Raw genomic sequence first — 144,179 nt, forward strand, 5'->3', positions numbered from 1 at the left:
CACTACAATGTGTCTTGCCTGCAACACTTTTGTCCTTTAATAGTGTATTTTATTATTAAGCACCGAAAACACTGCATAAAAATGATGTGAAAAGAAGACAATAATTCACAAACATTCTAGTAATATTAACAGCATTACATATGTTTGGTTGAATTGGTTGTGAAAATAAAAAAAGAGAGGTAGAAAAGCAAACAACTACTTGAAAGAAAAGACATACATGCAAATGCAACTTAAAAATACTTTAACTCATGTAAACCTATTTTAGAATTGTTTTAAGCTGCTAGAAGAATTTATATAATCATGAGTGATGCCGTGCGTATCGTATCTGTAGCTGGATGCTTACAATAAGAAAAGCCCTGGGGGTAAATGTATTAAGTAGCGGATTCTACAAGTCGTCGATATTCGGCAACTTTGCAGAGGAAATTCAAAATGGCAATCGCTTTCAAGACATGTGTTGCCTTGAGAGCGATTGCCGTTTTAAAGTCGCCAAATATCGGCGACTTGCAGAATCCGCTACTTAATATATTTACCACCTGGTTCCTTCAGTTTCCAGTGGCTTTGTTTCCAATTTAATAACAATAATGCAGAAGCACTGGCTTAATAATGTGTGATAATAACAATCTAAAACTGCACAGCTACTGAGATGTTACATTTCAGGGATATCATCCTATATTACAAACCTGAGGGAAACATTCATTAGATAATCATCAAATTACATTTATAACCAATCTCTTATCAAATTCATGTAATAAAACACCTCTCATAGAGGAACAGGAACCCAAAGGAACAAAACAGATTCTATTCATATCAAAGTGCAGCAAGAATATATCTCCACTGCCCAAAATATCTGCCTATATATGTATATACAGTTTTGCACTTTCCCCTTGTTTCAAGAAAATGGGGTTGGTAGTCTTGAAATTTAATAATTAAAAAACACTGTGCATATTCAGTTTTTCTCCAAACTATTTGGCATACAGAGTTTTTTCATCTTATCACATTCATGGTTTTCCCTATGTAGTTCTGGTGGCAATAAAGCAGTGACAACTACATTTATATATTTCCTATGCATATATAGGAACAACAAGAGCCTAGGTGCTCCATCCTTTGTATATGTGTTAGATCCAGGTGCAGGCTGGGCTGGGGGCAGGGGGGCATCTGCCCCTCGGACCGGTCCCATAGTGGGCTACCTTGGGCTGGATAACTGGGCCACCTGCATTTTTTTTCCTTTAAAATGTTCCTAATAGGCTGCTGAGCCTGCGCTCCCCTGGGGTAATCACTCTTTTCTTGCGGTCCCTTTAATTAACCATACCTTTCAGAGGTGGCTTTACCATATTTTGGGTAATTTTGGGTAATATTTATTCACTTGGAGGACTCCATTAATCTTAAATCCTCCAAGCCAAGTAATATTGTCCAAAAGATAGTAAGAAAATAACAAAAGATGCAATGCCTTTTACAGCTACCAGGATGTAAAGCCATTACATTCAAACTGTACTATAAGAAGGTGGCTTCACATACACCATACGTGTGGCTTCCCTATATCTATACTATGCATGTATCAGAAATGTGATGTAGGATTTGATGTCCATGAACATCATTTTTTGAACATTTTAGAATATCCATTCTACTTATACCATATATTTTACGTTTGGAATCTCTCTGTCCGAATTCCTGTGTTTGCCACAGTTAGCAGTTATATAGATCCTATACTCTCTGTGTATAATCTGCATTCAATGGAGTTTACATTTATGCATTTCCTGTCTCTTTATATTATCCTTTATAATTTGCTGAACCCCATCAGCCAGTTCTGTCAACTCTTTAATTTGGAAGTTGGAACCTCCAATCCCCTTTCTATCCAATGACATCCTGCAGTAGCTCAATGTACAAACCTTATATTCATTTTTAACCTGGCATCATATCCATCTACTTCTTTGTGCTTCTGCTGTGTATATATTGTATAGGTTATCTTCTCTAGTGACTCTATCTGTAGTTCTGTCTATGCTGCCCTTTGTTTTTCACTTATTGTTCCAAAGGTGATGGTGAACGTGTTAATTTATTAAATATATAAATACTTATATAAACCTTAAACTTTCAATGCAATATTGCCATCAAAACTTTTTCATTATTTATCTAAATCCTAAACGCAATCCATAGAGAATACATGAGAACAAAAATATAACATTTTAATCTGTATTGTTTTGGATTAAGTTCTTTATAATGACTTAAAAATATATAGTAAGATAATTTAAGCCAAACGTATGAAAATGAAAATCAGCAAAACGTTAAACACTTGTTTACAACTTAGTAAGCAGCACACGGTGTGAGACAGAAGGAAGTCCCTACACAGGGCCATTGAAGCTCTTGTGTTAACTTCTAGGCCACAGCTGAGGTGGATTGTAATCACAATGCATTACTTTCATTCTGGGTAGTCTAACTCCTCATTGGCAATCAGTGCATCAAAGTCCTGCTTATGCTTCCCTTTAGTTTTGGATCTGATGTTTGTTCGGTTGGTGTCCGGTGCCGCTGATGTCTGTTGATAGTAGTAACCTTTTGTTTCTGCACCTCCCCAGTCCTGGGATTTTTCTTCTTCTGGAGCGTAGGAGAAGCCATCATCTACTGAAAGTGTGTCATCAACATCATATCGCTGGTACGTGCTCTGGTGGAGAACCTCTTCTCTTGCACTGATTTCCAAGGTGCTGTTCCACATACCGTAGCCGAAATATATCAGCAAACCTAAATAACCACAGAAAGAGGAGCTTAGAATTGTAATAAAAGCTAATGATGGTATGGAAGCTAGAGAAAATCATACGTTATGAAAACTTACTTTTCCTTCCCCCCTTTCTCACATAAACAGTTTTTGTTGGCCATGTCTAGGAAAACTACTTCTAAGTTTTGCAAAATACACTGATATTTAATTTGAAAAGCTGTGTCAATGCCCATTAATTGCATTGCACTCAAATTTAAAATCTCTATAATGTCAAGATTGATGAAATATGAATTTAAGGGAAAAAATGAACTATTGGTTCTTCTCAACGGTTGCCTCCACTCTACACTATCTTTAGTAGTAGCAGTTGATGTCATAAAGCTACAAATCAATTTAAATCCATCTCTCTATCCATGCATGGAAATCTATACCTAACTAACTTTAAAACCAAATTGAAATCTTCTCTTCAATTGATCGTAGGTTGCGATCTCATCCTTAGAGCTCCTCCAACTGTAACTATGGTGTTTGTTTATCAAAGGGAGAAAAGCTTCTTCATGCAAATGGAACACTATTTAACAAGGACAGTGTCATTACTAGTACCGTTATATCGCTATAGCCGGGATCAGCCCAGGAAAAATGCTTTATTAATAAAGTAAATAACTTTTTCCTTTTTTAATTAAATAAATGTAACAATTTTTTTCTCTTTCTCACTATTATATTGATTAATTGTATTGTTCTTTTTTGTAAAGAATCTTGAATTGGAAGCCCAAGGCAGAGACTGGTCTTACCGCTGCAAGCCAGTATCGCCAGGGAGCTGAGCATTGCTTAGCTGCCACAGCGAGTATTTGTGGTAAATTGTGCGAAAGAAGATTTTCTAGCGCTGCAATAGACAGCACTAGAAAAATCTTCAATATTGTCTTTTAATGGTAAATTGACTCCTATGACTATTAGTACTAGTGATCTTGTTTCTGAACTGCTGCACTTGTTGGCTTGTCTTTTGTACTGTTATATCTCTCATCATCTATTTAGGTTGCTCTATAGGGAAGTAACCACATTCCTAATGATTTCCTTACTCCATTTTCTGCTTCCACTATACATATTTTTCTAATGTTGTAAAGTGCATTGTATAGCATGCGGCAATCTTATACATATATACAGACATTTACTCATGTGTCACATAAGTGAGAGGTCCCTACATTGTACAGTCACCTTGCATGTAATGATAGTGCTGAACATATTTATTGCCTTAAAACAACTAGAATGTGCATATCTCCCACCATGACCCATTTCACGTTTCAGACGTGGGGGAGGCAGGGTGTGTGCCTAACAATGGAGAATATCTATGAAAGCTGGTGCACAGGTCACTGGGCAGAAAAGTGCTGTAACCTATGACAACCAATGAGGGTGTAATTGCTGTTTTTCTAGTTTTCCAGTTTAGATGCCCAGCTATGGGTTACAGCCTGGCACAGTTACTCGTTCACCAGTTTCAGAAAGGTCCTGACTGAAACAGGTCAACAAAAATGTTAAATTGAAACAATCAAGAAAAAGAAAGAACAAAGTAAACACCACAACTCATAGTTAATTGATCAATCTCCTCATCTAAATAACTGAATCACATGTAGCATAGAAATGTCATTTATATTGTTCTCCCCATGCTTATGTGGGTTCTATCTATGTGCTTGTGTGCAACTGGTAGCAAAATAAAATTGTAAACTCCACTGGGGCAGGGACCAGTCTGAATGAATACATTCTCTGCACTGTGTAATAAGTCAGTGCTATATAAATAAAGGGCAATCATTGTCTCAAAACCTAAACGGGTCAGAAAAGTTGACCCAGTAAAAGCACCTTCATTGTGAGCACCCAGCCCCACTGCCTGTTGTTAGACATTGTCACTTGAAAGTAAATTCATTTGGTGTCTGGTTACTGCACACATGGTAAATGAATGAGCCTTTGGAAGATATCCAGACTCTGTGCAAGTACAAGAGCAGATTAACCTGAAGAACCCTTCTGTGTCTCATCTCCCTTCCCGTCTCTTATTTCATTCTACAAAAGTATAGTTTGTTTTAGAAGCACATATGTCTGCCTGTTGATGATAAACAGCCATCATAATATTTGGCCACATCAGGGGGATTATATGTTATAAAGCTAAATTATTGTATCACTGACAGCTTCACAAATTAATTATGCATGAAAAATACTAGAATAATCTCTTGATGTATAGAGAAGCCTGGGGTCTAACAGTGCCAGATGGTATAGTAAGATCTGTTCATAGAAATTTAATGACGTTCTATGTCGTCCAAGTCATAGTGAGCTCTGAATTGCATCAGCCCAATTAAAACTGCAACTATCTGCTATAATGGTCCCTGTTTTATTACTCCTTTTAACTAAATGATCTGACGAGAATATTAGTCATTAAAAAAAAAATAATGTATTCATTGCCTTGTTTACGCGCATTGCTCTTTTATGTAACATTATATATGCAAAATTCATTAGTCACAGCTGCAAGTCAAAGTCTTAAGGGGATGAAATGCTTGCAGAAGGGAACTGCATATTTAATTGCCATGTATACCTGTGAACCTGAACTGAACACACTGGAGGAGATGTAAAAGAAACATCTGTGCCCTTAACAAAGTGGCCTGTGCTCCATGGGGTACAAGGAACAGCCAAATATCAAACCCTTCAGTCTGATTTATTCTTGATTTGCATGAATTCATAATGCTACTGCCTGGTAAGAAAGTACACTGGCAATGATATATATATATATATATATATATATATATATATATATATATATATATATATATATATTAAGGAAAGGCGAAAAATTTGAATTTTTTCTCGTGGACAAAACCATGTTACAATGCAAGGAGTGCAGATTAGTTTATTATTTTGCACATATTAGAAATACTGGCTGTTTTTTCATGTAGCACACGCATACTTGGTAGCTTTATTTGTACACTGACATTTAAAGTTGATGTAGGACATGCCCTACCCCATCTATAAATCTATCATCACATTTTAAATTTGCCTCGCCCTCCAATGCAATATGGTTTTGCCAAGGTGCAAAGTTACTCCTTTTTTTTTTGTCTCACTTTCCTTAATGAATCAGGCCCATAATGTTTAAGGAATTATATGTAATTTAATGTAATTACGACTGATGTTTTGCAGACACAGATACACCTGCCAGGAGGCTTATATCTTTTGCGGGTGCTGGAGAACCCGTTCAGCCAGATGCAATGATGATGCAGCATGCAGATGCAGCACTAACTGAATGATTGCAGATTGACCTCTCCAGCTGATTGTAATTCCTTACTGTGGCTGTTATATTATATAAAGTGGTGGCCATCTATTCACATTACTTAATTGATATTTCCATTTGGACTATGGCCGGAATTTTTTTTTTTAAACAGGAACATATTTGTATTTAATTTAAATTAATTTATTTAATTTGTATTTCTACTTAATTATATATTACACATACTTGCCTACTTTTCTTTTTTTAACTCTGGGAGATCCCAGAAGGGGGTGTGGCTGGAGGGCAGAAGGGGGCAGGTCACACACAATGGCGTCACTTTGGCCCCGTCCCTGCAACAAAATGCCGAAATTTCCGTTAAGGCTCACATCCTGCCTACTAGGAAGTAGGCAGGATGCCGATTAATTGCCTGGAGTCTGGGAAACCTACCAGGAATTCGAGAGTCTCCAGGACATTCCGGGAGAGTTAGCAAGTATGATGTTACATGGTAAATGCAACATTCACATTTATTAATAACACTATCTAGACACTATTCTCTCTGAAGGCTATGACACTTCATCACAGTATTATAGCTATAGGGTAATGTGACTTGTGCATTTACTACTAACACTGTCAAGCCGCATATCAGGGGCGCACGGAGGATTTTTCAGGGGGGGTTTCCTCCACCCCCGAAAAAAAAACAACCCTAGAGAGCGCATGCGTGGCAGCTCTGTTTCGGCTGCACTGTACTATACAGCAGCCGCGGGGCTGTCAAAGATGGTCCGCTTCTTAGACAGCGCCGCGGCTGCTGTATAGTACAGTGCCGATATGTAGGGCACTTTTTTAGCGGAAGGGGGGGGGGTTCTGGAGACCCAAAAACCCCCCTGCGTGCGCCACTGCATATCTACACTTTATGCAACACTTGCTCCTAACATAAACCTGGCACATACGCTGGTATTGTAGAGCCAGATGCATCGTGAGATAAATAAATACACTTTTACATGTGTGGGTCTTTTCCTGCTAATGATTGAGGCACAAATGTGTCCAACTCTATAGTAGAAAGGTATAAAAAGATGGGTAGTGTTCCCTGGACTTTACAAGAAAAGCTGGTGCTATACTATAGACACAGAGTAGATTCAGGAACAACGGCTTCAACATGCACTTCCTGGGACTTCACTAAGGGGAAGTAACAGTCAGTGAAAATGTAACAGGTAACCAGGAATGCTGCCTTAAATACTCACTGTAATAACATTATATGATAGGCAGACCAACTATACAGTTTGCCCTGTCCTTGGTATGTATCATTTGTAATCAGTGCTGACAGTGTGGTCCTCAAAGTAATGTATTGACTAGAGATGGTCACTGACCCCCGTGTTTTGGTTTTGTATTCGGTTTTGGATCTGGATTACCTTCGTGTTTTGGTTTTGGTTTTGGTTTTGCAAAACCGCCCTTGCGTGTTTTGGTTTTGGTTTTAGTTTTGTTTGGTTTTGTTTTGCTATTTTTGAAAAAAATACAATTTTTTGGGTCTAAAATAACCTAATTTAGTGCTCCACCAGTTTCTTAGATAAGTGAGGCAATTCTAAAGCTAATAAATTATGAAAAAACAGTTGAATCCCTGGTAAGCCATCCTTAATGCGAACACTTGTCTGCAAATTATACAGTCAAACCTGGTTGTCTACCTCCTCCATCTTTGATGATTGGCAATGTAGCCATCGTCTTTGGGTGTATATTAGACCCTACACTTGTAGTTGAATATTAAAAAAGCAGCCTGCACAGACTGTGGAGCTAGAAAGTAGAATTAAATGGACCACAGTACTTTGGTGGCTATCTAAGCCCCCCCGCCCTCCACTTGTAGTTGAATATAAAAAAAGCAGCCTGCACAGACTGTGGAGCTAGAAAGTAGAATTAAATGGACCACGGTACTTTGGTGGCTATCTAAGCCCCTCCGCCCTCCACTTGTAGTTGAATATAAAAAAAGCAGCCTGCATAGATTGTAGAACTAGAAATTCGAATATACAAAGAAATGGACAAAGGCAGTTTGGTATCTGTCTGCATCAGATCCCCTCTCCACTAGGAATAAAATAGAAAACTATTCAGCCGTTGTATAATCTAGAATATAAATAGAAATTGAGAAAGGCAATTTGGTATCTGCATCATAATCATCATCATCCTCATTAGCGCCCTCGTCACCTCCATAAATCTCCCCCTCATCCTCTTCTATTTCCAAAGTGGCATCCTCAATTTGTGTATCAGCGGCTACACTCGGGCTGTTCAGGTACACATCAGCAGAACTGCTGAAAGGGCCCTTCTTTATGGGTACACTAACAGAATGCTCACAATTAGACATACCACTGTTGGATGGACTCTCAACAGGGATCGGTGTCATTTCTGATTCAGAGCAAACATTATTCTCCAATGCCTTACTGTTATCTTGCAGCTCGGCTTTGACGCGTAACAGTAGTTGTGCACCACTTGTAGGGTCGGTAGCATTTTTGGATCTGCCACTTATAGCCAAAGGTGAAGGCCTCATTCTCTCTTTGCCACTGCATGTGTAGAATGGCATGTTGGCAATTTTATTTTTATCGCCACTTAACTTTTGCTCAGTAACACTTTTTTTTCGCTTCAACACAGTAATTTTTTTTTGGGTTTTTGTTTTTTGCACTGATTTGGAAACACTCTGTTGTTTGACATCGCCTTGGCCAGATGACGTACTGGGAACACTAACATCAGGACTGGTGGCAGAACCTGGTTGCTCATTCTGATCATTTGTGGACTGCTTTGAATCCATTCTGAGCGCAAAGCACTTGTAGTGGTAAAAATTATTTGGTAAGATGCTGCTGACAGATATGACTTTTGACAGACAGAAATATTTATGCACAATTATGGGGGACACCCCAAAAGCACCGAGGAGTGCTAAAAATTAGTTGGTAGATACTGCTGACAGATATGACTTTTGACAGCCAGAAATATTTATGCAAAATTATGGGGGACACCCCAAAAGCACCGAGGAGTGCTAAAAATTATTTGGTAGATACTGCTGACAGATATGACTTTTGACAGCCAGAAATATTTATGCACAATTATGGGGGACACCCCAAAAGCACAGAGGAGTGCTAAAAATTATTTGGTAGATACTGCTGACAGATATGACTTTTGACAGCCAGAAATATTTATGCAAAATTATGGGGGACACCCCAAAAGCACCGAGGAGTGCTAAAAATTATTTGGTAGATACTGCTGACAGATATGACTTTTGACAGCCAGAAATATTTATGCACAATTATGGGGGACACCCCAAAAGCACAGAGGAGTGCTAAAAATTATTTGGTAGATACTGCTGACAGATATGACTTTTGACAGCCAGAAATATTTATGCACAATTATGGGGGACACCCCAAAAGCACTGGGGAGTGCTAAAAATTAGTTGGTAGATACTGCTGACAGATATGACTTTTGACAGCCAGAAATATTTATGCACAATTATGGGGGACACCCCAAAAGCACTGGGGAGTGCTAAAAATTAGTTGGTAGATACTGCTGACAGATATGACTTTTGACAGCCAGAAATATTTATGCACAATTATGGGGGACACCCCAAAAGCACTGGGGAGTGCCAAATATTAACAAAAAATAATAAACCTCTATCCTCCTCTCTTCTCTAGCGATTTTTGTTAGAGCAATTGCAAGAAGAATATTGGATTCTCTGTCCCTGCTCTAATCAGCCTGTGACTACACCCTGCTCTCTCCCTCTGTCAAATGACGATGGATTGCTGTGGAGGCGTGTATTTATAATGTTGAAGTATCGCGAGAACCGAGCCCCGAGATCCGACGACGTCACAATGACGTTCGGCCTCGATTTGGATTCGGAACGGGCGGGAGAGTACCGAGCTGCTCAGCTCGGTACTCGGATACCCAAAGTTCGGGTGGGTTCGGTTCTCGGGGAACCGGACCCGCCCATCTCTAGTATTGACCATTAATTTGAAGATGGTCCACACTGTGATGTTAGTACAATCATAATTACTTTAACACATGTCTAGGGTGTTTCACTAAGTTTTTAAAGCCAACAGTGGTATATTGTACTATGCTGGGTTCACTGAGGGGTAAATGCAGTGTGGACAGTGCTCAAATTAATGGTCAATAAATCACATAGAGGACCACTCTGTCAGTGCTGGATTCTTGGCTCTTCCCCTTCCTCCTTTCATCTATGTCAGTGATAATGGGCCTAATTTGCATCCCTTGCATTGCAACATGGTTTTGACCAGAAAACCTAAGTAAGAAAACTTATTCAATTTCTTGCCTAAGTTCCTTAATGAATCAGGCCCAGTATCTGTAAGATGTGGACTTGTAGCAAACGGATTGAACACCACAAACACAGAGAGATCAGCATCCTAAAATTGTACAACCTGCCATATATGTGCAATATAACACTCTTTTATTCATATAGTATTTGTATTTTGTGTGCAGAAGTGTGTGTATAATGCAAGCAAATTAGAGAAAAGGTATATGTTTTATGTGCACATATTTTATTTGTATATTGAATTATGACATTTGTATAGTATGTGCTGACGTTTCTTACATTGTGTATCTTATTAAGAATCCACCCCAAATTAATATCATAATTTAGTTCTACTGCCTGCAGTTATATTATCCAACTAATAAGAGAGAACCCTATCACCATAACGTATTTACTCAGTGACTCTACTCTAGTAATGCAGATCAGCGGCAGCGGGTTGTCTCTCTCTCCTTACATTAGCAGCACTGCTGTCTCTTCCACCATGAGGTATACAGTGGGCTTTCTTTCCTCCCTCATTCTGACTGGATGTGCTTTCAGCTACTGTGTATATATCAGGTCGCAGTGTGAAGGAGGGAGGGCAGAAGAGATCCCATGTTGAGCTGTATAACTCACGCTGCTTGAGGAGATACAATTGGATGCTTGGAGCATTTTACAAGAGAAAGAAATGGATGTGAGTCTATTGAAAATAAATAAGCTGTAGTGTAGATACAGAACTGAAGGAGATAAGCAAGTCATAAAAAACCAAAACGAAAAAAAATGTTACTAAAATGTATATAACACACATATAATACATTGTTTTCCTGTAGTTCTTCTTTATAGACTACTAACCATAAACAAGATTTATATTTATTTAAATCAATCACACCTATTGGTATGTCACAATAAAAGACTGTTGGAAATATATATTTTTAAAGTCCTAGATCATTTCTGTTTCACACTTGAGACTATTATTATACTGAGGCAGGTTCATATTAGATTCCTGCAGCATTGTGGTCCTGCACCCTGCAACCTCCATCTGGTTTCCAAACTAGGGGCCTGATTCATTAAGGATCTTAACTTGAGAAAGTTCTTATTTCAGTCTCCTGGGCAAAACCATGTTACAATGCACGGGGTGCAAATTAGTATTCTGTTTTGCACATAAGTTAAATACTGACTGTTTTTTCATGTAGCACATAAATATCAACTTTAAATGTCAGTGTACAAATAAGCTATCAAGTATTTGTGTGCTACATGAAAAAACAGTCAGTATTTAACTTATGTGCAAAACAGAATACTAATTTGCACCCCTTGCATTGTACCATGGTTTTGTCCAGGAGACTGAAATAAGAAGTTTCTCAAGTTAAGATCCTCAATGAATCAGGCCCTAGAAGTTTAGACTTTTCACACTAGCATTTGTGGGAGCACTGACCTAACGGAGTGAGGATTAGTATGGCTTTGCAGAGAGGCCATGCAAAGGGAACTGAACAGAAGCAGTGGTGCATGATTTGCATATGGATTGGAAGGGTCTACTATGGATATGTCAATAATAGGAAATTATGCAATACAGAACAGTGCTGGAAAAGGGTTGCCACATTGTATAAAATTGAAAGCACTCAAAAAACTTACCTACAAAACACCAGACAGCAAACCGAATCCACGTAATAGATGACAGCTTCAGCATAAGGTAAATGTTGACCAACATGGCAAATGCAGGAACAAACGGGACACATGGTGCCATGTAAGGTAATTTTTTGGGGTTCTCTGGTTGCTGGAGGATAACAAATACCAATGCAATGATCAGAAGAACCATTAAAACAACTAACAGGACAGCCCACCACACATGATCATACACGTAATCTGCACCAAATATAATAAAAGAGCAGAAGATGAATATCAAGACGAAAAGGAGCATGACACAGATGGTCACCGTACGACCAGTGGCCAGAGTCGGACGATCCATTTTTCCAGGCAAGCCAAGGCGTATTCTCATTGTATAATATCGTGGACCTATAAACTTCTTCAGCTTGATAAGATATATGTTTTCAGACCCATCCGCCTCTATACCTGATGTCATGTCGACAGTTCCATAGTTTGGATGGTTTATGTTATAGTTGGACTTGTCAGATTTACCAATCAGCATTTCATTGTCTCCAAGTGACGGCAAATTCTTTGCTCCACATGTGTTTGTAGCAGGACCAGTGAACTCCTCTCCATCACTCATAGGAGAGCAGGCTTCCTTCTCACAATCAGCAATGATTCCTTCTTTCTTCTTAGTATGCTCTTCAGAAAGAAACTTAACAAAGCCATCAATGTCGCTTTCAGGCTGGTAACGTAATAATAACACGCACACAGACACAAGAGTGTACGCTAAAAGAGTTCCGATAGACATCATTTCTATTAGATCCCGAAGACTGACCAGCAAAGAGAGCAGGGCTGCAAGGAATCCAGAGACAATACAAGCCACCACTGGAGTCTCTGTATAGGAACTGACATGGGACAAGAACCTACAAATAACAAAGAAAAAATTTAGGATACATGTTGGGTTAGATACGTTGTAAGTAGACAGATTTTGGTCTGTGTAATTGCAATAAATTCTACTAACCTGAATAGCAACCCATCACCAGCCATTGCATAAATGACTCTGGGCATAGGAAACAAAGACCCAAACAGGCTGACAGTGAGCCCAGCTACAGATCCAATGGCCACAATGAATTTAGCAGCGTAAAATCCATGAGCTACAAACATCTCCATCAGTGGTGATTCTGTATCAATCATACTGTATGGAACCATTAATGTTAATATAACACTTACCTAAAAAGATAAACAACATTGTGATTAGGACAAACAAAGAAATCACAGTGCTCAGTTACACACACAGCAAAACACTAATACACATGTAATATATAGGGTGTATGAAACCGGTCTACATAAGACCTGAAAGAGAACAGTTTGGAAGAAACAAAGAGGCAGTTGGACTTAGTTCCACATTACACTTGGAAAATATGATTTCCTTCATTGATGGCGATCCTGTAACATATACATTGCTTTATATTTCAGAGGGATAACAATGGTAGTGGAAGAAGCCGCACTTCCTACTGGATGTAAGTGCGCCCTAGAACCTATTGTACCATAGTCTAATATGCTTTATATTTCTGTTTTCATTTTTAGACATGTGTTTATATAATCAGAATTGCAATACAGATCTGCTGTGCTCTCGGCAATATATTACATTGTATTCAGGGAACAGCTTTGTGTTGTATCCCAGGCAGCAAAAATAATACAACAACTCTGACTACCTGATAAAATAACCTATAGCTGAAAGAAAATAAGGTATGGGATCTATTATCTGGAAACCTATTATTCAGGTAGTTATAAAAATAATAATGAAAAAGGTAAACGACCGCTGTGGTTCTGTAATAATATCTTACACATAGACATTACATCCTCCTGCAGTCATTGTGTGGAGCACTCCTAAACAATTTAATGAAGAATGGAATATCACAAGGACTGTGTTGAAAGACAAGGGTCCTTTTAAAATAGAATGTCACTTAGTGTATTTTAGGTATGCTGTTCTGAATGACAAAATAAAAATCTGCTAATCTTAAAAACCCTAATCTCTTAGTAGTAGATGCCATGCTTGCACTTAATGAAAGTGACTTGAGATATATATATATATATATATATATATATATATATATATATATATATATATATATATATATATATATTTATTTCTAAGTTGTAGCTGTGTTGATCCAGAGGTTTGTGGTGTGGTATCACTAAACTACTTGCTTTCACAGGTGGCTAAGCATCTTCTAGTAACAGCCTAAAAAGACCAAGGGCTAGATTTACTAAAATGCGGGTCTGAATAAGTGGAGATGTTGCCTATAGCAACCAATCAGATTCTAGTTATCATGTATTTAGTACATTCTACAAAATGACAGCTAGAATTTGATTGGTTGCTATAGACAAAATCTCCACTTTTTCAAACCCGCACTTTAGTAAATATACCCCCAAGTCTATATGATCATTATTATTTCTCTCTTGCACAGGAGTTTAAAATCATTTTCTTTGCTAGAAAGGAATCCTGTGTTGTGATAGGTTAGCATTAACAATGAAATAAATTGTGATTAAGTGGCTCCTACATGTGTTCCCCCTCTCAGCACAAATGGAATAGATGATTAGTATTAGACTATAGTTTGACCGTTTTCTTTACTGTTAAACAGATGTAGACATTTTTTATACCATAAGCATAGCCGAATAGTTTGCAGAAAACCTTGTATGTTTTACTGGAATGTAGATGTTTTAGGTAATCTTGCACATTTAAATTCATTGAAGAAAGAAACACTGTTTATAGATAAATGGCTCTAAGCTGTGGTAAGTGGTCTCCTGCCTACTAGATTTCCAGGTGACTTTTGCAATATATCACGGCAATACATCATGGCTATTTCCATGGACCTGTTCCATGTTACCTGTGGACTAGTATTCATATATGAAATTTATTTAAATATATATAAATATATTTAAATGAGATAAAGGGGTTGACGGGATGTATTTAGGGTGATGTTCACTGCCTTGTAGAAGTGGCACTGCCTTATTCTTCCTGCAAAAGGACTTGATCTTTCTACTACCTCCAAGGTTATGGGCACTGCGTATAATCAGTTTAATAGGAAGCAGCTTACAGCTTCCATTTGCACTTCTACCGAATAGCACATTTTAAGTGCGCTTCAGCCAATGTTATACAAAGCTTCAAAACACAAAAGTAACACATGTAGTACCATACTGATGACACCTTGCTCTTATAGTTAATGTAAGGAATAAATGAAGCAAAGCTAAAATGTAATTTAAAAAAATAGCCTGAACATTTAAAATGAATGAAGGGGATGGTCCTAAAATGCAAGTCCTCAGAGCTAGGTACAGACTGATTTTCTGGGGGCAGTCCGCAGAACTGTAAGTGGGCGTGCACCTGGACTAGACAGCTAAGCACATTTGCACAAATACGGAGCGGTACAGGCCTGCATCTTATGAGGTTGTTAAATTACTCTTTTCCACAAGACATTAAAGCCATATACTCTGCTTTATAGGAGCTACAAGGATATGTTTGTATGGTACAGATTAATAAGGCTACTGTGTAATACTTACAGATACATACGCTGTGAGACAAGTAATCAGTGAAGCAGTGATGGCATATGGAATAGAAGTATTTGGACTCTTTGCTTCCTCTCCGGTGGTGGCTATGATATCAAAGCCAATGAAGGCGTAGAAACATGTGGCTGCCCCTTTCAGCACCTGCAAGACATGAAGTAGCTTTGTAAATATATTGTAAACATTTCATATTTATTATTTATCTAGACTGTAAAGAATAATTTTTTCTTAATATCTACCAAATACATCCAGGGGTCTTCATCTGTCATAGATTAACATGATCCTTGCTTTGCAAAACAAAAAACCCAAATAGATTTATAATAGGACCAGTGCAGCTGAGAGCTCACTTTGCGCCACAGGAGCTCCTTAGAGTTACTTTAGCATTGTGCAACAAGGTGTTTTGTTTTGTCAAGAAAGGATTGTTTGGATCTATTACAGATGAAGACCCCTGGATGTAGGTGAGCAATACATAGGGTGAATAAGGTATTTTTTGGTGTGATTTTATTTCAATTAAAAGTGTTTTAACTCATTTATATATGTTTTATTTACATTTTTAGTTGGTGCACTACAGGTCCCGGCAGGCCCTGGGTGCCAGGGCATGCTGGCACTTGTGGTTCCCCAAGTGACAGCATGCCCTGTCAGCCATGGTTATCCAATTGGGCAGGGACTGATGTGAGTGAGTTCTCTGTACAGCGCTGTGGAATTAGTGGCGCTATATAAATAAATGGTGATGATGATGTTAGTGCTTCTATAACTAAAAGAGCCAGCATGCCCAGACATTTAACGGCAGCCTCGGGCAAGCCAGGACCTGTAGTGCACCAGGGACAAAATGCTTTTCTACTATTAAATCTTTTTTATTATGCCACACCCACCGCCCATGGGTGTGGTAAGAGCACTAGTACTTTCAGCATTATGGCAGGATTACCGCATGCTGCGGGTTCCTCTGCTATAGTGCCACATTTTTTTTTTAATTTACTTTATTGCCGGGCCAGCGGTGATGGCGGTATTGCCGGTTTAAATCTAACTCTTTATGTTGGCACTGTAACTGTCAACTTTACAACCTGTTGACATTCACAATGTCAACATTCGGAGCGAATTGCAACACTGTCTGAAGTACAGCATCGTCAGTGTCATCTTTCATACTTGGCGCTGTTTACATCACTTGCAGCAAATTGCTACAGTGCACAACCCATACCTCTTCTCTGGTAGCCCCTCCATCAAACATGCCGTGGCATGACCACCATCCCCCTGCACTACAACTACAGAGTACATCAGGTGAGTGGGGATGGGGGGAGGATTTAGATCAGCAACAGGTGAGGGAGGATTCGGATCAGCAACAGGTTTGTTTATGAGGGATTCGTAATAAGGGTACATTACTATGATGGTTTTTTTTATGAGTCTGAGGAATGTAATGATGGGGTTAATGATATGAATAATGTGGTGGCTACATAATAATGGGAAGGTGGAAGTTAATGATAATAAAGGAGTTCATGATTATAATGGGATTAATGATGTTGAATGGGGTTGTTTTCATGACACTAAAGGAGTTAATAATTTTGAGGAGCAGTTAATTAATGATGCGGTATGATATTGTGTGGTGGTCACAAAAATGCCTTTTGAATTACATGGTGGGCACTACAATGCTCTCTGTATTGTATGGACGGTCAATAGTTTGCTCTCTGTAGTGTATGACATCACTAGTTTGCTCTCTGTAGTGTATGACATCACTAGTTTGCTCTCTGTATTGTATGGCATCACTAGTTTGCACTTTTTATTGTATGGCATCACTAGTTCGTTCTCTGTATTGTATTGCTTCACTAGTTTGCTCTCTGTAATAAATGGCGGTCACTAGTTTGCTCTCTGTATTGTATGGCATTACTAGTTTGCTCTCTGTATTGTATGGCATCACTAGTTTGCTCTCTGTAATGTATGGCGGTCACTAGTTTGCTCTCTGTATTGTATGGCATCACTAGTTTGCTCTCTGTCTTGTATGGCATCACTAGTATGTTCTCTGCATTGTTTGTCGGTAATTAGCTTGCTCTCTGTATTGTATATCAGTCAGTAGGATGCTCTCTGCATTGAATGGTGGTCACTTGGAAGCTCTCTTGTATATTGGTCCCTAGAATGCTCCTTGTATTGTGTAACAGTTATTAGGATGCTCTATGTATTGTTTGGTGTTTATAAGGATGCTCTCTGTATTGTATATCAGTTACTAGGATGCTGTATGTATTGTATGGCAGTCACTAGGATGCAGATTGTATTGCATGGCAAGCACAGGATACTCTCTGTATTGTATATCTATCGCTAATATTGGCCAAATTATCATGCAAAGTAGTATGCTTTGTCTTTTAATACATTTCGCATGGAATTATTTTATTTATGTGGTTTTTTTGTATCAGTGAAAGCCAGCCCTGCCCCCAAGAAGAGGTACAGAGGGCATTGGGAGTGTGAAACCTTTTCTTGGTGGTAAGGACACCCTAAAGTTTTGTGTATAGGTAGGCAGAGGCAAAGTGATTTTATTTTTTACTGATAGGGATACTTTAGAACCGGTGGGATATTGACATTGGAAGATACTCCAGATACCACAGTTAGAATGATCTATCTTACAATGAATGGGCTTCATGCAACAGCAACACATTCCCAGACTCAACTACTGTTACATTAATGATAAACCTGGGAACTACCTGATGCTGAATTAAGCCGCATCAATCAGATAACCAATGATACCCACCGGTGTGCTGACTCGGCCTACTTATGTTTGCTCCACCTACCAGTTCAATGTTGTGCCTATCTGTGTGTTAAGTGCACGTACTATTGCATGTTGCATTAGCCTCACCTACAACTGATATGACTAGGTATAATGGTGAGCTAACCCCACCTTCTTTTGTGTTGTTCCTTCCTAAAGTTGTTTTGATCCCGTCTATGCCAGATTTTTATCCAGGACCACTTTAAGTTCCCAATCTGACCTGCCCGTATTCATCAACAGACGTATCCTCAGATCCGCTCCTTGTTGATATAGACGTGCATATGTCTGATATATGTGCATTTGATTAATCAAGCCCGTTGAGCTTTTAGTTATCTGGGACATCCATCCATCCATTAGGACAAAGCAAGGAGACAGCAGGATATATTAGAAATGAGAAAAGGGGAAAGGATGGGGAAGGAGCTGAGAATTCTAGTTTCACCAGTGTAATGGTGGTACCAAATACCAAACGAGTTGTACAGCAAGAAGAACAGAGGAAGCTGCATTGTGGGTAGAGGGAGATAATGGATGAGGAGCTAGAGGACAAAATGGAGATGGAGAGATTGGATAGGTAGGAAGTGAGCAAGAAAAGACCAGTGGAATGGGCAGAGGAGAGGGTATGTAACATTATTTTTTCTTTTATTAACAAAATAGAGCCTGTGATTTGTTTTTGTGTATCTCTTTATGAACAGATACTCAGTTTGTGCTGTTTTTCACATTATTTACTTTTCTTTTATTGCCATGTTTTTCCCAAAATTAGTCCAGTTGACAATGTTCTGAAAACTCAGCTCTTTGGTATACTTTGTAATGTTTTTTGTATCAGCAATATATGACTGTAATTGATTAAAGTTTGGCTGTAGTAGACAGTAGTGTTATCAATAGGGAAATTGAGATAGCCCAAGGTGCGGGAGGGAAGATTAGTGGAAAAGAAATGAGAGAGCTTGGCAGCTTGGATGTGAGACAAACTGAGTAGACTTTAAACAGGGGTGAATCTAGATTTTTTTTTAGGGGGGGGGGAGGGCGATTCGGTCCCCTTTTTCTCTTCTACCAGTAATAGGCTGCCCATGTGCAGGTCCGTATCACACTGCCCAGTTGCTCTAGCTATGTTTAAATTAGAGTAGCCGGGCAGGTCACTGCCTTTCAGCTGTCACGGATCTGTACATAGTGTGTGGCTGCAGGCAGCACGCCCCTGCTGTGGGGGGGGGGGGGGGGGGGGATGTGATTGCCCCAATCGCCCACCCGGGTCTGTCACTTACCTGGAAAGCGGAGAGAGAGAGAGCTCAGGGGAATGGCCTGGAAAGTGCAACAGGTGACTAGTATACCTGAGCTGCCTCCTTTTGTGCTTCTGGGTCTTTGAGTCTAGAGGTGTCAGGGGTAAGGAGCGAGGTTTCAGTGATGGCAAGGAGGTTAAAGGAGTTAGAGATAATGAGATTGTGAATGACGGCTGGATTGTTGCAGACAGAGTTGCCATTCCAGAAAGTGCAAAAGAAAGGGAGAGAGGGAAATAGGAAGATGTGGATACGGCTTGTAAGATTATAGGTATGTTTAAGGGGTGGGAGATTTGGGGAGGCCCAGATTTGGGTCAGGTGAATAACTAAGGTATTAGAGACTAAAACAGCAATCCTGTGCAACACAAAAGTGACACACAATAATGACAGCCTCAAAGTCCCTTACTTACTCTCATGAGTTATTTAAGACATTAATGGAAATCTAAAGAGCAGTATTTTAGGAGAAAAAATCAAAAGTTTAAATTAATGAAGGGGATGATCTTAAAGTGAGCAGGAGCTAGGGGAGGTACAGTGAAAACATGATGTAAACAGTGGTTGAAGTGAAAATTGATCAATGGCGGTATGGAAGGTGTTATGGGACTGTGAGTGAATGGAATTTGATATTTTGACAATCAATGCAGTAAGAGAAATGGCAGTATAGCAAACCCCACCATATACCAGCCCACTTCTACCAATGGGTGTAAACATATAATAAATGAGACAAGAATAAATAGGTGAACAGTAAAGCATAGAGGTAAAGCAGAGTGTGGAGGAATAAGAAATTAAATGTGGGTGGGGGGTTACTTACTGCTTGTATAGGTCAGTGTGTAAGGTAGGTGCAGAGAGCAGAACAGTTCATGTGTTCAGGAAAAGTGGAAAGGTATAAAATATTCATATATAACAATATAATATACATATGTATATTTTCTAATATGAGTCGGTATGATAGTGAAAACCACAATAAGAGTGTAATCTATTATGGTCCAGGTCTGTATTGTATACTATATGGAGAGCTATCAGATATTTACTTTCTTCTGTTTAGTGCAAGTCTATAAATATTATATCTGCTAAGGGTTTACAGTGCTTGATGCTGACCACATGCAACTGATCCTGTCATTTGGGCCAAGCCCATGTGGATGGCAAAACTGGACAGATCTACCGGTTCTGTGCTCAGGCATAACCACATAGATGACCACATAGATAGCCACGTAGATAACCACGTAGATAACCACATAGATAACCACGTAGATAACCACGTAGATGACCACATAACCACATAGGTGACCACATAGATAACCACATAGAGGACCACGTAGATAGCCACATAGATAATCACATAGATAACCACGTAGATAACCACATAGATAACCATGTAGATAACCACGTAGATAACCACATAGATAACCACATAGATAACCACATAGATAACCACATAGATAACCACATAAATGACCACATAGATGACCACACAGGTAGATAGTAGTCAGATGCTGGTCAGAATTATGGGCATGCCTCATAATGATTCCACTAAAACAATATTACATTGTTTCTAGATCACCCTTTTAATATAATATATTCTCTCTTTAGAAGAAGCATAAACAAGGTAACGACCAAAATATCTGGAACCACCTACCCCTGACCATCCATAGGGTAGAAAATTCCCGTCTGACCAGTTATTCCCACTGACGAAGAAAAACCCGGCAATCATTATAAAGACCCACACTGCCAAGTTAATTACATTCAGCACATTATTAAATCCAACTGAATTCTTCACTCCCAGGGCCACAATTATTGTTACAATGACTGCGATGACCAGAGCAAGAAGGTCTGGATAGGATTCTTCTCCTTTGCCTGAAAAAAATTATAACAGCAGATTAAATATCACATAGGGAATATAAAGTCTGTACACTTTTATCATGTATGAAAATCCAAGATGTAAGGAACATAAACCTGTGAACGCTGTGTGCTCATTTCATATAATAGTGAATGATGTTATCCAGCAGAGAGCTTCTGGTTATGAGTCACAAGAGTGAGTAATACAATTTGGTGACTCTACAGCCCATGTATCCTCCTCTGTACTGAGATGTGCACATTTATAAACACAGACTAATATCAGATGAGAAACGTCTGCCCTTTTGTCAGCTTCTAGTATATGTTTTTATTACATGTCCTCTACCACATGACAGGTGACACTGGTTACATGATGAGAGGAAGGTTCAGAACAGCTGTGAAAGTTACAATAACAGGCGCTCAATGGTAGGGCAAATTTAAGGCATTTTTATTGAATCATTACTTATTTTAGAAACAATATGGGGCACATTTCTGAAAACTGGTTCACTGCAAAACAATGCTGTAGCCCATTACAACTAATCAATTTGCTTTCATCCCCCATTAAAAATATTCAAAATATTGGGCAGCACGATGGCTTAGTGGTTAGCAATTCCCAACCATGGCCTTATCTGTGTGGAGTTTGTATGTACTCTCCGTGTTTGCGTGGGTTTCCTCCCAGTGCTCCGGTTCCCTCCCACACTCCAAAAATATACTAATAGGTTAATTGGCTGCTATTAAATTCCCCTTAGTCTCTCTCTGTCTGTGTGTGTGTGTATGTTAGAGAATTTAGACTGTAAACTCCAATGGGGCAGGGACTGATGTGAATGAGTTCTCTGTGCAGTGCTGTGGAATTATTGGCGCTATATAAATAGCTGCTGATGATAATCTACATCAGTTGCATTTGCTTGAACACTTCCTTATTGCACCTTGTCAACATTTGCACACCTTTTGCCTCCCCTGATCCACTTGTAAACATGTGGCACTAGAAGTACCAGCTTACACATGGGTGAAAGTGCATGCTGGCACTTGTACATGTTTATATTGCACATGTGTGCAATATAAATGATTATTTCCTCCATTAGCAATCAAATATTCTTGCCCCTTAATGTAATTATAAATGCATATTGCCACCATCATATAATAATATAATAATATTGGCCCCTTACTGTAATGAAAAATAAGATTTATAAGTTTATTATATATTAATTCAACAATTAATGATTGCACTCATACTGCATAAGTCAAGGGTGCAGGTCTTATGCTGGATGGCACAATAGCTCAATCAGCATGGTTGAGCTATCTAGCCAATCAGAAGCAGGTAAAAAAAAAACCTGTCTTTATTTCTGGCAGTTTTTTTGGCATTTTTGACAGTTTTGTATTCGCCACACGTCACTGACCGTTTAACATCCCAGCCTCAAACTGCCCTATAGTAAATGCAATGGTTTGGGGCACTAAATATGATATGTAGATATTTAAAACTGCAGACAAACACAATTTTTAGTAAATCTACACCCTAGAGTCCCTGTTAAATTGCTGTCTAATACAATATTTAATTTTACCTTGCAATATGGCAGCCACCAAGGATAACAAATACTTGTTTATTTTAACAAATATTTACAGAAAGATAAAGTGAAAAAGAGAACATCTGACCTGCAGAACACAACCTTTGTTTATAAGAATCTAGGTATTTACTGTTAATTGTAATCAAGTTTCTTGATCAGATACAAATGCATTTGAAGATAAGTAATTACCCAATCCATTTAAAGTCCCCACGCTCTGAATCATCCAGTGGCTGATGGTGTGATTGGCAAGAGAATCGAACATACTACTGAGGGCGCTCGCTCCAGCTGCTGTACCAATAAGATACTCTAGGATTAAATTCCAGCCAATGAAGAATGCCACAAATTCACCAACAGTGACATAACTGTACGTGTAAGCAGAACCTGTGGTTTTAGGGACTCGCACTCCAAATTCAGCGTAGCACACACCTGTGTGAGAAATATAGAGAATTATAGAAAAAAACCACAATCTTAAAATATGATGAGTAGAATGTTTACATTTACACAAAATGTTATTAAAGAGACTCACTAAATGTAAAAGTTTTTAGATTAAAAAGAAACAATATTTGTAATCATATATGTTATTTTTATTGCTTAGTGATACATTATTGAAAGATTATGAACAAAACATTTTATTTGATAGGGTGTTGTACCTTCTTATAGTCTGCAGGTGTCACTGTCACTAATGTCATTTATGCATAGCTGGCAACCATTACCGAAAGGGTAACTCAAGCATTACCAAGTATAATAAGGAAATGGGACATGAACAAACAATAACTACAGAAAAACTGTATTTGGAGAGTGCCGTTATATTTCATTTTACATGATACAATAAAATTATATTTTAAATATGGATGATATTTAAATCATTGTGCGTGTGAAGACCCCATTGCTGATGGGGGTGAGAAAACCGCAGTCTCTATTAATCTTAATTTTGTACCAGTTACGTCCTGAAAGCAAGAACTGAGCTGATGCAGGCTAACAGGCAAAAACTATATTGTGGGCAATTAGGGTTTATTGTGTTACAGAAATGAATGCAAACCACAAAGCCTCCGTATGGAGTCACCCGTCTTCATTTTCTAATTTGGGTCTTGGCAGCAGAGCCCAGAATGAAATTAATCTGTGCGCAGAAGAAGAGTGAACTTGGCATATAATAAATGCTGTTGCTGTAAGTTTGTGCAAAGCATATGCAATGCTTTAATTCTCCTTGTAACCAGCCGAGGGTCATTCAGTGATTGCAATCATCTAGATGAACAGCCCCATCTCCAAAATGTTGTAACAGTTTGACTCACCGAAGCTAAATTACAACTGAAAGCTTAAATATATGATACCTAAAACAAGGCAGTAACTGGTTAATAATCATGAGGAAATTCCTCTCATGATTATACTTAATAGTATAATAGGGATTTATGACAATTCTACTTAACAGAAATGTTCTCATTAGCAGTAATTTAGCTGTGTTTGTAAATCTACAGATTGAGCTGGTTTATATGCGTCCTAATCATTGTTGAATTATGCTTTATGTCATCTTCTGTTTTGTCTGTACAGTATCAATGTGGACAATTATGATGTACAAGTTAACCCGTGCATGATACTCATGCATTCTAGTCAAATCAAGCTACTTAAGGTGTTAAAAAGGTTCTTGTCATGCATTTGGGCCTAGCCCAGGCCTCCTCAGGGGAAAAGCGTTACTTCCCGACACAAGCGCCCTTTTTTAACGTGGTTTTGTCCACATGTCACCACCTCATCCTTTTTCTCCATTACCTCATCCTTCATCTTCATCGCCACATCCTTCATCAAGCTACTTAAGGTGTTAAAAACTCCCCACTGTCACCCCCGGCAACCACCAACCACTCCCAACTGTCACTTCTCCTTCAAGAAATATATAGATCAGTGTATAACTCTGCCCAGCAGGTGGCGCTGCAGCTTGATTTTTTTTTTCACACACACGCCACTAGGCATTTATATAGTAGATAGTGAACGCTAATTGCAAAAAACATTAGGTGCAGAAACCTGTATCAATCATTCCAGTTCTGTATTTTTATTTGTAGGTAATCAAATATCTATTTAGTTGCTATGGTAACAGCACTTTTTACACAGTTACCTGTGTACAATTTACACCAATATTCATAGCTGTCACCGCCAGTATTTTGTAACCCTTGGTAAAATTGATTCTTGTATATATCCTAACCGTTAAAAGTGGAGTTAAACATAACAGCGTATTGATACTGAATTTAATTGCTATCACTGAAACAAGAGTACTTCTTCATCTTATTTTTCTAGATGAGATATAGGCAAACCATGGCTCTTCAGCTGTTATGAACTGCAAGTCACAGCATGCCCTGTCGGAGCCACAGGTTGCACAAGTCTGGTCTAGATCATTCAGATCTTAATATAATTAGTCTCACTCCCAGTGAGGTCAATACGGGCAGTAATGTCTTCTTCTGTAGTCATTAAATCTGTTGTTGCCAGACACAAATTGTGATTTTTCCACATTTGTATTGTGCATGAGGTTGCCTAGAAACAGATCCGAGGACACAAGTTGAATATGATCACAAGTGTCTTGGTGTTTAGCTTCCTACGCCATTCCTGGCTTTATCAATGCAGTGTGTTCTGGGAGGCACAGTTTCCATAGATCCTTAAGGTTTCATTGGAAGAATTCAGTTGGGTTTGAATTGCAAGTAAAACATTTTCACGTTCTTAAACAATATAGGTTAAAATACAACTAAATGCTTATTGGTTGATGTGCAGAATAAATAATTGAGATACCCTGGAGTGTATCTGCAGAACTGTACCCCTTATTGACATAGCTTATTTTTATAGGTGCTCTAAGTGTTCATGGGTCACTAGCCTTAGGGGTAGTCCTGTGTGACATCAATCTCTAAATTACTTTTCACTGTGGCTCTGGTAAAAAAAAAAAGTAGAGTGGAATTAAGCAATAGCTCCTCCCTCCATTACATACAGATGAAGTCACATCCCACATCTATAGGACAATAAGGATCATTTAGTAACTGCAATGTATAGAGATGCCCAGTGGTGCAAATATTTCACATGACCAGCTGCCGAGGTGCAGTCCCAAATGGGAATGCACACGGCAGTCTTAGTAAAAATGTCACTTGAATATCTTGCCTACAATCACTTCTGGACTACCGCCTTAATGAAAACATTTCTATTTTATTCCTAATATACTGCCTGCTTAGAGTGTCATTCTGGTTTTACGTAAACCATAAGTGCAGACGGGCACTGGTCTTTATTTCAAGTGTCCATGGCTGGTAGATATTGTTGGACCCAGAGTTGATGCCCCTTATTAATAGATATGACCAACTGCTCCCAGCAAAACTTGTATTTCTCTATGTTGGTGGCAGAGTGGCATTAACAACACTGAATACCATGGTGATTTTCACGCAACACCATGAGACAACGTTCCAATGGATAAAGAAAAATGTTTAATCCCTTATAAAATTATACAAACGTTTCACTAATATTTAAAATAGTTTAAAAAAAAAGTATATTTATTTCTACCAAAAGAGACGTATGAAAAAATAGGCAAAAAAAAATTGTGCATTTGATAACTAATACTATTTATAACATATTACTATTAACTTTAAGGCTTCCTCCTGGTGGAAAAATAAACACGTAGTAAAGTATTTTTTAGCATATTTTTCCAACCATAACATGTACTTAAAATTTGGTCTTGGAAAAGTGAGTGCACGCTAAGGTCCAACTGCTTAAGCCGCTTCTCGTAGTTAGCAGCCCTCTCACTACACTCCACCTCGGTTCCTTAACCTTCCGACAAAGAGGAGCAAAATCCTGGAGGTGGAAGGAATGTAACTGTGGAAGAACTGACACTGAGATACTATGTAGAGCTGCTTTAACAGTCTATTTTCTAGCAGGCCCATCTGCTTGTTTAACACGGTTAAGTGACATCACTCCTCTACATTTCTCAAGCATCCAGTCTCAGCGCCAGAAGTAACAACCTGAAGCAGGTTGAATAGTTATTATGAAGATATACTTCAGGTTGTAACATCATTCTGTTACTGCGACTTGGTGATCTGGATGAGTGATGTCACTTGCACATATCTCCTAAGTGCTTAAACATGGCAGCAGTATAGTTACAAGCAGAGCTATACAGTTACTATAGCAATGCTGGTATTGTGACGAAGGCACTATCACGTACAGGAGAGAGATGCTGACGTATCAAGGCCAAGATGATGCAGAGATAGAGAGAGGCACAAACAAAGGGCTGACACACACAGACAAATACAAAAGAGACACCTATAGTGAGAGAGGGAGAGAGGAGGATCGGCAGGGACAGAGTCAGAAGAGAGATAATATCACTGTAACTTATTTTTACTTTGTTGCAACTATTTTGCTGTACTATGCAACATGCACTCCTTAGTCCTTCAGAGAAACTGAAAAGTTTAATTGTCCTTTTTACTACAAGGCAGTAGATAAATGAATAACAATATTTGCATCTTATCTTATCATCAATGGGGGAATATTACTGAAAATAAATGAGTGGACATCGGTAAGTGTTTAATCAGAAATACATGTTCTGCAATGATTACAATAAGTAACATTACTAAAGCTGAGAAACTGAAAAATAAAAAATAATGACCTAAGGAGCAACGATCTATAGATACAAATATGGATGTGATATGTTCCAACATTAAAGGAGAATGAAGCATAATACAATAATTATTTTAATATTTTAATCAAAATTGAGTGTAAATAAAATGAGTAATTATAAGTAAGTATACATGTGTAACTTTAGAGTCACAGGTGTACTGAGATTTCCAAATGTGCTTTAGTTATGGATGAGAAACTGTCCAGAACAGCATCAGTAACACCTACAATAATAATCATCTCACAGATAGTGTACAACATACTCCCTATGACTGTAATGGTTTGCTTAGTAACCCCCTTTTGTATGTAAGTCATTATTATTTATTATTGTCATTGATTTATAAAACACCTTGGTGTTCTGCAGTGCTGGGTAGCGGGGAAACAGAGCATACATAAAACAGGGATCTGCAAGGTACATAAAATAAATGCAGATGTGAAAACAATAGGTAGGGAGGGTGGGACAAGGTACCGCTGACATAAGAGGAGCAAGTGTTGCTTAGAGTGGAGATTGGGACAGTGATAGTGATGGTTTACCAGTGTGTATTTCAAAGGTGAGTAGTCACATGGGAAAAGTGTAGGTGGGAGAGAGAGATAGTTATCAGAGAGGACGCAAGACATGGGGCAGATCTAAGAGGGTGTAAAGGAGAGTATTTTGAGAAGAGGTTTAAGATATATAAATGAGTGATGTTGTTGAGGGCTTTGTAGTTGTCAGTAAGTAATTTAAATTGTATTCTTGGTGATATGAGGAGCCACTGTAGGGATTTGACAAGTGGTGAAGAGGATATTGAGCGGTGAGAGAGAAAGACCAGTCTTCCAGCTGCATTTAGGGCAGCACAGTGGCCTAGTGGTTAGCACGTCTGCCTCACAGCACTGGGGTCATGAGTTCGATTCCCGACCATGGCCTTATCTGTGTGGAGTTTGTATGTTCTCCCTGTGTTTGCGTGGGTTTCCTCCGGGTGCTCCGGTTTCCTCCCACACTCCAAAAACATACTAGTAGGGTAATTGGCTGCAATCAAAAAAATTGACCCTAGTCTCTCCCTCTCTGTCTGTCTGTCTCTGTGTGTGAGTGTGTGTCTATAGTAGGGAATTTAGACTGTAAGCTCCAATGGGGCAGGGACTGATGTGAATGAGTTCTCTGTACAGCGCTGCGGAATTAGTGGCGCTATATAAATAAATGATGATGATGATGATGATGATGATTTAGGACAGTTTGAATTGGGGACAAATGGGTTAATACTTTGTAGCTGGAGACAACAGGGCTATGACACAGAGTGAATGTAAGGAATAAAGCCGAGGGCAGAGTCAAGGGTGACACCCAGGTGGCAGACTCGGGAAAGTTGTTGACGGTGTTAAAGATTTGAGGGCAGGTGGTGACTCTGGAAAGAGGGAAGATTGTAAGCCATGTTTTGTACATGTGGACCATTGGTACATCCATGTGGTATTATCACAGAGACAGTTGGCCACACAAGATGGCAAAGAAGGAGGAGAGGTAGATTTGGGTGCTGTCAGTGTAGAGGCACTACTGGAGGTCAAATGAGTTCATTATTTTACCAAGAGAAGAGGGCTACAGTGACAAAAGCAGAGGGCTAAGAACAGAGCCCAACAGGTAGTGGGAGAGGAGAGATATATGTGCCCAAGAAAGAGAAGAAAGTATTCCCTGAAATGTTTACAGTTATTTCAAGTACACCCTAACATGTATGTATTTTTACCATGCTATTTTTTTATGCATTTAAATATGTTTACAATATTTATTTTAATTTGTTTTCAATATGCTTTGATATGTTTTATTTTCTATTAATACATTAAGCTGTGTGTATACCCCTTCTGTATGTTCAGGATCACCCTGGTGTACACCTACTATAGGCTGAGATACTCTGAACTAGATGGACTGTTTCTGTTTGTACATATTTATCATTACGTTATGAGTAAGGGTGATATCATCAAACATTTGTTGACACCACAGCAAAATATTCTATTGTAAAATGTACTATTCTTCCCCATATACCGGCGCATTTAGAGTTGGACGCATGTCTGATTTTTTTGCGTAAGATACGCATTTCCATACAGCGGATGTGCATGTGTATTCATTCATCCGTATGTACACTTTTGTGTACCGTTGACTTGCATCCCCTTATGCCTCTAGAAGCAAAATGAGAGACGGAAGTGGCTGGCAAGTGTACAGTAAGGGTGTGCAGATATCCTGTTCAGGAGGATTATCATTTGCAGGTGCTGGAAGGAAGGTACAAGAACAACGATATGCTTCTCATTGGCTGATTGCTTATTCACCCGTCCAGCTAATAATACTTAATTCAATAGCACTGTGGCTATATTATATGAAGTCATAGCCATCTATTTGCATTACATATTTGTCATTTCCATTTGGTTTACTGCAGAAAAGAAGATTGCCATTGGATTTTTAAAGAGGACAACAGAAGGTTATGTTTAATTTAACTTAATTTAATTTAATTTGATTTAATCTGCATCTAATAACAAGTTATAAGACACTATTCTCTTGTGTATATGACACTTCATTATATTATGTTGTGTCCAAACAGGGTAATACGACATTAGCATCTACTACTACTAACACTATCACGCCACATCTCTGCGCTATTTTTCCGCTGTCATAGACACTTTAAAAAAAAATAAGAATACTCAATATTTTTCATTACAATTGTTATAACTAATAATTATAATAATAATTATAGTAATTATTATTATTGTTTAATCACATTATGACGTCCATGTTTTGCAAACAAAAATGTTATATGCCTTTGACATAAATACCATCGTCTATAAAATCACCCTGTGTTAGAATGCCTAAAAGCCTAAAACAGTTATTGTGTCCTATTCCCCCTAAGCCTTTGGCTCGGACCTCTATTATCTAAAGTCTGGGAAAATAAGTGCTCCAAGCTAAACATATCATATAGCAGCTCAACATGACTCACCTGATAATATAGATGCCACGGCTGCAATTATAAAGGACACGATGACTCCAGGTCCAGCCATTTCCTTAGCAACAAGTCCAGAGACAACATACATTCCAGTTCCAACACAGCTACCAACACCTAGTGATACAAGGTCCACTGTAGTCAGGACCCGGGCCAGTTTGGTTCCATGAGCGGAGGTTCCTGCGGTTCCTTCCAGCATGGACTCCACAGGCTTGGTGCGTAAAACCCTGGCATTGATTGCATGCCATGTGGCTCCCCATGGAATCCGTCTTGGGTCCAGATACGAAAGGAAACCATTCATGATTTAAGGTATTTTTAACAAGAAGTGAGAAGAATGTTTGAGCACAAGTTTCCGCGCACTCTTCCAACATTCAGTTTTGTGAAATCTTAGTTCTGTTACACGTGCTTCGAATCAAGGCGGTAACTCATGATATTACATATGTTCTTCAGTGATCTGGATATTAAACTCCTGTAAGACAATACATATTGTAGTATGATTAGATCAGATGCGGTAATTGTGTCTTCTGTCAGACAAGGCAAAACAATCTAAACAAGAATTATGTCATCATGGTTTAACATTAGTGAAAAGGCAGCAAAGAAAACATTATATTTTATTCTACATGTATGATTCAGCGTTTGTGGATCAGCAGAAGTTTTAACCAACAGATGGAAGGAGTTGGTTGGAGAGATAACATACCTTGTAAAGTACACCAATGTGCCTAGTTTTGTAGAGCAGTGTAAAAGCGCAATTTCAAATTCTAAGCAAGTATACTGGGATGCAATAAATGGGGTTGGTTTTTAGGGGCCTTCCTTGCCATGCAGAGGGGTGAACTGTCATTTATTACTCTGCAAAATGGCTGGCTTTTTGAACCGCTTCAAAGCTGGTGGTGATCAGGTCTCATCCTATACTTTTATAGGGAACGCGTTTCACAGATTCCAGTTGCAGTTTGGCAGAAAAGCGCATTTATTGACACACTTTACCACTGTTAAACAAAGCTTCAAACACAAAACGTTAAACTTGTAATAAAGGTATTCCCAATATACCCTCACTCTCCTAGATTTATCCCATAAAACCTAGCTAAACTGAGCAGTATTAGGAGAAAATATTGTTAATGAAAGGGGTTGTACCAGAATACTTTATAGCGTTAGACAAAAAACCCTCAACTACCAGGAGAATATACTGGACATACTGGACATAACTGTAGTATTAGAGGTGCAGTTACAAATAAATGGCTTTGGAAATGTGCCATAGAGACAGGCAATAATAATTTACATAATACATGATATTGAATAACTTTTTTCTAGCAACAAGTACTATCAGATGTTTAAGATATATCTAAATAAATGCACATGAAATAATAGGGGAGGAAAAATGTGATATCTCACCAGCATAAAAGAACAAGAATTAAAATTCCCTTTTAAACAATGCATCCATGTGTGCCCATTACCAGCTCTTGGAATAAAAATGAACTTGTCAGTGAAACAACTCTAGTATGGAGAAGTATGAGGCAGGAACTGTTAGGAGAGTGGTCTAATGTTCAGCTCTACCAGTAAAGTTATATTCCCTCTGCTGTTTATATAAAATAATCTATTTTTTGGAACTGCTGTGGACTCTGGAACTGCTGTGGACTCTGGGATGTTAAAGGCGACTTCCGGCATCTCCTAGGTGGATATCCCTAGAAGGTAAGGAATGCTTGTACATTGAGGGATATATATGTTTTTCAATTATTTCTATATTATTACTTCACACGCAGTTACCTTTTTACTTTACTGATAGAATTGGACTGATGAAGTACCAAGCCTAAGTACCTGATCATACTGTGCAAAATATGGGCATCTTAGATCCTTATAGAGAAAGTGGCATGTGCAACTAGCAGATTGTTAGGCTTGTGCTACATTTAGATTACCTTAAACCCCTTACACCATAGGTTGGAATCCGGAGGACTTTGCTTTATTTGGCTAGGCCCCAGAGGGGTTTTTGGTCAGGGCTAATTTAGGAAGCTGGATTCAATATGAAGCCAAAAAGTTGTGCCTGGAGAAGCATATGAGTCGGCTATTTGAGAAAAATTTGAAGCCAGGTAGTATAATATAATATTGGGGAGACCCTTACCACCATTTGAAATAGGCTTCTTCAATATGTTAGCTGAGAGTCTCAGGGGCCTGTTGTTCCAGAAAAAGCAAGTAAAAGATTTCTGGACATTTTGTAATAGGGAGAGTGGGACTGCCACCGGGAGAGTCTGACAGCCATTTAGAGGGGAACTTCATTTTAATCGCTATGTTCCTGTCCAGCAAGGAGATTATAAGACGGCTCCAAATAGTTACGTCAGCTTGTATCTTGGAGAAGAGTTAGGGAAGTTATTTCGGAAAAGTAAATCATAGTACGGTGTGAGAACAACCCCAAAGTATTTTATCTTTCTAGGCTGCCATGTAAAATCAAAACTTGCTTTGAAGCAACATGGTCTCCAATTTCAAGTAATTGATCTTAAAGCCAGACAAAAAAGATGAAAAAAGAGAGGCATGAATTCTATGAAATAGACCTTTAAACATCCATCCAAATATTAACACACAAAATTATATATAAAAAATGTATTACATAAAATATGTGAACTTACAATTTTGTCACTAGTACACCCATTAAGCTAATTATAATACATTAAAAAAGATAAAAGAAAACAGAAATCACAATAATAAATATAACTAATGGTAATAGAACTAACTCCAAACTGCTAATCCAAAGTCATGTATTATATTGTTGCCATCAAGCTGTCATTAACTGTGCAGAGTTATACCTTTGACTGTGTAATTACCGGAAACAGGTCCATTGGAGGAATATCAGGACAGTGGCTGGGATAATAATACATTGATCCGCTGCAGAGTATACCTAATACTTTGATCGTTACTCCTAAAATTGGATCACAATGACTAGAATCTACACCTCTGTATAAAGAAAATTTTATTCTCAGTTCCGAATTGTTGAGGTGTCATTTATTTATTCATTTATGTTCATTTGCAGTTCACTAAAGTTATGATCTATCCTTCCATTGCCTGAATCTGGACACTTAATGACAGCCTGACAGCTGTCAACAATATAGTACAATATAGTACATAACTTTGGAGTAACAGAGTTTGGAGTTAGTGCTAATATCATTAGTTATATTTTTATTAATCTTCTTTAATGTATGATAATTAGCTTAATGTGTGTATAAATGACAAAATTGTAGGTTTACATGTTTTATTTAATATGGTTTATGTATTATATATAATTTTGAGTGTTGATTTTTGGACGGCTGTTTAAAGGTATATTTCATAGAATTTATGTGCTTCATTTCTCATCTTTTTTATTTTTATCTGAATTTGTAGGATTACTACATAGTAAATCCATTATTAGAAGCAGCTTTATTCTTGTAGACTTTATTCTTGTGTTATTCATATTCTTGTTGAAGAATTATTATATACGCATCGGTCATATATGTTTGTATGAACATATATTTTTTATATATAATTTGGTATTAATCCATATAACCTTCACTTAAGATTTATATTTTAGTTTGGTTGATTAAGCACCTAATTAAAAACTTTTTTGGTGTTCGTGTTTTTAATAGCCAGACAAATCACTGTAGGTTTACATAATTTTGTAAAGGTTGGGCAAGGATATTTTCAGCTGAAACAATGAGAATAAGATGTCATTGGCAAAATGGGAAATCTTGGAATCGGTATTACCCTCCCGCTCTCGCTTGATGCTGGGGTTAGATCTGATTTGTAATATAACTGGCTCAATCACCATGGCAAAAATCAGGGGGGACAGTGCAGATCCCTGTCTGGTGCCATTATGGATTGACACCTTGTCAGAGGGAACGGATTAGTATATAGGGCCAATATATCATTTAGGGAGTCCCTGGTAACACCAAAGACCTCAAGAGATAAATTAAACGGTCCAGGAGATTCTGTCACACATTTTATCAGTTTTGAGCCACAGAATTATAGTGGCGGATGTCCTGGAGTTTACTATATGGGTAAGATCAATAGCTCTCCTGGTACTGTCCCTCACCTGACGCTCCACAATGAAGTCCACTTGGTCTATGTATCAAGGAAGAGGAGAATTGTTAAAGTCTATTCCCAGGATTTTAGCATACATTTTGATATTAGTATTAAAGAGGGAGATGGACATATAGTTAGCACAGCTATATGTGCTTACCCTCCTTATAGATCACTATGATCCTGTCATCTAGTATTTCAGCAGGAAAAGGGTTTCCATTGTTGATTAGATAGAGCAAGCACGGAGTTAGCAAGTCTGAGAATTTCTTATATTATATGGCAGTAAACCTGGCTGGGCCGGGAGATTTACTGCATTTTTGGTCTTTTATAGTTTCCTCTATTTCCTCAATCAAGATCTCCCTGCTCAAGTATTCTGTAGAACTTTGGTACAATTTAGAGAGCTGTGCTTCTGCAATTGTTTATTATCTCTTTCGCGGAGTTACCAGAACAAGGGGTGGGGCATATGGGTAGATTGTATATCAATTCCACCTGCTATGAACCTATAAATTAATTGAGCAACTTTCACTTCTATATTGTTTGTTTGAGAGGCATGTTGGTATCAGTAGCTGATGGGGAGTGTTGCTGCTGTATTGCCATTTGGAGGATTTTTGGGATACCTCTTGGTAAATTAGCTCTCAATTTAAAACACATATATGTATGGCCCAAATATAAGGACTCTCATTGGTTAAAGTTAGGACCATCATATTAGCAGAAGCGCTGTGGAGTGTTGGGTGGCTTTCCATACATCTGCAAATGTGTGCAACTGAGACTTCTGCATTTTTATGTACAAGTAGAAATGGCACCTTTGCTGGTTATAGCAGTGTGCTGGGGGATTTTCTCTGTATTTGTTCCTTTCAGGATAATCCCACCCTTTCAAGTACCTGCTATGAACCTATAAATTAATTGAGCAACTTCCACTTCTGTATTAAGAGCTGTACTTCTACAAAATTTTGGTGGAGTAACCAGAACGAGGGGTTGGGCATATGGGTAAATTGTATAGCAATTCCATTCTAAGAGCGGTGGGATCATTTATCAATTGATTTTGTATATTTTTAATGTGGATGATATTTGTATGTGTTGACGCCAAGATTCTGTCTGCCATTTTGCCCATCTCGTAGTCTGCATTTTAAAGTGCTGCATTTTAAATGTCTACTTATTTGAATGTTTAGCATTAAGTGGCCCAATTTAACCATTCTCTAGTTCAAGAACTTACTGATTTATTTTCTCAATAAAAGTAATTAAATAAGTTGTTCAAAAATAAAACCAACAATTAAGAGAAATCAATTAGACGTTTATGAAATATAAATTATATTCATCATATGCTATAAATTCAAATATAGCTATTGATGAAATTATCCAGTAGTGATCTTTTTCATTACATGATATATAGCTCTATGCAATGAACTTAATAATAGTGCTGAATTTGTTAACTAAAGCTGGAAGCTGCTACAGATGCACATAATTGAGCAACTGAAATAATGTAGAGACGAAAGGGATAATTAGAGTAAAAAAGAGTAATTAGGATTTGGCACATCAGAGCAACGTAAATTGGAGCAACAGGAAAACATAACAATACTACACAATAATTGTATTTACAATAGGCCACGCAGAGTACTCACACAAGACTGCTTTAATTAACTACTAGTTTCAGTTCTTGACCTGGAATTCCTAGAGACATCTACTTCTATTTTTTAGTAGAAAGGTTTATTCATATGTTGCTCATGTGCTGTCAAACTGTCTTCTTTTCAACAAACATTTCTGACAGAGGGTGTTTTCTTAGTGCACAGTCATTCCACCTACAAGATTAATTCTGAAATGTTTTTCAAGTACAAAACAGTAAGAAAAATAAACCTGATAACATTAGACCACTAAATGCTAAAGTATTAAAAGTAACCACAGAAGATAAAGAGACTACTGATCTTTTAAACATGTTTTAGCCTATGTTCACAAAGAAGGCAAAAGGACAGGAAATCGGATGTGTGACAATTGCAACTGCACACCACAAAATGTTATCTGTCTAACACTGGAGGAGGTGCAGATATTCCTATACAAGATTGGGACAGATAAACGACATGGAGCAGATGGTATCCAGCCATGTGTGCTAAAGGAACTAAGTTTAGTAATTTATAGACCACTATTTCTTAACCAGGTCAGTGCTACAAGATTGATGAAAAGCAGATGCGGTACCAGTCTTTAACAAGTTAATAAGATTGGAACCAGAAAATTTTAGACCTGTAAGTCTCTCTTCAGTCATATTTAAATTATTTGGAGTAATTCTGCGGGATGTGATTCTGAGATCTACTGTTGAAAATAATTTCTGCATGGTTTGATGAAGGACATATCACACCTAACAAATATGATTTCTTTTAATGAGGAGGTAAGTTTTGAACTGGACCTTGGTAGTGTAATCGATGAGACAAACTTGGAATTTGTGAATGCGTTCATTCAATACTGTTCCACATAACAAATGTTACATAAGTAGAGAGTACTAGCTCTAAGGGTAAAATTATGTATATGGGTAGAGAATTGATTTAAGGATAGAAAACAAAGGGTATTAACAAATGGAACATTATCCAATTGGGCTAAAGTTATTAGTGTGCCACATGAAACAATACTGGGCCCTGTCTTTGGTAATCATTTAATTAACGATATTGTTAATGGCTTACCAAGCAAGTTGTCCATATTGTCTGGTGATATTAAGCTACATAGAGGTTTTAACATGGAAGAGTATATAAAAATGCTATAGAGAGGTTTAGAAAAAAATGGTAAACTGGACTGGGAAATGGCAGATGATATTTAATGTAACTAAATGTAGGGTTATGCATTTAGAATGCGGTCAAACTTATGCTACTTACACATTAACTGCAATACAGTTGGGCAAAACTGAGATAAAACGGGAATATTAGTCCACTGAAAAATGAGTAGCAGTACACAATGCCAGGCAGTGGCTGAAAATGGGAATAAAATCATGGGATATTTTGGGCACCTCAAGACAACTTGATTAATAATGGGAATGGAAGGGTTAAATTATAAAAAGATGATAGAAAAACTAAGCTTGTTTTTTAAAAAAAGCCCCTGAGAGGTGAACTAATTAATATGAATACATATATCCAAGGCCAATATAAAAACCTGTATGGTGAACTTTTCATATCAAGAACCATAGTATTCATCAGTCTAGCATGATGCCTTAACTACTGCAACACTTGGAGTACACGGGTGTCTCTCAAACCACGATCTCATTGATCATGGCCCTCAAGTCACGTGGCTCAGATTGGAGAGTGGGACTGTAGTCGGGATGAACCAGTGAATGTTTATAGGTGGGCATAGGGTAAGCTTTATTAAAGAGATGAGTTTTAAGAAAGCAAAGATTTGAATTTTGGGGTGAGACTAATCCATTTCCATAGATGGGTAGCAACATGGGAGAAGTCTAGTAATCAGGAATGAGAGGTGGTTATCAGAAAGGATGTGAGGCAAGGTTAGAGGCAGATTAAAGGGTGCCAGCAACAGTATTTTGTGATGAGTTTTGAGTTGTAAGAAGGTGTGGTGTAGTTGAGAGGTTTGTAGGTGAGGGTGAGTAATTTAAATAGTATTCTGGAGAAAACACTAGGGATTTGAAGAGTGGTACAGCGGATGTGGAGCAGTGAGAGAGGAAGATCAGTCTTGCTTCAGCATTTAGGATTAGAAGTGGGAACAGATTGGTGATGTGAATGCCAGATAGGAGAAGGTTGCAGTAGTTAAGGCTGAAGATAATGAGATAATGTGTTGGCTGCATCCTGTGTAAGAAAAGGGCATATTCTAGCAATGTTTCAAAGATGAAGCAGATAGGACTATGAGAGAGACTGGATATGAGGAATAAAGCAGAGGGTGAAGTATTTGATGACGTCAAGACAGCAGGTTTAGGAGACATAGGAGATTGTGGTGTTATTAAGGGTAATGAAGATTTTAGGGGAGGTGGTGACTATTGATTTATTTAAAAGGACTACACTGCTATTCTTTGGCTGAAATGCACCTTGTTTTATTGTACTTCTCTGAACAACCAAAAAGTACTATTTAACAATTTTAGATTCCTCCTTGCATTTAGCACTGTCTTAGTATTTAAAATGTCATTAAATGTCAAACTGTAGATTAATGTTACCTACCCATTCTAGTTAGACAAATACATATTAGGCTATCAAACAAATTCAATTATATAAACACCCTCCCTAGTGCAACTAAATTACTTCATTTTCTTCTTTTTGTTTATATCTGAGTCCCAAATGGATTTCCAGCCATATTGAAAAACATCATAGTTAATTGAAGTTCTACTTCATATATCTCCGGCGAGTGGCTTCAATCCAGTCTAGGAAAAGATACAGCTTTGCTGGGAACATGCATATATCAAGTTTAACGTTTTTCAAATGTTTAAAGTGAACTGTGAACCTCTATGAAAAATTATACCAGAATTGCAATGAGAAGCTAAATGAAACAGTAATGACATGATAGATTTATCACCCGGCTCGCTTTAACGAACTGAACACATTTTCTGAAGCAGGGAAATGGTTTATTGATTTATTTTAGGAAAAAAATATGTTGTCTGGTACTTTTTTGCTATAGTATGAGTCTTGGCATACTGCCTGTAAATAGCTTGTCTGGATGAAATAAATGATGCATCTATTAAATTAAAGCATAAAACGCTGATTTTTATATCCTGTAGAAAGGTTTTTGTTAGCACAATGCCAAGTGAACCTTTGCCTTTTGCTTCTTAATTACAATTGCATTGTATATGCTGTAACAAAGCTCTACACAGTATCTCATTCCTAATCAGCTAATGGACGTTGGGCATTGATGTGGGTGATTTTATCCAGATCCTAATGTCTAGTATTTGATGCATCTACTGTGACGTCACCTGTTTTGCTTTTATCCCCTTGGTTATATTCAGGGCAAGGCAGTCAACGTTTGGCCCTAAGACAAGCCTTTATGTGAATAAGTCTAGTGGTAGCAACTCATGATGAGCCGGCAGCTATGTCCTTTTCCAAGATAATCACAGTTATGATGTCTGATGAGGTCTTTTAGAAGAATGATAAGGGCTGATATGGACCAGTGAGATCAAGTAAAGAGTCGCATTGGTGCTATTTAAAGTGACTGTGCAGAGTGGATTGGACAATTGCTGGTATTGGCTTTACCCATCATGAAGTCAAGTTACACACACTAATCTCATAACTATATGACTTATGGCAACTTCTCACCAGTAAATTGGGCAGCACGGTGGCTTATTGGTTAACACTTCTGTCTCACAGCGCTGGGGTCATGAGTTTGATTCCGACCATGGCCTTATCTGTGTGGAGTTTGTATGTTCTCCCCATGTTTGCGTGGGTTTCCTCCGGGTGCTCCAGTTTCCTCCCACACTCCAAAAACATACTAGTAGGTTATTTGGCTGCTATCAAATTGATCCTAGTCTCTGTCTCTGTCTGTTTTGTGTATGTTAAGGAATTTAGACTGTGCGCTCCAATGGGGCAGGGACTGATGTGAATGAGTTCTCTGTACAGCGCTGTGGATGTAGTGGCGCTATATAAATAACTGATGATGATGAAATCTGTGCATGTGCCACCTGCTAGTATGAGCTCTGTCCAACATCACTTACATTACAGAACTCTGACATCAGGAAGACACATGTTGGGCCAGAGCTGTAACTAGAAATACTAGTGCCTGGGCAAGAAAGAAAACTAGCACCCCCTAGCCCTAAACTATAACAAAATTAACCTTAAAATATTCATTATCCTGCTGGGCTGCTGCCCCTCTTGCATAGCCATAGTTATGGCCCTGTTTTGACCTCATGGTTATTTTAGTGGAGGGAGAAAGCCACATACTTACTCCTATAGATAGGAAGCACATAAGCTTCATGGTAAAAGCAGGTTAAATATTTCAAGAAAAGCGGAGGTCACCAAATAGAAGCCATAAGAGCTGATGTAATTCCTGGTTATATACATCATCATCATCATTTATTTATTTATTTAGCGCCAGCAAATTAGCACTGTAGCACTTTACAATTGGGAACAAACAGTAATAAAACACTACAGGATAATACATACAGACAGAGAGGTAAGAGAACCCTGCTCGCAAGCTTACAATCTATAGGACAATGGGAGTTTGAAACACAAGGGCATGTGCTACATCGTATTTCACACTGGACCAGCTAGAATGCAAAGGTAAAAAGTATTGAGTGGGCTGTGTGATCAATCACACAGCAGTGTTGGTCAGAGGGTTGTTGTGTTGTGTTAGCTGTGGAGAGGATGGTAATAGGGTAACCTAGGGAGATGCTGGTTGAGGAATATTATAAGCTTGTATGAAAAGGTGGGTTTCCAGAGAACCCTTGAAGGTTTGAAGACTAGAGACAAGCCTTATTGTGAGAGGGAGGAAATTCCACAAAGTGGGTGCAGCCAGAAAAAAGTCCTGTAACCGGTAATGGGAGGATGTGATGAGAGTGGAAGAGAGACGCACATTTTGTGCAGAACGGAGGTGTCAAGTTGGGAGATATTTTGAGAAAAGTGAGGAGATGTATGTTAGTGCAATTTTGTTGATGGCCTCGTATGTTAGTAGAAGAATTTTATATAGGATTAGTTGAAAAACAGGCAACAATGTAGAGACTAACAGAGTGGCTCAGCAGAGGATAAACGGTTTGCAAGGAAAATATATAAATATATACACGTTTCCATAATATTTTCCTACAATTCATAGAACCCTATTTCAATGCTGTCCATATCAAAAAGTGGATTGCATTATCATATATGTGGTTTTCTTCTTTCTCCAGCTACTCTGTTGATGTGACATCTGATAGAATGGTGAGATTTAGTAGTGATATGCACATTTATATCTCTGGAGGAAGCAATATGACATTAGATGTGATGAAACTGCAGCAGATGCTATTTAATTTCAGGGAGGAACAGTTGTAAATGGTCTCTCAAGCTTTTGGAATAAAGCATACATTTTTGCCGTTTCGAACAAGTAGACAAGATCACCACTAAACTGCAAATACAGAGACACTAAAACTTTAGAACACAGCAAAGAGATATTCTTAAAGATCTCTCATGCAAAATCTCAGTGGAAGAGCTGGCTTGGTTGCAGATGATGTAGATGTAGGCATGTTTCTGAGACAATATGAAACAAAAAATATAAGTTCTATCAGGCGCTCCACTTGGGTATGCAGCCTTGTATGTAAATATGAATAACCACTAATATTCAAATAATTAACAATATTCTAAATCAAATCTTACATAAAATAGCGCTTTCGTTTCTGCTCATTGAGATAATCATTTCGTTTCTGCTCATTGACATAATCATGTGTGGGATCCTTTGTCTTAGAGGATATCGCTTTGTCATATGGATCTGGCCAAATCTTCAACAGGACTCATATAACATAAAAACAAACAAACAACAATACATAGTGTAACATGTAAACATCAAGGGTTTGAGGGATGTCCACCACCACTATATTGCAATCCTTTATCATGAATAGTGATTATAAATAGCAAGGTTGGGGATCCACCAGTGATATTCCTTCTTGTATAATCCCCTTAGGGTATCTGCTTACAAGAAAAGCCTCCACAATGCGCTTGTCAATATCAGCTCCTATTCAGATTTTCCCTTCCTTTCGCGGAGCTCAGACATCAGCAATATTCATATCAGCACATAACAGGATCTCAGTAATAAGTTCGTAAACCGCTGCAGCTGCGATCCACACTTAATGTCACCTGTGATGGTCGTCCGGTACCCGCTATCTACCAACGCGTTTCGACCCTATGTCCGAGGGTTTGTTTTGCAAGGTATGTTTCTGTAAGCAAATCTTCAGCCTTTAAATAGTCCACTAATTAATGTAATGTCCATACATAAAAGCTGACACGGAGCATTCTTAAATGATCTGTTATGTGTGATTCATAACAGATTGACTTTTAATTTGTTTTTATGGTGTCATACTAAGTAACATGAACATAATGTAGGTGCGAGCAGGCACATTTATAATAGTGGGGAATACAACACTAGAAGTTCTCCAGTATTGTTGTATGTTATACATCGTTAATTCATTGCGCTGGGACTATGTTCGCATAAGGGGATTGTTAAGTTATACATTTTAGAATTAAGGTTTTAATTACTTACCTGTGTGATTGAATATTGTACTTATTTTTAACTGTTTTTATATGTATTTTTATTTTTATATGATACATCGCTGTGACCACGGATACGTTATATAAATATCAGTGTTAATGAAAACACTGATACAGAGTGTGAAGACTGATAAAGTTTTCGTTCTCCAAGCCTCGATATGAAGATGAGACATGGAATAGTGGGAGTGGCAATCATTTAAGAATGCTCCGTGTCAGCTTTTACGTATGGACATTATATTAATTAGTGGACTATTTAAAGGCTGAAGATTTGCGCACAGGAACATACCTTGAAAAAGACCCTCGGACATTGGGTCGAAACGCGTTGGTATATTGTGGGTAACGGACGACCATCACAGGTGACAGTAAGTGTGGATCAGCAACTGATCTAAAGAAACCAGCAGCCACAGATGGTGAATGTGACATGAACAGGTAGGAGAGAGCAGGACTGTCTGCCAACTGTCCTGAATCTGACGGGGCAGTCCCAAATTTGGGTGACTGTCTCGCTTAGTCAGGATTTAGTCTGACTACAAGGACAGTTGGGAGGTATGTCCCGCTTCACACTGTACTGCTCGTGAAGGCAGAGCTGTGTGTATCTAACAGTAGTGCACACAGTTTTGCCTGTGTATTTGTCTAAAATGTATCTAAAATTATAACCCCCCTGTCTTAAGTGCTCCGGCCCCCCAGAGCCTTATTCCAGCTCTGGTGATACTTTAGAGGTTCTTACATTGATTTCATTGCCTCCTTCTACCTTGCACTCGTCCCATTCTCAGATCCCTTTCTTGAACATATGGCCAGCCCCCACTGCACTGACAATATCATTAATCCTGTCTCCATTGCACCTAGTATATCAACAGGAAACACTAGTAATAGCTTTCCCCTTTACTTATGCCATTGTCTGTCAACCCTCCCTACACTGTTAAATAAAACCACCCCAATCACTGGGTACATTTAGGGCTCATACACATTTGTTGCAAAAGAAGGGCCTGAGTCATTAAGGAGAGCAAAGCATAAAAAAGGAGTAACATTTGCACCTGGGCAAAACCATGTTGCATTGGAGGGAGAGGTAAATTTAAAATGTTGGGACAGATTTATACTTGGGGTAGGACATGTCCTAGATCAACTTTTAATTTCAGTGTAATAATAAAGCTAGCAAGTATTTGTGTGCTAGATGAAAAAACAGCCAGTATTTAACTTATGTGCAAAATAATAAACTAATTTGCAACCCTTAAATTGTAACAAGGTTTGTCCCAGAGAACATTTACTCCTTTTTTGCCTTAATGACTCAGGCCCGAAGTGTTTTCTTGCAGATGCTATTTCACCTTTGTGATGATCGCACATGGACAGCCATTTATTATAAAGATTATTATTAATGCAATTTTGAAACACTCAGTACACATATTTATATATTATATATAGAGAGAGATTTAACTGCTAGTTTGCATCTCATGACGTCAGGGAAACAACAGTGCATGAGTTGCTCATATGCTGCTTTGGCAGACTGATCAAATATGATTGTGCCAACATCTTTCGTAATAGTTAAACGTATTAAACAAAGTCAGGTATGTTTCTATGAAGGGATTTTGGAAGTACGTGTTAGTAGGCAACTAAACAAGTTGGAGCACAGAGACATAAACCAGTTGCAGATAATGTAAAAGGAATCATGTAATGTTATAACACAAGACTGGCAGCATTTACCCTGCATTGCTTTAGAGATGACTCACTGTGTGTAAAGTCATCACATCTAGGTTTTCCTAAATGTTACTACAACCAAATTCCAGTAGTTCTAAATCCGGCCTACTTTTGTGCTGGCCCCACCTACAGTTATTTTGGTCCCGCCCACATGAGGCCACTTCAATAATTTTTGCAGGGTCACTTTAAGTTCCCAATCTGCCCCTGCCTGGGATGGTACACCTGACCTCTTCCTTTAAATCGGTGATGTGTGGATGGTTCCCCCTGGGCTATCACACTGACCAGAGCTGCAGGTAGCAGGCAGACTGTTGGTTCTAGATGCTGGGTCCCAACCTCAGAACAGTCTGATAATGGATTAAATTGGTCTAATCTGTAGGTCACAGCAGGTAAGTAGCCGTCAAAGCAGGATCTTCAATCAGTGATATTTTATAGCTCAAGTAGTCCTAATAAGGACAGTTATACGCCAGTTTGTGGCACTAGCAATCTTTCCAGAAGTTACAGATTAACTGACACATTTCATGGTGAAACAGTGCTCTTTTTAAGCAGATGCTGACATTCATATGGGCAGGTGGTAACGCAGCCCCAGCTGACACTGCAACGTCTGATATATCACATTCAATAATTGCCAGTAGGATGTAATATCTGCCAACCGTGGAGCTAATGCAATTTAAGCTTAACAAAATTGACATTAATCTTTGATTTCCTAAAAATTGTTGTCTACATTGTTCAGAGTTTCCCTGTCTCTTTAACAAGACATGATAACAGGTAACGCCCCCTGCTGTGTTTTCAGGCTAAAAAGACCTGCTGGTCACTCACAGATAAAAAAAAAAAGTTCTAATTAGCCCAATTGGGATTTCCTCTAGAAAAGTTACAAAACCAAATCATGACATACTGTCTCAGAAATCTATACATTTCCATACAAAATATATACCAATACAAATATCGGTAAATTTGCAGTGATATAAATTGGCGCACTGCTATTAATTTATATACATTTATACAATAAGTTATTTATAAGTGTTCCAGGCACAGTATCATAATAAATGAAAAGAGATTCTGAATACATACAGTCCATTTCCTGAGGGGAGAATTGAAGGTGGACCCTGGTCACTGTGTTTGGGGTTTGATACCCAGTAGGCTACAGCTGCCTGAAATCCCTTGTAAATCACTGCACTGGAACAGCATTGTTTCATCACGCTATACGTGGAGAAACGCGTAAGTCCATTGAAAATAAGGACTAACCTCTGATATGGGCTCTTAGAAAAAAAAGGAATACGTTTTCGGACATCAAAATGGTGGGTCGTTTATTTGAATCTTCTATTGGAGCAATCTGACTGTGAGTAAAATAAACTGTTGCTTAAACCTGCTGTTAGAGTGCAGTGATTTACAAGGGACTGGGGGCAGCTGTAGCCGATGGGGAATCAAACCCCCGACACAGTGACCAGGTTCCACCTTCAATTCTCCCCTCAGGGAACAGATTATATGTATTCAGGTTCTAACAGTTGAAAGTCCCATATATAAAGTGAGATAGTAAACGGATCCTAATAATAACTGTATTGGCCAAAACTGTTACATATTCTTTTAATATCAATCAGAGCATCTATATTCTTCAAAAACAATTTTTCTTTTATTTCTACAAGTACACTGTAGCTAGAGACAATATATTATTATTAGCATCAGGGTGTGTCCTTATTAACTGATATATGAAGTGGGCCTTTTATTACATTGTATTTTATATATGTAATTTTTTAAAACAATTATTTTATTTTAATATGATTAAATATGTCCTATAAGTTGTCTATTTTTCATAAATGTTTTTACATGACATTGAATGAACTTGTGGTGGTAAAGATTGCTTTGTATCAGTGATTGGCGCTTATCAATATTGTGTGCTTTTTTTAACTGTAAGATATTTAGGGATTGACCCACAATAAATCCCCTAGAGGAGCACCCATTAATGCTACTGAGTTGATTGGTTTGTGACTTCAGAATCAATTTATTGATTTTTATGTCAGATTGGTTCATTTGAAATTGATTCCCCTATTGGGACTTTACAGGAGTACCCAATATTATCCATTCTTTGGGATAGGATATAAAAGTTTGTTCTTACTGTCAAATCTCTCAGCTCCCATCCCCCTCCAAGCATCATGAGAGACTTGCCTAAACTCGCCTCACACTCTTTCTACACACTACCTACTGGACCCTCTTCAATCAGGGTTTCGATACCAACACTCAGAGACTGCACTGACTAAGGTGATCAGTGATTTGATCACTTCTAAACCCTAAGGCTATTACTCCTTTCTAATTCTCCTGGACCTGTCTGCTGCATAAGACACAGTTGACCACTCACTTCTCATACAAATGCAACATACTCTAGGGGGGTATATTTACTAAACTGTGGGTTTGAAAAAGTGGAGATGTTGCCTATAGCAACCAATCAGATTCTAGATGTCATTTATTTAGTAAATTCTACTAAATGACAGCTAGAATCTGATTGGTTGCTATAGGCAACATCTCCACTTTTTCAAACCCGCAGTTTAGTAAATTTAGCCCTAGGTCTTCAGGATACTATCCTATCCTGGTTCTGAGAGCACTAAAATAATTCTTTCAGTGTTCCGTGTTCCTCTGAATCCACCTACTCTCAGCTTCATCAGTTGTAGTACCACAAGGCTCAGTCCTAGGCCCTAGCTCTTCTCTATCTATCCACTTATCTTGGTAAACTAATAAACTTCTTTGTATTTCAGTATCATTCCTATGCAGATGATATCTAAATTTATCTATCCTCTCTGGATTGGTTGTCATGAGTATTGACCCAAGTTACTGACTGTCTATCTGCCATTTCGTCTTGGATTTCCTCTAGCGGATACAGTGGTATGCCATACTGCCAATTTATCCATTGCTTTCATTGTTAAAGTATAAAATTCCATTCACTTGCATTTTCCATACCAGCCGCTTCTAAATTTCCACTTCGACCAGATTATTATTGTATTTGTTCACAATTGTACAGCACTGCAGAGTATGCTGGCGCTATATAAACAAATTAATGGAAGCAAATACGTGATTGGTTCTTATGGGTTACTGTATTTTAATGGTTTTGTATTTGTGCTAACACATAACTCCAATTATAAATTACTCTTCAGAAATATGTAAAAAAAAAAAAAGTACATCTATTTTTGTCACACGTAATTTTCACTCATTTTCTTACAGACACCAATATAAAAATTGTGCACAGCAATAAACCTGAAATTCTGCATGCAATGGTTATTTTTTTTCACTCAAGCATGAAGAAGTTGGAATGTGTGGATAAATGCACAGGACTGTATGACATTCTATATATTCTCCTTGTGTGAAGCTTTCAAGACATTTAAACATGATTCCGTAGCGCTTAAGAAAGCACACAAATGTGATCCAGGTCTAGGGCACACAGACTCTATACATTTCTCGCCCACCACAGGTAGCTGTAATAACACTAATTTGCTGGCAGTGTTGTCTATAGGCTAGATAGCCTCAACCAGTCTGACTAAAGCATTCCATGGGTAGTGTCATGTAAATGTGTTTCTTCTCTAAATACTAGCAAAAGTGGTTGGATCATTGCCAATGTAAAATTGTTAATGGAAGGATTAAAATCATAATGTGAAGGAGTGTGGCTGTTTCTGTGCTCATGTGTGTTTCCTGCTGTTTGTGACTGTGTGTGTACATTTGTGCTTGTTTCTGTGTATGTTGCTGTAATATGTGCAAAGTGTATGTATTTATTTCTGTGTATATACTATTGAATGTAAGCATGAAGTGTTTTTCCTGTTTGTGCATACAATTATCCATGTGAAAACATATTACAGCGTGCTGTTAAATTTAGCATCTTTCAAAAATATACTGGTTATTTGGCTGTTGACAATAAAATAGACTGTAGTGTTTGCATTTCTCCCAACATTGGTCTCTCTGGTAGCAGGACAGGGGCGTGGAAATGACACTGGGGGCATGGCCACACCATCCCAGGTGCATGCCTAGCGCTTTTGAAGCGTTAGGCTGCCATATTCCCTCCTCTCCTCACAACCTCTTAATTGCCGTACACAATTGTGTGCACGACAAACGTGTACTGGTGCTCTGCCATGCAGAGCAGTATAGGACAGAATCTCCCCCAACTTTCCCTGCGATTGGGACAAAGCTGGCGACCATGGCGGGACAGAGCTCTCAAATCGGGAGGGTTGGGAGGTATGGTGTTAGTGTGGTAGAGAATTTAGAATGTAATACAATGAAGTAGAGACTGAGGTGAATACTTAAATATTCTTGGTGGTGCTATATAAATAAACAATAATAATATATTCTAAAATTTATATTGTTTGGGGTTGTGTGTCAAATATGGCAATAAAAGTATATATATAATTTGCATTTGAGATGTCCAGAAACCTTTATTAATGAACAATAGTTATAGGAATTGTGTAGTGCGTCAGGTCTGTGTTCTGAAGTGCATGATGGGTAGTTATTTGGCTCTGTCTGTTGTAGCGAGTCAGGTCTGTATCGTGCAGTGCATGATGGGTATTTATAGGGTTCTACAGTCTGAAAAAGCTCTGCAACCCTTCACAAATGCAAGGTATATCCTCATGCGTGTTCCTCCCTTCATAGATACTATCACTTGAAAGGACCTTTTAGGTATTAGCTATCCAGATAGCAGAACACCATATAAATTCTATTTCTTTGACTTGATAAATTGACAATTACATTGGAATGTCAGGCATGAAATACAGAATTTAGATTAAATGTTACACATAATTTATTTTGACGTAATAATGATATATATATACTGCTTTGTAACACAATTATTTTCATTTAGTGAGCATGCTTGCATAAAAAATAAAAATGTATCATTTAATAAAGAAATTCAGTTATTTTCTTTTAAAAATGTGATATTCAGCTCTTCTATAGATAGGTATTTGAACTATGTCCAAAAATACATACACACAGTTATGTCTATGAAACGCCCCCAATCGCCCACTATCCTGCTGAATTCTGCCACCATCTTTACATGTGCACAAAAGCAGAAGCAAACGACAATGACATCACAAATGTGCAAAACTAACTTTACCTTTGGCTCATTGTGTGATTATGTTTTAAAGTGTTTCATATGCATTCTGTAACTTAATACATGGGATTAATTAGATACTTTGAACATCAATCAAAAGGAAAAGTGCTCAGTGCTCTGCTGATCAGACTTGTTTCATATTAAACAACTGGGTTCAGGGAGACAGCACTCCTACACACCATCTGGACTACATTACTGAACATGAGCTGATGTTGAGGTACAAGTTATCTCTCTGTGACATCCAGCTACTCACGTGAGAGACCGACAACAATGATCATTTAAATGACAATAATAATAATAATATTGATGCCCCATAAAATAGTGAAAGCCACAATAAAATAATGAGAACTCATGTGTACAAATGCGCACCCAGTGTTTGCAGGGCACGCCGGTTGCTTGGAGATTACAGGACACTCCTTGTATCCCTGTGATTACACTAAGGATTTCCCAGCCAGCAGGTGCTTACTAGTTTCAGAAGTCATGGATAAGGAAGACAGCACTGCACTGGTATGAACAGAGAGAGTCCTCCATGACCCAGGGTTTAATTTAATGACCAACTGCCAATAGGCTTGTAATAAACATGACCACTGACACCCACTCACTGATGGGCAAATGTTAAAAGAAAAAGATGTTTTAAGAAAAAATATAAGTGATTTTTGGTTGCTGAGCACCCAAGAATTCCCTTCCAAAATGTTTCCCCAAGATGTCTGCTTGTGTTGTGGTCAGCGAGACGACCGCTACTGAATTATCTAGCTTGCCTAATTTCATATAATACATGTTTCTCAAGTGTACTATCACTACTTTGCATCTGTAATTTTTTGAAGAAACGTGCTAATTTATGAACATGTATATTAACGTGGTATTTACATAATTACATACTTACATTCTGATTCTATGTTTGTTGTTTTTGCATCTTGTTACTCATTGACAAGATTGGATATCCTCAACAGTATCTAGGCTGGGTCAGCAGGGGCGGTGCCCCGGGACCCCTGTCCAAAACGAGCCCCCAATAGACAGCACTTTAAAATCTTCAAGCACTTTTTATGAAAGTAGATGAAATTGAGCTATATGTGTTATTTATGTTTGAAAGTGATCGATTTTGCTAATTTTTAAGAATTTAGCAATTGTTTGAGTTTAATACTACTGGCTCAATGGGTTTGAACACTTCTGCTCAGTGGGTGTGGATATTAATTTACTGTTGTGTTTATATTTTAGAAGTATCCAGTTATCGTCACTACACCATCTCTACAATATAGCAACATCATAAAAACTTTAGGCGCGTTTTCCTTTGCTGGTATCTTTACAAGTGTGCACTAAAATTGTCATTGGCTGATAGTGATTATACTCTTTCAGTTCTCTCATTACGTATATCTTATGTAGTAGTCGCAGTATAGAATATTTAACTCATTATAAAAACCACCCTAGTATTTTTAACAAGGGTCCCATTCCAATGAGCTTCCCCAGAGCCCCAACTATCTACGGTATGGCACTGATCCCCGAGTTTACACTTTGCTTTGGTTTGCTTTATAAACTTTCTGCAACTGCACAGTATTTATTTTTACATTCTCTAAGGTGTCTAGTTTCATAAAATATGTAGGTTAGGCGTCACTATGGCTACTTGAGTCTGCATTTCATGTTTTATTCATATTGAGTTTAATGTAAATGTCACATGTGAGTAGAAATCTAATATGTATTGTTCCCATTTTAGCATCTTAGCTATACTGTGTGTTTGGTACCTAGACTGCAAATACTGCAATTGTTTACATTTATTCTGCCTTCTTTAGAATGCTATACAGCTACAAACACTTTTTTTTCGTTGAATTCTGTTTTGTTTTTAACGCAAAATTTTAGTAAGTTACAAGCAGTCAGGTACCACCTGCATTCAGACAATTCTATTAAGGCAAATGTGGAAGACAGCACTTTTCCACACTTTCCTTCATATAAAACCCCTCTCTGCTGCTTTGTATGACCATCTGCCAGTGGAGGTTGCCTAGAGGATGAGTTGGGACGAAGGAAAGGTGTGCAGAGATGGTAATAACATTAATCAGTGCCATGAGTCATGCTGTGCCACTCTCTCCACTCCTGTGGGCTCCAAAATCTATTGTCACCTCTGATGTGGTAGAGCTCAGCTGTGTTACACGTAATGACTAAATATTATATTTAGTACAGGTCTACACTATACAAAATGGAGCACCAGGGCTCTATCTATTAATACATGAGTCCATGTTTTTTAGTGGTAATGACTTTTATGAATGTGGTTTATGTTTTATTGATGCTGTTTATTGCTGTTTTTGCACATGTAGGACATGTGATTGTCATACATGTGGCACTTAAGCATGAACTGCATAGCATCAGTTATAGTAACTACTTCCAGTCTCTTGCTCATATTAACTACACAATTCCTTTATCTTTTAACCTTCACAATTTTAAAATCAGACTAAATTAGATTATGGTCCTGATTCTCCAAGGCCACGTTCCTATATACCAGGGCATGCCAACTATCAATCTTGCCAACATCCCAAGGGGCTTATTTAACATTGTTTGCATTTTCCCAATTATGTAACACCTAATCATCGCAACAATTTACCATTAAAATCATATTGGGACAGCACATCCAATAGGAGGTTGTCCCAGCAATGACTCCTTTGACACCGGGTTCTGGCCCAGAGTCTATACTGAGTATGTGCGACGCAGGGGTCACTTCCGATAATCAATGTAGGGGAGAGCACAAAGGCTGCTGAAGAGGGATATGAAGATCCCTCTCATGTGATGCTCCCCTATAGGATTAAATGGCTAACGCCATCTTCTCATGGGTCAAGTGCCGAAATGACTGTACGTCATAATAAGTAATCATACAATGTAACATTTTGTAAGTTAAGATATTAATGGAAAGTGGAACTTGTGGAGAAAAAAAAGTTATACATATGTATAGGGTTTATTTGCAGTGATAAAGTGGTGACAATGAAGTTAGTAAGGGCCATTTACCAAAACTTCCTCTTATGTAACATCATTCACTTCATTTTACATTCTACAGATTTAGACCTGTTTTAATGGGTTTGGTCATGGGAGCAGCAAGAAGAATTCTATTGCTGGTGGAGAATCTGGGCGGATTGGGGTGTTGCATGCAGAATGTGGATAAGGCACAGTAAAGCACCTGATTATGTGGCCAAATATAGAAAAACAGGATTTGTTTTGCGGGATAAGATATTAGGGAAAGGGGGGACTGTGCATAGAGGGAGGCGTTCCAGTTTAGTCGATGCCTGCTGAGCCTTTTTAGTCACGTAAAACATTTTGATTATTACACGTCCTCTACGGAAGTGGTGACCAGGCATTGGCCATTACTTTCAAAAGGGTGCAGGAAGTGACCCAAAATTAGCCAGGTGTTTTTTCTGAGAATTGTCTTCCTATCATGAAATGCAATCCCAGAAACTGTTCTCAAAAGCTTCTGCAAATTTCATTTAAAAAATAGAATGGCACATACAGCTGTGTATAAGTATCTATGTACATAACTTCTACCTAAGCAAGGATTTTTTTCCATCTACTATGACATAAAAGGATATGCAATAATCTACGATATACACTAAACATACATATCAGACTTACAAAAAGTCATGTTTACCGGGATACCTCATATTGGTATGACGCTTGCCTATTACATCACTATCTATAAAAGAGAAATTGAAATATTAAATTTTAAGTATGACATATAAATAATTGATGACTTGTTGGTTTATCATAAAAAAAATGTTTTTTTTGTAAACTCTATTGTGTCTGAAGTGTGGTCTTCCGCGACCAAGGATTTTAATTTAACTTACAATTACATCATCATCATTATCATCATTTATTTATATAGTTCCAGCAAAATCCGTAGCGCTTTGCAATTGATAACAAATATTAATTAAACAATACTGGGTAATACATACAGACAGAGAGGTAAGAGAACCCTGCTCGCAAGCTTACAATCTATGGGAAAATGGGAGTTTGATACACAAGGGCATGTGCTACATTGTATTGCACAATGGACCAGCTAGAATGCAAAGGTAAAAAGTATTGAGTGGGCTGTGTGATCAGTCACACAGCAATGTTGGTCAGGGGGTTCTTACAGATTTTAGTTAGAGGTGGAATAAGCACAGGAGACAGGGACATACCAATTTGTGAGACTATGGGATCAAGAGGACAGGAGGTAGAGTAGTAAGATAAGAAGAGAGTAGAAACTTCCTCTACATTTGTGGGATCAAATGAACAGAAACTGTCAGAGGGTGCTACAAAGGAATTGAGCTGATTGCTTGCCGAGGGAGACAATACCATTTCAAGTCTGATCTTATCTATTTTGTCCTAGAAATAGGAAGCAAGATCCTGGGCACTGATGGTAGTCAGAGGGTTTGGGGTGGGGGGATTGAGAAAATATTTAAACATGCTAAAAAGGGATCAGAAGACTGAGCATAGATAAGAGATTGGAAGTGTGTTTGTTTTGCAGTGTCCAGAGCATTTCTATAGGAGTGGTAGATACCAGTATATGTGATGAAATCATTAGAGGTACAAGATTTACACCAGTGACATTCTGCTTTACGAGAAAGTTTTTGTAGAGTTCGTGTTACTCAAGTGTTTCACGGTCGGCAAAGTCTATGCGGAGTTTGTAGAGTCGCTGGAGCCACTTGATCAAGGGCAGTTGCCCTGTCAGGGGAGGAAAATGTAGAAATTGGGGAGAGTAGGTGTTGAAGAGAGGTGGAAAACTGTTGAAAATCAATAGAGTTAATATTCCTTTGGCTGTGAGGAGGCTTGAAAGAGTTTCATAGTGGGATGGGTAAAGAACTGGGGGTGAGCGAGTAGCTAATAAGGTGATGATCCGAGAGGAGGAAAGGAGTGTTAAGGAAATCAGAAACTGAGCATAGTCTAGAGAAAACAAGATCAAAACAGTGGCCATCCTGATGAGTAGTGGATTCAATCCACTGGGAGAGGTCAAGTGAGAATGTTAGAGAGAGTAGTTTGGAAGCAGCATTGGAACGTGGATTAGCAACAGGGATGTTGAAATCACCCGTGATGATGGTGGAGATGTCAGAGGATAAGAAGTGAGGGAGCTATGCAGAGAAGATTTCGAGAAATTGTTGGTGTGGACCAGGGGGGCGATAGATCACAGCAACACGCATAGAGAATGGGTTAAAAATCCTAACAGTATGTATTTCAAAAGATGGGAACGTGAGTGATGGGACATTTGGTAGAACTGTGAATGTGCACTGTGGGGAGAGAAGTAGTCCAACCCCACCTCCTTGTTTGCCTCCAGGTCTGGGGGTGTGGGAGAAATGGAGACCACCATGTGAAAGGGCTGCCGGTGAGGCAGTGTCTGATTGCGTGAGCCATGTTTCTGTTATTGCTAGAAGGTTGAGGTTGTTTGAGAGGAAGACATCGTGTATGGAGGTAAGTTTGTTAAAAACAGAGCATGCATTCCAAAGAGCAAATTTTAAGGAATATAGTAAATAGGGTGAAACCAGAGTAATTTCCTCCCCCTTATCTGAAGTCGAGAGCCACAAAATGATACTGGTGGAAAAACAAGTGTTCTACAAGCCAGCCATTAATCTAGAATAGAGTTTTATGAAAGCACTTCCATAGAGCTCTACTGTCAGTTATAGACAGACTTAGTCCATCAAAACTGAGAGCCTCAAAGTAAGCTATCCCTCAATATCATATAACAGAGGAGGAACAGGGGATTCTGCGTAAACAAGGTTTCATTAAAAAAAAGCCCAAGGGCTAAGTTTACTAAAGGACGGTTTGGTGAAATAGCCGTTTTTTTGGCTATTTTTCCTGCGGATTTACTAAAGCTCAAACCGCTGTTAAAATGGGCAGATTTTACATTTTTTAAAACCACCACTTTACAAATCGCCATCCCAATTTTAACAATGATGAACATACAGACCACCAGATTTACTAAGCTGGGGTTTTCAAAACCGCTGCAAAACAGCCATCCAAATGGGCAAAATGAAAGAGGAGGTTGTGAGTGGAGAGAGTGCTCAAACTGCTGCTGTTTGAGCTATTTTACCATTCAGAACATAAGAAAAAGCACCATTGACATTTAAATTATTTGGGCAAGCAACATTTATTGATTAAGGGGCAAAATGAATTTAATATTAACTTATGAGGACACTATAATAGCATTATATTATGGGGAAATGTGAATATATAATAATATTAACTGATTGTTAATGGTGGATATAATTATTTATTTTGCCCAATTTGGCATTACGCTGTGCCCCAATAATATAATAATTAAATTTTTTCCCCCATAAGTTAAAATTAAATTCATGTAATCAATAAATAATGATTGCCCAAATAACTTAAATGTCAATTGTGCTTTTTCCTATGTTCTGAATGGCAAACTAGTTCAAACAGCATGTCTGAGCTATCATGCCATTCAGAAGCAGGTATTAAAACTGTCCTGTCCTGACTTATGGATGGCGGTTTTGATGGCTGTTTTAACCAAACCACCGGTGGTTTAGCTTTTTCAATTCGACACCCATCGACATTCGTTTTAAATCGCAGCCTCAAACCACCCTATACTGAATGCGGTGGGTTGGACCACTAAACCGCTGGCATTGTGTTGCGGTTTCAAACCGCCACCAAACTCGATTCTTAGTAAATCTAGCCCCAAAATTGTGGTATAATTGTCTGCCTTTCACAAAACTTGGAACCTTTGGTACCAATACCACAATTCCACACTTCCGGGTACCATACAAGTACTCAATACACTGAACTCTGATGCTCCCTCCCTGCCTGCCTTATTCACTCACACACTGTCCCCCTTGGTCTTTTCCCATAAGCCCAAACACAATATTGTTTGTTTTTTTAAAACAACATTTTTGACAATTAAATAGGTGAATAGTAACTGAAGGAGTATCACTACCCCCTGCCTCTAGTATTTTAACAGTTTTGTTATGCACTGTGTGCTACTTTTATGTTTTGTTCAATTGTAAGTTGTCATTTTCACTTCCGTTTATTGTACTTACCTATTTGTCGATTTCTAGAAATAAAGAGATTTAAAAAAAGTGTTGTATAATATTAAAATAAAAATCAGCTGTTTAGACCAATTAATTGCATTTTAATGTTGCCTTTCCAATACCATAAAATGTTGTGTCTGTACAATGTATGTCACTATGTCACTATGTTTCTCCAACTATGTTTCTCCTACTCTTTTTAAGAATATGTGCTTGTTTCCACTTAAGTCTTTGCCCGACAGCAATCCTGACATTAATTTGAACGCTTATAGATATATATAGCATATATCCCCCTCCCAACTCTAAATCTGTCCACGCATTATAAATGTGCCCCCACTGCAACGTTCAACATTTACATCTAATTCTAAATGAGGCCAAAAGTATCTACTCCTTACATATATCAAAGTGAATCCTCCACAAATCATAATCATGCTGTCTCCTTCCTAAGCCTGATAGGAAGGAGAGAGCATGCTGGTGATTGGTAGAAGGACTTTCTTTGATTCAAGGAAGGAGGATGTGAGTAGTGTAGGCAATCTTCTCCATGACTAGGCAGTGCGGACTGACAGCTCTGTTATATATCCACCTCGGTCGTTTGTTATATACAGTCTGTTTTTACCATCCAAGTTGGCTTGATAGCCTGGCCTTAGGCTTTTATTATATTTCCACCCCTATGTTGGCTGACTGATCTGAAGCTTGTCCTGTCTCTAATTTCTTCTGTGCTGTACATTGTCTCGCGGTCTGAGCATCAGCTTTCAGTGGGCTTCTGCCTCATAGGTTTAGTCTGGAGGCAGGATTCTATGGTTATGCTCCAGCCCATTACCTTCCTGGTGAACACCAGATACTCATTAAACTTTGCACCTGATGTGAGCTAGCTTCAACTACTAACAGCAAGGTGGGTCCAGTCCCAGTTCCTATTGAAGTTGCAATATTACTCTCCAGATAAATCCTTTCTATTTCCTGCACTTTTAATTTAATTTAAATGACTGAAGTGAGTCTTCATATTTTTATGTGCACAGGCCATCTCCCAAATGCTGTCCAGCTCTATTAAGAATTAACATTCATTTAAAACTATAGATGAGTAAAACTTTCACAGTTCATGTAACATTTTACCATTTTGATCCTACAGGCCAAAAGCTATTTAAAAGACATTTTAAGAGTATAAAATGTGCTTTCAATTACATTTGTCCAGTTTATTCTGTTTATTGTTATAGATTTAGGGGGTCCTGTAAAGGCGGGTGTATGTGCAGTCTGAGCACAAACTGAGACGTATCTCCCCCTTGCTCTTCTCTATGCTTGGAGAGGTGGAATGAGGGAGATAGTGGGCAGGCAGGCGTAGACATAGTACAGTATGGGCATGTTAACGCTCCTCACTTACTATGGTGAAGGGGCAGGAGGAGGCAGATCTGTTGTGGCGGCTTTCCTCCTGGTGGATGATCCCACTGATTATTATTGTACTCAGATTCCGTACTATTCCTAGTCATATTTATATTAAGCTACGTGTGGCTTGGAATACAACATAAAGCATAGGATGGAATTTACACTTAGGTTCAAAATGGAAATTGCTTCCTACATGACCCCCTTAGTTGTTAAACATTGACATTTTAAAAGAAAGGTTTGGCTAAAAAACAACTCAAAGCTCACCAACCAATCCATTATAAAGATGGAGACAAGACATTCTATGCCTCATTAGTGGATCATTGTTCTGTCTCTGACACTTGGTAGGGGACTATTGGTTTACATAATCTACTAATGATGAGAGATGAAATTATACCTGACCTTTTGTGTTATATACCGTAGTGCTACATCATAATATCAACATTATATGAGAGTCATGCTCTTGGCGGAATACATAGTTCACCAGATATTTTATAATCAGAATTATGACAACACATTACAAACTTAAAAAACAAAAGATCTAAGAAGAGACAATGAAATGTATAGTTATATTGTAAGGTTTTAGAACTATCATTTTATTACCTATAAAAATTGAGGAGTGAATGGTAGTTATACCAGACATAGTCATGTGAAAGTCACTTTCCATTCAAGTTGTATCCCTGAAATAATTGACATTATAATAACTAGGTGCAGGTAACCAAGCGGTACAAGTGCCCAGGTGGTAGAAGCTTGCGCTACTTGGGTCTCCCTATCAGGAGCTGGACCACCTACCTCTTCAAAGTAGCCTATAATCACTATAATTACTTATATTATACTTAAGATGAAGCACGCTTCATTTCTCCCCCACAGCTAATACTATTATTGTCCCTCTAGTCTATGTATATAGTATTCCCTGAAACACTAAGATTGAATCACGTCTCTACAGGTCCAGTTTAATCCTCTGTTTAATTTATAATTGATTGCAATCTCTTGTAACATGATCCCCTTAATAAACAGCACTGTGTAATATGTTGCTGTTTTATAAATAAAATATGATAATGATAATATAATAAAGTCAGGGAGGAGGAATAAATATTTCACAAAGCATTTGGAACACATACAAGTCTGAAATGAGCTTCCTGGTCCCTAAAAAGTCTACTTTTGACATGAAAAAAAAATATTTTTAAGAATAACATTTCATATTTCAAAGAGGGACAGATTATATTATTTATAAATAGACACGTTTACTCACTACAGCGGATAATTGGATGATAACTAATCATGAAACACAGTTTACAATACAGAATGGGCATTTGTGAGCCACAAAATCTGTAGACCTGCAATGTTTCTTCATATGCACAAGAGCTCCTACTTATCCATCAAGTGCATTTCAAGGTACAGAAACACTTTACAGTCTTTGTAAACATATCTGTAAAATCAATCTGTGCCGAGATTTGCTGGTTGGTGAATGCTCCTAAAAATGCCATATTGAAAACTGTAAAAACATCACCTGAAATTCTAACCTTCTACCAATTTAGAACCAATCCCCTAATTCATGTAAACGTTTCTATTTTTCTTCTCAAATACTGTATGATTTAGCCTCATTTAGGTTAAAGTAATCACATACTTGCTTACTCCAGAATTTTAGGTAGCTCTCCCAGACCCCACTTCTTCCTAGTGTAGTAGGCAGCTCCGGGGCCTTAATGACACCATTCGCAGCTAATCTGCCAAGATGACTCTGCAAAAATGACGCACTCAGGACTGTTTTTGTTACTCATCACTTTTGAGTTCTTGAAGCTTCTTATTAAATTTTGTACATGGAACTGAGAAATGTTCTTTCCTGCAGAAGTGAAACAGGAAGGTGCAAAATGCATTATCAGTATAGCAGTGCCGGAGAACTCAAGTGCTTTTACAGGGAGGAAAAGGCTGTGCAGAGAACACCGCTGTAAATGTGCACTCTACACCCCGCAATCTCATTCCACTAAGGAGCAGAAAGAACGCCCTCGATCAGCCCAACAGCCCCCATCAACCCAACAGCTCCCGTCAGCAGGTGCAAACATGCGCAATCCCGCAGATGCTGTAACCCTCAGTAACCCTCGCCTGCACTTGTGCACATGCAGGGCAGGGGTGTAGCATAAAAAATATCTGTGCTGCAGTTTCACACTTTTACAGTTACAAACACCACAAAATACTAAAACTTAAATAGGGTGAGTGTTATCTTCAATTTAAGTTCAACACATGCACTTTTGTGAGCCAATAAGTGCTTACAAAAAGATGGACTATAACTTCAAAGGTAGAGAAAAATAATAGTTCATTACCATTTTTTGTGCTCATAGACAAATGAGTACAGGTTGTAGATATTTTTCACCTTTCCGTGTTATGTCATCTAAGTCCCTAAATTAGTGGCTCTGATCTGCCATTGAGCATACAGCAGCAATTATTATTATTATCCTTTATTTATATAGAGCCTACATATTCCGCAGTTCTTTGCAGAGAATGTTTAGTCACTTACATCAGTTCCTGCCCCATTGAACATTACAGTCTAAATTCCCTACCACACCCACACTCTAGGGTCGATTTTGTTAGAAGTCAATTAATCTGTAAGTGTGTTTTTGGACTATCTGAGAAAACACATGCTAACATTGGGAACACATGCAAACTCCACACAGATAAGGCCCTGGTTGGAATGGAATCAAATAGAATTTGGAAAGTTTGGTTGAAATAATTGTTATAGATTATTAATTCCATTTCTTCAATAAAAGTAATGTCAGTGAGGCCTTTCACAATTTTACACAATAATAAAGTCTAAACATTCATAAAAATTTCTAAATTCCTTTTTAGAATCAATTATACAATGATATAAATGTTATCGATGCTTTCTTTATATATTGTTGGTGTTAATCTATGTATTGCATGTGCAATTTTCTATTTTAATGTGTTGCTTTGGGATGCATTCTTTCAACAGCTTGTGTAACAGGCTGTACCCTTAGGCAATGTGTTAAGTATCTCACACAAAAGCTAAGAACCAAGAAACCACAGGCTTGATTCAATTAAGTGTCATATTTTCCGTGAAAAGCACAAGAAATACAGATATTTGCTGGAGAGCTATAATTGGCTTTGTATGGGAAATGGATTCTTTGTGATCGAATTTAGCAAATGTATTAAGATGACATAAAATCGTAGAAAATATACAGTAATGTGGGGTTTGCTAATGTGTATGCGATTAATTGTCATGGCAACTTTCTTCATTTAACCATATTTTTGCGTGGCCATCACTACAAAGAGGATACAGTACAGGAGTCTATTCATGACGGCAACAATAGAGCAGTTTAGAGATAAGTGATTACTCAGATGTCCTATATTTTAAATGTAATAGGTAAGAAATTGTTTATACATTACAATTTTCATATTTGAATGACGTTTAATGTTTTCCTTAACCAGTTAATAAAAACACTATGTTTAGTATCAAAATGAATGAGCCACATAAATGAGTGGAGTTTGTACCGTATGTAGCAAGACAGACACTTTCTTCATTGTAGCATAACATATATGTCCTTCTAAAACACTGCTCAGTTTTACCTCTAATTTTTAAATAAATCATCAAACAGTGAGGGGACATCAGGACTGTTTTTTATTGCATGTGTCAGTTTGTGTGTTGTATGGTTTGTAACATACCTAGAAATGAACTTTTCTGTAAAGTGCCTCTGGACAAAATGCGTCCCATTGAGGTCCTCGAGCTGGACGCAATTTCTGTCTAAAACGCAGATGGATATCCAATAAAAAGACACATTTTACAGAGGTATGTTGAATTGGATGTATCCAAACTTACCAACTTTTTTAACCTGCCCTTCGCTAGGAAGTGGGTAGGATGGGGAAGAATGGCTTACTCTCCCGGGAGTCTGGGATACCTACCCGGAGTTCGGGAGTTTCCCCAGATGTTCCCGGAGAGCGGGAAGGTAAGATCTAAGCTGATCATCGTCATTATTAGTTCCAATATCCTGCCGAGCGCATATGCATTTCAGTCTCAGTCTACCTATGCCACATTTGCTTCAACATTCCTGCAAGTGTAAAAGTAAGCAAACTATTGTACTTTATTCCCAAGAAACGTCCCTGAGCCACCCAACCCCTCCCATTAGATTAAACTTGTGTGCCCACATAGATGCTACCATCTTGGCACACTAATCCATATGTTTACCCATAAGTAATGAGTGCATTTGCGTGAAAGTAGCCACGTGCCATCATAAAACAGCATTTGCACTGCGCTTGCAGTTTCCACTTTTGAGAATGAACACAATGAACTCTGAATAAGTTGCTGAGAAAACACCTTTGGAAGTCACCATAAGTTATAGACATAGATATCCTTCTCAAACAATACACAATGGTGCGATATGTGCAATATAATTGTCTTATATATGTGACAAGTTATAGAAGACTTTCTTGTACCCTGAACCTTATAGGGCAGGTTTTTGTCACTACAAATGTTTATCTTGATGTACTAATTTTATTAGACATCCGTTGGACTAAAATGGTTTATGGGAATATACTATTTATATACTAATGCAAGTGGTGGCTTCATTGAGCAATTTCCATGTGTTACGTTTTTATGCTTCAAACTCTAATGGACGTATGGAGCTAGACTTGTCTACACTGGGATGTGATAAACAGAATGGTGACATGAAGCATAGATATGACCACATTGACAATCCCAAAACAAAGGAAAGGCTCAGGTTACCCATTCTTTATTTCAACCATCTGCCAGAACAGCAGCCTTCAGTCACTCCGTGAGTGCGTTATTAGATTCAATGTCCACAAATAGAACAGAAGAGCATTAACTCATTCACTCGGGTTCACCAAATATGGCAACTTCAGAACTATATTTCCAGGACAGAGATAATAACATGACAGGTGCAGTGTGTTTATCTTTCTAGCTCAACTAATAAAAACAGCATTTCAATATTTACCTACCCAGACAATATCTTTGTAATAACTATTATTTCAGCTATGTTTAAAAAGAAAACATAATATGGTAAGATAGAGTTCAAAACAATTAGGGCTACCATATGCTGTGATATTTCTATAAAATAAAGTCGTTCTGACTGTGAGATGTGGAAGTGTAGCTGAAATGTCAACTTACTGTAGAGTCTATTACTGAATATGTTTTGTGCTGGGCACTGGCTACAAAAGGTTAAGACTATAATTATCATTAAAAAAAAATGGATAAAGTAATTATCTGAATTTCTAATCCTAACTAAATTAAAAGGGAGCTCCACGTATTTTTTTATTTTCTATCCCTAAATTTATTTAGCAAATTATTGTTATTAACTTTACTGTTACTTCCTGAGAATACATTTAAATATTGTTTCCAACATATGGACTTGTGAGCTGAAGATTGTAACTGACATGTGTCAAGTGAATTTGAGCGTAGGCACTTGGATCCTCCCCATTTTTCACTACAGTAAAATTTGGCAGGTAGACAAACTTTCATTAGTCCTTACGCTAATGAAACATGTCTGCTGTACTCTGTAAAATGTTTAGCCCTTTATCCTGCACAGAAGTTGATTATTTAAAAAAATAGACATATGGAGGTAGAAAATGAAAAACACACTCTCCTAACTTATTATACCTTGATCTATATATGTGTGTGTGTGTGTGTGTGTGTGTGTGTGAATAACTACATATATAATTGTACACATGTACCTATATTGCAGCTCAGTATAATTGATATCCACCTACTATCCATAGTATCCATTGGTTATTGTAAGTTTATTATTTACCCCTTTAACTCCATCTATAGGAAGCAGAGTCGGTGCAGTGTGTGAGGCACAGCCCTACCAATTTGTACTAATGCATGTTTAATGCTAAATATTTTATTTTTAACATGTTTTATATTTTCTTTATGTGCTGTAGTAAAAAAATATGTATTAAGTTAAAATCTAATAATAAAAGGAATCAGTGTTCAATGTTGGGGTGTATTTTGTTGTATGTCAACTCCTTGGATTGCCCTTTGTCTATACAGTTGTACTTTCTGAATCTGTACTCAATAAAAAGTTATCTTATAAAAAAATAAATAAAATAAAAAATGTTGGGGTGTAATTACTTGATCACATAACAGTATCAGCGCAGATTTGAACCAGGTCAGACACTGACCCTATTAAGTACAATACTTTCCTGTGGTTCTATGGCCCCTATCCTGTAAGTATCAAAATAGCCACATGGGCTGCTATGTTATTTTTACATTTGGGTTTACTTTAGATTTAAGCATGGTTAGGATTTAAACAAGCACACAACCACAATACTTTGGCTTTTGATTTCAACTATTTAACATAAGTATGTTCATTTTGCAAATTAATCTGTACATATTATAACTTTTTATTTGCATATTTAGCTCCTGACACTGAGGAATGGAGACGGATGCAAAGCCTGCATTGTCCTGGGATCTATCTATCTATCTATCTATCTATCTATCTATCTATCTATCTATCTATCATCTCTCTCATATCTATCTATCTATCTATCTATCTATCTATCATATCTCTCATATCTATCTATCTATCTATCTATCTATCTATCTATCTATCTATCTATCATCTCTCTCATATCTATCTATCTATCTATCTATCTATCTATCTATCTATCATATCTACCTATCTATCATCTCTCTCATATCTATCTAACTATCTATATATCTATCTATCTATCTATCTATCTATCTATCTATCTATATATCTCATATCTATCTATCTATCTATCTATCTATCTATCTATCTATCTATCTATCATCTCTCTCATATCTATCTATCTATCTATCTATCTATCTATCTATCTATCTATCTCATATCTATCTATCTATCTATCTATCTATCTATCTATCATATCTACCTATCTATCATCTCTCTCATATCTATCTAACTATCTATCTATATATCTATCTATCATATCTACCTATCTATCATCTCTCTCATATCTATTTATCTATCTAATCTATCTATCTATCTATCTATCTATCATCTCTCTCATATCTATCTATCTATCTATCTATCTATCTATCATCTCTCTCATATCTATCTATCTATCTATCTATCTATCTATCTATCTATCTATCTATCTCTCTCATATCTATCTATCTATCTATCTATATATCTATCATCTCTCTCATATCTATCTATCTATCTATCTATCATCTCTCTCATATCTCACTCTCTTGTATTTCTCTGTCATATATTTCTCTCACATATCTCTCAGATCTCACTCTCTCATACATATATCTCTCATCTCTCTTTCTCTTATAGCTCTTTCTCAAATCTCTCTATCTCTCCCTCTCATCTCTCTCACCTCTCTTTCTTATATCTCTCTCCCTCTCAAATATATTTCTCTCTCTCTCTCTTTCGCTCTTATTTCTCACATAGTACAAAGCGATCCAAATAAATACAACAATTCATACAGTAACTGCTAAAGACATAACAAGAAATGAGACACTATCCTAAAAGCCTATAATGTATATAGGAATAGAGATAACCAAAATAAGTACAGGTAATGTACCTTCTGCACTCTGTTGTGGAAGCATAGTAAGCACTTTCCTATAACATTAAGGGGAATATTTACTAAACTGCGCGTTTGAAAAAGTGGAGATGTTGCCTATAGCAACCAATCAGATTCTAGCTGTCATTTTGTAGAGTGCACTAAATAAATGACAGCTAGAATCTGATTGGTTGCTATAGGCAATATCTCCACTTTTTCAAACCCGCAGTTTAGTAAATCTAGCCCTAAGTCTTTTCCTGCTTCAAAATAAACATTGTCATTATAATAATTAGTAGCCATTTAAGTTCACTGGTAAGTAGCAGTTTACTACATGGATGTTGTTGTCTACACTAAATTCAGTCCACTTTATGAGCTGAACAATAAGTGCATACAAATAATACCTAATAAACTGGACAAACTACAATTTGCATTCCTAAATATAACAAACGAGTTTAATTAATGTATTGTTAATAGCAATTCTATGGTAAGCAAATAGAAAATGTGGATTATAAAATGTAGAATACTTAAAATTAAAATCAAGGTAATGCTTCGGAATCAGTGGCACTATATAAATAAATGGCGATGATGATGATGGATGTAAAAATGAAAACTTAACTTGTTACAATCTGCTACACATAGTGTGATCACAAAATATATAATATAACACATATTATAGTATTATTTCCAGGTGATGGACAGTGCCAAATAAGTCTTCTTTTTATGGTAGGTTATCTGACAATAAGTATGAAATTTGAACACAGTGGTAATTTCATCTTTTTTTCTGATTGGCAGTTTACAGTCAATATAGCTTGAAACACTGTCACAAGGTACAGTCATACTACCAGCAAGACTAATACAAGAAGGTGTTTCAAAAGAGAAAGTCACAGATATAAGATGTGGACGGTAAAAAAGGTAATTAGGTTTGCTTGTTTTTTCACCTTAATAAGAAGAACTGATCTATAAACCTGCTGCCATCATACAAAACAAGTGACGATTGTGAAGATAGAGAACATTTAAATTGTCCATAGTCTACATTTTTTATTCGCACCTCTCCCCTTCTTTGTTGTGTGACCATTAATATAGCTCACTGTTTATTCAACATTTCAATCTTAATTTAAATGAGATCACCATAAAGAAAAACTAAAATATATAGCAATGGTGCTCTACATTGCAACTACACCAGCTTTATCCACTATGAGTCTATCCATGCCTATCTATCTATCTATCTATCTATCTATCTATCTATCTATATATCTATCTATCTATCTATCCATCTCATATCTATCTATCCATCTTATTTCTATTAATCTATCTCTATCCATATCTATCTATCCATCTCATATCTATCAATCTATCTATCTATCAATCTAAGTCTATTTATCTCTATCTATCTATCTATCTATCTCATATCTATTTAATATCTAATTATCCACCTCATATCTATCTATCCATCTAATTTTTATCATTCTATCTCTATCTATCTATCCATCTATATCTATCTATCTATCTATCTATCTATCTATCTATCTATCTGTCTGTCTGTCTATCTATCCATCTCATAACTATCTATCTATCTATCTATCTATCCATCTCATTTCTATCTATATATCTATCTATCCATCTCATTTCTACTTATCTATCTATCTATCTAAATATCTATCTATCCATCTAATTTATATCTATCTCTCTATCTATCTATCTATCTAATATCTAATTATCCATCTCATATCTATCTATCCATCTCGTTTATATCAATCTATCTCTATCTATCTATTTATCTATCCATCTCAGAACTATCTATCTACTCATCTCATATCTATCTATCCATCTTATTTCTATCTATCTATCTATCTATCTATCTATCTATCTATCTATCTATCTCATAACTATCTATCCATCTAATTTCTATCTATCTATCTATCTATCCATCTTATTTCTACTATCTATCTATCTATCTATCTATCTATATATCTATCCATCTCCAAACTATCTATCTATCCATCTCAGAACTATCTATCTATCTATCCATCTCATATTTATCTATCTATCCATCTATCTATCTATCTATCCATCTCCGAACTATCTATCTATCCATCTCAGAACTATCTATTTATCTATACATCTCATATTTATCTATCTACCTATCCATCTTATTTCTATCTATCTATCTATCTATCTATCTATCTATCTGTCTATCTATCTATCTCTATCTATCTATCCATCTCATTTCTATCTATATATCTAGCTATACATCTCATTTATACCTATCTATCAATCTATCCATCTATCTATCTATCTAAATATCTATCTATCCATCTCATTTCTATCTATCTATCTATTTAATATCTAATTATCCATCTCATATCTATCTCCATCTCATTTCTATCAATCTATCTATATCTATCTATCCATCTATATCTATCTATCCATCTATATCTATCTATCTATCTATCTATCCATCCATCTATCTATCTATCTATCTATCTATCTATCTATTTCTCAAAACTATCTCATATCTGTATAATATCTCTCTCATATCTGTCTCTTTCTCTCCTACCTGTGTGCACTAACCTGAAACTAGCAGGAGGTGTTCATGTAGCACAAATCAGAATGATGATGATACAGTGGTCATGCTGGTCACTAGACTAGTAGCAGTAATTAGACTGTATAGTCAGAAGTTATGAGGGCCACATCTGATTCAAGTGTGATCATATTGAGGGGTGTATACGGTCTCTGTGCCACCTATTGCCCTAATGTATATATATATATAGACTTGATGGTGATAATATTATTGATACTACTACTGCTACTGATACTATTACTACTACTACTACTACTACTACTAATAACAAAAAAACAATACTACTCTACTACTACTACTACTACTACTACTACTAATAATAATAATAATAATAACAACAGGAGTAGTATTTATTTCAAGTAGCAAACCATTGTATTGACATTATACAATAAGCTTTTTCACTAAAAAATCAAATGATATTAAAATAAAAATGGAAAGCAAGATGGTTCTGTAGAAAAGTTTGCCACAGAAACTGGATTTCTAAAGCTGCCAAGCTTATAATAGTGACAGGTTGGAATTTGCTTATTCATTCGGTGACTCAGTAAATGGTTGGAACAATGTGAGACCACATTAACATGAAACTTTGTGTGACTATATTTCCATGATAAAAAATAGTTTTATGCACAAAAAAAGAAAATGTTATGATTTTAGTGGATGCATAATATTATACAACATGGAAACTGCTAATGTTATTCTCCGTAAACAACAGAGGATAAATGTAGATAACTGTTTTTGTACAAGTCTTGTAATAAGAAAACACTATTTAAAAGTGTAATAGACTTCTGTCCATGTTATATTGATTTATTTTAGCGCTAATAAATTGGGGCTTTTATAACACCACATTTCCTTTATCGCTTTGGGCTTCATATTTTTATATTTTATCTCTTTATCTCTAATACCTGCAAAACAACTACCGGTACTTGTTTGTTAGTAGAGTTGTTTTGTTAGTAGAACGCTCATTATTATCATATGACATGCAAGGAATAATGTTAAATTAATATAATAAAAATCCTAGTCAAAACACTGCTATAACTCCATTATATAAGATGACTGAATCTAGATGTATACAATTTACTAGCAGTCCAAATGTACACAACTTGTAACCAGGAGCAGTACTTGTGCAAGGTAGTACAAACTTTCACGAGAGTGACTTTCTTGCTGTTGCTGCACCCTTGATATCATGGTTTTTGTTTTACACACTCTCAGCTATTGTTGCACTATGGTTTCAGCAGTTTCCATACAGCCACATGTTAGCACATATATTGTAATGCCACTGCTGGCTATAGGAAGCCTATAATGCTGATATGATATCTGGACAAGCAGTCCTTTATTTGGTGTGGCTATTGGATAATTAAATTGTGGTGCAGTCAAGAGCATATCCATGTTAACTGTCGTAAGTAGCTCTTAATGTTGTTATGCCTATAATTATGGTATATGGCTTGTGGGACTGTATAAAGTACCTTTATGTGTGAGGGTGTCTTTTAGCCTATACAGCTGGTAAGAGAACACAGTTTTGTGCACTGATGTTGCCATTTGCTTAATTTTGTTACTTGCAGTGAAATTATATTCTACTTATTAGAAATGCAAAAGAGGTTAACATGATTGATCTGAATGTAAATGAAAACTGGCCTAAAGTTTCCATATCGTTTCGATCTGAGAGCATTGTGATCCTGGGTGCATTAATATTACACTGTCATGGTACAGCGGTTCTTTGGTTTTAGCATAACATGCTTGTTATCATAAGGGAATACTGGATTTTACACAACTGACCATGACAAAGCTGATCTGTCTATAACATTTTCCTGCAAGCCACTTGTGGATGTTCAATACAGACCTTCTAAATACAGGAATGCAACAGATTAAAAAGAAAGCCAACTGAAATACTGGAGTCAACATGGTTTGTTGCATCACATAATCACTTTAATCTGTGCTCATTTTTGTCAAATCTGTTAAGATTTTAGTATAAGATAAAGAATATACTATAGTAAATCTGTTAAGGTTTCCTGTCTTCTGAAATGGGCATTCAGACAGATGCAGATACAGAATGACTAAGACTTGGCTGTGTAAGCAGCAAGAACATTGAATTCAGGACCCTGGACAGCTCCAGAAAACGCCTATGGACAGACAGTATAAATTCACCAGGACTAATACAATATCTGGTCTTACTAGAAATTTAATTATTATTTACTATAACTGATAAATTGTTCTCAATGTCAAATAAAATGAACCCCCTCTGGCAGAAAACACTTTGACTTGTCATTTATGTCTAGCCTAATAACTACCTCTAAGCTACAACAGAGAGCGCATTTCAGCAAATAATGACATTGAAGTCGGGAAACAGCAGTTTATACTGGTTGGAATCCAATAGTCAATTGTGTAATTAACCCTGTAGCCACCACAACAAACGTGAATTCCATATGTGAGCTATTAAATAGACATACCGTGCGAATGGTTGGCTTACACCTGCTACCTGTAGATGATCATAATGTATCGACGCAGAGCTGCAAATCCATCACAGTAACTAAAATGCATTGGTTTCCTCGAACTTTTACAACAATATACAACACTTTTGGAAGAACGATATATATATATATATATATATAAACCAATGACCGTGGCTTCGGTGAGATAAATCGTAAGAAACATGTCAGCATTCTCTGTGCAAGTATCCTACCTTGCAATGCACATACAAAAGGTGAATTGTGCATACACACTAAATATTGTGCACAAATTCGAACATCGCTGAATGATGCCTGTCTTCGCTGTAGACTTTTCTTAGGCATCTTTTTTTACTACGATTTACATCTTAGCTTACAAGGAACAGGCGAAGGGAAAATAATTAATCTTTTCTGTTGGAGATATGAGATCTAATAATGTTCTCAGCTCTTCACATAATATCTGTATCATCACTGCAGATGCATTTGTTTTAGCATCCAGTAGGAAACCGATCCCCACAGTGTAGGTTACTACGGGTGACCAGTTGACCCCAGGTAGATTACACTTTCGTTTTATATGCTCAAGGGGACAACCAAAGCCTGCTGGGGGGGTTGGGGGTCCCTTGGGGACTATGGACGTCCCCTTTCTTGAAACTCATGGAGCTGTAAGTATAGAACCTACACAAGTAAACGCCCTTCTACTAAATAATAGTAGATGAAACCTATTTACAACGCGTATATACTGCTCCAAATCATCAGACAGTAGAACCATTACTCAAACGGGGGCAGGTGGTCTGCATATGGGAGGAAGAGGAGCAGTAACTAGATACCTTTGGGAATGGGCGACCTATCAAGCTAGTATCGGGGACAATCCTGAAGGCTATGTTATAGGATGGTATAAGGATATTCCCAGTCCACTCACCGGCTCCTGGCAATCAGCAGGCAGAGCAGGCAGCGCAGTGCTCCATGTCTCCTGTCTGTGTAAGCTGCCAGGGAGGAGGCGGAGGCAGCAGGATGTACACGCACAGGTCCTGAATCATTCAGACTAAACCTAGGTCACGTGGGCGCAGACACATGCATTATTCATCACATCGCCCTGGAGAAAGGGGCTTAAGTTGTGAAAGATGGCGGCTGCAGAGAGCAGAGGGTTAAATTAAAAACTGCAGCCTGCATGTGGCGATGAAGTGTACTTTAAACTAAGTGCACCCGACATGGTGCAATGAAGAGGGGGTGGGGGATTGCATAATAGTATAATCAATGATACAATCAGAATATTGGCTAGAGCTTATTGTGCCTGATTAACTTAAAAAATTAATTTCAATGAACAAAAATAATAATAATAAAAAAATATGGAAAAACCTGGCAGTTAAAGCTTAATAATTTTTTTTCTCATGAAATAGAACCCTGCCCAATGATGTGAAATCACACGAGGCAGAGAAACCAATAGGCTCCCAATAAACTAGTGGCTGAGGCATGGTTTTGGATGGCAAAGTGTAGACGAGGAAATCAAACTAAAATACTGTGAAATAGATAGCTGATCGTAATATTACATATTACATTAGTATACAGTTAATCAGATTAAATGTACAAGGGATTTAGGAACTGTTCATTGTGAACTGTGCTTTCAGCATAAATATACAGATCAGGAAGAAAAAAATAACTTAATATTGTTTATAAAAATAAAGATGGATATTGCATGGGTTTTACACTTTTGAACCATTGGATTGCAATCACATATCAGGAGTTATTGTAAGGTGAGAAATTATATGATATCAAAAGAACTTGTTAGAGTAACATATGGAACACCCTCCTAAACAGTGGGCATCACAAATTAGTGTTTCCTGGCTGCAATGTTGGACAGGGATTATGAGTCACTGTGAGAGTGCCACAGTGGGGTACATCTTAATATAGAGGAATGACACTTAGGTTAAATAAAGGCATCAGATGTATTTTCTTAAATAGGAACACACTTTATTTATAACATCTCTTAGGCAATATCTGTCAGTAGTTGATAAGCAGCCAGGTAATGTAACTATGCCAACCAGGGCTTGCTCCTCAGTGTCACTCTATCCATCATCATCTTTACAATGCTATAATAGACTTTTTCCCTGTCCATTAGCACATCTTTAGTTCCACACACCACCTTACATGACCTGGTAATACTACCTCAGCCTGAGGACAAACAAACCCTCCCGATATCTCAAAAAAAGGAGCAAATTTGCACCTTAGTAAAACCATGTTGTATTAGAGGGGGAGGGAATTTTTTTGTAGGGACAGATATATAGTTGGGATACGGTATGTCCTAGGTCAACTTTAATTTCATTGTAAAATAAAGCTATCAAGTATTTGTGTTGCTACGTGAAAAAGCCAGTATTTTCCTTGCGTCAATTTGTACCACTTGCATTGTAACATGGTTAGTCCAGGTGCAAAGTTGCCCCTTTTCTTTGCTTTGCTTCTAACTCAAAATCAGGCCCTTGATGTTCGTTAACCACAACAATCCAGCTATAAGGATTTCACTGTGTATGTATCATCAGAGATTTACTTGAGGTCTGGCAACATTAGGATGTGTGAGGAAAACACTGTGAAACTCTATAACAGGTATTTTGTTTTTATTTTTCTATTTTATGATAAAACCAAAAATCCTTATTTTTAAATGCAAGCAAACTTCTATGTAATTGACAAACAAAACATATTTCTGCAGGGAATGATTGTTTTTTTTACTGTTATCACATATAAATGATAAGTGTTGATATTGTTTAGTATACAGTGTCAGATAATGCCATGTTTACCTTAAATGAGACAATGCATGGCATTTTGCCTATTACGAATTCAAAGAACTCAGATAACTTTTATTTATTGGGTTGGGCAGCACGGTGGCTCAGTGGTTAGCACTTCTGCCTTACAGCGCTGGGGTCATGAGTTAAATTCCGGACCATGGCCTTATACTGTGTAGAGTTTGTATGTTCTCCCCGTGTTTGCTCCTCCGGGTGCTCCGGTTTCCTCCCACTCTCCAAAAAACATACTAGTAGGTTAATTGGTTGCTATCAAAATTGACCCTAGTCTCTCTCTCTCTGTCTGTCTGTATGTTAGGGAATTTAGACTGTAAGCTCCAATGGGGCAGGGACTGATGTGAATGAGTTCTCTGTACAGCGCTGCGGAATCATTTGCGCTATATAAATAAATGGTGATGATGATGATGGTGATGATGTACAAGCCTTGCTGCAACTTTAACTAAATACATTACTGTTTATTTCCAGTCCCTTTCAGTGCTTTTTAGCCATGTGTTTATAAGACCAGGCAAAGTTTATTTTGTTGCCCTGTTATTGGCAACAGATAACTTTTCCTAAGGCTTAGATAATAAGGCGCAGTCAGATGTACACACCGGAGTGATTTCTGGTTGCCCAGAACCTCCCTGGTTGATCACATGATCCACTGGAATGGACTATCATGATTCTCCCTCATACAGAGGGGTTGGCACTGGAGGGGAGCTGCTTGATAAACATCTGGAAATATGGAGTGTGCCCAGCCCCAGACAGATAGAGATTAACACAGACAGAGGTTAAAATAAATACATTAAAATTAATTAAATAAATTAAATAGACTGACATGAAAAAGAACTATAAGTGACTGTGCGTAATGAATGCTTCAGTCTATAGACAAATCAGAAATAACCAATGGATAAAAGAACACATTTGTCAGGATTCACTAGGATGAGTGGGATCCTTCTGGTATCAGCTAGGATTGGCGATACTCCACCCAGAGGCGCAAAATCTAATAAAGCGGAAGGTTTTCACCAGGGATTCCCGCAAGGGAATTTGGGCTTTGCAGTTTCCACCCTGCAGGTCATGGCCCTTTAGGGGAGTTCCCAGTGAGCAGTGATAGAGAACCGAGTACTAGAGAAGAAGGTAGTCACTACATAGCCTAGATAATGAGTGGGAGTGCCGAGTGATGCTCTGCGATAGTTCATGGGAGAGATAGATGAGATGGTCTGCGGTAGTTACCACTAAGTAAGTGGAGCAGGTAAGCGATAATCTGCGGCAGTACACTTGGAGCCATAATCTGCAGTAGTTACCACGAATGAGTGGCACTGGTAATGGGTGATTTGCGGCAGCACACTAGGAGAGATGGTAGCGATAATCTGCAGTAGTTAGCACGAATGAGTGGCACTGGTAATGGGTGATTTGCGGCAGCACACTGGGAGAGATGGTAGCGATGATCTGCAGTAGTTACAACTAATGAGTGGCAATGTTAATGGGTGATTTGCGGCAGCACACTAGGAGAGATGGTAGCGATGATCTGCAGTAGTTACCACTAATGAGTGGCACTGGTAATGGGTGATTTGCGGCAGCACACTAGGAGAGATGGTAGCGATGATCTGCAGTAGTTACCACGAATGAGTGGCACTGGTAATGGGTGATTTGCGGCAGCACACTTGGAGAGATGGTAGCGATAATCTGCAGTAGTTACCACTAATGAGTGGCACTGGTAATGGGTGATTTGCGGCAGCACACTTGGAGAGATGGTAGCGATGGTCTGCAGTAGTTAGCACGAATGAGTGCAGCAGGTAATAGGTGTTCTGCAGCAGCACACTTGAAGAGAAGAGAATGATGATCGGCAGTAGTTACCACGAATGAGTGGAGCAGGTAAGCGATGATCCACGGCAGCAAACTAGGAGAGCTGAGATCTAAGCGGGGGTGCATGAGCTGCTTCCAGGACAGGAGTCTGACGAAAAGAACCAACACTAAGAGGTGCTGGGAGGAGCCTTATAAATGAGAGGCAACCAATGGATGAGCGGAGTAGGTGACAGCAGGTGATACGGTCACTCGCGCATGCGCAGAGCCGTTGCCGACCTGACAGCCAGAGGAGAAAGCTGGGAATCGGGAAATGAGTAGATGCTCAGGTTACCGGGTGGCAGCCGCGGGAGAGTGTCGTGTGAAAACATTGCTTGTGGGGCTAATCACACACACTGCACACAACACATGACAGGTGTCATGGAAATACACCATATAATATAACATTTTGTGTTGTATGTGTATATTGATTCACATGCTATGTAAGTTTCCCTCCGTTTTTTCACTTAAAAAAAAACAATAAAATGTTTATTAAAAAAAAAATTGTACTGCGGTGCCCACAACAGATACTAACCTACAAAGATAAAGGTGAGCTTAACTACATTTTATCAAATACATGTTCCTGCCTTTTTTTGTTGTCAGTTGGAAGCAACTGTCTCCATACTCTTCCTGGATCTGAGAATTGTGTTTCCCGTTTTAGAGAAATAATTACATTTACAATTACAAACTTCAAATTATTTAAACAATTTTTTTTAAAAAAATAAAACGATCAGATTACAAATCTCATATCAAAATACTTTCCCGACCTGCGCCTTGTCTTGTCTCTGGTAACCACCTCACTCCCGCCTACAAGACTTCTCCCATGCTGCTACCCACTTATGGAATTCCCTAGCACGTCCAATCAGGTTTACCCACAGCCTTCATATTTTTAGATGTTCTCTAAAAACCCATCTCTTTTTTAATGATTTGCTTATCCTCGATGATACTATTCACACTAATACACCCTCACAACTGTCCCAATCTCTACTCTGAGCCCCACTTTCTCCTCTTGTTTCAGCTGTGCCCACATCCACTTAGAATGTAAGATCTCTAATGAGCAGGGTCCTCCACACCCTTTGTTTTAATGTCTACATTTATTTTCTCTGCCTTGTATGTCCTTGTTTTATGTATGTCCTGTTTTCCCTACTGTACGGTGCTGCGGAGCACTGTGGCGTCTAACAAATCTACGCTAATATAATAATTTATCACAAACCTCAGCGAAAATAAGTTTTATGTTCATTTCTGTTCCCCCTACATATTAAAGCTAGTCCTCTCCCTTTCTGTATATTCTATACTTTCTTTCTTTTTTTATTTTCTCTGTAGGTATTGTAGGTATTTTCTGGTGTACATTTCAATTTGAAAAAATTGTTAAAAAAAAGAAAAAAAACTTCTTGTTTCTGAGCACACAGAAATGACCATTGGGTGCTTAGATAGTTAGTGGGGGATGCTTAAATAGAACACAACACAGAAAGATGTTTGATACCAGGGAATAATTAGATCAATATCCATAATCAAACGAAACTGACAAACAGATGGCTGACACCCCTTCAAAATTCTCCAGGCTGCAATGCCTAGTGAATAATGCAGCAGATCTTAAGAATATCTGGGCACAGGAAAAAAAGGCTTCAACAGAATCTCATCATGGAAGCTCCACTCCTTACTCTTAAAGTTGCTACTGATTTTGTCAACAGATTTGACTCTTCAGTGCAAAACAAAGACTCTCACCTGAGAAAGTGAAAAAGATTTACCGGCAAAGCATGATGTATGGGCTGTAGTTTCACATCACCTGGAGAGACCAGCGTCGCACTGAGGATTTTTAAGAGGGGGTTTCCCGTCCGCCAGAAAAAAAAAAAAGCGAGAGAGCTGCCGCGCATGCGCAGGAGCTCCGTTTAGGCAGCACTGTACTATACAGCAGCGTCCAATACAGCACCGCCGTGGGCGCTTCTTTGACAGCGCCTGCTGTATAGTACAGTGCCGTATATAGGGCACTTCTTTAACGGAGAGGAGGGGTTTCTGCGTGCGCCCCTGGAGACACAGGTTGGCCAGGCCTGATCGACAGGGTTATTGTGTCATCAACAGTCTGACCACAGATACCTGATAATACAATCTTGACATAGTTGGTAGGAGTTGGATTAATAGTAAATGCAAAATGAATGTATTCTGTTATTGTTATTGGATAATTTGTCTATTTCTACCTGAAAAACTCTGCTGCTCTGCTATAGCTGCAAAAAGGAAACATAGAAAAATATTATATATAACAAACAATGAAAATCTCCCTCTAATAGCGTGTTTGTAAAATAATACTTGGGCTGTTTTGACATTAACTTATGGCAGCAAAGAAAAAATAGAATTATTTTGTTTCATACAGTAAATCATGAATAATGAAAGCATGACTGGTGTGAAATATACTCTCAAAGCATGTTTGTGCATTGAATTTAAAGGTTATTGGGAAAACAAAAACCAATTGTACATATAGCTCGTATATAATACCATGCAGGAACTATGAAAGTATGACATCATCATCTATATTGGTAGAATTATAGTTTCTATATAGTAACCACACCAGGCAGCAATACACAAAGATATTACTGCTGTAAAGACTCATAGGGTGAGAGCTAGATGAAAGGGGATGGAAAAGTACAGTCTTCTCATAAACAAGAATATTGATAGATCAGCGGGGAATGAGGGTAAAGAGAAAACACACTGCTATAAAGCGTTGGTGGTCTCAGGCTTCTAAATGTTTGCAAATTATTGCTCAATACAAATTTGTTCTTTATGTGCATTTTTCCAGCTGTCCTGAAAGGAAATGAGAATGATAAATCTACCAAAACATACTAAATGTATATACATTTATTGGCGTTTAAAACATAAAGAAGAGGCTGACAAGTGCCTTGGTTACAATGATGAATGAGTCAGATATAGGAGCAGTTATGATGCGTTTTATACCCAGGATATCATGTAACATTTTATTACTACTCAAGTCTACACATTCTGGGCCTCATTTAGAGTCAGACGCATCGTGTGTCTAAGACTTACATGAAAGAGTAGAAGTGGGAGTGTGCCGCAGCTTGGTAGGGTATTACGAGTGGCATGCAGCCCCAGTTGCGTCCCACTCGTAATACCTAACCAAGCTGCGACCAGTTCCTGCAGCTAATTAACTACTTGCGCCACCAATTCCTGCCACACTTTTTCAGTCTTGTTTTGACGTGTGTTCCGCCTGCGTCTTGATCCGACTAGGGTAGTTTTTGCATGTAGACGCCCATTGTATCTGAATTATTCACGGCCACACCTACATAACTCCGTGTTACACCATTTCCCTCATACTGAGACGTAAGCTGTCGCAGTGTACGCTTGCGTCTGAAAAGCAGACGGAACTGCTGCTTACTGCGCGTGCCCCATCAGTGGAAATGTGCAGGATGCGCCTAAAATGGACTTTGCGTCCGACTCTAAATGAGGCCCTCTGTGTGGAGAAGTATGACTGGTCTAGCAGAAAAGATTTGATTTGTATGTGATCTGCTTGCAAATGGTCCATTAGAGAAAGAGTGTAGATAGAGCACCTTTTCTATAACTGGGAATGTCTTTAAAAATATTTACAAAAAAACATATCCTTTAAAGTGCACTTGTGCAGTTTTGAAAAATCTAACAAGAATATTACAGCTTGGAGGTCAAACGTTCCCAACCCTGTAGGAATGATAAATATTATGCTAAACTTTATATCCTAGAGAAAGATGTACAGTAGATAAACCTCAGCCTTCTTGGAATGTCATTCATTCATTCATTCATTCTTTAATAACCCCAAAATCCCTACACAGATGCCAAAGAATTGCTCAGTGCTCCATGGGCAAAATTAGAAATCCAGGATGTAATAATAAACTACCAAAAGATAAAGCCCAAGGACCTGACGACTACATTAATAGTTTTTGAATTTCAAGTGAATGTTATACATATCCTAACAAATGTCTTTATTACTGACAATGAGAATGGAAGCTTTCCAGATGAAATGCTGGAGGCTCAAATGGTGACAATTCCTAAACCGGGAAAGGATCCAACTGATTGCAAAAATTGCAGACCAATTGCCGTACTAAATACTGTATACAAACATATGATAAACTACTAATGAATGGTAATAAATCACCTTATACATCCTTATCAGGTTGGGTTTGTAATGGGACGTCAGTCATCAGATAATATGCGATGGGTCTTAACTATTGTTGATCTGATATCTCACAATCAAAACGAACTATTATTGCTTTCTCTGGACACAATCTAATGCACTGCTCTCAAGACAAAGCGCCAAATCTGTGCGGTTCAAGGAATGTCCGCACTCTGTTTAACTCTGACAATCAACTGGTGCAAACATTTGCTCCTCTGAAATCTCTGCCATCTTGCTCCATAAAACTATGCAGTTTGGCAGAAATCTAGGCAAAACCTAGGTGGACAGAGGCATACAGTACCTCGAAAAACAGTTTTTTGCTCCGTCTTGACCATTTTGTGTATTGTAATTAAGGCCCAATTTACTCAGCACTTTTCCCCGCTGGACTGGAAGAAAATGGTTGAGGAAATCTTCTCTTGTATTTATAACGTGGATGATGGGCTACATTGAGAACCTTTTTACTTTTTGATTGGCTTAACCTTAGGGCAGCAACTGGCGGTGGAAATATGATTGCAGTTTTCCTTACCCTTAGGCAACTGGATAAAGCTCCATCTAGCAGCTGATTACCTGATTTCTCACAAACTACATGCTTAACTTTTCATCACATTTCCACAGAGAGTGAATGAGGTCTAGTGATGACCATCAAACACCCATCTTAAATGTGACAATTTCTAATATTAGAGATACAGTCTTATGTTTCTAAACTGCGAGTGATCACTGATCACTTATGATGTGTTACGATAGGATGGCCATAGCATAGCATTAGTCTGGGGTCCTTATTCTATATGTTCCAGCTTATAATTCTTTACATTAATATGTACTGAACATTGTTTCTTCTTTATGCCTTAACATATGCTAATACAAATTCAACAAAAACATAACATCAAGGACAAAATAATACAACAAGAAAAATAAAAAACAAACGTCTATAATATTTCTATACTTTATATATATATATATACACCTTCTTGTATTTTATTTATTCAAAACGTAGAGTATGAAATATTATGTCTTTCTTATTTTGTGTTAACTGAGAAAAATGACAGAAGTCATTCACTTTGACTTCTGGGACACACATCACTGAGAACATAAAAACTCAGCAGTTCCGCACAGTGGTTCTGCAGACAGATGTTGGTCCACAAGGAGAATAAAAAGACACATGGGTAGCAGTAATGAATTCAAATTAGTAAGTGATAAATATTGACAGTAAATGGAGGTGCTAGATGTAATGTTTACCAAAAAATGCATAATGAAGAAATCAAACATTTCCAAGTGTTTGAATTGTAAATTTGAGATGAAAACATCAATTACACATGCCAGGTTATTTTCGGATGGCAATTCATTTCAAGTAAATTGAGTTTTCTTTCCCCTTAATTCATGCAGAAATGTTTGTCTTCTTAATGGGCACAATCAAAGAGATTGTGAATGCAGAACATGTCCTATATACAAGTATAACATTGTAGTTTTATGAAAGCAAAACATTCATGCAGGGAAGCCAAACTTATATAAAGTAGAATAAAAACTGTCTTGCTACAGTGTAGTAAAAAAATAAGAGAGGTATCAATTCAGTTATTATTATTATTATTATTATTATTATTATTATTATTATTAAAAACAGATTTGATACATATCTGTGTAGAGCCAGCTCATCCAGTGGATAGATTAGAAATAATTTCAATGCAGGCTTATTATTCATCCAAAAGACAGTTATTAACAATAAAGTTATTAACAATAAATGTCATATCATTTTATTATCTATTTGGAAATATAAATTAAAAAGTATGGCTATATCCACCATTAATTTCACTCCTATTAGTGTCTTATTATTTTATAAGAACTCCAATATCACTACTCTACTTCTGGAATGGCACAAACCAATGAGAACAAGTTATAAAACATTTCTTTAAAAGATCTATAATACGATTGATCCCTTTTCTGTTGTTTAAGGTAGCGAAACCCACGTATTTTTCTTTTTTATTGTTCTTTATGGGGCAATATTCTCTCCATATGTCAACCTCTTGAAGTGCCACAGTTCTGTATTTGGGCCTTTATCAGGCATAATTTCCAGATAATGAATGTTATTCAGTAGCCAGTATGAAGAAGAATAAATTGACATAGTTGCTCTCTGTAACAGTGTTACATCCTATTACCAATGGCAACAGTTTTTCCTGTGTACTATATGTTTCCATGTAGTAGTACATGTCCTGAATGACATAGAATGTGGCATCAAAGTGGTAAGTTACTCACCTGTTTCAGCAATATATTTGACATAAATGTGGGCTATATGTAATTTTTTAAACAGCTAATACACATAATTGGCCTTATGCTGAGTTAAGAGCAATGCAAAATGTATTTATTTATTTTTCATGCATGGAAATTACTGGCTGCTTTTGCCTGTAGCACACAATACTGGACAGCTTTATTCTTACAGTGAAATTTAAAGCTGATCTAGGATGTGCCCTATCCCAACTACAAATCTGTCCACACATTTTAAATTTACCTCCCCCTCCAATGCAACATGGTTTTGCCAACATGCAAATTTTCTCATTCTTTTGCTCTGCTCCTAACTCAGCATCAGGCCCAATATTCCCTTTACATATACTAAAGCTTATATATTATTGAGAAAAAATATAAAAATAACAGTTTATAATTCATGTGTCCAGAGGTCTATATACTCAATAACATTGCTGAAAGCTAACATATTTAAAATGAGATTTAAAGGATGACCCTTCATTGTCTTAGTTTCATAAAAGTAGGTGGTTTAATTGTAGTCTCCTAGGTAACAGAAAGGCTCTCTGTGTATTGATTCAAATGACCAGTGATGTCACAGCAAGTCTGGAGTCACATGACACCCTGAACATTTGTCTCTATCAGCAACTGAGCTCTTCATTCTAGCAATAACCTGTGTTTTTGTTGACTTGGATTAAGGAAAGGAAATATACCATTATTATTAAGATTATCCTGTGTCAGGGTAACATTAATATCACATACACTTTTATATATGAAAATGCCACTTTTGTTAGTTTAGTTTTCATTAAAGTGTAATCTCATTTATGGTTATCATGTTTAGGATCATTTGTTTTTTGTAAAGCCTTATAGACTGCATGTTGTATAATGTAGAAAGATAATTTTCCACTATCATATCCGCAGCCCTAGGCAATTTACAGATAGAATGAGGTAAGCTCAGTTATAATGGTTAATCCAGTGTTTCCAACATCAGTTTTCAATTGTGACATCTGAGCCATTAAAAATGAAAGTGAATTCTATAGAAGGAAGGAACTACTCACACTGATGAGTATTACATCATTATTTTTGTTTCACTGTCTATTGTTCTTTTTTGTTTCGCCTATGACTCTTGCTGTTTTAAGTCTGAGATTAAATTATTTCAGAAAGTTGTATTTTGTGGGGTGCAGGGTGATCATTATCCTAGACCAGTGGATCCCAAGCTCTCTCAGTTCGAGGCAACCTTAGGGTCTCCGTTTTTTTTCAAGATACCCCTAAGCCAAAATAATTACCATGTAGTCCCCCGCCTTGGTTACCACCGGCCCTGCCCGTGGCACGCCTGTAAGATCACTGCGGCACCCTAGGGAGTCCGGCGCACAACTTGCGAACCACTGGCCTACAATCATGTCAGCAAGCGGACGTGAAAGCTTTATCTTCTTTATTTTCATGCTCATAGTTTTAGGTTTTATATTATTTGTTTCATTGTTTTATGTGCTGTATTAATGTACATAGATTGAGTAAAAAGTATCCCAATGGTTGAGTTGTGAATATGGAAACCTCCAAAATAATGTTATTTTTGCAAACAGGCTCTGAGCTCTCCCATTAATTCTGGATTGCCTCCAACTGTACACATCTCAGTATTCCAGCTCATTAGAATATCTCATCCAACAAAATGAAATCTGTTTGTTTTTTTCATTATCCAGTACATCTTTTATTCCACTCTGATCTACCCATGTCTGCACATCACATTATGCAAAAGTTTGCTCATCCCACAATCAATGCCATCACAACAAATTAATTCATGTGCATGTCCTGAAAACATGCTCCATATAATATTCCCTTAACCATGCAGCATAGGTACAATCATTTCTTTAATGGAATTTATTCAACATTAGATTATGTTACAAACAGAGGCTGAAATCTTTAGAGTTCTCTATTACAAATTCTAGTTATAAAATAGGTATAATTTAAATAATCTATTTGTCTATTAATAAAGAACTGATTCATTAAGGTAGACAAAACGGACGTATTGTGTGTTTTTTTGAAACGCACGTAAATTTGTCATACACGCATCTGTATTCAACAAGGAGCGGACGTAAAGATACGCCTGTTGTTGTCTCTTACATACAATACATTGCAGAATAAGTCCAGTACATATATGAAATATAAAGTAAAAAAAGAACACACAGAAAGAAAAAAACAAAAACTATTAGAGTCATCTGTGAATAATGCAGTCATTAATGGCAAAACATAAAAATAAGTTTTCTTCAAATTACCCCTCACCCCATAGTTGCTCCTGATTGTACACACACATACGCAAACGTCATCACTAGCAATTGGCACTTACACTCAATCTGTAACTAGTGCAAGTGATAGAAAAGAAAAACACATACCTTTGAGATGCCCAAACTGTGACTCAGGTGCTGTACATTGAGTATGTGCATATGCCCATTCCCCTGCCACTTCTGCCGTTGAAATCAGAGGCTGTAGTAATGGTCCCATGTGCTCGAAGCTGAATTGGATGCTGCTGCGTTCACTGATAATCCAGTTCTGGGCATGTGCAGAGTGATTTGATGCAAAATACGGAACGTATCAGCATTTACGTTCCTTAATGAATCAGGCCTATGATGTGGATTAAGGTAGTCTCACCTAGTAAAACCTTAGAGAGAAGGAAATAAATAAAAGGTTATAGATAAATATAATAATCTTCAAATGTAGTGTACAAACCAGGTAAAAGCAAATAGCACAGAAAAAAAGGTTTAATGAATAAAATAAAATGAATAATATACATTTATAATAATATACCAAGCCCTTTCTGGTGCTTATTGTAATATACAAAGCCATATCTGGTGCACGGACTAATATGCAGGGCCATATCTGGTGCACAGACTAATATGCAGAGCCATAGCTGTCGTGCCATCTAATATGCAGAGCCTAATCTGGGGCCTGATTCATTAAGGATCTTAGCTTGAGAAACTTCTTATTTCAGTCTCCTGGACAAAACCATGTTACAATGCAAGTGGTGCAAATTAGTATTCTATTTTGCACACAAGTTAAATGCTGACTGTTTTTTCATGTAACACACAAATATCAACTTTAAATTTCAGTGTACAAATAAGCTATCAAGTATTTGTGTGTTACATGAAAAAACAGTCAGTATTTAACTTATGTGCAAAACAGAATACTAATTTGCACCCCTTGCATTGTAACATGGTTTTGTCCAGGAGACTGAAATACGAAGTTTCTTAAGTTAAGATCCTTAATGAATCAGGCCCCTTGAGCCCAGTCTAATAAAGAGAGCTTTTTCTGGTGTCTAACCTAATATGCAAAGTCTTATCTGGTGCCTAGTCTAACATGCGGACCTGCACCGGTGTAGTGGTGCTCTGAGTAGTGCTGTTTCACTGATCTGGAATCTTGTCATGTCTGCTGAATGTCTGCTGAAGTTCCTGAGAATTGGTTCTTCTCTGCTCGATGTACATGCAGAGGCATAGTGTGGGTGGAGTAAATGGAGCAATGATGCGCAAGGGTTAGTGTCACTCACCGGACCGTGAGTGCCTCTTCCCGGACATTTAGGAACCGTGGCCGTCCTCCATCCTGAGGGACTGCGCATGCGCAGCCCTTTCTAAACCTTCAGTGTATGTTCCTTTAACTTAATTGGCAGATCAGGCAACCTCCCTATATTAAGCACCTGTGGTCAACACCACGTTGCCTGATCTTGGAGTCTCATTCCTCATGAGTCTCTGAAGGTGTTCCTGTATTACTCGTGTATTCAGCGCTGCTGATTCCTGTGGTTTCCAAACCACTTCTACCTCTGTGGTTTCCAAACCACTTCTACTACTGTGGTTCCATACCACTTCTACCATCAACTGTATCATCATTACTGTTTGCTCATTGCTATCCGCTGCCTCCGTGCACTCCAGCTTTTACCTCACTCACCTGCTTCTCATCAAGACTGCCAGCTGACTACTATCCGCTGCCTCTGTGCACTACAGTCTCCTGCTTGCAACTCGCTTGTGTTCAACATCGTGACTGCCAGCTGACTACTATCCGCTGCCTCTGTGCACTACAGTCTCCTGCTTGCAACTCGCCTGTGTTCAACATCGTGACTGCCAGCTGACTACTATCCGCTGCCTCTGTGCACTACAGTCTCCTGCTTGCAACTCGCCTGTGTTCAACATCGTGACTGCCAGCTGACTACTATCCGCTGCCTCTGTGCACCACAGTCTCCTGCTTGCAACTCGCCTGTGTTCAACATCGTGACTGCCAGCTGATTACTATCCGCTGCCTCCGTGCACTACACTCTCATCTCATCTTTGCTGTGACTTCCTCGAGACTGCCGCTTTTCATTACCATCTGCTACACTTCGTGATCTACAGCTCCTGCCCTGCGCTGCACTCCTGTTTCTCATCGCTGTTGGTTCCTGTGGTTGCTACTGGTTACCTCCGTGTTCCGCTGAGTCCTGCCGCTGTGGTCAGCGCTATCGTCCATCTCCTGCTGATCCACTCTCCACGTCTCCACGTGTTGCTGACTCCTGTGGATTCGTGTCCCTGTCGGTCTACTCACCTGTGCGCTGCACCTGCTAGACCGCTGCTTCACCTATCCAGGGACTTCCTATCCAGTCGGCCTCCAGCCGCTCAGGTACCGCTGCAATCCCATCTGACTGCTACTGCTGAACCACGGTATGCATACTTCTCATTGACTGTGCTGTGTATTGCATATCTTGCTGGACTGTGTTTGGTTCTCTCTGGAGTCTGCTATCCGCTGAGTCTATTGCCATCATTGACTGTGTTATCATTGTGCTGGACTACTTCAAGAGACTTTCTAGATTGCAGACCTGATCAGTCATTTACATATATATATATCTATATTGTGCTTATTACTGTGGATCGTGTATAAGGTGCCTGTGTATATCCTGTGTTGCAGTCTTCCCCCGTGCACCTCCTCACATATATATTCAGTGGTACAACTTGCTGATGTCAGACCACTGATCCCTGTTTCCGGTGTCACCTGTTCCATTATCCTCTCACATAGCAGTGGTACAACTTGCTACCGCAGACCACTGACTACCTGGATTCCTCCACTTGGATGCCATTCCTTCACTCAGACAGCGGTACAACTTGCTACCCGCAGACCGCTGACTCTCATCACCTCCTTGTTTCTGTTGGACATTCCTCCTCACTATAGCAGTGGTACAACTTGCTATCGCAGACCACTGACTACCTTCACGTGTCCTTGTCCATACAGTTCCTTGTGTATCATTACCTCATTATTACCAGTGTTGCTAGTCATAGACTTTCCTGAGCATCTCATCGGCCATCATTTCATGTTCCGTGATCACCCAGCTACCAGAGTACCCTATTACCATCTACATTGCTCTGGTAAGCCTACCATCTGGTGATCCCTGGGTAAAGACTCTTAGTGCCCGTGACAGTAAGATCAGGCCATGACAGACCCAGATGTGGAACCTACCGCCAAAGAGATGCTGCAACATCTGGTTAGCCGTGTGGAGCAACAGGATGCCCGCCAACAGCTGTTACTTCAGTGTTATCAGTCATTAACCTCCCAAGGAACATCTGGACAGACTGTGACAGCTACTACTGAAGCTCCTGTGCTTTCCTCCGTTTCCCCATTGCCATCCCAGGTGTCTATAGCTTCCACGCTTCACCTGCCTACTCCGTCAAAGTACGATGGAGACCCCAAAACTTGTAGGGGTTTCCTTAACCAATGTTCAGTCCATTTTGAGCTCCAACCTCAAAATTTTTCTACCCATCGTTCCAGAGTGGCCTATCTTATCTCTTTGTTTTCAGGACAAGCCCTGGCTTGGGCCTCCCCTCTGTGGGAGAGGAACGATCCAATATTACAAGATAGTGCCAAATTCATTTCTACATTCCGAAGTGTGTTCGATGAACCAGGTCGTGTGACCTCCGCTGCTTCCAGCATCCTCCGTCTGCGACAAGGATCTCATACTGTAGGCCAGTACGTCATTCAATTTAGGATCTTAGCCTCTGAACTTCAGTGGAACACTGAAGCCCTAGTTGCCGCCTTCTGGCAGGGGCTTTCCGATAAAATTAAAGATGCACTGACTACCCAAGAGCTTCCTTCGTCACTTGAAGATTTGATCTCTCTATGCCATCGTGTTGATATGAGATTTCGTGAAAGAGAGGCTGAGAAAACGACTTCTGCTAAAGCACCTTTTCGCTCTAACCCTCAATTTCGTCCAGTGTCACCCGCTGTGATTCCCATGGAGATAGGACGCTCCAAGTTATCTTCTGAGGAGAGGAAACGAAGAGTCAAGAATAGACTCTGTATCTATTGTGCTGATTCCACTCATGTCCTCAGCTCCTGCCCTAAGAGATCGGGAAATGCCAGGCCCTAACTAGTTCTGGAGAGGTGAAGTTAGGGTCCCTGGAGTCCTCTCCATCGTCTATGAAATCTAAAGTCTGCGCTTTTGATGTGACTATTTCCTTTGCTACCAAGACCTTTGAGTCACAGGCATTGATTGATTCTGGAGCAGCAGGAAATTTTATTTCCAAATCGTTAGTTAATCAATGGTCTCTACCAATGATTACCTTAAAAACTCCCATTACTGTGACGGCTATCGATGGATCACGTCTCATCAACGGTCTCATCACCCAGAGTACGTCTCCAGTAACCCTTCAGATTGGTGCTCTACATCATGAAGAGATATCGTTTTTAATTCTTCCTGTTACGACAAGTCCGATTGTCCTAGGCCTTCCATGGCTTCAGTGTCACTCTCCCCAGATTGACTGGCGCACCCCTCAAGTCACGTCTTGGGGGCCTGAATGTCACCATCATTGCCTTTCCCAAGTCATCCCTCTCAAGGTACAGCAAGCTTCCATCTCAGCTATTTCACCGGGACTCCCTCCTCAATATGCTTCATTTACCGATGTTTTTGATAAAGCTCAGTCTGAACGTCTTCCTCCTCATCGTTCTTGGGATTGTCCGATTGATCTTCTTCCTGGCAAGACTCCTCCCAGGGGCCGGGTCTATCCACTCTCGTTACCTGAAACTCAAGCTACATCTGAATATATACGGGAGAACCTCCAGCGTGGATTCATTCGACCTTCCACCTCGCCCGCTGGAGCTGGGTTCTTCTTTGTCAAAAAGAAGGATGGATCATTACGCCCTTGTATAGATTTTCGTGGACTCAATGCCATTACTATCAAGAATCGGTATCCCATTCCGTTGATCACTGAGCTATTTGACCGCATCAAGGGAGCCCGTATTTTTACTAAGTTGGATCTTCGTGGTGCCTACAATTTAATCAGAATCCGTTCCGGTGACGAATGGAAGACGGCGTTTAACACCAGAGACGGGCATTACGAATATCTGGTAATGCCTTTCGGGCTATGTAATGCCCCCGCTGTTTTTCAGGGCTTCATCAATGAGATTTTTCGGAACTTATTATATGTATGTGTCGTCGTCTACCTGGACGACATATTGATTTTTTCACAGGACCTGCCTTCCCACCACCAACATGTGGCAGAAGTCCTCTCCAGGCTACGGAAAAATTCATTGTTCTGTAAATTAGAAAAATGTTCATTCGAATTACCCCAGATTCCATTCTTGGGGTATATTTTTTCCGGAGTTGGTCTGAAGATGGATCCTGACAAAGTAAATGCTGTACTACATTGGCCCCAGCCAACTACTCTTCGTGCCATCCAGCGTTTTTTAGGTTTTGCCAATTACTATAGACGCTTCATTCAAGATTTTTCTTCCATTGCATCTCCTATTGTGGCCCTGACTCGAAAAGGGGCTAATCCTAAGCAATGGTCTACTGAGGCTATTCAAGCCTTTCAAACATTAAAAGAGTCCTTCTCTTCGGCTCCAATCCTTCGTCAGCCTGATGTGACACTCCCCTTTTTTCTAGAAGTAGATGCCTCTAATGTGGGCTTAGGAGCTATTCTCTCCCAACGCTCGGAACAGCAAAAATTCCACCCTTGTGCCTTCTATTCTCGGGGTCTCCTACCCGCAGAGAAGAATTATACCATCGGAGACAAGGAATTACTGGCTATCAAAGCCGCATTAGAGGAATGGAGATACTTGTTGGAGGGAGCTCGCCATCCGGTGACGATCTTCACGGATCATAAGAACTTGTCATATCTCCAGTCTGCCCAATGCTTGAACCCTCGTCAAGCAAGATGGTCTCTTTTCTTTTCCCGTTTTGAATTAATAATTACCTTCAAACCAGCTGCCAAGAACAAAAAAGCTGATGCCTTATCTAGAGCCTTTGTTACGTCCTCTGATATAGAAGAGGTTTCCAACCATACCATTCTAGACCCCAAATGTATCTCACTGGCTGCTTCATCCACCAAAACGCTACCATTTGGGAAGACCCTCGTGCCTCCTACTCTAAGGAGGAAAATCCTTTCGTGGTTCCATGCCTCTCGTTTTTCTGGACACGCCGGTGAACACAAGACTTTTGAGATCCTCTCTCGAAGTTACTGGTGGCCTTCAATGAGGAGAGACGTCAAACAGTTCATTGCTTCCTGTGAATTATGTTCGCAATTCAAATCCTCCCGCAGAACCCCAGCAGGGTTGCTGCGACCACTACCCATTCCGTCCAAACCATGGACCCATATTAGTATGGATTTCGTTACTGACTTACCACCTAGTAAGAACCATAACACTATTTGGGTGGTAGTGGACAGATTTTCGAAGATGGCTCATTTCATCCCTCTGTCTGGTTTGCCTTCCTCGTCTATCCTGGCTGAACATTTCATTAAAGAGATCTTCCGTATCCATGGATGTCCATCTGAGATTGTGTCTGATAGAGGAGTACAATTCGTGTCCAGATTCTGGCGAGCCCTTTGTAAAACCTTGGGCATACGATTAGCACTCTCATCTTCTTACCATCCACAATCCAATGGACAAACCGAACGTGTCAATCAAGATCTTGAGACTTTCATAAGGATATTTTCATCAGCCAATCAAGACAACTGGGTAGAGTTACTCCCTTGGGCTGAGTTCGCCCATAACAACATGTACCATGAGTCATCATCCAAAACTCCATTCTTTGTGGTCTACGGTCACCATCCGTCTTTTCCGGAATTTCCTGCCCTCCCGCCCACCCAAGTTCCTGCGGTGGAAACTGTTTGTCAGACCTTTAAAAATATCTGGTCTCAGGTCAGAACCTGTTTAAAGAAGACATCTGTCAAATATAAAGCTTTCGCTGATAAGAAGAGGCGGGCTATTCCACCACTAAAAATTGGAGATCGTGTCTGGTTATCCACAAAAAATATTCGTTTGAAGGTTCCATCCATGAAATTCGCCCCTCGTTTTATTGGTCCATATAGGATCACTCAAGTTATCAATCCAGTATGTGTGAAACTCCTTCTTCCTAAGAGTCTTCGGATTTCTAATGCCTTCCATGTATCTTTGCTCAAACCTCTTATTATCAACCGTTTTTCAACTCCTCCCTCAGCTCCGCAGCCAGTTCAAGTTCATCAGGAGGAGGATTTTGAGATTACCGAGGTACTAGATGCAAAAATTTCGCGAGGAGTCCTCCACTTCCTCGTTCATTGGAAGGGCTTTGGTCCTGAGGAGCGCTCTTGGATCAAAGCTGAAGATCTTAATGCTCCTGCCCTTTTGAAGAAGTTTTACTCCAAAAATCCGGACAAGCCCGGTTCCAGGCGTTCTGTGCCCACCTTTAAAAGGGGGGGTACTGTCACTCACCGGACCGTGAGTGCCTCTTACCGGACATTTAGGAACCGTGGCCGTCCTCCATCCTGAGGGACTGCGCATGCGCAGCCCTTTCTAAACCTTCAGTGTATGTTCCTTTAACTTAATTGGCAGATCAGGCAACCTCCCTATATTAAGCACCTGTGGTCAACACCACGTTGCCTGATCTTGGAGTCTCATTCCTCATGAGTCTCTGAAGGTGTTCCTGTATTACTCGTGTATTCAGCGCTGCTGATTCCTGTGGTTTCCAAACCACTTCTACCTCTGTGGTTTCCAAACCACTTCTACTACTGTGGTTCCATACCACTTCTACCATCAACTGTATCATCATTACTGTTTGCTCATTGCTATCCGCTGCCTCCGTGCACTCCAGCTTTTACCTCACTCACCTGCTTCTCATCAAGACTGCCAGCTGACTACTATCCGCTGCCTCTGTGCACTACAGTCTCCTGCTTGCAACTCGCTTGTGTTCAACATCGTGACTGCCAGCTGACTACTATCCGCTGCCTCTGTGCACTACAGTCTCCTGCTTGCAACTCGCCTGTGTTCAACATCGTGACTGCCAGCTGACTACTATCCGCTGCCTCTGTGCACTACAGTCTCCTGCTTGCAACTCGCCTGTGTTCAACATCGTGACTGCCAGCTGACTACTATCCGCTGCCTCTGTGCACCACAGTCTCCTGCTTGCAACTCGCCTGTGTTCAACATCGTGACTGCCAGCTGATTACTATCCGCTGCCTCCGTGCACTACACTCTCATCTCATCTTTGCTGTGACTTCCTCGAGACTGCCGCTTTTCATTACCATCTGCTACACTTCGTGATCTACAGCTCCTGCCCTGCGCTGCACTCCTGTTTCTCATCGCTGTTGGTTCCTGTGGTTGCTACTGGTTACCTCCGTGTTCCGCTGAGTCCTGCCGCTGTGGTCAGCGCTATCGTCCATCTCCTGCTGATCCACTCTCCACGTCTCCACGTGTTGCTGACTCCTGTGGATTCGTGTCCCTGTCGGTCTACTCACCTGTGCGCTGCACCTGCTAGACCGCTGCTTCACCTATCCAGGGACTTCCTATCCAGTCGGCCTCCAGCCGCTCAGGTACCGCTGCAATCCCATCTGACTGCTACTGCTGAACCACGGTATGCATACTTCTCATTGACTGTGCTGTGTATTGCATATCTTGCTGGACTGTGTTTGGTTCTCTCTGGAGTCTGCTATCCGCTGAGTCTATTGCCATCATTGACTGTGTTATCATTGTGCTGGACTACTTCAAGAGACTTTCTAGATTGCAGACCTGATCAGTCATTTACATATATATATATCTATATTGTGCTTATTACTGTGGATCGTGTATAAGGTGCCTGTGTATATCCTGTGTTGCAGTCTTCCCCCGTGCACCTCCTCACATATATATTCAGTGGTACAACTTGCTGATGTCAGACCACTGATCCCTGTTTCCGGTGTCACCTGTTCCATTATCCTCTCACATAGCAGTGGTACAACTTGCTACCGCAGACCACTGACTACCTGGATTCCTCCACTTGGATGCCATTCCTTCACTCAGACAGCGGTACAACTTGCTACCCGCAGACCGCTGACTCTCATCACCTCCTTGTTTCTGTTGGACATTCCTCCTCACTATAGCAGTGGTACAACTTGCTATCGCAGACCACTGACTACCTTCACGTGTCCTTGTCCATACAGTTCCTTGTGTATCATTACCTCATTATTACCAGTGTTGCTAGTCATAGACTTTCCTGAGCATCTCATCGGCCATCATTTCATGTTCCGTGATCACCCAGCTACCAGAGTACCCTATTACCATCTACATTGCTCTGGTAAGCCTACCATCTGGTGATCCCTGGGTAAAGACTCTTAGTGCCCGTGACAGTTAGGCTACAGTGTTTTCAGGCGATTATTGGGTCAATTGGACGATAGACGACCGTTCTGTCCAATATCACATTAATGTAAATCCTTAAATTGTATTTTACTTCTTCTCTTGCATTCTGAATAGCTGTAGCTTGTTTTTGTCTGGGTGTATGCAGCTATTTGGAAGGCAGCTCATGTGCACACCAACCAATGGCAGATGGGGGGAGGGTGTGCAGGAGGTAGTAGAGGCACACAGAGCCAATGTCTGTTTATCCAGAGACCCTGAAGTTCAACCCCCCTTGCTTGCCATGCATCCTACTCACAAAGACCACTCCCTTAGCACACTGTGCCCCCTTAACCAAAAGTACTGGGTGTGCAGGGCATGTGCTCTCTTCAGGTTCCATGGCCCCTTGCTACACCCCTGAGCAGGGGCACCGAGAGGGTGGTCACAGATTACGGGAGCCCAGGCCTATCTGGGGGCCCGGGCCCCACTGCTAGGTAATTATTATTATTTTTTAAATGATTTTCCCAGCAGGTGGGAACACACCCACGAATGGGGGGGGGTGAGCAAGCTGACAGCTCCCGAACAATAGGTGACATCACACACCGTCCCAGCAGCCTGTAGAGCAAGGAGATACCAGCTTTACTCAGGTAAGTATGTTTATGTGTTTGGGGGGTGGGGTATGATGTGTCTGGGGGAGGTATGATGTGTCTGGGGGGGGTATGATGTGTCTGGGGGGGTTATGATGTGTCTGGGGGAGGTATGATGTGTCTGGGGGAGGTATGATGTGTCTGGGGGGGTATGATGTGTCTGGGGGAGGTATGACGTGTCTGGGGGGGTATGATGTGTCTGGGGGAGGTATGATGTGTCTGGGGGGGTTATGATGTGTCTGGGGGGGTATGATGTGTCTGGGGGAGGTATGATGTGTCTGGGGGGGTTATAATGTGTCTGGGGTGGTTGTAATGTGTCTGGGTGAGGTATGATGTGTCTGGGGGGTATGATGTGTCTGGGGGAGGTATGACGTGTCTGGGGGGGTATGATGTGTCTGGGGGAGGTATGACGTGTCTGGGGGGTATGATGTGTCTGGGGGGGTTATGACGTGTCTGGGGGAGGTATGACGTGTCTGGGGGGTATGATGTGTCTGGGGGGGTATGATGTGTCTGGGGGAGGTATGACGTGTCTGGGGGGTATGATGTGTCTGGGGGGGTATGACGTGTCTGGGGGGTATGATGTGTCTGGGGGGGTATGATGTGTCTGGGGGGTATGATGTGTCTGGGGGGATATGATGTGTCTGGGGGAGGTATGATGTGTCCGGGGGGGTATGACGTGTCTGGGGGGTTATGATGTGTCTGGGGGGGGTATGACGTGTCTGGGGGGGTATGATGTGTCTGGGGGGTATGATGTGTCTGGGGGAGGTATGACGTGTCTGGGGGGGTATGATGTGTCTGGGGGGGGTTATCACGTGTCTGGGGGGGTATGACGTGTCTGGGGGGGTTATCACGTGTCTGGGGGGTATGATGTGTCTGGGGGAGGTATGACGTGTCTGGGGGGGTATGATGTGTCTGGGGGAGGTATGATGTGTCTGGGGGAGGTATGATGTGTCTCGGGGGGTATGATGTGTCTGGGGGAGGTATGATGTGTCTGGGGGGGTATGATGTGTCTGGGGGGGTTATGACGTGTCTGGGGGGTATGACGTGTCTGGGGGAGGTATGACGTGTCTGGGGGGTATGACGTGTCTGGGGGAGGTATGACGTGTCTGGGGGGGTATGATGTGTTTGGGGGGGTTATGACGTGTCTGGGGGGGTATGACGTGTCTGGGGGAGGTATGACGTGTCTGGGGGGTATGATGTGTCTGGGGGGGTTATGACGTGTCTGGGAGGTATGACGTGTCTGGGGGAGGTATGACGTGTCTGGGGGCTTTGATGTGTCTGGGGGAGGTATGACGTGTCTGGGGGGTATGATGTGTCTGGGGGAGGTATGACATGTCTGGTAGGGTATGATGTGTCTGGGGGAGGTATGAAGTGTCTGGGGGGGTATGATGTGTCTGGGGAAGGTATGACGTGTCTGGGGGGTATGATGTGTCTGGGGGAGGTATGACGTGTCTGGGGGGTATGATGTGTCTGGGGGAGGTATGATGTGTCTGGGGGAGGTATGACGTGTCTGGGGGGGTATGATGTGTCTGGTGGGGTTATGACGTGTCTGGGGGGGGTATGATGTGTCTGGGGGGGTTATGACGTGTCTGGGGGGGGTATGATGTGTCTGGGGGAGGTATGATGTGTCTGGGGGGGTATGATGTGTCTGGGGGAGGTATGACATGTCTGGGGGGGTATGATGTGTCTGGGGGAGATATGACGTGTCTGGGGAGGTATGATGTGTCTGGGGGAGGTATGACGTGTCTGGGGGGTATGATGTGTCTGGGGGAGGTATGACGTGTCTGGGGGGTATGATGTGTCTGGGGGAGGTATGACATGTCTGGGGGGGTATGAAGTGTCTGGGGGAGTTATGATGTGTCTGGGGGGGTATGATGTGTCTGGGGGAGGTATGATGTGTCTGGGGGGTATGATGTGTCTGGGGGAGGTATGACGTGTCTGGGGGAGGTATGACGTGTCTGGGGGGGTATGATGTGTCTGGGGGAGGTATGACGTGTCTGGGGGGGTATGATGTGTCTGGGGGAGGTATGACGTGTCTGGGGGGGTATGATGTGTCTGGGGGAGGTATGACGTGTCTGGGGGGGTATGATGTGTCTGGGGGAGGTATGACGTGTCTGGGGGGTATGATGTGTCTGGGGGGGGTTATGATGTGTCTGGTGGAGGTATGACGTGTCTGGGGGGTATGATGTGTCTGGGGGGGTATGATGTGTCTGGGGGAGGTATGACGTGTCTGGGGGGTATGATGTGTCTGGGGGGGTATGACGTGTCTGGGGGGTATGATGTGTCTGGGGGGTATGATGTGTCTGGGGGGTATGATGTGTCTGGGGGGGTATGATGTGTCTGGGGGAGGTATGATGTGTCCGGGGGGGGTATGACGTGTCTGGGGGGTTATGATGTGTCTGGGGGGGTATGACGTGTCTGGGGGGGTATGATGTGTCTGGGGGGTATGATGTGTCTGGGGGAGGTATGACGTGTCTGGGGGGTATGATGTGTCTGGGGGGGGTTATCACGTGTCTGGGGGGGTATGACGTGTCTGGGGGGGTTATCACGTGTCTGGGGGGTATGATGTGTCTGGGGGAGGTATGATGTGTCTGGGGGAGGTATGATGTGTCTCGGGGGGTATGATGTGTCTGGGGGAGGTATGATGTGTCTGGGGGGGTATGATGTGTCTGGGGGGGTTATGACGTGTCTGGGGGGTATGACGTGTCTGGGGGAGGTATGACGTGTCTGGGGGGTATGATGTGTCTGGGGGAGGTATGACGTGTCTGGGGGGGTATGATGTGTCTGGGGGGGTTATGACGTGTCTGGGGGGGTATGACGTGTCTGGGGGAGGTATGACGTGTCTGGGGGGTATGATGTGTCTGGGGGGGTTATGACGTGTCTGGGAGGTATGACGTGTCTGGGGGAGGTATGACGTGTCTGGGGGGTATGATGTGTCTGGGGGAGGTATGACGTGTCTGGGGGGGTATGATGTGTCTGGGGGAGGTATGACATGTCTGGGGGGGTATGATGTGTCTGGGGGAGGTATGAAGTGTCTGGGGGGGTATGATGTGTCTGGGGAAGGTATGACGTGTCTGGGGGGTATGATGTGTCTGGGGGAGGTATGACGTGTCTGGGGGTATGATGTGTCTGGGGGAGGTATGATGTGTCTGGGGGAGGTATGACGTGTCTGGGGGGGTATGATGTGTCTGGTGGGGTTATGACGTGTCTGGGGGGGTATGATGTGTCTGGGGGAGCTATGATGTGTCTGGGGGGGTATGTTGTGTCTGGGGGAGGTATGACATGTCTGGGGGGGTATGATGTGTCTGGGGGAGATATGACGTGTCTGGGGAGGTATGATGTGTCTGGGGGAGGTATGACGTGTCTGGGGGGTATGATGTGTCTGGGGGAGGTATGACGTGTCTGGGGGGTATGATGTGTCTGGGGGAGGTATGACATGTCTGGGGGGGTATGAAGTGTCTGGGGGAGTTATGATGTGTCTGGGGGGGTATGATGTGTCTGGGGGAGGTATGATGTGTCTGGGGGGTATGATGTGTCTGGGGGAGGTATGACGTGTCTGGCGGGGTATGATGTGTCTGGGGGAGGTATGACGTGTCTGGGGGGGTATGATGTGTCTGGGGGAGGTATGACGTGTCTGGGGGGGTATGATGTGTCTGGGGGAGGTATGACGTGTCTGGGGGGGTATGATGTGTCTGGCGGGGTATGATGTATCTGGGAGTGGTATGACGTGTCTGGGGGATGTAATAATATGTCTCGGGGGGTTGTAATGTGTCTGTGGGGATGTCATAACATGTCTTGGGAGGGTGGCGTGATGTGTCTGGGTGTTTCATTATCTGACCATTTCCAGACATATAGATATCTGTGATTATTTTTATCACACATATTTTGATTGTTATATAATTATATACTGCGTGATCTGTGTTGTGTAGAGTGTTTACTTATTATTTTCCATATTTCATGTACCTATACATTTTCCAAACAGGTCTCAACATTCCAGGATCCAAATATGAATCCAGTACAAGGTTGTGAAACTTCAATAACAGGTAGGTGAGAGCAACACCATTTAATACATAATCAGTGAATTCAATTGCTGGCAATATGCTGCACGAACATTGCGCTGCGCACATTGCCAGCAATTATGGTAGAAATCTCCACTCGTTTTAAAAATAAGTGGAGATCTCTGTCAAAATTTCCACCACAAATTGTCTCATGGACGTTCTGGAGACACTTTGCAGCTAAATGAATTGGCCCCATAATGTCATGTGTGAAGAGGTGCAGCCACAACCCATGTTGGCCTATTCACTATGTGGGCACACCCCCTCCAATGGTGCCACCACACATCCCTTCTCCTGCTATGCGTGGAGGGGGGTTCCAGAAACTTGCTGTACTGGGGCCCTAAATTCCTCTTGATGACCATGTCCCTAAGTATATATTTATAGTACATATATATTACACAGAAGAGCAGAGAGGTGGCCATAGTAGCAGCTGTGTCAGAAACAATGGGGGTGTAGGTAATCATGGAGGATGGTTTCAGGGATTCCCCAAAAAAGGCCTAAATATGGTCCTTGTTGAAATGCATTTTATAAATGGAACATCAGATAAATGTTTATAAGAAGTGATTTTATGTATACACAATATACATACATGTCTTAATACCAATATCCACTCCCTCTAAATCCTACAATTACAGATAAGTTATAATCATTTTGGCTACTCCTGCTTAATTTTGAAATGCAAATTAGGGGGTAAATGTATCAAGCTAAGAGTTTTCCGGCAGGTTTGAAAAACCAATCAGATTCTAGTGATCACTTATTTAGTACATTCTACAACATGACAGCTAGAATGTGATTGGTTGCTATAGGCAACATCTCCACTTTTCAAACCCACCGGAAAACTCTCAGCTTGATACATTTACCCCCAGATGTTGACATTGGTTATAATTTAGCAGAATCTTTTATACAAAGTACAAAGATGCCATTCTTTAGTCTAACTCTACCGTATGATTATGGTGTCTCTCTAATTACTTATTATGTAAAACAAATGTAATAATTTTGAAGCTTTCTATCATAATAGCAACATATATAGAATAGTGAATGTTCTGAAATGGTACAGACCTATAATGTTACTATTCATCCTGGAGTTCTTTAAATGGTTAGCACATACCCAAGCCACGTGCATGAAAATTATTATATTATCATTTGAAAAACAGAAAAATACTAAAAAGTGTATTTAAAAAATGGGGCTAAGGAGGGATGCACAGACCCTTAGTCAGCATGTTGCCTGTCACTTGATCAGGGCTTTACAACAGTGGGTTACTGAAAGGGCTTAATATGGACACTCCAAATCTCTTGATAGCCATTTAATTTTCAGCTCGAACACTGCTGGAGACATAGGTCCTACCTGTAGAAAATTCTGCAGCTATCTGATTGCTCCTCAGTCTTGGTACCAAATATATTTTTAGCTCTGGAGTTCCTGGATCTCTGCCACTGAAAAATAAAATCTCTGCCTGCAATGCACAGTGTGAAGTTAAGACGTGTCTGCAGTCCCAACTCTCTGCTATAAGTAAATCTAGACTCTGTAATGTTTAGCAAGCAGGTGATTGAAAACATAGGAGGGTAATTATTATCTAGCATTCACTTTTATTTATATTCGTTTCACCCACCACTGTAGTAGGTTATTATTTCCTGTCAAATGGAAATGGAAAACTGCTCATTTAAATCCCTCTGTAATTATTATCGTCACTAACAGTTAACACACATTTCCATCCCTCCCTTAAATCATTTATAATTTAACCACATTGAGCATACTAGAAATGATTGTGAAATATGTAGTTTCATTGTGGTGCTTTGAAGCTTGGGGCTGACTTAGTCAAAGCAAAACAATTACACATTCTCAGCAGGGCTATGTTTACAGTTTGTATGGTGTTACAATGGACACTACATTTATTAATTCATATATATCCATATCTGCCACTGAGACCATTTGTAAAAGGTATGGAATATTTAATACTACTACTCTATTTGTTGTAACCATTCACAGACTTCCTTTTGGTTAATATTACAGGATTTACAGCTCGATCACTAGATCAGTAAGCTGAACAAGGTGAGAAAAAGTCTGCACCCCAATTGTTGCCTGGGGGACTCTCCCTCTACTTCCAGGTGTGTGCCTTGTAGAAACAGCATAGTAGTTCGGCCATTGTAAATATTATTACAATGGTAAGAGGATCTTGGAATTAGTGATGGCAGAACAGTGATATTGTGTATTAAGAATAGGGTGGATACCACAAACAAAGGTACTATAAATACAAGTAAGTAATAAGTCACACTTTAAAATGTTAGTATGGAAATAAGGAAAGAAATCTGACAGTTCATTAGAATATTAGGTGCCTAATCACTTGTTAGACAACTAGGTCACCAAGTAGGATGTTGGTCCCTCTATTGCTCTGCTTCCCAATGACTGGCCCCCTTTCTCGTGACCAGCCATCAATGCACTGCTCTGCAGATCAGAGATCTGTTCCTTCTCTTCACTTCCTTGACACTTGCTTTTCATCCCCTCGTCCCTTATCCGCTTCATTTGAACTCCATCCTAAATGGGGGATGGCATGAGAGGGGTGTATTAATGCCATGTGGGGGATGGTTTGAGAGTTGTGTATTAATGCCATGTGGGGGCAGGTCTGGGACTGGTCTGGGGCTATTTATGTTGTGTAGGAACTCCTTATTAAATTTTGGGTCTCGTGGGTGTTATTATGTTATTATCATTGTATGTGGGCTATTAATGCAATGTGGGATCTCTTAAATAATTTTGTTGCATATGCATGTACACTAGGGTATTTATTAATTTTATGGATGCCACCTGACATGGAGGATAATGGGATATGCAGACAATGGCTATCTGAGTGCTGGAGTCTTGTGTTTGCCCCAAGAGTGGCTGGAGTAGGAGATTTGAAACAACCACACAAGTGGGGTTGTTGGGTTTTTACAGTGGTGCCTGTATAATTAAGAAGTACCTATGCTAACATTAATATATACCTCCAGGCATCAAACCTTTGTATCTTTGTGGGTCTAAAGACGTTGACTAAGAAAATCAGGATTTTCAGGAAATATAAATATTGTGACAAAGGGAATGGTTTGTCACAGGCCTCCAAGAGAGGAGTTAGGTATTTATCTAGCAGTCTGAAGAAAGACTTACATATTGTTAGGACTCTGTCCTTATTTTGAATTAGACCTGCAGTACCTCTGTGCTACCAGAGGTGCTGCTGTTATACCTGGACAGTTTCTCCTTGCCCTTTTCTCCTATCCCCTCATCATCTGATCTGGATTGTGATCATGTATGGCTGGCTTTTGTAAGACTGTCTTTTCTCACAGACTGATGCCAGTTCATTTGTCTCTGATGCTAGTCTTTCTGTGCAATTCCTGTTTGGATCCTGACCTTCTCCCTGGTATTTGACTCCTGCTTTGTTCCTATGTTCTGTACCTCCTATTGTGACCTAGACCCCAGCTTCGTTTGATCTTGCTCCTGCTTACTTCTTGTTATATTATGGATCTTCTGACTTCTGACCCCTTGCCTGACTCTCTTTTTGCCTGATTCTCTGGATCATCCAGTGCCTCGTAGCTCCTGGCTAAACCTGGTAATCCAGTCTCCTTGTTCCTGCACTTCATCTGTTACACCTGGACACCGGTCATTTCTGCTCCAGATACCCAGCAAACCTGCTTATCCTGACAAACCTGTGCCTGCAGTTAACCTGTCATGCCTGATATTCAGCATCTCCAGCTTCCCAGCTAAACCTGGTAATACTGCTGTCCTGTGCCTGCATTTCACCCATTGTATCCTAGTATACAGCACCTTCAGCAACAATGGTAAACCTGGTATCATAATTTACTGCTATCTCCTCTGATTATGCAGAGCTGCACAATATCTAGTTAAGTTAGCTGTTATCTGTGTTATTTATCCCATTGAACTCTGCAATTTCTATCTGCTATTTATGTGGACTTTTGCTAGTAATTTAACCATTGACTGCACCTAGTTATACCTGTGTGATCCTTGTTCAATAATAGACATTCTGTTTTCACTACCACAACTCTACCTAGTTTTCATACTGGGATTCCCTAACACACATCTGTACAGCAGTGCACCTAGCTTAAAGAAATAGAGGTGTAGGACAAATGTGTGACAACATAATAGTTAAGTGAATGATTTAACTGACATATTTTGATGTAGTTTGGAATGATCTTTTTCAATAGCTAACAGCAGCTGACAGGGTGTTTCTGCAAATCAAGCAGAGCACCTGATGGGAACTCCTTTTTAAAGACAAGGTGGGAGTGTCATCTGTCTATCATGCCAGGGCTTTGGGAAAGTATTTAAAACTGTCCTTTTCATTTGTTCAGTGTGACTGATGCCAGATAGTGGCCGGTGTCTAAGAAGCTGGTCTAGCGTTAGAGTTACAAAAAAGTATGTGGGACTTTATTTTGACAATAAAGGCAAACTACAAAGCAAGAAGTTGTTCATGTGTACATCACCAGAAGGGTACCCGTGTCACTATATATATATATATATATATATGTGTATGTGTGTGCAAGATCTGATCCCGGTAGCTGGTATCCTCTTATTCCCTGTAGCCAGTCTCTATGGATGCAGCCAAACACCTGGCAGTACTTGTGTCAGGCGCCGTCCGCACGGCCGCCTGACTGCCTGACCGCGCGTCTGGTTGCTATGCAACCAGACGCATCACTTCCGGATCCCCCCTGCCATCTGACTCCTAGTGGTATGACGCGCCCCGTTGCTAGGCAACGGGACGCTATGTGGATTCCCGACGGCAGGCATGACAGCGCTGCAGCGCTGATGCTGATTGGATCCCCACACTATATAAACCTCTTCCTGTCCTCTAGTCAGTGCCAGAGTATCAGGTCTTCCTGTCTCCAGCGTTTGTGTGTACCAGTTGCTGTATTTGTTCCTGACATTCCTCGTGCTGCTTGTGACCCTTTTGACCCGGACCGTTTGACCACCCCTATCTGGATTCTGCCTTTGTACTGCGCTCCCTGAAAGTTACCGACTCGGCTTGCCTCACCATTCTTCTGGATTTCCCTTTGTACCTCCTCTACCTGAACGTTGCTGAACCGGCCTGTCTGACACCCCCTTGTATCTCGCTGTGGACTCTAGGAAGGACCGCGACCTGCGTGTCCCTGCAGCGGAGTCCATACTTCCTTGCGGGGGTTCCTGGTGAATACCAGGGGCACGTTAGACTCCGCACCTTCCTCTGAGTTGCGCCAACAACAGCAGGTACCCACTATCAGTCATACACCCACTACCAGTCGTGACAGTATACTCTGGCCATGACAACGGAGGGGTCTGGTGAACCGTCTGCTCGTGACCTACTCCTGCATTTGGCTCAACGAGTGGAGCAACAAGAAGCAGCCCAAGCGCATCTTCTACAATGTGTCCAAGGGATTGCTACCCGCTTCGATACATTTCAGAATGCTGCACCCGCTACACCAGCCATAACCTCTGCGGCATCCACAGCATCCAGTGTGGTTACGGTCTCTACAGCGGCCTCCGGTGTACGCATCCCGACACCCGAAAAGTTTGACGGTGATCCCAAGAAGTGCAGGGGCTTTCTGAACCAATGTGCCATTCAATTTGAGTGCAACCCAGGGGCCTTTTCTTCAGAACGCACCAAAGTAGCCTTTCTCATCTCCCTCCTCAGTGGTCAAGCCCTTGCCTGGGCCTCACCTTTATGGGAACAAGGGGGTCCACTCCTTAATAACTCCAACTCTTTCATTGAAGCTTTCAGGAAAGTCTTCGATGATCCCGGAAGAGTTGCTTCTGCAGCTACCAGCTTGTTAAACCTCCGCCAAGGTGACCTGTCCGTGGGGCAATACGCAGTTCAATTTCGAACCTTGGCTTCCGAGTTAAAATGGAATAACGAAGCACTGGTGGCAACCTTTTGGCAAGGTCTGGTGGACCGGATTAAGGATGAGCTAATTTCCAGAGAACTCCCGGCTGAGTTAGATTCTCTCATCTCCATGTGCATCAAGGTGGATTTGCGCTACCAAGAGCGCACGCAGGAACGCTCTCCTGGCAAACGGTTCATACCACGGCTAGCACCCCAGTTCCAAAATCCCATCCTGCCAGTGGACGAACCAATGCAAGTAGGACGCTCTAAATTATCCCTTGAAGAGAGGGAGAGACGCTTCAAACAACGCCTGTGTCTGTATTGTGGAGATCCGGGACACCTGCTAAGAGTTTGTCCCAAGAAACCGGGAAACTCTTCCTCCTAAACGGTGGTGGGGAGGCCGTTTTAGGAGAATCCACAGTTGCTCCCTATTCTAAAGAAAATTCCCCAGAATTTCAGATGGCTGTCATCCTGAGCACCCCCAAGGGTACCTTTTCCACCACGGCCTTTGTGGACTCCGGCTCCTCCGGGAACTTCATTTCGGCGGATCTAGCTTCGCAGCTCCAAATACCTCTAAACCCATTGCCCCAACCGTTATCTCTGACGGCAGTCGACGGAAGTCGTGTCACTCACGGCTCCATCTCCTCCGTGACTTCTCCTGTTCGGTTGATGGTAGGAGTACTTCATAGCGAAATGATCCAACTTTTGGTGTTGCCGAGGTCCATTAATCCCCTCATCTTGGGGCTACCGTGGCTGAGAAAACATTCTCCTCAGATGGATTGGGACCACGCTCAAGTTATGTCGTGGGGTTCAGGATGTCGCTTTGAATGTCTGTCTAGAGTCTTGCCTCCAAAATGTCAAGTAATGGCTCATTCCGAGCTAACCCACCTTCCTGAGGCCTATATAGAATTCCAAGATGTATTCAGTAAAGTGGAAGCGGAGATCTTGCCTCCTCATCGTCCCTGGGATTGCGCTATTGTTTTATCTCCTGACCAACCCATCCCCAAAGGGAGGACCTACCCTTTATCTCGTCCAGAGACGTCAGCCATGTCTCAATATATTTCAGAAAACCTGAAACGGAGATTTATCCGCAAATCCACTTCCCCAGCGGGTGCAGGGGTTTTTTTTGTTAAGAAGAAGGATGGGTCTCTTCGGCCTTGTATTGATTATCGTCCTCTCAACCGCATCACTGTCAAAAATCGATATCCACTACCTCTCATCTCCGACCTCTTTGACAAACTCAGTGGATCTCAAATCTTTTCCAAACTAGATCTCCGTGGGGCCTATAATTTGATTCGCATCAAAGAAGGAGACGAATGGAAAACGGCCTTTAACACCAGAGATGGACATTTCGAGTACCTGGTGATGCCCTTCGGCCTCTGCAACGCCCCAGCCATCTTCCAAACCTTTGTTAACGATATCTTTCATGACCTGTTATACACTTCTGTGGTAGTGTATTTAGACGATATATTAATATTTTCTAAAGATCTGAAGACTCATCGGGAACAAGTAAAGGAGGTCTTACGTAGACTCCGGAAACATCACCTCTACTGCAAGCTGGAGAAATGTGTGTTTGAGATTAGCCAGGTACCTTTTCTTGGTTTCATCGTGTCGGGTCAAGGTCTTTGTATGGATCCCACCAAGGTGTCAGCTATTCTGGACTGGCCTCAGCCACAAGGCCTTAAAGCTATTCAAAGGTTCATCGGCTTTGCAAACTATTATCGCCAATTTATTCAGGGATTCTCCACCATTATAGCCCCCATTACAGCTTTAACCAGGAAGACTGCCAACCCCAGGGTTTGGTCCTCGGAAGCCATGTCTGCCTTCATAACGTTAAAGAAAGCATTTTCTTCAGCCCCAGTTCTGTCCCAGCCAGATCAAGAACGACCTTTCTTCTTAGAGGTAGATGCATCCTCGGTAGGCATTGGGGCGGTGCTTTTTCAAGAGTCTCCGGCTGGCTCACACAACCCGTGTGGGTTTTTCTCCAGACGATTTCTTCCTAGTGAATGTAATTATGGAATAGGGGACAAGGAGTTACTGGCCATCAAGGCGGCTCTGGAGGAATGGCGACATCTGTTGGAGGGGGCTATATTTCCTGTTACTGTGTTTACCGACCATCGGAACCTAGTGTTCATTCAAGAGGCTCGTTGCCTTAATCCTCGGCAAGCCCGCTGGGCATCCTTCTTTGCTCGATTTAACATGAAGCTCACATTTTTGCCCGGGAGCCAAGAACGGACGTGCCGATGCATTATCTCGCTCATTTGACGATTCCGATCGTTTAAGACCGTTGGTTCCTCAGCATATTATTGATCCTTCTAATATCGTAGCCCTTACTAGGACCAAAACGTCCTCTCCTCCTCCAGGTCGGTCATTCGTGGAACCCCATCTCCGGTTCAAGACCCTGCAGTGGGCTCATTCATCCCGCATTGCCGGCCATGCTGGAATAAAGAAGACAACATCGCTGCTTTGCCGACGCTTCTGGTGGCCTAATGTACGTGCCGATGTTGGGAAATTTATTGCTTCCTGCACTACTTGTGCTCAACACAAAACTTGTAGAAGAGTTCCGGCAGGCCTTCTTCGTCCACTCCCTATCCCCGATGCTCCTTGGGAAAGTGTGGCCATGGATTTTATCACAGACCTACCCCTCAGTGCAGGGTTTACCACTATCTGGGTGGTTATTGATCGATTTTCGAAGATGGCACATATTATTCCTCTAACTGGACTGCCCACGGCCAGTCGTCTGGCAGATATCTTTATCAAGGAGATATTCAGACTACATGGTTGCCCGAAGGAGATCATTTCGGACCGCGGAGTCCAATTCACATCCCAGTTTTGGAGAACCTTTTGTAAGAGATTGAACATAGAATTGAAATTCTCTTCGGGATACCATCCGCAAACCAACGGACAGACGGAGCGAATCAATCAGGATCTCGAGACATTCCTCCGCTGTTTTACCTCCGACAACCAGAATAAATGGTCTCAATTCCTTCCTTGGGCGGAGTTCTCCCATAATCAACACATTCATGAGTCTACCGGATTCTCCCCTTTCTTTATTGTATACGGAAGTCATCCTGTGTTTCCGGATCCTTTTCCAGTGCCCTCTTCACCGGTTCCAGCCGTAGATACTCTTTATCGGGAGTTTTCTCTCATTTGGGCTAAGACTAAGATGGCTTTACTCAAGGCTACTCAGCATCACAAAATCTTTGCAGATCGTCATCGGAGGGCCACTCCTCTCTTAAAGGTGGGAGACCAAGTATGGCTATCCACCCGGGACCTAAGACTAAAGGTTCCTTCTATGAAGATGGCTCCTCGATTTATTGGCCCGTACACCATCATGCAAGTCATTAATCCTGTATGCTTTAAATTGAAACTTCCTCCTTCTCTGAGATGTCATAATACTTTTCATGTCTCATTACTACGACCAGTGGTACTCAATAAATTCTATCGACCTCCCTGTCGTCCCCCACCAATACAAACCTCTTCTGGAACTGAATTCGAAGTCAGTCGGATCTTGGCCTCTCGCATTCTTCGTGGCAAACAGCAATTTCTTGTCCATTGGAAAGGATTTGGCCCAGAGGAGAGATCATGGGTGGACAAGCAGGACCTTCACGCTCCTAGAATTCTCAAGAAGTTCCTTCAAACAGGAGGAAGAAGAGTAGGGTATACTGTCAGGCGCCGTCCGCACGGCCGCCTGACTGCCTGACCGCGCGTCTGGTTGCTATGCAGCCAGACACATCACTTCCGGATCCCCCCTGCCATCTGACTCCTAGCGGTATGACGCGCCCCGTTGCTAGGCAACGGGACGCTATGTGGATTCCCGGCGGCAGGCATGACAGTGCTGCAGCGCTGATGCTGATTGGATCCCCACACTATATAAACCTCTTCCTGTCCTCTAGTCAGTGCCAGAGTATCAGGTCTTCCTGTCTCCAGCGTTTGTGTGTACCAGTTGCTGTATTTGTTCCTGACATTCCTCGTGCTGCTTGTGACCCTTTTGACCCGGACCGTTTGACCACCCCTATCTGGATTCTGCCTTTGTACTGCGCTCCCTGAAAGTTACCGACTCGGCTTGCCTCACCATTCTTCTGGATTTCCCTTTGTACCTCCTCTACCTGAACGTTGCTGAACCGGCCTGTCTGACACCCCCTTGTATCTCGCTGTGGACTCTAGGAAGGACCGCGACCTGCGTGTCCCTGCAGCGGAGTCCATACTTCCTTGCGGGGGTTCCTGGTGAATACCAGGGGCACGTTAGACTCCGCGCCTTCCTCTGAGTTGCGCCAACAACAGCAGGTACCCACTATCAGTCATACACCCACTACCAGTCGTGACAACTTGTAGATAAACAGGAACGTGCGGTCAAGGTTCCAAATTAAACTGAAGGAAACAACCTAACCCACAGATTATATGACATCATAATAGTTATAGTGCTTATACAAGAAAATAGTAATAAGCAGCTTTTATATGTATTTCCAGGAGATTCTGGGAGATACTTCAACTAGGCCTGGATTAAAGGCCACAGTCATAGTTCTAGCAGAAATGTATAGCAACACTAATTATTTTATGCTTCATACAACCTGAACTTGTTTCAAAATGGATCGCTTAATAATGTACATAACAGTTTCACGTTACCAGGAACAGCAGCAGTGATCAGGACACAGATGCACAGGTTTCTACTCTACAATGGAGTATAGCGCCAGAGCAATGGCAGTACAAACCACGGGTGATCCAGTAGCACAATGGAAGGAAGCTCCACATCACTTTAAGAATGTGTATCAACAAAGGAGCACAGCTTTGGAGCAGCAGCGGTGCAAACAGCAGGCATTCAGATAACAAATGGCAAAAAGCTCAACATCCACTTTAATTCAAGTAACAAGCATGAGTGATTACTAGTGCAAGGAAACCAGAGTAAAGAGTCAAACTGTGGTTAGAACGAATAGAAGGGCGTGGCAAGCAGCTATCAGCAGAGGTCAAATGCAAACAAATCCAGGTCAATAAAAATTAACATTGTTGTATATGTGATACATATGAAGTATTTGATTGGAAGTTCTCCAATTAATTGGCAACTATAAATTCCATGACAAAGTTACATTTTTCATCAACAAACTGAATTTTCAATCTAAGTAGCTTCTCAATAATCATTCCATTAAAATGTTTATGTGGTATAGTTGTGTAATTATTATAATATATGCAGTATAGAGGGCAATTTTTGGTATACCATGATAAAGATGGTATAATATGGAGGTCACTGCTGGTGTAATATATGGTAATGAAATAATTCCTGTGTTGTCACTTCTGGAATAGTCAATATGGAGGTACTGATGGGGTAAACAATGTGGAAGTTATTATGGTAAAACATCTGGCAATCATTCAATAATATGCGCTCATTGGTGTTATCACTATGGTGGAACTACCAATATAATGTGTGGGTGGAATTATGGAAAGAGGTCCCCAAACCTGTTATACTGCCTAGAGCCCCTTTAATCTCAGTACTGCGCCACATGCTCTAATTTGTCCAGATCTCTCTTATTTAACTTTTTTTAATCCATTTCAAAATAGTTATAAGTTCCTGGGACAGAACTTGAGAAAATGCCAAACTCAATTAACTGACTTTAAAGTGTACTGCAGCTGCCATCTTTTATTAGTAGCAATTCTGTTATTAGTAGCAATTCTGTTATTAGTAGCAATTATCTCACATGTATGTAACCCTGGGAGTTTAACAATCCATCTAACACATACAATGTAAATCTAATATCCTATAATTAAATAACAGAAAAAGAATGCCAACAAATAAATGGTATTAAAATAATCAAAATGACAGGTGATTGCTACTTTGTTTATTTAATGTATCAACTAAAATGTACTTTCCAATTTAAAGTCTTATTGTAAGTATTGTATGTATGCTTGCATTCCATTTAAATAATCTCATATGCCAACACAAAATCTAATTTTTGCATGTGGTATTTTAACTAGATGCATTCATGTTCCTAGCCCATGTAACGCCCAAGCAGTAATGACATTCAATATAACGTACATGCAAAGGCTTTAATGTTCCAAACAAATTCATTAGGTACACAAACAGATACTGGACAAATTTATTAAAATAAATAAGGTCTGAAGATATTGACAAGGATATATCATAGTGCGGAAAATATATAAAACCACAGAAATGGTTTCACTTAGTCATTAAGAAGCATACCTATGTACAATGTTGTGTACAGATTGCCTCCATTGTATCTATTGCTGGAAACACCACTAATGATGGCTAGAGAGGAAATGTGCTACAATCCACATAACATGGGCTGCTAGTACCACTCACACCCAGATGTGATGACAGGCCAAATGGATCCAGGCCTTGGGTGTCTGTATTACAAGTGCAACAGGCTGAAAGTAGTTCTTTCTATATATATATATATATATATATATATCTACTATATAAATGCCTAGTGGCGTGTGTGTGGAAAAAAAAACCATGCTGCAGCGCCACCTGCTGGGCACAGTTATACACTGACCTATATATTTCTTGAAGGAGAAGTGACAGTTAGGAGTGGTTGGTGGTTGCCGGGGGTGACAGTGGGGAGTTTTTAACACCTTAAGTAGCTTGATGAAGGATGTGGCGATGAAGATGAAGGATGAGGTGATGGAGAAAAATGATGAGGTGGTGACATGTGGACAAAACCACGTTAAAAAAGGGCGCTTGCGTCGGGAAGTAACGATCTTCCCCTGAGGAGGCCTGGGCTAGGCCCAAATGCATGACAAGAATCATGCACGGGTTAACTTGTATATATATATATATATATATATATATATATATATATATATATATATATATATAGTGTGTGTGTGTGTGTGCGTGCGCGTGGTGCAATATATAGTATGTATACTATATACTATATATAGTATGGTGGGCAACCGGGTGTGCTGTGACATAACTGTCTGCTAACATCATTTTCAATTACTGTTAGAGTTATTTATTTTCCTTAACTACAGATAGGACTGGGTTGAGTTTGGGGATGTGCAATTTAGTCCTGACCTCACTCCTCCATTCCCGCTCTACCCTGTTATAATACCTGCGCCTCCGCGCCCCTCCAACTTCTAAGCTTCAGCTACTCTGTAATAATTTGCTGTTCTAGCCCCAGCAAAGACTGTATACATTATCCACATTCCCTTGCAATGTGCCCCCCACTTGGTGACATCTGGGACTATCTGTCTCAACAGTATTTTTTGTTGATACAGCTTGTAAGTACGGCATTGCAAGGAATGCCAATCAAGCCTCCACAAAGGAGGTCCTGAATTGTGGCAGAGCCTGTAGCAGATCTTGGTGTGGGGACTGCCTACTGTTGCTTCAACCTGCCTAAATAATTGTATTATCCAAGTCACAACATGGTAGCTATTTATGTCTGACTGAAGCAGCACAAGAATTGTGCTGTTATATACCCCCTGCTCCTCCCAATACATGTCCCATCATTTCACCTACCCATAAATTTGCTGTCCATTGACCCACCAAATATCGAGCTATCATTGAATAACATTTCAACTGAGCCCTCACACAGAATATTTTCTGTGCATAACCATTTACAAATACTCTCTCTCTAATTCTTCAATGTTTTCATGTGTACTGTTTCTTTTACATTTTTTCAGTGGAAAAATAGGGAATAAATGTGGATATTTCTATGTGTATCACGTCTGGGAAAGTTAAAGCATCACCTGTTAATTATTGAATTGAGGTGTTTCAATCACACCTCTTGCCAGAAGTGTATAAAATCAAGCACCTAGCCATGCAGTCTCTATTTGCAAACATTTGTGATACAAAATGGGTCGTTCTGAAGAGCTCAGTGACTTCAAGCGTGGTACTGTGATAGGATGCCTCATTTGCAATAAGACGGTTTGTGAAATTTCATCCGTGCTGGATACTCCACGGTCAACTGTAAGTGTTATTATTAAAAAGTGGAAGCATTTACAGTGGCGCACGCAGGGGGGGTTTCTGGGTCTCCAGAAACCCCCCCCTCCGCTAAAAAGTGCCCTACATGTCGGCACTGTAGTATACAGCAGCCGCGGCGATGTCTAAGAAGCGTCCGAGGCGGTGCTGTATACAATATGCTTCTTTGACAGCGCCGCGGCTGCTGTATACTACAGTGCAGCCGAAACGGAGCTGCCGCGCATGCGCGGCAGGTCTCTAGGATTTATTTTTTTTCCCCGGGGGCGGAGGAAACCCCCCCTGACAAATCCTCCGTGCGCCCCTGATTTAGTAACAACAGCAACTCAGCCACAAAGCAGAAGACCACTTAAAATCAGAGAGGGGGGTCAACAACTGCTACGGTGCATGGTGCATAAAAGTCGGTAACACTCTGCTGATTCTATAGCTGAACAATTCTGTACTTCGACTGGCATTAATGTAAGCACAAAAACTGTGCAGGAGTAGCTTAATGGAATGGGATTCCATGGCCGAGCAGCTGCATGCAAGCCTCACGTCACCAAGATCAATGCCAAGCGTCAGATGGAGTGGTGTAAAGCACACCGACACTGGACTGTGGAGCTGTGGAAACGTGTTCTGTGGAGTGACGAATCACGTTTCTCTGTTTGGCAGTCAGATGGGCGAGTCTGGGTTTGGAGGATGCCGGGAGAACATTACCTGCCTGACTGTACTATGCCAACTGCAAAGGGATAATGGTATGGGGCTGTTTTTCAGGGTTTTGGCTAGGTCACTTATCTCCAGTGAAGGGCAATCTTAAAGCTTCAGCATACCAAGTCATTTTGGACAATGCTTCCTACTTTCTGGCAACAGTTTGGGGAAGGCCCTTTTCTATTCCAACATGACTGTGCCCCAGTGCACAAAGCAATGACTACAAAGACATGGTTTGATGAGTATGGTATGGAAGAATTTGACTGGCCTGACCTCAACCCCATTGAACACCTATGGGATGAAATGTAACGCAGATTGCCAGCCAGGCCTTCTCTTACACCATCATTGCCTGACCTCATAAATGCTCTACATAATGAATGGACACAATTTCCCACAGAAACACTCCAACATCTTGTGGAATCCTTCCAAGAAGAGTGGAAGCTGTTATCCCTGCAAAAGGGGGACCAGTTCCATATTAAAGAATATCTATTTGAATACAATGTCATTACAGTCCCTGTTGATGTAATGGTCAAGCGTCCGAATACTTTTGTATATATATACAGGTCTGATGTGCTTTTCTATGTTTGACGTATGATCTTAAAACATATGTTCACCATGGCAGTAGTGAAGAGATAAGAGACACATAAGGTTCAATGTAACTTTTCTACTTATTTAACATAGTTAAATGATGTTGCTGCATTAATGAACAGCAAATTGCTCTTTACAATTATTATAATTGGAGTACTAATTGAGTTTAACTACATTTGCAAATTTGTGTTTCCAGCTGCACAGCTGCAGATTTTCTTCGTTAATGCTGATGCGATCCTTCAGCAGGTGTACTGTTTATTTATTTTTACTATGGCTAAAAAACATTGATAAATCATGTTCTTAAGGACAAATACTATATTTAAAGGAGCTTTATAAACCAATATCTTGTTCAAATAAACAAAATGCTCACTACAAAATGCTGCTTTATATATTTTTTATATTTAATCCAGAAGATCATGTGGCTTGGTATCAACTTCTAACTGTGGGTTCCATATCGATCTGTGGGTGGAAAGCGCAGCCTCAATACATATTCACTTAATATGATTGTAATGTATATTAGTAAGATCACATTTGTGGGACCCCCCAGCTCATTGCCATACACAAGACATAATTTATAATATTATTTTACAGGTATAGTTTACCAGGTGTTCACACAGTATCAGTACTACTCAAAAATGGAAATAATACACCCGTTCCTGGAACACCTGCACTGGGTGCAAGGTGGGCTGCACTCAGGGGAGGGCTGGCAAATTTTGGCCCGGGTGGCAAGACTCGACTCAGAAGCCAATTTTAAAGGAAATTAAAATGTAGGTGGCCCAGTGACCCAGCCCAAGGTAGCCCATTGTGGGACCAGCCCAGGGGGCAAATGGCCCCCTGTCCCCCAGCCCAGCCTGCCCCTGGCCGCACTGGGCCCCCGTGAGTCATAGGCCCATGTGTACTGTGCATTCTGCATCCATTATATATACACCACTGGCACGGAGTCATTTTCATAAGTCTAGCCAGAATTCCTCAGATCATCATCATCATCATCACCATTTATTTATATAGCGCCACTAATTCCGCAGCGCTGTACAGAGAACTCACTCACATCAGTCCCTGCCCCATTGGGGCTTACAGTCTAAATTCCTTAACATACACACAGACAGACACACACACACACACACACACACACACACACACACAGACTAGGGTCAATTTGTTAGCAGCCAATTAACCTACTAGTATGTTTTTGGAGTGTGGGAGGAAACCGGAGCACCCGGAGGAAACCCACACAAACACGGGGAGAACATACAAACTCCACACAGATAAGGCCATGGTCGGGAATTGAACTCATGACCCCAGTGCTGTGAGGCAGAAGTGCTAACCACTAGGCCACCGTGCTGCTCAGACAAGGTTTAACACTATTACGTAGCTCTGATAATGTGAATTATGTGGTGTGTGTTTTACATGAAGATATAATGGGGCTCAGTTAGAGTTGGACACATTTGTGCTTAGAACATATGTAGTAGAACACACATATAAATAACCTGTTATTTACATGCATGTGTTCAGTTGGACGTATGCATCCAGATAAAAAACGGTAGTATGTGCCCCAGATGTAGCAAGTGTGTATATTTTCTCCCCACTATAGTGTAGGGATAGTGTAGAGGTAGCATAGAGTTGGGGCCTGATGGTGTTAGTAGTTGCATTACCCTATTTGCATATACACAAGATAGAATAGTGTAAAAGTCACATTACTATATGAAATATAGTTAAATACAAATCAAATAAAATTAACTTAAATTCAATATAAACATATGTTATTTTGCACAATGACCTTTTTTTCTACAGTACATAAAATAGAAATGTCAATGAAGTGATGCATGAAGTATTATCAGCTGGAGGTGTCCATACGCAGTTAGTCAATCAGGAGCGGCTGAGTAGTCACTATCATCATTGCATATCGTTGCACTAGCCCTCCAGCACCTGCAAGAGATACGCCTCATGACAGGTGCATCTACATCTAATTGAGATGCATTTATGTGAACTCATCCTACTGTACTCTGCCTATGCTTGACTACCCCTTCCCTCCATTGCACCACCTCTCCAGACGTAAGGAGTCGCAAGTCAGTGGTACACATAAAATCTACAAATATATGCACTTTACGTGTAAACTCTACTCATTAAAGAGTGTCAGCAGATGCAGTAAATTGGTAAGACTGTGGACATTACACAGCGTTATTCTGCTTCTCTGGTTTGAAATATTATGAAATATGATACTATTGCTATACTAAGTGTGTTATTAAATATAGACACAAATACAAGTATAAAGTCAATTCAATTCAATACAAACATGGAGCCGTCCAGCACCCAAATATGCCTCCAGACAGATATAAATGTATATGCATCCAAGTCTACGTCAGTTGCAATTACGTGAAAATGATCTTACTGTGCTTGGCCTATGCTCACTAGCCCCTACGCTCACAAGTCCCTATGTTTACCAGCCCCTTTGCTCACTAACTCCTATGCTCACCAGCCACTATGCCCACCAGCCCCTATGCTCACCAGCCCCTTCCCTTCCCTTCCCGGTTCTGCCTCTCCAGTGTAAGTGTAACATGTGTCCAAATCTGTATAGGGATGTATGCATACGCAAGTTTGGCTCACATGCGCAATATGGAAATGCATATGTCCAACTCTACATTAAGAGGGCAAGCTAGAGGCATAAGGAGCTATTAGGAGGCAGAATGGTTATATTATGGCATATCAGACTACATGGGGTATAAAAGGGAACATTTGAGTCTGATGTACACAGTGGGCCTGATTCATTAAGGCACGGAAAATAAAAGTCTTGTGCATTTTTTAAAAAAAATCATATGTACAGTACATCGGGCTATGGATGTCCATATTTAACTAGAAGCAAATCTGAAGAAACGTCTCTTGTTGAATACTGTTGTGCACTCTACATACACGGCACTTGCTGTATTGAGATTGACACAATACACTGTTGTATATGTACAATACATACGTGCAATATAAAGCCCCAGCAGACACAACAGAAAAAACCCCATTAAATTATAGTTACTTGTTAATTGCTCTCCTGCCATTAATTCCCCTCCCGCTGCTTTCCCATTGTCTTTGTACTTAATGGGTCTTTAACTCTACCATTATTGTTCTGCAGTGCCTTTGCCATTGTACTACTCTACTATAATATTGCTTTGTCATAGTGTTGCCTTGCTATTGTTTTACCACTTATTGCATTGCTGACTACCGATTACATTGCCACCGTCTTACCTCTCTTGTCACCATTCAGGCTTCTACACTACCAGGTCCAGACACCATCATGGCCCCGGCACCTTCTAGGCCCCTTCACCATCCTTGTTGTTACCATCTCGACTCTCCACGACTATGTACCATCTAAGCCTCTACACAAGAATTGCCTCATCTAGGTCTCTCTTCATCATGGCCTCAGTATCTTGCAGAGCTCTGCCATATTGAACTGCACTATGTCAGTTGTTCCCATATGCTCCTTTTGGCTCTCATTATTCCCTCCCTTTAGAATGCAAGCTCTTATGGGGAGGTTCCTCTATTCAATGTCTCATGTGCGTACTTTATGTCTCATGTCTGTATTCTGTATCTCATGTCTGTACTTTAAGTGTCATGTCTACTGTCTGTCTCATGTCTGTGTTATGTCTGTACTCTGTAGCTCATGTATGTACTCTGTCTCATGTTTGTACTCTGTGGCTCATGTCGCTACTCTGTGTCTCGTGTCTGTACTCTATGGCTCGTGTCTGTACTCTGTATCTCATATCTGTAGTTTTAGTCTCATATCTGTACTGTCTGTCTCATGACTGTACTGTCTGTCTTATGATTGTACTCTCTCTCTCTCTCATGTCTGTACTTTATGTCTCATGTGTCTGTACTCTGTATCTCATGTCTATACATTAAGTCTCATATCTGTACTCTGTGACTCAGGTCTGTACTCTCTGTCTCATGTATGTACTCTCTGTTTCATGTCTGTACTTTAATTCTCATGTCTATACTGACTGTCTCATGTCTGTACTTTCTGGCTCATGTATGTACTCTGTCTCATGTCTGTACTCTGTGGCTTATGTGGCTCATTTCTATGTCTGGGGGAGCAGAAGTGATACACTGAGGGGAATCTCATGCTGTGTAGTTTAAGTCCATACTTGCCTACTCTCCCGGAATTTCCTGGAAGCTCCCGAACTTCGGGGAGTCCTCCCGGGCTCCCAGAAGAGCAGGCACAACTCCCGGATCCTAAAAAACGTCAAAATTAATGGCATTGAATATCGGGGTGGGGCTTTATCGTGTCATTCAGCCCCGGCGCCGCTATTCACTGCTGTGCATTTCAGCATTTCATAGTGGGGGCAGGGCCAAAATGACGCAATTTTTCAAGTCCCGCCCCCACACGCCCACCTCTTCTCCCCCGGCTCCCGGAAGCCAGCTTCAAAAGGTTGGTATGTATGTTTAAGTCTCATGTCTCTACTGTCTGTACTCTCTGTCTCATGTCTGTACTATATTTCTCATTTCTGTACTCTATGTCTCATTTCTGTACTCTGTATCTCATGCCTGTACTTTAAGTCTCATGTCTGTACTGTCTCTACTCTATGTCTCATGTCTGTACTCTGTATCTCATGTCTGTACTCTGTGGCTCGTGTCTATACTCTGTGGCTCGTGTCTATACTCTATGGCTCATGTCTGTACTCTGTATCTCATATCTGTACTTTCATTCTCATATCTGTACAGTCTGTCTCATGACTGCACTCCCTTTTTCATGTCTGTACTGTCTGTGTCATGCCTGTACTCTGTGACTCATGTATGTACTCTCTGTCTCATGTCTGTGCTCTGTGCAGAGTCGGATTAATATATTGGTCTTTCTGGGCTACAGCACAGGGGCACCGGGCAGCCGAGGGGGCCCCTAACAAAGATTTTTACTTAATGCCAGCAATCGGGTCCCATTCATTCACGTTAGGCAGATGCAACTAACTAAATCTGATGCTGTTAGCTGCCCTGTTGTCAGTGCAGGTGTGGTATGTAGCGTGCTGCTTAGTGAAGAGTTCTTGTGAGACTATGACATAGACTCATGTTACCTCCTCACTGACCAGCACGCTGCGCACTGCTCCTGCACTGACAGCAGGGCAAGAAGAAAGAAGAGGTACAGCCAGGATCCTGCAAGCTGAGCGAAGAGGACCAGGTAAGTTTCTATGTATGGGGTAGTGGAAGTGATACACTGGAGGGGGGGGGGGTGGGGACCTTTACAAATTACTGGGGGTCTCTTAGCCCAGGGGCCTACATTGGCTTAATCCGGCCCTGACTCTGTGTCTCTTGTCTGTACTCTATGTCTTATTTCTGTACTCTGTATCTCAAGTCTGTACTTTAAGTTTCATGTCTGTACTCTGTGACTCATGTCTGAACTCTGTCTTATGTCTGTACTTTTTGTCTCATGTCTTTACTCTGTGGCTCATGTCTGTACTCTAAGGCTCATGTCTGTGCTCTGTGTCTCATGTCTGTACTGTGTGGCTTGTTAAGTTCATTTTATCGCTTACCAATAACCATTGTCCAATGCGATTATTGTGGTTCCAACGCATAAAGATATTTAATTGCAAAATATAGCAGGATTTACAGCAAGCCATCATAACGCATAAAAGATATTATAATAAAGCAGAAAAGTATTAAAACTGAATACATTACATTTTTGATTCACCTGGGCCCAGGTCCATGTAATCTGCAGACAGGAAGGTAGAGAACAATGGCCCAGGGAAGCTTGCTTATATGCAGTTTTAGTTTACAAAAAAAACACTGATGATGTCACTATGTACACAGATAACACTTAGAGAGGTCTTCATTGGTCCAGGGTTAATGATGTTCCAGTTGTCTGCTGGTCATAGGTCAGTTCATTTGATCTTCAACAAAGGGTGGGGGGCAGCTTCCCCCAACTGTTGTCTACATGTCTTCCCATCAAATAACCAGTTCAAACTGAACCACAATGTACTTTTGAGCATTAATCCCATATTGTTCAGAACTTGCGATCGCTAGATGCGATCGCTACTCTGTTGGAACCGGGTTAATGCTGGTGAAATAAGTTTTAATATAAGACCAAACTCTTTACCTTTTAGATAACCTGAACCATATATAACTTTACTATAGTTTTATCTATGTATAAATAATCTCTAATATATTTTACTAATAAATAAATGTGGATTAGAACCTTAATAAATGTGTATTATTTACAAGCGTAAGTGCGAATGTGAATGTGTGTGTTATTAATCCGTGCAATTGCGTCATATCACGTGGAGTACTAATTGCAATCACACTGTAAAACAATAGTAATTAATTTAGTTTACTTCATCCAAATATTTTATTTTCACAGGCCACCCTTTGAGAGTATACCTACCATTCTCACCCTAAAATTTTATTGCAGGATTTCAGTAGTACGTTTCATTCTCTGTAATGTATGTCCCCCTTAGTACAACCAGACTATCTGTGGAAATCAGTCAGGTTACCATAAAAAGAGAGTCATAATTCTAGAAACCACTTTTTTTTACCTTTGGAGCACGGAGTTAACCTTTGTTATGCCCTTCACCCACTTATGTAATATATTATCTGGAAGGATACAAGGTACAATAAAATATGTTACATCAATATAGAATTTTTCTAATAAAGTTCCTCATGCCTAGCAGGTCCTGCCGAATGTTGGGAGACTTCAAACTAAGGGACCTAGCTGTATTACCTTCCCTCTACTCACCTCTCACTCCATAATTCAAGTACCTCAGAAATATTTAGTGGAAAGAGAACTAGTCCTACATAATATATTACCTGAGGCACGTGAGAGCACATCCAGCACTCAGTTTGGTCTAAAACCTTACCTACCAAAGAATGATAATCATTCTGACAGATGTCCGCTCAAGTCCAAATCATTAATTAACTGGATGCACCTCTCTTCAACTATGGGGTCACAGTACTTACAGACACAATACTCCTCAGACAAAGGCCTCTCACACTGTCTCCGAGCTCCAGGGTTAGCAAAACTTTTCTTTTACCCCTGAATTGAATAGTGTAATTGGCTGGACCAATTGTGCTAACAACTTCTCTTTCATCCCCACGTTCTCGACTGTAATTTGAACCTTCTCCTGGTGTTGACTCCTCTGTAGTGGGGGAATGGTTCCAAGTGTCTCTCTGCTACTCATATAGATGTGATGCTGGTCGTCAACACTGGGTACCTTTCTGTCAAACAACTTGAGCGTAGGAAATTACAGTCCATAACATACTCTCCCACTCCAACGTCATAACAGTTAGTGTAACATATCAGGAGACAGTGTTTCCAACGTACTTTGTTGCTGTCTTACTATTTGCTTTTCTTTACAGGATCTTGAACAGTCTCCATTATAAACTCACATTTTCAACAGTCTCTACATAATGAACTCAGATTTTCAACAATCTCTGCATTATAAATTAATCTCAGGAAAAGTCAAAAGTATTTCAAAAGGTGACAGGTTAAGAAACGTCTTAGGAATGATTCTGATGATATAGACGACTAGTGACCAAACCTTCCGGCCACTCCAATCTAGTTTCAACTATCACACTATTCAATTCATTCTAGATAGTACCGTTTACTCTATTTTCCCACTGACTTGTGGCTGATAAAGAGTATGTAACTTACTACCATTGCCCATTATCTAAAGGTTATTACCAGTAAGAATGAATACCCCTATCACTTTCTATATAACTCTAGGGATACCATATCTACTAACAAAAATCATTAATATATGACACAATAATATTAGACACATTTGAATGAACCTTCACCTAGATATATATTACATCGAGTACACCAGTATATACTTGAGAATGCTGCAAGGTGGCAATTGGATTAAGTTGATTTGTTTTAACTGGCAAAATTCCATCTGTAGGAGGGGTATGGGATGGCTCTATTGGTATTGTCTTTCAAACATTTTTCCTCACTCAAGTAAGACAGGACATTGCCTTCCTACTAGCTTGAGAAGAAAATACTGGTGCACACCAGTATGCTCTTAACAGCTTACACATACCTTCTCTACCCAGATGAGTCAGACCATGTGCTGCCTCAGCTAAGCCTGGAAGCCACGTCCTACCTTGTTCATCTCTCCAGAGTCCAGAGGACTCCTGACCACATCCCTTCACCTTCCAGACAGTATTTTCGTGTAGGGAACACAAACCTTACATTTTAACTAATTCTTGTGTGTTATCATTTAGTAAAAACAAAAAAAACATTGATTTGTCGGTTGTCATATTTAAACCTGCTACTCACTTGATAGCTTAGTCCGCCTTGTTATTAAAGTCATGTACAGTCATGTGTGTTGGCTTTAAATTAAATAACAGCTACTTCATTTGGTAATTGTGTCACTGTCACAAGTTCTTCAAGTAATGTGAGTGCGCTGCTCATGTCCTGCTATTGTCATAAAAGTTTGTCAGTCGCCTCAATGTCGCCCCCATCCTAGAAAAGTACTCAAAACCAATGTATATCAACTGATTTGCCCTCTGCCAACTCATATGCCATTCTCGATCCCACAATTTCAGCTACTTGGCTAAGTGAGGAGGGCAAATGGGTCAGTTTTTATAGTACCTTTGTCATTTATAACAATATCCAGTACATGTCTGTCTGACTATGAAAAATATAAAACATGAAAATTTTACATTTTCTAAAGGGTTGTCACTTATGTCAGGTCTTGTGGGCAAAATCTTATTCAGATGTTCCACACAGAGATGCATATCTGTATGTCTGCTTAATTCACCTTCAGCTAGTCTCCTTTCTCCTTCCACCCTCTGTGCATCTAGAGGCACACTTTGTACACCTTGCTCAGGAGACACATGTAGTTTAGGCAGAACTTGGAAGGGCAGATACCAAGTGCAATCCATAAAACTTGAATCATATTTCCACAACAAAACTCCTGCTTATCAGCAGCTTCTATAAGCATAAAAACACAACCTTTAGTTACTTTCATGACCATGTCAGTGTAGTGTGTACCTCTAATTCTGTCTGTTGTCAAAAATGTCTTAGTCCCGTGGGTGAGACAATATCTTAAGTATTGGACCTTTGCCTGGCATGGCTGTGATCCATTCTTTTGCAACCTCATGTCCTGTTACGGAGAGATGAATGAACAAGTCTTTAGTTTTAAACACTTATGATAAACAAATCATTATACAACAATACTATTTTTCATACTGCACTCCTTATTTGGTTGGAAAGATTGAAAACAGTCACGCCAGGCCTGTGTTCTCATATTGAGGTTGCCTATAACACTTTGGGACAGTGTGCACGTATTTTGGAGCTTTTTATAAGAAAAAAATTAGGTATTGACAGAATTGTAAAGAATGGGAAATAAGACAGCAAAGAATAATAATAACGAAATGATTTGCAGAAAAACAGTAAAGCAGAAAAGCAGTGTCACTCACCGGACTGTTGGTGCCTTTGGTTTTGGACGTGGGTCTCTCTCTCTCTTGCCGGTGCCTGTCTTGCGCTGCGGCCATCCGCTATCTTGACCAAAGGATTACGCATGTGCAAGACCCACGGACTGTTAAAACCTTGTTCCTAGTCTCATTGGATAATTAATCACCTCTCACTACTTAAGGCACCTGTTGCCCTATTACCTTTGCCTGTTCTTGGTCCTCATTCCATTGAGACACAAAGGAGTTTCCTGTTCCTGCTTGTGCTATCTGTTTGCTGTGGACGCTACCTGCATCTGGACAAGTTCTCTCCTCACATCAGTGGTAATACCTGCCAGCCGCAAACCGCTCCATGCTACCTCGTATGTTATCTGCACCTGGACAAGTCTTCTCTCCACATCAGTGGTAATACCTGCCAGCCGCAGACCGCTCCATGCTACATTGTATCTTACCAGCGCCTGGACAAGTCATCTCACCACATCAGTGGTAATACCTGCCAGCCGCAGACCGCTCCATGCTACATTGTATCTTACCAGCACCTGGACAAGTCTTCTCACGACATCAGTGGTAATACCTGCCAGCCGCAGACCGCTCCATGCTACATTGTATCTTACCAGCACCTGGACAAGTCTTCTCTCCACATCAGTGGTAATACCTGCCAGCCGCAGACCGCTCCATGCTACATTGTATCTTACCAGCGCCTGGACAAGTCTTCTCACCACATCAGTGGTAATACCTGCCAGCCGCAGACCGCTCCATGCTACATTGTATCTTACCAGCGCCTGGACAAGTCTTCTCACCACATCAGTGGTAATACCTGCCAGCCGCAGATGGCTCCATGCTACATTGTATCTTACCTGCACCTGGACAAGTCTTCTCTCCACATCAGTGGTAATACCTGCCAGCCGCAGATGGCTCCATGCTACATTGTATCTTACCTGCACCTGGACAAGTCTTCTCTCCACATCAGTGGTAATACCTGCCAGCCACAGACCGCTCCATGCTACCTTGTACTCTACCTATCTCTGAACAAGTCTTTACTTCATGCCAGCGGTAACACCTGTCAGGAGCAGCTTATTCTACTACTTTGCATGTTACCTATTTTGGAACTAAAGTCTATAGTGTCTCTGGAGTATAGCTGCGAGTCGCTGACTCTCCTATTACATTGTTAATTGGCTATTTGCATAGACTTTCTCCAGTTGTCAAGTATTTGCCTGCTGTATGCTACCTGCGTGCTAGCACTTTGGAACTCTCTCCTCCTTTTATTATTACTCATCATTCTGCCGTGCTACCATTGTTTCCACTGCTCAGAGACTATGCATATATATCATTGACATTCCTTCTTCCATCCAGTTAGGATAGTTCAGTATATTCACCACACTCCCCAGAGGGCCGCGACCTGCACAGTGGCAGCCGCTAAAACCCTACTTCCTTGCGGGAGTTCCTGGAGAAGACCAGCCACTGTGTTAGACTCCGCGCCTCTGGTGAATAAAGCTACACCTGGTGAATTCTGGGTAAAACTCCTAGTGCCCGTGACAAGCAGAAAAGGAGATATACAACAAAATGACAGCTGGATTGGGCACTACGGGGAATTGGCTCTCAACTATTTCACTAATCCCCTTGATTATTAACTAATCTATGACCTTTCCCCCATTCTTATTAAATTTAACAGGGAATTACATCACCCATCAAATCCAGTGTCATCCATCGTTAGCTCGTATGGAACCCGGTATCTTTGATCACAATAACTATACAAGCTGTGATGGACTATAATAGAGAAGTACAAAATTAACCCTTGTGACACATACTCTGTATCTCCCATGTGTGTCTTCCTGGAATACATAAAAACAACATTAGAAACAGAATATATACACACTTCATTTTAAAAAGTAAATCTCAGCCAAATAAGTTATCATGAGCCACTCTCTAAGAAGAAAGTGTGTTACAATGACCCAATGTTAACTTGTCTTTAAAGGGAAAATTTTGTATTTCTCCTGCAATCCCCATAATTACTAAATGTATTTCTCTGGCTGTCCTTGTCTAAAGAAGAGAAAAACAAAACAAAGTTTAGTTTTAGTTTTTCTGAAAACAAACAAAACATTTTAATTTCATTACTTTCAATCCTTATCGTCAACCAACAACAGGTAAACGAAAAACAAAACAAAAAAAACATAACAGAAAACAGAAAAAAACCTCAGAATGTATACATTCATTAGTGGCTACTGTTTCTTATGTTAAATCATTCCCTAGCAACTGTTATCTCTGGTCTTTTGTATTGTTTTAACTCTATAGTCTGATTGCAGCCAGGGTCTATTAGCTAAAACCATTTGTCTCTACACAAAGGATATCTCTCACCTACTAATAGCACATACATGTGAAACCTTACTTTCCTTTTAGGATTTCTGAAACTAAGCCATTACAGGGACACAGCAAATTTCCTTTACTAATAATAATACATGATATACTTCTTTTCTCTGGCTGCACTTTAGTAATTATCCACATAAGGTGAGTAATGTCCCTTTACATATTGCCAATGAATGGAATAGAAGTCCCTCTCTAGACTGTTTGAAAAACTGGTCTCACTAGATTCAATTACTGCCTCTTTTTTTTTCTTGCCTATGTTGCACTAACTCTACTTCTATTGCAGTTTTTATTCCTAGATTCAATCACTGTTCCTTTTATTGCAGGACTTTGACAAAAACATACAGAAACACAAAAGCGGCAACAGGACGCTCTCCATTCGTTCGGACGGCGGTCAGCTGTACCTGACCGCCAGAATCACCAGCTACCAATCAGGGTCCACTTTCCTCTACTTAAGGCTCCTCCTAACTATGTTTTGGTGCCAGAGTACCAGAGTATTGGTTCACCAGTTCTAGCGTTCCTGTTACCAGTTACCTGTTCCTGTTGCTTGCTGTTTTGTTATGACCCTTGGATTGTTCCTTGACTACTCTTTGCTCATCGTTTGGTACTACATTGCCTGTTCTGATCCTGACATTTGGCTTGCCTCTGACCATTTTCGTGGATCCCCCCTGTGTACTGCGCTACATTTGGCTTCTGACCCAGACTGTTCAACCATTCCTGTTCCACTAATCCACTGCACTGGTGAATAACTTGGAGAACCGCGACCTGCACACCTCAAGCAGCCAAGTCCATAACTCCTTGCGGGATTCCCTGGTGAACACCTGGGATGCATTAGACTCTGCGCCTCCCTGTATAGTTGTGTCAATACAAGGTAGTGGTGATTCCAGCATCATTTGCGTGAAATCAAATTTGGAAAATTGCAGATTGCGCAGTTGGCGATTTGTGTAGCTAAAGTGGTAAAACGTTGGGACTGCAATTTGTAGTGATTTTGATAATGGCAATTTTTAAATAAACACTTTACTGGCGTTTTAATATCAAGTCACATTTTTGATAAATTAGCGAACTTAAAATAGCCTGAGAAAATTGCTGAACATGCAAAATCAAAGATTGATACATTTACACCCTGGAGTAGAATTGCTGTCCATGAGGAGCAAGATCCATCTGGAAGGTGCAGTCTAGGTAGCTGAATGTAAGCGCTGGGTATCCGATGAAGTGAACAGTGTACAGTGTATGGAAAGGAAGCAGGAAGGCCCTGTATTTCAATACTGAAGCCACAGTCTAAAGCAGAAGCAGTCAACTAATGTATTGAGCTTTGTAATTATGTCATACTTGCCAACTCTACAGGAATGTCCGGGAGACTCCCAAAATTTGGGTCGGTCTTATGGACTCCCGGGAGAGCTGGCAAGTCTCCCGCATCCCGCTACTGTCTTCCCAAAATGACGTGATTCCGTCATTTTCGTCGTGGGGGGTGGGGCCAAAATGACGTGATTGGTCGCGCCCCGCCCCTCCCGCCCTCCAGTCATGCCCCTATCCCGGAAAGAACTTCGCAAAAGTAGGTAAGTATGAATTATGTATGTGGATGATGTACTCAGAAATCTGTATATATTAAACCTTTATAGAAACTTTATAGTTTTATTAGATTAGGCAACTGCAAAGGGGGTTTACATATTTATGTAATCCTCTCTTTAGACCAGAAACACTGACTTGTCATAATATAGCTGTGCTCAACACATTGTGACATATGCTGTATAAATACCAGTTTTGTAGAATAAACACTTCCAGTGCATATGAAAATCCCTCACTCCCAAAGCCCAAATACTTTCTAACCTGTTCTATAATTACTAGCTTTCTTTCATTTTCATATATGCTCATGTTTGAATAAAGCTAATTTGCCTGGCATTACATGAGTGACACCGGATGTGTGACCCTGATTTAGCATACTTGTTTTTTTGTTTATTACATCAAAATATCGCTAAAATCAGCCTTGATACATAATTAGTCATGGACGTTTTCCCTGATTGCAGTTATGAGGGCAGCACAGTGGCTAAGTGGTTAGCACTTCTGCCTCACAGGTCATGAGTTCAATTCCTGACCATGGCCTTATCTGTGTGGAGTTTGTATGTTCTCCCTGTGTTTGCATGGGTTTCCTTCGGGTGCTCCGGTTTCCTCCCACACTCCAAAAACATACTGGTAGGTTAATTGGCTGCTATCAAAAACTGACCCTAGTGTCTGTATGTGTGTGTATGTTAGGGAATTTAGACTGTAAGCTCCAATGGGACAGGGACTGATGTGAATGAGTTCTCTGTATAGTGCTGTGGAATCAATGGCGCTATATAAAAAAAATGGTGATGATGATGATGATGTGTGATGATGATGAGGCATATATCATGTGTGTGCTGTGGAGCTGATACAACGTATCACAATGATGATCAAAGAGCACTACTATTAGGAGCACTTTCTAGCCTTTTCTGATTGGCTGGTTGCATATTGACCCCTCCCATAGTACTTGAAACATTATCGTCAAGGCTATAATATATAAAGTCACAGCCGTTAATTTGCATTATTTAATTGGCTACAGCTGGAAATAAGATTATTTCTTGTGTATATGATACTTCCTTACATTCTATACAATTAGGGTAATGACATTTATTTTCTATTGTGCTGCATAAGTAAACACACATGTATGTCTCACATACATATGTTGCAACTATTACAGTTTTTTAACTAGATTTATCTTGAGCTAAGTCTGACTCAACATATAAATGTAAGCATGCTGTTTGTGTGCATCTATTCCTATGTACGTTCGCAAATGTGTCCAATTCTAGTTCTATATGCATACATTTGCATGTTTAGGTAGAGAAAGGATTGCATGACATTTAAATTTACTTTCATTAAAGTCATTAAACAAAAAATGCATCCATGATTTGCTGTGAACTTGCACATGTATCAAGGATGAGCTCTGGGTAGGACTATAATTGTTTTATATTTGTATTGTACAGTGCATAATAGTCCTGTCACTGGATAGTTGAATACAAACATTGTATATATGAAGTTGATATGTACTACAAAGGTAGCCTGGAAACTTGTCAGCAATAACCCCTGGGAATAAATGGAAAATTAGAAACAGAGAGAGAAAGTGGAAAAGGAAGGAAGTTATAAATGAGCTTGATAGTGTGACAAGAAAATATGACTGTGAGTTAATAAAGGAAATAATGGGATGCTGCTCACATGGAAACAATTGGGTAATGTGGAATATTAAAGATGGAATTTGTTGATTTTTGGGTCCAAAGGATAAAAAAATATTTAGGGAAGGATCAATGGGAGGTATGACGAGAAGGTAGTAGGAATCTACTTGATGTGGATTGGTTCATCCGGAAATCCCGTGCGACGATGGACAGTAGATTGTTGCACTTATTTAAGTATATCAGTGTTCCACTGTGATATATCTATAAATTCTGTGCCTACGTATAGAACTCTCCCACCCAGTCACTCATCTGTGATGCTATTAGCCATTTACACAACATTTTCCAAATATCTAAGTACAAAGAACCATGTGCCACTCTGTCTTCATTGCTCCTTCGTCACTCTACACCCCTTAGGTAGCAATAGCTCTATATTACTCCCTCCCCATGCCAGTTTATCCAGCCCCTGAAAACAATCAATGACAGGCATGGCAGATGGTACAAGAGAGCACAATAAAGACATGTGAACAGTGGCAAAACATTAAAATATGGGAGAAGACTATGATAAAGTGCAAGAATATTAAATATTAAGGGGGTAGATTGATCTAAAAAGGTAAAGTGTCCATAATAATCAATCAGATTCCAGCTATCATTTTCTAGAATGTACTGGATACATGATAGCTAGCATTTGATTGGTTGCTCCACCTTTCCTTTAAAAAAGGGTTGATAGATCGACCCCCTAAGCTAGAAATGAACTTTTGCAGTCCTCTTGGCTACTTCATGTACTAACAAATAAGTGATTGTTACTGTGTAGAGCCTAATAATTCCCTTTATATTGGCCTTATACATTTTAAAATAACAATTTGAGGAGTGAGTATGCAAATTTCTATGTAGGTCAATAGACACAACTGTCTTTTTCATATAATCTAAGAGCTGTTTTGGTTCAAACTAATGTGTACATTTTGTCATTTACTAATATGAGATATATAAAGTGTGGTATTTCCTAGGGCATAAATGTCAAAACTAATAACACATTCCCAGGGAAAAAACAAACTGCCTATGTAAGCAATTGTGAGATTGAATTTTGTCGAAAAGTATAATTTTTAACATATGGAATGTAAAATACCATTTAGGAGACACTCCATAGCTCTACTCACTTAAGGGAAAGCCAGAGATATTTAAAATGCATATAATGATAGAATATAATAACTGCACTTCTAAAAAAAAATATAATTCCAATTAAATTGCTGCAGAATCTGTGGCATATTTCCTTATCATATTTTATAAAAGGAAATCTGCTGTCCAAAGTGTCTTATCACCAAGCAAGCGTTTTCAGCTTTCATTTTTTCCGGTTGTCTGAAAACCAGTACTGCTGTAATATAAATGACATATCCCAGTAATAGATGACCCTAGACAGTGCATTGATTTCCTGTTTGTTCATGAACCTCTGCTACAATCTCACTATAGGTTATCGCTCCCATAGCAACGCTCTTCTGAACGATGGTACAGGGATTCATCAGCTTACTCATAGTGATGCCTTTGCACTCTTATTAATTAAAAGAGACAGCATTTCATCACTTGGATTCTCTCCACCAGCTATTAAATATAATGTTAGATTAAAGCTGACAATTGTTCACAAGGAAATATATATATGTATGTATATATATATATATATATATATATATATATATATATATATATATGTATTTCTTGTCCAATATCATATGTTTAATAAATATGTTTGGAGAGATAATAACTAGAATCAGCCATGGAAATTTCCTTCATATATGGAGTTCATCTTATGGAGTTTAGTAAGATATTGCTATGTGTAAATAAAGTAGTATCACATATGGAAAGAATATATGTTGCAGTTCAGTCCATACCTACTCATCACTTTAGTAATCCTATTGCTGGGAGAGGGTTCAGAGCTACAAAGTCAGAATTACTCTGCATCTTATTACACGTGATGTGCTAGCACTTAATAGCCTGCAGGTGACAATGTTGTAATTATTGTCGTTTGGGTTGATTTGGACACCTACCATGGCCTCAGGTTCTAAGAAGCTGCTGGATGCAATTAAAAAGTTACGTGCAGGTTTAAGTGCATCTATCACTTAAACACCATAGAAGTGCATATTTAATTTGTCTTATCCCTAACAACATAGGGAGATGCGGAGGATAGCTCAGTGAAGTCCGGTGTGGGTGTGACTTAGTGACACAATTTGCATCATAACACATCGCCTAATGCAGCGCAAAGATGTAAATTGGCTTATCACACTGTGTTCTGCCCACTGTTTATTTTTTTTGTCTGTTCTGACTTCAGGGAGATTGCCAGACTCTATTGGGTGTCCAGGAGATCACCCACTATATGGATAGTCTCCCAGATATTCTGGGAGAGTTGGCAAGATTGCCTTAATATGTTCATGAGATTGCTTATCAATTCAATAAGAACCCTAACATCAATGAAGCATGAAGACATGTTGGCTGATAAACTGCTTGTCTTTTATGTTCAGTTTGATACCAGATACTGGCAATTAGCATCTGTAGGGAGCTGAAGGAGATGGAGCTTTTCCTGAGCCACATGGGCCACATGTCAGATTGCATGGACAAACCAGTCGGATCTCTTACAGTTGTAGGATGATAACTGCGTACCCAGCTGCTGTCATTTTCCATACTGATGTTCCAACATAAACCTGGCGCCAATGCTAGTGTTGTAGAGCTGGATGCACCTTGAGATGCTTCCGATTGAGCATATGTATGTAAAGGCACTTTTTCATGTGTGCGCCATTTCCTGCTTACGTTCGGGATACAAATGCTTCCAACTCCTCATGACTAAAGTAAATACAATAATATCTTAACCATTACAACTATGTAATAAATGACGTTTAAAATCAGAATGGATGGATAAATTTATCTAAATTCTATTTTTATCTATAATATCTATTACATCAGTTCTAATTCTAAACAAGTGCAAAATAGTTACTTAGTTACCTATATTCATTATTATATACATTTATCTGTTCCAAAAAATAACTATTTCCTGTAGTCTTTATACTGCCCAGCCATAACAGTTTCTAGCTACACTTTAGTTTGTTACTGTATGTTTTTAGCAAGGCTGTTGGGGGATGTTTGGCACCCCCACCTTGGGGTCAGGGCATGATCAAACAAGGCCCCTGCTCTATTCACAGGGAGCTTCACCGAGCACCGGTTCACTGCAGAAGCTCTGGAACAAGAACATTTTGAAAAATGGTAAAAAATTAAGACATGAAAAGTCAAAAATAGAGCTGTGCGCTAACAAATCATCTTACACAAGCTGTTATATACATATTATGGTTGTGGTTTTTGCTATTTGGCATTTTTTTTATTGTGATTGCAGTTAGTCATTAACATATTATTATATTAATACGAGCAAGATCACCCAGAGTTGTGCGGGTCCGATTTGTAATGTGTAGCAGTTTTATATATAAGCAAATTATTTGGTAAATAGACCAAAAATGCTATTTACAAAATAAGATTTGTTGCTTTCTCGCGTTGTCGTTATGTTGTGTCTTTGTAAGGTTTCCTTCCAGCAGTCAAACCATTGTTTACAACCCAAAAATTATGTTTTCACTATTTGTCGCTCTGTCACGTTGTCACTTTGTGGTCTAATAGGTTACTTTTAAAAACTAATAACTATGCAGTGGCGGATCCAGGGGGGAGCGATCGGGGCAATTGCCCCCCCTAGCAGGGACTTGTTGCCAACGGCTGCACAGTATGTGCAGGTCCTTTCGGCAGTGACAGTGTGCTGCACGGCTGCTCTGATTGTGTTTTAAACACAATCAGAGCAGCCAGGCAGCATACTGTCACTGCCGAGCGGACCTGCACATAGTGTGCAGCCGCCGGCAGCCTTAGATGTCAGAAAGGGGGCGTGGCCTAAATCGTCCGGGGTATAGCAATTTTCTAGATCCGCCCCTGTAACTATGTAAGTTCTTTATATATATATATATATATATATATATATATATATATATATATATGTATAAAGATGAAAGTGACCGGTCTTCTTTAAGTGATTTTTCTGCAGATTCTTGTCTTACTTGTAAACTGTAAACTGCATTGATAACCCCTAACTGCTTTATCGTTACAATTTTGAAGCTGTATTGGGAATGAAATCAGCACACGTTTTGTACAAGCATGAAAGTGGTAAACCTTTTTCTGTGCGTTGACCAGATACTTGGTTTGCCCATTTAGATATGCTTTATCTCATTTGTAAACCTGTGCTGGAATTTTACATGGCAATAAAACAAAGAAACCCAACAAAACTATTACATGTGTTGTGAAAGATTATATTGTATTAGACTAGATCATTTCCCGTATCAGTAAACTGAGCATGTTTGACTAATAAGAGGAGAAAATATCCCTGCTCTTTGGTTTTGTGAATTTACACAATATTAGCTGCTAATATTTGGACACAGACCTGACACATTTAAAATGTCAACATTTGCATTATGAGGCCAAGTCAGAGCAAACAAGAACAATAGTAGTCATTTATCTAAGGAAAGAGGTGCTATAAAGATGTCACTGCCATTATCTCTGCACTGAAGCATGTTAATACAGAACTACTAATCTTGTATTAGTTATCCAAAAAGATTTTATCATCATGTTTTATTTGTAAGGTGCAACAAAACTCTAATGTGCTGGACAGTTGTAATAACAAATAATACAAAATACAAGCCATGCATAAAAGCAGAATAAGTATATAAGAGGATGAGGAAGGAGCCATAGATGTTAAATACAGGGTAGAGATGACCTGCTTATTAGAGCTTACAGTCTAAAGGGAGAGCACATTGCTGAGACAATAGGGGCTTTAGGATATTGGGGCTGTAGCTGGTAGAGCACCCAGAGGAACTAGTATCAGGTAGGGGCAGGATATAGAAAATAGTCCGGTTTTGAGAGAGCTCTTGGAGGATTGAAAGATGTCTGAGAGTCTGGTCAAATGGGTTAAGGAGTTCCATGAGTGACCTGCACAGGAGTAGTCTTAGATGTGGGAGTGAGAGGTGGATATCATAGAAGAGGTGAGGTACAGGTCAGAGGCAGATCTAAGAGGGAGAAAGGAGAATATCTCATGACAAGAGGGTAAATGTATCAATGTCCGGATTCTTCAACTCCGGCGCGTTCAGCATCTTCGGCGATTAAATTTAAAACGGCGCTGCATTGTAAAGGGAAGTTTCCCTTTACAATGCAGCGCCGCTTTAAATTTAATCGCCGAAGACGCTGAACGCGCTGGAGTTGAAGAATCCGGACATTGATACATTTACCCCAAGGTCTAAGATGTTTGAGGGAAAGGCTGTGGTAAGGGCTTTGAAGGTGAGGGTGAGTAGGTTGAATTGAATCCTTGGGGTCCAGGGCAGGGTTTTGCAGACTGATGAAGCGGATGTATAGATCAGCCTTGCTACAGCATTTAGAACTGATTGCAGTAGACATAGATGGGTGAGGGGAATGCCAGATTGCAGCAAGTTGCAGTATTTAAGGCGGGAGATAGTGAGATAATGGAACGGAGCTTTAGTAACACCATGTAGTGTCCTATAAATGGACTATACCCCTATAATTAGTATCATGTTGTAAGGATCAATGTATTGGGATATTTATAGGTAAAATGTTAATATTATATGTAAAATATTTATTTATGTATTAGTATTTAGTGTTATAACATTAGCAGTCAGTGCATGAATTGTTAATATTTGTAGCATATTAGGGGTTTAACGGATTCCACAGAGCTGTTACAGGGACAGAACAGCTAGTGATGACACAAATAGTGTTTGCTACTACACTTTAAGCCAATGAGGAGAAAGCTCTTAGCTGAGAGACCTCTGCAGAGTGGGAAATGTTAAACCTGTGACGAACTGGTCAACTGTCAGATAGGAGCTGGCAGCCGACAGAAGAGGACCTACACACAACTGTGGGTCCAATAGCATAACTCTAGAGGAAAAGGTTAAACAGAGGAACAATTAGATCAGGGGTGTCCAACCTTTTAGCTTCCCTGGGCCACATTGGAAGATGACGGGTTGGTTTGGGCCGCACATAAAATACACTAACACTAACGATAGCTGATCATCCAAAAAACCATAGAAAACATAGTTAACATATTAAACTTACTTGGAAATGAAGTTAGTAAGAGTTAGGAAACCTGTTGCAGAATCATGATTAAAGCAGTAGTCCCATTACCAGCTACAATTCAACTTACCTGCATCTGTCCCTTAGTGGGGTTCGGGGAATTAAATGCCAAAAACTTTTTTTTCCTCTCTTTCTGCACCCATGAATCATTTTTTTTATTTGAAATGGTCACCGATATAGGTAGCATCAGGAGGACTAATAGAAATCTACATAGATTTAAAGATAGGGTGGCGGGAAAAATGGCTCATGGAGCAGCCTCCGATGAGGGTAACAGTGGGTGATAATTTCACCCTACTCAGCACTGCACATTTAAAATGGTTTAAAATATTAAAAATACAATCATCTCTTAATATTTATATTAGATACATACAGAGAACACAGCTAGTTCATAATTGCATGGTGCAGAAAGTCCAAATTCAGAGTAACAACAATAAGATACTGGATAATCTTTCACTGCTGCTGATAGTTCGCGCGGGTGACTCCTCTGTGCTGCGCTACGCAATGGATGCCGGGTGTGATGACGTTACCCCCGACATTCACTGCGAGCACCGCACGGAGGAGGAGACCAGGGAGGTAGCCGGAGCACCAGCTGACGTGACCGCAAGGTAAGTATTTCCTTTTTTTGTTTTGCAGGATATTTTTTTCATTAACAGCGCTGCCCCCTTGCCACAACCGCTGGGCCACATTTACAGGCGGGCTGGGCCGCATGCGGCCCGCGGGCCGCGGGTTGGACAATCCTGAATTAGATAGAGAACGAGATTAAAATGTGAATTCAGAAAGTAATGTGAAGAACAGAAAGGCTAGGTACACACTGAAGAATTTTCTGAACAACGTGTTATCTACAACAACTTTCCCTTCTACCGAAGGTCCGATTGCTCGAACGATTAATGCGTACACACTAGTCACAAAGAGACTTTTCACCACCATATGGTCACACAGATTAGAAATTTGTACACACTATAACGACTATGTAACGATATCCCCTAGACATTTAAATAAGGGGCAGAGCAAGTTGAATAGTAACCACCCCAAACCTCATAAAAAAGCGAAGGTAATCATTTTTCTTTATACATTCGCCAGCATGTGTACATTGTACGTTCACTCTCAACCGCACATAAAAAAAATATTTTTACTAATATGGATACTTTTGAAGAACGACAAACAACTGCTCTTTTTCTGCTCACTGTGGCAAGAAGACTGCTGCAAGTACAGACCCGAAGGGAAAAAAGGAGAAAGATTAGATCTTGTTGGACCAATGAGTGGTTCAAGAGGAGAGACTCATTCTCTCATATGTCCATGCTGCAGGAGATATGGGACAACAACACAGATGACTTCAAGAATTTCCTGAGAATGAATGAACCAACATTCCAGGAACTGCTCCTATTAGTCACCCCCATCATTCAGAAGGAGGACACCCGTTTAAGGAGACCCATATCTGCAGAGCAGAGACTGGTTGCTAACCTAAGATTTATGGCAACAGGAAGGACACTGGCTTATCTGAAAAACAGCACAACAATTTCACCGCAAGCTCTGGGTTTGATAATACCTGAGACCTGTGATGCTATCATTGAAGTTCTCCATGAACACTATATGAAGGTTGGTAAACATAAATAGTTATTTTTAGATATAAATGTATAATTTTATTTACATATATAAAAGGTACATTATATATTAAATTTATAAAGTACAAACCAATAAAAGCAGCCAAATATACAGTTTATAGTTGTTCATATTGCAATGCTATTATCCATTTGTGATGACCTTCCACTGAACTGTTGCATGATTGAGCTGGGTATAGGGGTCCAAGTCATGTATGGTTTTGGCATTAAATATTGTCCTCCCATACTACCATGCTGCATCTGTGTATGCCGAAATGTGTACAAAGGTGTCTGGTTGTGGTTTGCTGGCGTTAGAAGAATTGTATCTGGGTACGAATCTTCCTTGGTAGCCCTACACAAGAGGTCGTACACCAAACCCTCCATTCCACTTGTATCGGTCTACTAGAACTTTTCATTTTGTTTGCTAGTGTTGGTCCAAGTAGGTCAAAAGTGTGTGGTTCAGGTTTTTTGGACATCAAACTGTTTGCTCATTCCACCATCTTTAGTAGTTAGTGCATCACTTTCATCAACCTCACAGAGACTTTTTTTTCCTCTTCTGTTGCATTTGTGGTGGAATTACAACCTCAGGTACATCCATAGTGTATGCGAATTATGAATTCTTATTTGTGGACATTGGGAAAAATGGGAAAGTGTCTGAAGACGGTGCATTGGAGCAGACTCCCTTTCATGCAAAATTAAAAAACTGTGAACTTAATATTCCAACCAGAAGTAATACAAAATATGGACTAAATTTTGTGTTTGTGGCGAATGAAGCATTTACATTACACAACAATGTATTGAAACCTTATCCGCAACACAATTTGTCTACAGAAAGGCAGATATTTAATTATAGACTGACGAGCTTGGCGTGTTGTTGTTGAAAATGCATTTGGAATTCTCAGTAACAGATTCAGAGTTTTCCATTCTGTTACTAATCTGCATTTGGACAAGATAGACAAAGTGGTGATGGCCTGTTGTGTTCTGCATAACTTTCTAAGACGTAAAACGTCACAAAGCACTAGGCACTTTCAGCATTAAAAAGTCAAATGTTATAGTAATAATAAAAACAGACTATAATAAAGGCACACAGCACCGCACTGCTGGTCAAGGTGTGCACATCACACTATGCATGTTCATTTGTTCCTAATATGCCATTATACAATACAAATAGCAAAAATGTGCTTTTTGTGTTTAATATTGTTATTTCCTGTTTCCTGTTTGCCCCCCTGGTCACATTAAAGATCAGGAGAATAAGAAGATAATGTCACAAAATTAGGATTAAATGATGTGTATAAAAATACTATCAGTGATGAGGAAATTGAAATCTATGTATCAGTTAAATGTGTTGTAAAATATAAATAAAATAAGACCTAGTGAAATGAGGACAGAATTCATCATTGTGTTTTGTAAAGTTACTGAAGCCTCTTCTGAATTATGGATCACTTTTCTAATGTTAGAGTAACAGAGCCTTTCTGACCCCATGGAGTTCTTCTATATATATGTCAAGGGATGCACTAAGCCAAGCTCTGCTTCTTACTGATTGCTTGGCTGCATTTCTTAGGGGAAATATACAAAGAGTTAGCTTTCAAATGTAATAAATTAGTCATATTTTTATTCATCGTTGGATGTTTATGTTTTATGCATTTGGACAGGAAAGGCAATTTACCAATACCAAAGTATAAGGCCGTATAGTGCATTTAGTTTTGAGCAAATTCATCTATTTGCTTATCTTGTACATACATAAGATCATTCCAACTTTCCACGTTCGGATGTGTCTCTATGAAGATGCTATCTATTTCTATGAAGGTGCTTTGCATAAATATTGTGGGATTGTGGTCCAGATTGGAAGGTGAATGATGAAAAAGTAAAAATGTAAATTAAAAGTCCCACTGACTACATACAGTACCTTCCAACTTTGCTATTAGGCAAATTGGGACCATATGTCCACACAGCCAAGAAAGAGACATGGCTGCAATCCATTAGAGCAGAGGTGTGCAAACTCAGTCCTCAAGGGCGACCAACAGTTCATGTTTTCAGGATTTCTTTAATCATGCACAGGTGAGTTAATCGATTTGGCTGGGTCAGTAATTATCCCAGCTGTTTCTACAGACAGAAATCCTGAAAACATGACCTGTTGGTAGCCCTTGAGGACTGGGTTTGCACACCTCTGCATTAGAGTGTACTACTGAAGTACTAGGCTATGCCCAATCTCCTTCTCTTAAGGAGAAGGAGATTGCCAGGCGCAGCCAGTGTCAGACTTGGGCATGAAGGGTCCACCGGTGAAAGAGATAGTAAGGGCCCTCAAAATAAAGCATTCTCCACTAAAGGATAATGGCAAACTGCCAGAGAGGCTTGGCCAGCCACTAGAAGGGGGAAGACACAAAGAATCACTCCTCTGGTCATCTCACCTGAAAGATTTTCCTTTCTTTCTGGTAGTGTCAGTGACTGTCTTTTTCTCTCCTAACTGTTCTTCACTCCCTGTTGCTGCGTGTGTCTTAAGCTGGAGTCCTGTTTGAAAAAAGGATAGGTACATGAAATATGGAAAGTCTAGTAATGAGTGATCCCTCTAATCCTCCCTCCCCCAAACCAGCCCTGACGTTAGCACCCATTTTTAATGAATAGGCCTTTTTTCTACAGCACACCCTGACACTGAAATTAATAGTATTCACATTTAATAAATAAACTTAATTCACACCCATCCCAAATCAGCACTTACTTACATCATTAGAATTTACATTTTATAAAAAGCCCTTCTGTGCCTGACACTGCAGCAAAGGGGTGCAAGCTAGCAACTAATATATGAATAGGAGTACAATTTATGTCCACTGCTTACAATGGAATATTTTAAATCTATTCTCATTATTCTATGAACAATAAAAGGATCTTGTACAGCAGTTTTATTGATTACCTGGTGCAGGCACCATGTTCAGTTTTTCATACTACCCCTCGGCCATCCTGGTCACTCTGCAATGAAGTGTGAGGATACAACAATGGGGCAATGCTTCTCACCATGAAAATAAAGCGCAATGGAATTCTACCACTGACATGTGGCACAATGGTTTTCATTGCTGTCTCACATCGCTGGGATCATGAGTTTGATTCAAATTAGAGCCCTACAGTCATGGCCAAAATTGTGAGAATGACACAAGTATTGGTTTTCACAAAGTTTGCAGCTTCAGTGTTTTTAGACCTTTTTGTCAGATGTTGCTATTGTATACTGAAGTAGAATTACAATCATTTCATAAGTGTCAAAGGCTTTTATTGACAATAACATTAAGTTTATGCAAAGAGTCAATATTGGCAGTGTTGACCCTTCTTTTTGAAGACTTCTGCATTTCACCCTGGCATGCTGTCAATCAACTTCTGGGCCACATACTGACTAATGGCCGTCCATTCTTGCCTAATTCATGCTTGGAGTTTGTCAGAATTTGTAGGTTTTTGTTTATCCACCCGCCTCTTGAGGATTGACCACAAGTTCTCAATGGAACCAAAATGTTGTTGTTTTGATCCCCGAGCCACTGAGTTATCACTTTTGCCTTATGGCAAGGTGCTCCATCATGCTGGAAAAGGCATTGTTCATCACCAAACTGTTCTTGGATGGTTGGGAGAAGTTGCTCTTGGAGGACGTTTTGGCACCATTCTTTATTTATGGCTGTGTTCTTAGGCAAAATTGTGAGTGAGCCCACTCACTTGACTGAGAAACAGCCCCAAACATGAATGGTCTCAGGATGCTTTACTGTTGACATGACACAGGACTGATGGTAGCACCCACCTTTCCTTCTCCAGACAAGCGTTTTTCCAAAGGCCCCAAAGGGGATTCATCAGAGAAAATGACTACCCCAGTCCTCAGCAGTCCAATCCCTGTACCTTTTGCAGAATATCAGTCTGTGCATGATGTTTTTCCTGGAGAGAAGTGGCTTCTTTGCTGACCTTCTTGACACAAGGTCATCCTCCAAAAGTCTTCGCCTCACTGTGCGTGCAGATGCACTCACACCTGCCTGCTGCCATTCCTAAGCAAGTTCTGCACTCATGGTGCCGCCCACCCCACAGCTGAATCAACTTTAGGAGATGGTCTTGAAGCTTGCTCGACGTTTTTGGACACCCTGAAGCCTTCTTTACAACTATTGAACCTCTCTCCTCAAAGTTCTTGATGATCCGATAAATGGTTGACTTAGGTGCAATATTACTAGCAGCAATTTCTTTGCCTGTGAAGCCCTTTTTGTGAAAAGCCATGATGACTGCACATGTTTCCTTGCAGTTAACCATGGTTAGCAGAGGAAGAACAATGATTTCAAGCACCACCCTCCTTTTAGAGCTTCCAGTCTATTATTCTAACTTAATCAGCATCACAGAGTGATCTCCAGCCTTGTCCTCGTCAACACTCTCACCTGTGTTAACAAGAGAATCACTGACCTGATGTCAGCTGGCTCTTTTGTGGCAGAGCTGAAATGCAGTGGAATGTTGTTTTTGGGATAAAGTTCATTGTCATGGCAAAGAGGGACTTTGAAATTAATTGCAATTCATCTGATCACTCTTCATGACATTCTGGAGTATATGCAAATTGCCATTATAAAAACTGAGGCAGCAGACTCGGTGAAAAATAATATTTGTGTATTTCTCAAAACTTTTGGCCATGACAGTATATGTGTGGAGTTTGTATGTCCTCCCACAGTCCAAAAACATACTGAAAGGTTAATTGCCATTAGGGTAGAGAGCGATAACTGCATGCAGTGGGGTGTGCCTGGTACCCTGGTGGGTTAGTCCAACCATGCATCCCCCCAAAAAAATAATATTTAGTATTAGCACATTCCCCCCCCAATAATATTGCAGCTTTAGTACATTCCCCTACCCCAATAATAGTGTGTAGTATTAGTATACCCCAACCCACTATTAGTGTGTAATGTAATGTTAGTATCCTCCAATAATAGCGTGTAGTGTGTTAGTACTGCCCCCAAAATAATGGTGTGTAGTGTAGTGTTAGTACTCCCCCACTCCAATAATAGTGTGTTAGTACCCCCCCAAAAAAGTAATAATGTGTAGTGTTAGTACTCCCCCCCCCCCCCCCGAATTCTATGAGAGTGACACTGTAGAAAACTACAAACTTGCTATCTGGCTTATTAAAGTTATTTTATCGTTTACCAATAATCATTGTCTATGCGATTTGTGTGGTTCCAAAGCACGAAGTGATTTATTAGCAAAAGCAAAAGAATAACAATTAAATAAATAAGTACAGCCGATACAAACACTGCGCCCTGCTGCGCACTGCTGGATCCAGCTTACAGTCTTTCAATCCTGAAGTCTGTGATCAAAGAGACTGCATGCTGGTCCCAGAGCCCCTGCTTATATACACTCAGTGATACAGTGAAAACAATACAGATAATTTGGCATGTTTCCATAGGTTCAGGCTTCAAGAAGGTCCAGTGTAAAGCAGGTCATTGGCCAGTTCAAATGATGCCATCCAAGGGTGAGGGTTAGCTCTCCAGAAGATGCATACTAATCTTCCCGCCAAGAACTAGTTCAAACTGGTCTATTTACATTACACAGACAATACCATTCTGATAATTTATTCCCTATAATTCATATCTAGCATACGCAAGGTGAGATCCTTTAGGCGATTGAACCAGACGTCTGTGGATAAATAGGGGATTAGAATGATACCAGACATGATATGTTTCCTGTGACCTGAACCTTAGATCTCACTAATGTGTACATAACATTATAATATTTCAACATAAACTCTGCTACATTTGTTCATAAATGACTGTGGATTGGAACTATTATAAATATGAACTATATATATAAGCGAATGTGTAAGTGTAAGTGTATGCGTGCGTTATTTAACGTGCAATTGCGTCATGACACGTGGCTTACTGATCGCAATCGCACGGTAAAACAATATATATCAATATACTTTCTTTGATCCAATTATTCGACTTTGACAGGCTCCTGGCCCCATGTTTCTTCAACTCCTCTGGGGCAGCTCCTCCTCCCAGCATCAGCACTTCAGCGTATACAGGATGGCAACGTCATTGACGGCCACAACGCTTAAAAGTGCAGAGCCGAGCTTCTAGACTCTCTGCATTGTTTGTGGGTAGGTTACATGTGTACAGCACAGGTTTTGCAGTAAAGGGTGGGGCCATCAGGCTTTGGGCCCCACCAAACCCTGATGGGACAGGCCGATGCTGGGCATACCAATGTAGCTGTACATGGCACCTGCTTAGCACTGTGATTGGGACAGGCCAACGCTGGGCATACCAATGTAGCTGTACATGGCACCTGCTTAGCACTGTGATTGGGACAGGCCAACGCTGGGCATACCAATGTAGCTGTACATGGCACCTTCTTTGCACTGTGAGTGGGAGACATCTCGCAAGAAAAAATCCTAACTGATGGGATGGAGGACAGTCCCCTCAAATTGGCTGTTTAGACTGTCTTATCTAAACTGGGCAATTCGGAGATATGATACTATCACTTTAGGACCACCACTTAATTACAATTTTTCCTTCTTTTTTAAAATAGTGCTCGTTCAAGCCTTAAATGTCTTAAATAAAATTAAGTAATGAAATTAAAGAAACATTAAGGCAGTCTCTATACACGTGTCACACTTGTACCTTTTTGCACCCGTGCAGTCGCCGTTATTGTAATGCACTAAGTTTTGCAATTCCCCATAAACAGGTACAATAGTGCTAAAAATATCACTCATGGCTCAATTTACAATGACTCATAACATCATAATCTGACATGGGCCTGACAATGGGCCTGCATTTCTGCAGTTTTGGAAATGGCCCTTACTATCTTTTAGAAAGGCTAGAAAAATAAACTTTGTTTTGTTTAAAAACAAAGTTTGTTTCTCTTTATTCGGAATCACTGCATGTGCAAGTCCATTGTGTTTCTACAAGACTCACAGAGCAACTAGGATATAGCCTGGCTCAATCTACCTAATATATTCCCATAACTACCAGTCTATTTGTGCAATACTGAATTTGCAGCATAGTGAACAGTGATAGGATACGTTGAGACATAGAGAGTAGGTCAATAGTTAAAAACAGCTGTAGATAAAAAATAAAATACAATTTTGGCTTGTTGTGCAAAATGTAGCCCGTACAAAATAACTATCAGCTATACGCTTCTAAATGAGATATTTATCCATGAATTTAAATTTGATAACTTTGACTTCTGATCTTAAAGCAGTAACAAGAACTACAAGAAATAAGATGATTGCTAAAAAATTTGCTTAGTACAAGATATAACCAAGACCAAGGTAAAGGGTAGGCAAAAGAGACAGCTGCGTGGAGCACAAGTCCAGCAATGAACATAATTTTTTTATCTTCTTTAGAACTATGTATTCAATCATCATCATTCCCTATTTTTTCTCATAGCTCACTGGATTAATGTAAGGTCATCAGATCACAGCTATATAACATATATAACATATATACATGTGATGTTTATGTATGGAGGCCTCGATGGATATCCTAGAGAAATAAGTATCTTTTAGTATAATTGCTTTTGGTGTCATGTCCTGTTAGCTATTATACTCAGGTAATGGTGATGTTCACTAACTTATTACTATTCCCCAATTGATAACATATTTACATATTTCTGATGACCTACAGCTGGCCTACACTGGCAATATTCAGTGCAATTATAATAAAATATTTTCCTAGCAGAGATCTCTTATTTTGCAACTGGTTGTTACCTATATGATACATAAGCAATTTTTAAAAACTGTGTAAGGCTGTGATCTGCTTCAGTCACGTAATTCTGCAATGTAATCAACTTGCATGAACTTCCGGTGATTAATCTTATCCATGGAGTTTATTGGGACAACCGATTAATCACACATTGCAAGACATTTTTATGAGATTTTGGGCCCACAATGCTGATTAGATATAAAGAAGACAGGAATAGTTTTGGAGTGGATCGGGTCATCTTATCAGATGCAATTGCATTACATCTCAATGTGTTTTATTTGAAGATTATCCTTACGAGTGCATTCATAGCATTAGCCTGATCCCAGTGGATGTGAGATCTTAGGGTCACAAAACAGCAAAGCTGGAACATTATGGCCACACAATAAAAACTAAAATCAGTTTTTGCTGCATGCCAAGTTTTAATGTTGTGAGTAAGATAAGAGGGGGGATTTAAAGCTGTTTTTTCAAGCTGAATTGATACATGTCAGCTCACAAGTAGATAGCTTATCTTTAATATATCTTCTATTTTTCACTAGAAAGCAGTTCACCTTATTATCATTTGATCAATATAACTTTAAAATATGTGGACCTCAATTCCAACAGATAGAACTTACTAGGTTTTCATGAATAAAGTTTTAAGAGTCTATTACACCACCAATTACCACCTCTTCTTATTTATGGAAGAGGGAATCAAGACATTTGTTGAAAACAATTTCACTTATAGGATTATTTACACAGTTTTATTTTACACTGTCAGAAGTGGTAGTCACTGTCACTGTCAGAAGTAACCTATGGTAGTCAAGATCTGTGGTATGTAATCATTTTGCATAATGCGTACCATGGACAAATTGGGCTGGAGGTAATGTGCCTATGCTCCCTGGGCCAGCCTCCTATTAGACTGCCTTGGCCCAGGCAACCAGCGGCTGTACTACAGTCACACACTTCATGGCCCCGTCTGGCTGTATAAGAACAAGGAGGAGAAAAGGAAGAAACATTGTTTAGTGATGTTACTAGATGACCTTTTAGTAGAAATCATGTGACCTTACATGCAGTGGGACCCTCCACACTGGATATGGAAAGGAGGCAGACCTGTGTACCGAACATTCAAAGCAAGGTTTTGCCAGCACCTCTGCAGGTGTCCGATACAACCCAGCACCAGTGAGTGTTCTGGTGATGAGTGCCTGGCTGGCTGAGTGGTAGCATGTTGAAGAGGCAGGGAGTGCTGTGATGGTATATAGAGACTCCTGGTTGGCTGGGGGCACAGGGCAATCTGGCATAGTGGAAGTCTGCCATGTGGGAGCTATCTGGCACAGGGAATAGCTGGCTTGTGGGAGCAATCTGGCATAGTGGGTGGTTA

The 144,179-nt window shown here is 40.0% G+C and overlaps 1 protein-coding gene across 1 annotated transcript; it reads right to left on the reverse strand.

Moving 5' to 3' along the window:
- Nucleotides 1-226: 226 nt before the first annotated feature.
- Nucleotides 227-71,186, reverse strand: SLC7A14 (solute carrier family 7 member 14). The gene is made up of 8 exons (XM_075202111.1): nt 71,084-71,186; nt 30,326-30,797; nt 22,944-23,180; nt 20,996-21,213; nt 15,349-15,495; nt 12,809-13,017; nt 11,833-12,710; nt 227-2,730 (listed from the first exon to the last, which is right to left on the reverse strand). Exons 2-8 carry the CDS (start codon nt 30,627-30,629, stop codon nt 2,414-2,416), a joined length of 2,310 nt encoding a protein of 769 aa, XP_075058212.1. The 5' UTR covers nt 30,630-30,797; nt 71,084-71,186; the 3' UTR covers nt 227-2,413.
- Between the last annotated feature and the right edge of the window lie 72,993 nt (nt 71,187-144,179).

The sequence above is a fragment of the Mixophyes fleayi genome, chromosome 3, assembly GCF_038048845.1.
Source record: "Mixophyes fleayi isolate aMixFle1 chromosome 3, aMixFle1.hap1, whole genome shotgun sequence".
In the NCBI taxonomy this organism is placed as follows: Eukaryota; Metazoa; Chordata; class Amphibia; order Anura; family Limnodynastidae; genus Mixophyes; species Mixophyes fleayi.

Bases quoted from the DNA above. Each gene is read 5' to 3' on its own strand.
- SLC7A14 (XM_075202111.1), bottom strand. From the start codon at position 30,629: ATGAATGGTTTCCTTTCGTATCTGGACCCAAGACGGATTCCATGGGGA. The intron at 23,181-30,325 runs GTGAGTCATGTT...TTTCTCACACAG, and splicing joins CGTGGCATCTATATTATCAG to GTGTGTGCTACGCTGAATTT. The intron at 2,731-11,832 runs GTAAGTTTTTTG...GTGGTTATTTAG, and splicing joins TGCTGTCTGGTGTTTTGTAG to GTTTGCTGATATATTTCGGC.